Below are 144,179 nucleotides of genomic sequence, written 5' to 3'. Positions count from 1 at the left end.
ATACTTAGCTGTGGTATAATATTAAACACTTTATGAATGTGTTAAAAAATAACAAGCTGCTTTCAAATATTAGCTGTAGTCTATTTATTTCATATTTTGGATGACACTAACATTTTACAACAGCAAGTCAGGTAGAAGTGTTAACATCCCGTCACATGAGTTTCAAAATAAATTACAACATAGATAAATCTGAAACGGAATTGTTTCATAAAAAAAACAAATAAATACCACTTGAAATAAATATTAAATATTAATAACAGAGGGTATTCTAAATTAATTTAGGACTTTTGAAGTTTTGCAGGATGCGTTGGCAGTCTATGGGGTGGATGGTTTTGTCTTGGAGTCAGTCATTTTTTCTTTGCGGATCTTCCTGTTTAACAAGAGAAGAGAAAAGAGAAAATTGGTATTTTGGCAAAAAGGAAAAACAATCTAAACTTGATGCCATGGCACATTATAATTCCAGGAATAAAAATGGTCAGTGCTAAAAACAATATTTACTCACTCAAGTTCCATGATTTTTTCATACACCCAATCCTGCTTCCAGTGGCTGCAGATCTCTCCCTCTGTGGTCTCAAACCTGGGTGGAAAAAGTAGATTCATTCATATTTCTTAAAGATTTCTGCTTAACTGAAATTAATATTTGATAATTTATGGAGATATTTCTTACACAACAGCGCGAATGCAGGGCAGGTTCTTCTTTTGGATCCTGTAGCCGATGATGGGCGCAGAGATGTTTGCAATGCTCAACTTTGTGCAGCAACTCTTAACTTTCATTTCTGTTGTTTTTTTTGGAATAAGCACACAAAAATATAATTAAAGCAGATCTTTACACTTTCTTCAAAATATAAATATTTTAATTCAGATAATCTAGTTGTAATCATAGTAATCCCATCTAGTTGTTAATTATCTTCATGCCTGTGTCAGATGCTGCAGATTAAGAAAGAGAGGAAAACGTACCTGTGGCTGATGAGAGCACCAGTAAAACCCCGGCAAAAAGAGCCAGACATGCCAGTTTTCTCATAGCTAGCTGCATGTTTCTTATGTCAGAGGATCTGGAGGTTTTCTGCAAGTTCTGATTAGCTACTCTGACAGATGAGGACTAATGATCTCCTCAGAACAAACCCTCCAGCTTTTATTGCATGAAAAGAGGAAATGCGCTGAATCATCTTTTTTCTGCATTAAGCGAAGTACGGCACAGCAGACACTCATTCCCTTTTTTTTCTTGGAAGTTTGTTGCAACAGCTACAATTTGTTGGCAACATGAGTAAAGTGGATTTACTGTGTAAATTGAATGTCATCCCTTTCAGTTTTACGTATCAGGACATACGTAGATCTTGCCCTGACTCTACCCTGCCCTTGCTCTACAGTGGCTGGCTCCTCTAACCAAATCACCCCAAATTACATCTCTTTTGGTCAACTTCAAATAAAAAGAATCCTATACATTTCAAAATGAATTCAAAACAGTGATGTAGTTTGAGAACATAAAAATGTTAAAATGACAACTTAAGTATAAATAGCTAAAGTAAAAAAAAAAAAAAAGTTTCACTAATGTAATAAAGCTCAATTTTTGCACTTCTTTAGAGGTTCTGTCAAAGTTTATCAGCTAGAAAGAAGTCAGAGCTCTTGTAATGCCAAAACACACAAAAGGTTTTTTCTTCTTATTGGTCTTAAGATTGTAAACCAAAACACAAATCATAATCCTTCCACCACCATGTATGATAATTGGTACACATTCAAGTGCACGTGCTGATGTTGATGACGAGCATTTAAATACAAGTTTTTACTTTGCTTTAAATTTTCACAGAACCCTCAGTTTGGCTGCTGTAAACATTTAGGTTCCACCTTTGATAAAGAGAAACCTGACAGAAACCTTTTATAGAATAAATATTAGTTTAGTTTTTTGTTTTATTCACTGGTATGAGCACATCAACTTAGTTATTGGGTTTTGTCATCTCGCTGAGCTTTACTTAGACATTTTAATGGGTGAATTCTCTCTGGAATAGACTTCTTGACAATGTTTTAACACACACTTGGATGCATCAAAAATGTAGACTGACATTTATAGATGTGGTCCCACTTTTCTATTACTTTGGCTGCCCTTTGCCTTCAGCTGACGCAGGAAGGGCCTAGTTTCCTTTTCTATTCTAAAGCTGCTTTTGCATTAATTCACTTCTCCTTTTAACAATTTTTACAAAAACATTTCATTTTGTTCTTCTGAACCTTTTTTTCCTGCATTAGAAAGCACGTTAAGGATCGGATTGAAGCAGAGACAAATGAACTTTACATGATTTATTTTTAACTTGAATGAATATAATCCAATACAATATGATAATACAAATATAATCCATCTGAATTTTTCCAAACAAAGTAATTAAAGCTGGAGAACAGATAAAAGTCGATATATAGATAGATTTATCACAGAAACTGTTTCTCTATGACGTTACCCATATAACTAACTTTGAATATCATTCCTGCTGGTCTCAGCAGTTATTTGCAGGAAGTGTCATGTGACAGTCACATTCGTTTTCTTGTCCGGACAATCATGATGAAGAGTTTTCATTGAAAAGGGAAGGAAGGGGATTACTGAGCTTCCCACCGCAGACCTCCTGTTTGAAACATTGTCTGACCATATTTGGTCATTCCTTCCAGTCCGTTTTGCAAGCCTCAACAGTTTTATTTTAAGAATAACTTTTTTTTTATTGATACTGTTATACATCCTGATTTGAATCAATAAATAAAATAGAATGTCATTTTATTTCAGAACGGTCTCTAGTTTTTTAAACTTAAGATTTGTTGTAAAAAATAAATAAAAAAGAGGACATGTTTTCCTCTCAATGAATTGTGTAACCTCACAACAAAACCAATGAATTTCTAAAAAAACAAAAAAAAACAGATGTCTGAAGGAATGGGGAAAATGGACAGACTACCAAAAGCTGATGAAATTTAAGGCAAACACTAATGAATCAGTTAAATATGCCAACTATATGATTATTTTCAGCTGAAATTGACAATGGCCAGGCAGTTTTTCGTACACCACATGTCCCTGTCTCCCCGGTGGATGGGGATTCGCCGCTGGACTCTTCGGTAGCAGCTACTGATGAAATGCTGGTTATTTTCTTTTTCCTCCGCTTAATTCCTCCGTAATATACTTAAATCCAGCAGGGCATTTGGTCTGATCTGAGGTCGAACACACAAACAAATACCATGATCATCCTCCAAAAAAAACATAGAAAGATTGGTGGTCCCGCCAGAAGATGTGGAACTAGAGCAAAGTCTAAAGCTACCATCAATTTTGAATAGACTACATTAAACATAAACTCATTCATAGTGCCTCCTCAGCCAAACGTTGCTCACAAAATGGAGGACTGCATGTGGTTCCAAGAATTAGTAAAAGTACATTTGGAGGGAGAGCCTTTAGCCACCAAGCCACTGTTTTATGGAATAAGCTCCCAATTTATGTAAGAGAGGCCGACACAGTTTCTACATTCAAAGTTAGGCTTAAAACATTCCTCTTTGGACAGGCTTATTACCAGTCTAGCTAGTAATCACAGAATATTTAAAATCCTATTAACATGTGTGAAGAAATTGGTGTGAAGACTAGTTAGAAACTGCCTTTAACTTTTATTACACTATTGGTTTAAACTTAATTCACTGAGCATGTATTGTCATCTCAAAATTATATTATATTTGAAGAAAGCACAGCCAAGCTATTTTCCTCACAGTTTCTTCTCATACTCCAATTTTTCTGTGCATGTGTGATCTGCTGAGCAGGCCTCAGAATTATTTTCACTTTAGCCTTGGAGTTTCTCTCCAGTCTCTTTGTGGGCGTGATTTTCACACAGGGTCTATCGGACGATCTTCTGAATATGCAAATGCAGGGTTTTTCATCTCTGAGCTCGTAGGTTCGGACTTTGAATGCACCATGTTCATCTGTCTGTCCCCTTCGTGTTTGAACGAAGTAAAACCTCCACAAAAGATAAGTTTTGTCTCTGAGTCATTATTCATTTATTTCTGTGTGCAAGAAACTGACGGGGTACGAACTAATATAATACAGTCCTTTCTAGAGAATCCAGTTTCTTCACAACATGTTTGAATTAAACTTAATAACAATAACAATTAGTTGCTAATAGGCTGCTCCAGATCCTGCCAGCATTTTAATCCGTCTTCGATCTTACCCGACCTGCACCACACACACTTCAAGGGATGATCTGATCCCATTTCAACCACACGAATACTTTCAAGGGACCTCCAGATCCCGCCTGCACTACAATCTATCGTCGACTGTACCCACAGACTACTGAAAAAACTCCCCTCTACTCCCCCTCCCCTTTTTTTAGCCTAGCCTTGACCAAGATGCCAATAGATCCTTTTTTATGAATGGATTGAGGTTTTTGGAGGATTTTTACTGATGGTGTTGCACACAATCAGGAAACTGCCAGATATTTTTGGAGTAATATATATATATATGAATACACAAATGAATATAATGGTACTATACATAAAACTTAAAAAAGGTAAGAATGCTAAATGAATAATGAAAGTAACCTTTAGAAAAGGGAAGTGCTTTCACATCAGTTGACGTAAAAGCATCCTGTCTGTCTTAGTAGGCAGGATTTAGAGGTTTTAAGGGAAAAGCAAACTGTTCTAAAAAGCAGAACTGATTCGTGACAAGGAGGAAGGAAGCTGGAAAAGTCCAGTCATCTTCAGAAAAGCTCCGTTTTATGAATTGAAAATCCTTTTTCATTTTAGCTTTGCATCCGATTTTCAACACAACTAAATATAGTTTTCTCAGTAATGAAAGAATAATTTCCCTCAAAAATTTGTAATGAAATGGTAGACTAATTCCCTCATTCAGGTTACAATTTTAAAGGATTTTAAAACACTAAGATTATATTGTAAACTAAGTTAGAGCATGGCTTTTGAAAATTATTGAGCAAAAAAAGCTGCCCTTGAGAGCCAATGCAGGGTCTAGGGAACAATCAAAAGTACATAACACGTAAAGTCAAAAAGAGCAAATTTTTGTAAAGTCCTTTTAGTTTTCAAGCATTATTACTCTAATGTCTCCAAGTTGCTGCCAGCTTTTAGAATAATTTACTTCAATATACAATCAAGTTAAATCTGAATATCTTGATAAAAATCCGCACATCAGAATGCAGCTCTTTGTGGAGAATCTTCTGATGTGGATCAACATAAAAAACAGTCATTAGGAAGAAAAAACCTACTAAAAGCTACCAGGCCCTTGATGAAAGCCAAAGGACGGTAATTTCATCAGTCCATCATTACTTTATTGATGTGTGGATCTGCTGGAGCAGCTGACAGAAAGGGGGAGCATTCAGCACAGGTTACAGTTTATCTCACAACAAACAGGCTCCATAATGAAGTGAACAGGGCAACCAGAAACACAAGAACCCTTCTTATTGAAGGGTTTCAGCTGTTCTGTCATATGTCACCCCTAAAGGAAATATTGGTCAGATCGTCACAAAATAAGTACACATTAATACTTTTATTGTTAATCATTTTGTCTCATGTTGTTCTTTTTGCTACTTTGGTCACCTGTAACTCTTTTCTGTATGAATGCTGTCACACCTTTTGCAGATTGACAGAAGTTCAACTGTCGTGTCACAGCTTCACACTTTCTTCGGGTGTTTTCACAGAAACGTTGAGGCATTAGATAACTTTTGACATAATTCAAACACAAAAAATACTCAAATGAGCAACATGGCATACTCATAGCATAATACAAAAAAAAATAAAAGTATTAAAGTGAATAAAAGAATAAAAGTATATGGAACTTATGTAATGACTGATGTGACCTATATTTTCTTTAGGGGGGACATCTGACAGAACAGCTAAAACCTTTGTTCCCTAGTAGGAAATCAGCAACATGAATATGGGGCTTCATTCAAAGAGAACTTTTGGTGTGGTCGCGTGGCATGACAACCCACATTTGAAAAAAAAAAATTCTGCCATCAGCAGGAACGCAACACATTTTCAGAAAAAGGTGGAGGAAGCTGGTGGTGCTGATGGCGGTTTTAACATTTCTCTGCATGGTCTCAGGTAAGTGACTTTATATGCCTTTATCCATTTTACCAATGTAGAGATACTTCTGACAGATTTCAAAGTAAAATAGGAAACAGGGCTGTGCAAAAGAAACTTGTGCGATTCATCAAAACACTTCAAGGTTTAAAGTCAAGTCACATTCACTTAACTTGCAGAAACACAGAATCCAAGAGTCTACAACATGTGATGTCTATTCACAGAATAAAAAATGTGTCCAAACTCTTGTGATCATGTGACGCACTGGTTCCTATTGAAGCCACTTTTCAGTGGTCGTTGTCATTTTCCCCCTTTGATGTCTGAGACATAAAACAATACCAGAGCAGTGATGGAGGAAGAAAAACTAAAGCAAAGACCCTGGCGTGACTCTCTGTGACCTGGTTGTTCAGTTGCAGGCGTCAAGTTTTCCTTCTTGAGTCATCCCACAGGTTCAAAACTTTCCAGATTCTTTTCTTGTCAAAAAATCTAAAATCTCAATTCTTTTTAGTGCTTTTTCTTAATTTCCTTATTTTTAATGGGATGCATCTTATAGTTTAGCTCTGGGCGCTTCACTTCATGAATCTGATTTTACCCTCAGTCCCTGTCACCAACAATCTAGAGTGCTTTTGAAGATTTTCAGGGACCTGCTATCAGCCACTGACGGCTTTCTCTTTCCAACACGTTCAAGAACTGTAGCCAGTTTCCCTTTCTGAACTTAAAATTGATGCAGTTTAAGGCATCTTGTTAAAGAATTATGCCTTTACAGATATTTCTGTTGTTTTACTTACTTATTGAATGCTCTTTTTCAACAGAGATGTTGCTGGTGACACCTAAATAACACTCGCTCTTCGACGTAACGAAACGCCTCAACTATTTATGCGATCCACATGAATCAGCTGATTCTGACATGCCTTTGCACTGAAATGCAACACATTACTTACATGAGGTGGTGGATAACAGAGCAAAGACACTTTTCTCCGCAATAAAATCGACTGATTTAAGTTGGTTGCTCAAGTCGCATATCAGAGTACGGCTGCTTTTCTACGCTTCAGTATTAGCTGGAATTACATTCATTGCGTTGAAGAGTTACGGTAGTTCAAAGAGGGTGTGTTATTTAGGTGATGCTAACAACATTTCCCATGTTGAAGATCCACTCACATGGATTCTGAAATGGAGAAAAGCTGCCTTGTGCTGACATGAAACCCTTTACAGTATTAAAGTGCTCACGCAATCCACGTCAATGAGCGAATTCGGTCCCAGAGAAAAAAAGACACAAAATAAAGCTGGAAATTGCTTATCTGGGCATTTCTTTTTCAAATTGTCGTTAAACGGGAGCATGTGAAAATATAGCATTTTTAAAAGGCCACCCACGAGCTCAAAAAGTACAGCTGGATAGCTCTAAAACTACATGACATTTTGTCGCACCACTACTGTTAGGTTGGGGCTAAGCTAGTGGGGGAGCGTGTGAACAGAGCTTTCAGCAACGCCTTTAAAATACCGGTAGATCAAAAGGTGATCAGAGTGGGACTTAAGCAAAATATAAAAAAACAATTAACATTTTTTCAGACTGATCTGGTCATACATGTTTGCTAGAAGAACAGCTCACAGCTGTTGATGTGTCTCTTTATTCAGTTTTTATCATTGTTTGAAGCCCCTCCAGTGAGGTTAGTCAGGGTCTGAGGCCAGAATGAAAATGGCCACAGGGTTTCACATCGTCAAACAAGGAAGTAAAAGTACCTAATATGGCACAGAGCAGTAGCATTTAATAAAGTCCGTACCAAAACTTGCTTCTCGATTTGTTAACACTGCTGAGGGCTTTTGTTTTGTCAGTTTTGTACACGCCTGAACTTGAGTGTGACTTTTTAAAAGTATCTGGAAGGACACTTTGTGAACCCACCTGTGAAAGCCCCTATACCTCAAACATGCAAAATCATGATTGTTCAACAACACATGTTTTTGCAAGACATGCAAGTGTTTAGTTCTTTAGAATTTCTGAGGTAGCAGAAATGAGTACAGGAGCATCAGATGCACAGGAAAGCACTCACCTCAAAAGCCTAGGCGGAAGCTTCCGTGTTAGAAAGTGAAAAGCACAGTGGAGCGGCGGTTTGCTGACAGCATCATTGAGAGTGGTTGCTGCTGTTTGTTTAGTATTTTACAACTTTTTTTCTACATCCTAAATTGCAAGTTACCCTTTCCTTAAGTGGTGCTAACACTTAATCAAAGTTTACTCTTAAAGGGGTGGGCAGTGACCTCCTTTTCTGTTTCCTTATATGAGTAAGATGAGGCGACAAAGAGCCATCAGACTTTTACGTTCCGCTCAAGCCATGTTAAAATCCTATTAATAGCATTTTCTAACCTCACTAAAACTCACATTCATTTTGATATTGCAAATCAAAGTCTTCAAAACCAGGTCAATAATCCTGTCCCACCTGTGGAAAAATTAGTGACACAACCAGACCACAAACAAAGACAAAATGGGGGCAAAGAGTCAACTTTAGCTTCTGTGGGAGGAAGTTCCAGATTCTTGTCTTTTCACTTGTGAGTCTTTTTGGTGGGTGCTGCAACAAAAAATCTAAACTATGTCAGTGGTCTTATATAAGACGTGCAGGAAAGATTGCAGATCATACTGCATAAGGTGGCAACAATGTCAGGTATGACTTTCTTCTCCCTTTTTTTGGTGGCTGTGCTGCTGTCTCAAGTTTCAACTCAAGGTAAGAAAAACATTGAAACTTTTAATGCAATTTATTTGCCCTTTTAATTTTATTAAATGACAATTGTGGCAACAAATAAATAACACTTGTCACTGTTTTTGTTTAAAGGAGGAATTTCAAGTTGCTGTTTAAAGATTTCACGCACCCAAGTTCATCGAGACTTTTTGAAGAAGTACTATGTCCAGTATCCACCATCCTGCTCCAAACATGCAGTGGTGTAAGTTTGAAATACCTATCCTACTTCAATTCTTTTACAAAGTTTCTATTTTAGCATTTTTGACAGAAAATGTTATTATCTGGGTGTGTGATTTGTTCTCCGTGTTTGACCTGTGGCTCGGGGGAGCAGTAAGATGCAAACACAGCCACACTCAGGAATCATTTGGTGGTTTCTTTCCTCAATCCGAACTCTTAATGCGGAGTCCCAGTTTAAGACTCTTTAGTATGACTCAAGTATGGATTTGAACCCACGACCTACCAGCCTCAGGGTGGACACTCTAGGCCACTAAGTTGATAAATCAGTAATTAGTAGTAGACACAGCTATGATTGATTTTAAAATGCTCACTAGATTAAGAAAGCAATCTTTAAACTGTGTTATTTCTGTGTTTTAACAGGTTTACCACAATCAAAAATGTCAGAATCTGTGCCAACCCTAACTCACTCTGGACGCTCACCAGTATGGCCTATCTGGATGGAAAGAACTGGCAAAATGCCACAAAAATATGATCTTGTGGTGATTTTGAAGGGTTTCAAATGAAATGTACATATTTCTGGCAGAAGAACAAGAAAGCATATTATATGTATAGCTGTGATTTTGCATTCACACCTTGGGTTGCTGTGGTAACAGCTAAAAGCTAATCATAATAATAAAAGTCACACGGTTTTTTATTGTAAAAATATAAATAACTTTTTTGTGTGTTAACTGACATTAATGAATGCTTGCAAATCAGCATGTGACTGTGCTTCAGCTGCAGTCTGTTTAATTTTAGTTTCAGATCTGAAGGAAACAGGGAGAAACCTGCAACCTCAGAACTCAGCACTCCATTCCCACTGATAACTAACCACTGAAAAATGTGACGACATGTGACAGCTGCTTACTGACTTATGTGAGCGTGAGAAAAGATTGATCTGATTAAAAAGGACAGAAGCGACAAAGAACAAATCACTTTCACTACAGGGAATTTAAAAACAAATACATTTGGAATTGTACTTGAAGTGTTTGACGCCTAAATTTATTTCCAGCTATGAAGACAAAATGTTTTTGCTTTCATGTAGATAGATGAAGCTAAATTTGGACCAGAAGTTGTTCGATGCCTATTTGCATCGAGAGACGTTATAAGGGTTAAGTAAACTGAGTAATCTGACAAAACATCCTTTGACAAATAAAGGTAAAAATGAAGTTCTTTGCATTTTTTTTATAGTTTCCAGGATTTGCTGAGTGTTTTGCAGTTTTGCCATGACATGTTTGGACAAATTCATGTTTTGATTTTAAGATGTTTGGCTGTAAATAAATCCCCTACATGATAAGCCGCTTGCTGTATTTTTAATGTCTATTCGATGTGTAACAACCTTACCTTATCAAGATTCATTAAAATTCATAAAAATTGTAATCTCTAATAGTCCGAGACAAGTGTTACAAGCAAATGTGTATAAACAAATGTGTGCATGTGGATGTACTGCTACCTTTCTTCTAAAAACATTGTAGGCGCTTTTGTCTTTTATTATTGTTAACTGTTTAAAATCATATTATGCACAAACCTTACAGTTGTAAAAAGATGCTACTTTAGATGTCTTTTTTTTTACCATTGTGTAAAATGACTAAAAAAATAAATAAAGAAAACAGGCTGTGCAAAGAAATGTTCGTGACCTAAATCTGCACTCTAACCAAACCACAACTCCTTCATGCAAAAAAGGTCATTTGCTGATGGAATGATAATCCCTCAGTTCAAAATGCAGTGCTGTGTCACTCCATTGCAAGTCCTTTTGGAAGCGTTTACCCATTCTTGTGGCCACCATGTTCCCCTTCAAATGTGTGGTGGGCTGTGTGTCGACTGGGTGGAAGTTTTCAGTTAGTGTTTCCAACATATGGGGGCAACAACTCGATGATGTGTAATGTTCTAAAAAAAGGTATATAAAAAAAGTGCGTGGGTTATAAGAGAAAGTACCGTTTGCTCTCGGAGCGTTGTAGCTGGAGGAGGTGTGTGGAGAGTGTGTGAGGCGGTACAAAATTTACTTGAACCTCAGCGTAATGGGTTTTTCCCACCCGGGTGGCCTACCCTCAGCTATTCAGATGAGTGTGATGGTGAACTTTTAAGTGCAAAAATGAAAAATGGCTTACGCTGTGGTGAAGTATACTGTATGTACAAACCTATAGTGCACACTTAGAAACAAAAGTATTTAATTCTCACCTCTAGATTAAAATTCAACTAGTAGTAGCTAATAAATTGTGGAAGGAATCAAATATTGCACTTCATCAAAGGTCCACTAAAGGCAGGTTTCAACGAGGAACAGTTTTCCATTGACTCCCATAATAAAAGGTCACGATTTAAACTAAATTTAAACTTATGTGTAGTCTAGGTTCAATACAGTTTTGATGTATTTTGCTTTATTTATTCTTTATGGCAACATTTTTTTAATCAGTCATTTTTAATTACATTACAGCTCTAATTTGTGTGTATTTAGGAGTTAGTGGGTCCAACTCTTCCCACTCAGTGGAGTGACATTCCCTGTCCTAATGATTAGATTCCATCTGTATGGACTGTGTGGTTGAGGCACTTTAACTTGAGCTTTAGCCCTATTATGAGAGTCTTTTGACTACCATTACTTTTAAACCGTTTACACAATTAACATAATTTCAGTGGACTCTGAAGTGAAGAAAAGTAGCCTTGCACTGATATGCAACACTTAACAAAAAAGGTGTGCTTACACAATTGAAATCAGCTGATTCTGTCACAGAGAAAAGTGGCGTTGTGCCAAATTGCAACACCTTTTGTTAGCAATGTGTTGCATATCACTGCAAAGCAGATATGAAAAGCCTCTTTTCTCCACATAAGAATCAGTTTATTCACGTAGCTCGCATAGATGGTTGAAAAGTTACTGTATGTCAAAGAGCAAATGTTGTTTAGTTGTCGCCAGTGACATCTCCTGGTCTACAATGACACAGTTGATTGAAGCAGATGTGCTGCAGAAAAAAAATAGAATGCAATGACACTAAAGTACCAGAAGTGAGAAATACTTGTTTCTGGCTCTTGACTTTGCACATGGCCAAATAAACTTATCCAGAAATTACTCTGCGTTTGAAGCCCTTATAATGTGTTATAATTGACTTTTTTTTTTATAACATTTGCTTTTCTAACTATCGTCTTGATGTGACTTATACATTACTTGTTTTGCTGCAGCGTCTGCATGATGTACCCACTCACTGAGATATCTCTCAATTTCATCATTATCTACCAAATGCTTCAGCTAGTTTCCTTCCTGCACACTTGTTGAATGTTTTTTAATGTTTAGAACCGTCTTTAAAAAAAGAAAGTAACTAAAATCCAAAGGTCAGCTCCTACTTTTAACAAAAGAGTGGGTTTTAATGAGTTCAGGAATTCTAATTAAAATTTGGTTTATAAAAAGACTCTTCAGAATAAAAAAGGTTACTTTGGATTTTTTCTCAAGATGACAATGCAATTTGTAAAAAGTGTTTTAACCTTCACTATTTGCTAAAAAATAGTTCATCAGGAATCTTGGATGGTTTTAGAATAAAATGTCAAAAATTGTAAGTAATTAGTAATTAAGCTAGACCAGGGATCTATTTTCACACATGATGAAAAGTCTTGGAAAAAAAAGTTTCCAAATAATGGACACTCAAAATGATTTGGTAAAAATATTTATTCAAATGGTGCAGAAAGATACAAATTATGAGTTTTAACAGATTTCATATGTATACTATAGAGAAACCATCAATTTATGTAAAAAATAAAATGAACATTTTAAACAGTTTTTGTTGTAATAATTTAATGATCTTTTTGAGTTTTTTTTTTCCATTTTCCTTTTCACTTATTTTTATCTATAAATCTTTGTTCTACTCTTTTACAGTGGTTAGCTTGCTGATTGTATCAACATGCATAGTGCTGGTGTTATGAGACTTCTTGGTTCAGCTTCTTCTTTTTCATTTTTGTTTTTACTTTCATGCAGTTTCTCCACAAACCTATGTATTTGGAAGCTCCAGTTCTCATTCTGGATTATGCCAGTGTCACTGTGGATGCTGCTGTTGCTGGACCAGGTCCTGGGAGAGCTGGTGTGCACGCTGCAGGTTCCAATTCGGAGGCTGCTGTCATTTTTTTTAAGGTTTCATTTCCGATGTAGCATTTCCTTATACAGATTCTGTAGGTGTTGGTGTGAATATTGTATGTTTTGGTGTAGGTGATGTGGATCTGGCAGGAGTAGATGGGGATGCTCCAGGGGCAGATGGGGATGCTCCAGGTGCAGATGGGGATGCTCCAGGTGCAGATGGGGATGCTTCAGGTGCAGATGGGGATGCTCCAGGTGCAGATGGGGATGCTCCAGGTGCAGATGGGGATGCTCCAGGGGCAGATGGGGATGCTCCAGGTGCTAAAAGGGATGTGGCTGTTGCAGGTGTCAGTGTGGGAGTGGCAGATATCAGTGAGGATGCTGGAGATGTCATCCGTTGGGCTTTAGGTCTCAGTGTAGATAGCAAATGCATTGCTGCAGAAACTGCCCCAGGCTTTTGTGTGGATGGCCTGTGTGTCAGTGCAGACTTTGTTGGTGCTATTCCACTTTCTATTCTCATGTTCTGTCTTTCTACCAGAGCACTCTTCTGCAAATCCAGCTTCTTCATTGTATTTTTTGTCCACTTGTTGTTTGGATCAGAACAAATAGTTTTTCCCCGTACAGTTTTAAACCTGCAATTGAACATGGGTCATTAGCAGCACATTCGTACCCTGTTTTTTTTTTTACTTTTTTCTGTTTTCAGCCAGTAGGATTTGTCAATTTGGCCTATACAGTTTGAGAATGTTAGGGTTGCTAAGAAAATATAATTAATCAAATGTCAAATAATATAGTTCAAGAGAACAGAGGAGCATGAAGTTCAAGATTCAATATCATCTTTCTTTAACAGTCGATAGGCCTCACAAACATTGTAAAAACTAGTCAAGCAGACATATTTCAGAGATAACAGGGATAATATTAGAATGCTATTTCTAGTTCATGTTAAGTGCATTTAGAAATGTGATACAATAAAAGAAATGTAAGATCTGTAAAAGTACCTACTTTATTACTCGGACAGAACATTTGGTCTCTTCTTGAATGGTGTAGCTCTTAATGAGGCTGATATTCACTTTTGTGTCATACCACCTAAGACATTCACACCCCTTCATAGGTCCAATGACTATAAAGATCACAGAAAGGCAAATCAATAACAAACACTATTTTCTTTGCTCTGACAATTATAGAAATCAGTTTTTTTATACTTACATGCATGAACCAAATTCATCCAAGTGGTGCAAAAGAAAAATGTGGCTGAAAGCAGACCAAAATGCATCTTCAGAATCCCACTTGTTAGCTTGAATGATCGTAAAGGCAGAGTGAACACGGCTCTTTTTTCTTACAAATGCCAAGTTGTGTGTGCGCTTTCAAGCTGATGATACCCTCTGTGCTTTTCTGAGGTTTGAGTTTTCATGTCAACTGATATACAAGTTAGCCCACCCTTTTCTCCCCCTCCTCACCATATTCTCACCACAACCAGTGATGCAGTTGCCAGTGGGAGGGGGGAAGGGAAGGAAATAATGTGATCATCTTTCCACATGACAAAGAGACAACGTATTCATCACAAGCCTACCTATAATATAAATCTGGAAAGCATAAATCTGTATCTGTAAGCTTGGATGCTGCAAGTTTACCTGATTTTTTTAAGTATCTATTTTAAAAAAAAAGATCTGACTTAATATTAAATGGAGATTTTTAAACCTAAAATAATAAATTGGACACTTTTTGTATTCTTCCAATTCAATGAAAAATAAGTAAAAACATAATGTTAATGTGTGCTTTTCAGCTTATTCCAAGTATTGCTTAAAAACTAAAAATTCTATATAAAAATAGATGCTGTTTTCCGTATAGACTACGGTGATGGAACACGGTGAGAGGTACTGAACTCTGTTTCACTGTGCCCTTGATCATTGTACCTTTCTATTAGCACAGATATTGCGACTAATGCCAGATTTACACTGGTCTGTCTGTGGTGTGTCTCCTTTGTTTTGCGTGGGGAGTCCCTCTCCTCACGCAACTTACAGCTTATGTTGTCTCAGTTGGGTCTCCGTCTGTTCCCCTGGCTTTTGGAGGACTGGTTTGTACTGTCACCTCCACGCCATCAGAATCAAAACATTTGCAATCAGGCCCCATGCCCTCTTCTTCCTCACAGAGTTCTTGTAACTTTAGTCGATCATGGCGAAAATGGGTGACGGTGTTATCCACGGTGTTATCGCATAGGCACATCCCCTAAAATACAGTATGATATAATATTTGAGAAAGTTTTATTTTGAAAATACAAAAAAAAGTTTTTAATTTTTTTTATTTTTTGAACCCATACCGGTTTCCCATTTTTCCACCTTTTTGCAGCGCAATCAAAATTGTCAATGGACTGGAAATAGATCTCTTGCGTAAAGTTTGCGTTGCATTGTGGAGGGATGGACATCAGTGCAAACATGACAGAGGCGATGTAAACATTCTGATTGACTAATGGACGTTCTTGTTTTTTGTGTAAACGCAACGCAATAGAGACACAATGCAGATGAACCAGTGTAAATCAATCTTTAGTCTGGCTCTACGAAGAATCATGCCGCAGGACCTCAGATCGCGTCTTTAGATTTACTTAACTTTGAAACTTGACACCCCTGACCCGTGAATCACGTCCGGTGTGAATGCAGCTTTAGAAGGAAGAAAAGTTTGATATGAGTATAGCTGTTTACTATTACATAGCAAGCAATTAAAGCGTGTGCCGGTGCATTTGCATTGGTCAAGTATTTAGAGCTGAAATCGGATAAAACATGTTTTTATATAGTTTTATCCAGTCCCTTTGGATCGAATTAACTAAAAAAGTGCCAAGATGTTCATCAAAATGCACGATTGAGAAACAGAGGCCTACCACCTTTATAATTGGTATATTCATTGCAGGGATTTGAGTGTTTTCTTTTCTTTTCTCCTGGCTTTCTCTAAAAGCAACGTTTAAATCTGGTTGTGTTTCTCTCCACTCAACTCTGTCCTAATGTACAATTCATGTATGTGTCATGTTTACATAGAGGTATTTAAATAACTTTTAACTAATGAAACTTGGTGAAGGTTGGCCTACTTTCATGGCACATGTCTGGAAAAAAAATCTAATTGCTTGAACAAAAATGGTGGAAAAAAATAATAAAAACACAATAGCAAACTGCAAAAAAAAACAAAAAAACATTAAAAATAAGTGAAAGAAAATGATTGTTTGGGTTTCCAATACTTTTTACAGCTGATAAAAGAGAATATTGCAATGCAAGTTAAAAAGGTCAGCTGTAGAAAGTTATGTCCACTATGCTGAGCTACACAAAACCTGCAACACCTGCAACAAAGTTTTACATTTTCTAAGAAGAGAGGAAACAAGTCCACAAGCAAGCACTGCCCTCAGTTGCACTTGATCAGGATGTGGTAACTGACGCACAAGTAGGCTAGTGGCAACAAATAAAAACAAACTGTAAAAAAAGTACCCTCTTGATGTCATGTGGTATGAGCAAACTAAATGTCTCATCGCAGTTTGATTCAAGTGATAAAACGTTTTAGATTTGTATGTCTTTGGCTGCTTGCCTTGCTATTTATATGTTTTTATTTTTGTTTAATCGTCTGATTGTGTATTAAATATTAATAAAAATAAAAAAAAACTTTAAAAGAAAAAGTATATATAACTAGAAGGAGCTGCATTTCCAGAAGAAAATGCAGGGTTGAATGCTGTACTGCTGAATGAAAGCTAAATTTGCTGAAGAAATGTCTGAACTGTACTGGAAAAACCTTGAAAAGTTAAATGATCAAAGTCCTAGTAGGAATAAGCTGAAAAAGGTGAACATTGTAATAGTAGAATGTCTAAAATAGGTCAAAATTTGTAGAAGGAGTTAAGCATTAAAGCTGAAATTGTTGAAAAAATGGCTGAACTGTTGAAAATTTGAAGATGTTGCTAAAATGGCTAAAAGTGCTAGCATTGGAATCAGCATCATCAACCGACTCAAAAAACACATTGTTTGAGAGTATCATATTGGTAAAAGCTACATGTCTAAGTTGATAGAAAATCCACTTTTTTCAAAATGGCGGCTTTTCTATTAATTCTATCTCCATAGCAACCATTTTATGTTTAGGTCGCCTGGGGATGACGAACCAATCGACGTCAGTTTCAGACAAATCAGAAAAAGTAAACCTTTGGACGTCCATAGCAACGAAGTTTGTTTGCTAACCACGCCCACATTCCTTATAAGTCCAGATCCAGTGAATTTCAATATGTTCAGTTCCAGCCATGGATGAAGTTAAATGCAATATTTGCTTCAGATTTGGTCAAAAAATGGCCACCAAACAGTAGGTTGTGTCGACATCCCATAATGATTTCTAAACCTATTTTATAGTACAAAGCCTTGTGATCAATTTAACGTTTGAACGGTATCTCTAGCTAAAGGCATGTTGAAGTTACAATGGTTGAAAGAACCAAAGGTTTTCAAGGATTCTCAATGTATTTAAATGGAGCGAAAATCTTGGAAAATCCTGTAATATCTTGAAAAGTTCAAAGATTTGAAGGACCAAAAGTAATAGCCGAAAGGAATAAGCTGAAGGAGTTGAACACTGAAATAGTAGAATGATTGAAATAGGTGAAAGTTTGAAGAAGTTTAAAATTGCCTCACATTTTGGCAAAAAATGGCCGCCAAACTGTAGGTGGTGTTGCCATCCCATAATAATTTTGAGTCTTATATTGAAGTCCAAAACCTTGTGAACATTTCAATGTTTGAACGGTGTCTCTAGCCAAAAGAATGTTAAAGTTACAATTGTTTAAAGAAGCAAAGGTGTGGCCAATGGAGCAAAAATATTGTAAAATCCGGGAATAACCGGGACTATCTGGAAAAGTTCAAGGATTTGAAGGACAAAATGTCATAGCTGGAATAAGATGAAAGAGCTGAACATTTTAATAGTTGAATGGTTAAAATAGGTGAAAAATTGTAGAAGAAGTTTAACTGTGAACTTCTGCACGAAAAATTCTTCATGTATTTCAATGGAGAAAAAATCATGGAAAATCCTGGAATATCTTAAAAAGTTCAAGGATTTGAAAAACCAAAAGTCATAGCAGTAATAAGCTGAAAGAGCTGAACAGTTTAATAGTTGAATGGTTAAAATAGGTTGAAAATTGTAGAAGGAGTTAAGTGCCGAAAAACGGCGGAAGATAGCGTAAGAGGAAAACAAAGGGTTGAATGCTATACAGCATTCAACCAAATATGTATAACGCCAATGGGAGGGCAAGCCCCTGCATGGGATTTACCACCAGACCATAACTGAAGTGGCTGGTATGAAGAAGTCCTACTAATCGCTAGAAGGGGCTGGTGTAAAGGACAACACTAAAGCACTCATCTTGGCAGTTCTGGAACAAGCCCTGAGCACCACAGCGTTAAGCCTCAGATCCACCATCCAGACAAGAGGCAATGTGTTTACTGTGAAAAGAGCCACCTGAAACAATCCAGCGCATAACTGCAGGGTGCAAGATGCTAGCAGGGAAACTATACACAGAGTGCCACAACCAAGTGGCTGGAATAATATACTGGAACGTGAGTGCAGAATATGAACTGGAAACCCCAAATTCAAAATGGGAGACACCACTATACCAGCACAGAGTAGGCAACACCAGTGGTCACTCACTTGAGCGCAGGACATGTGTTCACTGCATTTGCCCATCCCTTAAAAGTGATCTGGGCACAATCTCACCGTCACCCTGGCCCCACTTGATAGCTTAACCCCGAATCCAAACTTTGTGTCAACCAGGGGTCATGTTTGCAGTGTTCCCTACATTTCTAACAAAATATTTGCAGTGAAAGAAAGACCAAAAGTACAAACAAGATTGGAAGGCGTACATTTCAAGGCACACTTCATCTTTTCCTTTACTTACTCCAAGAGTCATGACCTTAGAATCAGAACAAAGACAGAAAATGGCAGAGGGACCAGTACACCTGGATTGGAGCGATTTGGAAGTTTAGACCACTACATAGCAAAACTACAAGTCTACATTTCCAACATTCTTATGAATAGGCTTGTTTTTTTTTAATATAACATAACCAGAATAAAGTAATATTTCAAATTGTCCATTTTGAACAAGACATATTATATGCTAATTTCTTAAAGAACATACCTTTTAAACACATGATTTTATTTAAAATGTAAAAAAAGAAGCACATAATTTTTTTGTGCTTTGTGATGATTTTATGATTTAGCTGAATTAACTTCAGAAACCATCTGTTCAGTCTGTTTTGGAGATTTCATTGAGCTCAAATCCAGAATATCCTTAACAGTTTGTTCATGAATCATGAGATACGTTGTTAGCCCAGTAGAAAAATCTGAACAGAAAAATTATTTTATATTAAACCAACAAAATAAAATATCAAATTGTATCTCATATATTATAAAGGCAGAAGTGCAAACATTTTAATCAGTGGATGTTAACAAACAATAAGATACCAACACAAATTGCAAAGAACAATTACTTGCAGGAGTGTTATCTTGCAAAGCATGTATTTGTGTGTTATCTCTATTCGAATATGATCTGACGTTGTCAGAAGATGTTTGTGCTTTCACAGAGATAGCTATCTCTATATGTTATCGGTTACTGACTTTCTCTTTTTGCATTTGTGTCTCTTTGTTAATACTCTGAGCAGTCTTTTGAATTTCTTGGCCAATTTAATCCAGATTACAATTTCTTCCTCCCTTGAATAATAGAAAGCCCCCTGATATATTTTGGGTAATAACAAAGATGTCTTGCTGAATAACATATTTTGACATATCATATACAACGGATACTATATTTCATAGCTTGGCTGACTTTATTATTAATTGGCTGTGAACTATGGAAGAGGTGAAGGTTGTAGAAAATTCCAAATAACATTTTATCAATGAATGCTCGCTTAAAAAAGACATTTCCTGAGAATGCAAGTAAAAAGTATGGCAGAACGAAATGTCATACACAAAGTGTTGTACAACATAAACTCATGGCCATGTTATTAGATACACCTTATTGGGTTGGACCCCCCCCCTTTGCCTTCAGACCTGTCTTAGGCCGTATTCAGATCGGAAAATTCCTCTGAGTCCACTTTGTTTGGTCTGGATTGAGTCCCGAACCTTGCATTTGGTCTGTATTCAGACTGCTGTCAGGGGACTTCCCTGTTCCAGACTAAGGCTAGCAAACAAAACCATGTCACGAAAGACATTTTCAGTCATTGGCAAGAAATTACGATGGAGGAGCACAGAAACTAGTGACAGAAATTACGGAAGACCTGCACTTTGCAATCCTTGTCGGAATGTTTATATTTCACTGACCAATTTTGAATGTCTGTATCAGCGTCAGCTACAACACTTTTTACTGCTACTTTAGTCCGGCAGGGGAAATAATGACAAGACATTGGCGAAGAAGGTATGCTATATATGTCTATGACATATTGTCAGAAAAACAGTGAGAACCGATGTGTATCATGTTAAAAGTTGTTTGAGCTTTCATTCATCTAACCACATTTCAGTAAGTTGCTGGGTCTCATCGTTGTGGAGTTTCGGCTTTGTTTCTAAGAGAATTCTGTCAAAGAACTACAAGGTAGCTTTTAGAATGACATCTCACCAGTCTGGCCACTCTCCTCTGACCTCTGGCATCAACAAGGCATTTCCACCCACAGAACCACCGCTCACTGGATCTTTTTCCTTTTTCTGACCATTTTCTGTAATCAGCTCATCTGCCTTGTTCAAAGTCACTTCAATCACTTTTCTAGCCCCTTCTGATGCATGGTTTTTACTGCAGCAGACTCTCTTGATCGTGCCTACATACCTAAATACACTGAGTTGCTACCATTTGATTGGCTGATTAGAAATTTGCGTCAACGAGCAGTTGGACATGTGTGCTTAATAAAAAGGCCAGTGAGTGTAAAGTAAATCATTTTACCTAATATATTGAATGCATCAAAATAGCCAGCCAGTTTGTGTTTTAACTCAGATCAAGATAATTGATTCTGGGCTGCATGGTGGCACAGCGGTTAGCCTCTTGCCTCTCAGGGAGAAGGACCTGGTTTGAATTCCAGCTACAACCTTTCTGTGTGGAGTTTGCATGTTCTCCCTGTGCATGTGTGGGTTAACTCTGGGCACCCCGGCTTCCTCACGCAGTCCAAAAACATGCTTCATAGGTTAACTGGTTACTCTAAAGTGTCAGCAGGTGTGCATGTGTGATTGTGGCCCTGCGACAGGCTGACAACATGTCCTTGGTGTACCTTGCCTTCGCCTAACAGTAGCCGGGAAAGGCTACAGCAACCCTATGACCCCAAAAGGGTCAAGGCAGGTTAAGAAAATGGAGAGATACAGTAGATCATTGATTCTGATATTTAACCTTTATATGTCATTTGATTTTCCAGCCACAGAACTTTTCATTCCCTTTTTATGGTTTTGTTTTAAATCACTGAACTCTTACTATGACTTAAAACTCAGTCATACAGCTTGTTCATTGCGTAAAAATGCTTTTTCTGTAACCTTTCTGTCTTTTTTTTTAACTTCAGTGTCACCTTTGGTGATAGAAATAAATACAAAATTAAGAAGAAAAAAAAGGTTTTACAGAATCCTCAAACATTGATTCTAATGTTCCAGAACATCAGTAAACTGTTGTGTGAATGCACAGTGAGTCAGCATCCTTGTCATCATCATTATTTCCACTATCATAGCATTATTTTTGTCTGGATGGATCTATTGAGACTGTAAGGGCTATTGAAGCTTTGTGAGCCCAATTTAATTCACACGCCAATGGCAAACAGTAAAATTCTTTAAACTTTAAATGAAAACTGTGCTTTTATAAAATTACTTTGAGTGCAGAGTGTACTTATAAGCCTCTGAAAATAAATTGACATAACGATTCCGTTCGTTATCTTTCTTGCCAGGTATTTTTCTAGCAATTGTCATTGTTTTTGTCACTAGTAAACGCATTCGTTATGACAAACATCTTTTTCATGAATTTCTTTTCAGAGATAGTTACCATGTACAATCTACGAGATAGAAATGTGAGCTGGTTTTCAGCCTGCAAGTTTTTTGTTCTGAAATCCACTCAGACACAGCAGCTATGAACAAATCTTTATGTTCACCAGAATAGTTTCTTTCACATGATTTCCACATGAGAGGTGTTTAAGACACTTTTATGTGTCTGATTATTCCACTCGAAACACATCCACCTTCAGGATGGAGGCGGAGGTGAGACAATGCCTTTCAAATCTCAGCTGGTTTCAGAATGCACTTGGTGTTGATTCTGGAACAAGAATTATTTTGAAAATAGACAAAAAACAATTGCTAAAAAACATTTATTAAACGCAAACAGTATGTTATAAAATCATTTTTTTGTCTGGCACACATTTCAAAATCTCTCTCTATATTTTTATAAATACATTAACATATATGTTTAGGTGCTTTGAGTATCAGCATATATATTGTAACTTTACATTCTTAAACTCAGGTTTGTGTCCTTTTGATGTATCAAAGTAAGTTTTTTTTTTTTTTTTTTTTTTTTTTTTTTTTTTTTTTTTTAACTTGTCCTGTCCAACAGCTAGGCAAACAGATGAGAGCTGAGGGCCTCTTGTGTTGGACATATTTTATTCTAACAAGAGGGGTTATTCATCTTCAGACAAACCAAAGGTATGTCTGAATAAACCCCTTTTGTAATTGAGGCCAAACTTTATTAATTTCAATCATGTTTGAAAATCTTTGGTGTTGGACCGGACGGAAAAGGAAAGAGGGGAACAAGAGAGAGGGACGTTAGAGAGAGGGGGGGGTAGGAGGGTGATAATAGGAGGGGAAGGGGGGTAAGACCATGAAGCAGCATAGAGCAGGCAGGTTTACTGGTTGTTTATCGTTACGGTACGGTTCAAATGTAGTACAAAAAGGGCGGGGCCTGTTCACACACACTCAAATATTATCAACACACCTGCTAGCCGCAGAAATGTCCACATGTCAACATGCACACAAAACTTATCAAAGTAAGTTTTAATTGGGTAACATTTGTTTGCAGCGAAAAATCGTTTGTAACTGTTTTCTGGCCTTGTTTTTTTTCTGCCATTCCTTCATTCTTCCTTTGTTTTTTCTTCCATTCCTGCCTTGTCGTCCGCTCTTTCTATGTCTTCTATTTCCTCTGTTTTGTTCTTTCTGTTTTTTTTGGCATGAGCTTAGAGTCTGAGCTGATGATGGCGCTGCTGTTGGTTTCAGAGTGGACGCTTCAGATGTTGCCGCTGCTGCCTCTGTTGTTGTTTCTGTTGGTGCCACTGTGGACACTGAAGGGGTGGATGTGGACACTGAAGGGATGGCTGTGGACACTGTCTGTGGGGTCAGCGTTGGGTTCATTGTAGATGCTGCTGGAGTTTTGTTATGTTCTGCTTCTTTTCTCTGCGCCTCCATCTTGGCTTTCTTTACATCCAAGGTCCTCATCCCTTCTTTTGTCCAACTGGAGTTTGGGTCAGAGCAAAGTATCTTTCCTTTGACTGTTGTAAATCTGCAATGAATTTTGAGATGTTAGTGGTGTACAGCACAATGTAAAAATACTTTTTGGCTTTACGCTCCAAGACATTTTCAGCATGAAACAAAGCTATTTTTACCCGCTTAACAATTTCCGCTACACTAAAATTGAAAACGTTTTCATCAGGTTTGAATTTGTTAGCTATTTAGATTAAAAGAAGAAATAGTAGCCCACGAGAAGCCTGCCGGAGTGGACTTCCAAACCAAAAAAGACCAAACTCTCAACATCTTCTTGTAACTTAAAGTGCAGTTTTAAAAAGAGAATCTAAAAAACTTAAACCAAAAAAACGTAAAATACTTACATTACTACTCTTACATTACAGATGCTTTCTTCTTGAATGGTGTAGCTGACCAGTTTTGTTTTAGGAATTTGCGTGTCTCTTGGCCTGACACATTTACAGTCATGCACATGTCCATGGACTAAAAACGATGAAAAATAAAACAGTTAGTTTAACAGTAACAAATAGGAGGCGAGACATTCTTAACCTTTTTTTTGTAGGACTTACCTGCTTGGATGGAATTCATCCATGCAATAACACACAGAAGTGTTGATGAAAGCAGGGTGAACTGCATCCTTTTAAATCCTCCTCAGTCTGAAGTTTAGAATCCTTCAGTCCTCACTCGGATCACCTGGTGTATGAAATCTCCTTCTGAATGAGTCCTGAATCAATGAAGAATTTCTGGCATGGCAGACAGGTTGAATCTGTTCTTCACGCTGAAGGTGTCTACGCTGTTCTGAGCTTTCAGATGTTCATCTCTGCTCTTAATAAATGCAAGCCCCTCTGCCTCTCCCCCCCCTCAACCAAACCTTGTCACAAGAAGCACAACCATTGCGGTTTCAGAGTGGGGAAAGGAAACTCTGAATTTATCCCCCTACAAGCTCTCACCACAAGCCTGCCCACAATGCAACAAGTGCAGACACAAAGACGTCTTACTACATACATTTACAAAGACTGTCATTTTCCGCCATGACATTTACAACTTACTTAAAATTTTAAAGTTTTCAAAGTTAGCAAAGCATCAAATAAAAAAAAGTTTAAACTGTAGTTGAATGTATTTAATCTTCCAGGAAATCAGTTTAATTAAACGATTTAAGTCGGTGCATCCATGGTTTGGACAGTGTGGTGGAGAAAAGCCTGAAAATACAAACCTGCTTGTCTTTTCCCCATTTTCTGATTATGCAAACCAAATTTGCTTAAAAACAAAAAGCAACATTTGAGCAAATGTCACCATCTGACTCCATATATATTTACTGAATTTACATCAGGAATGTGAAAGATTTAAATATACTCAAGTTAGTTAGTTCATGGTAATTAACTTTGGGGGGTTTCAGATGTTTGCAACCTTCTCTTTTGGAATTAGTCAAAGTCCTCATGGGTTTTTCTGCTGTTAAATGAGACCACTGCTTACAGAAAGCAGTGGGCTTGAAAAAAATACATACAGATCTCAGTTCAAGGTGAGAAAAAACAAAAATGGAGGGACTTCAGAGTATAGATACTAAAAAGTAACAATGGAATATTTAAACAGCTACTAATGAATCTCAACCTAAGTTCAGAGCACCCTTGGCGACACATGTCAAAGCGCCCATTTCCAATAAAAAGTCTATGTAAACACACATAAACACGTGTTTCGGGCTTCTGCTGTCAAAGCATTCATGTTCAAGTGTAGCTACGCATGTTTCAACGGACATTTCAGGGCACTACGTACAAAACGTTTGGTCATTTAACACGCAGTGAAAGCTAAACCCTTCGGTAATGACATATAGATGGTGGCCCTTGATCCATTGTGCCCATCCAGAATTATATGTCACTAAGCCTCTCATGAAAGAAAAAGCCTGGAGCAAGATTTGTGAGATTTGCACTGCCTCGACATTTTGCACCAATCCTCTTCCAGCTGTAGGTGGCGGACTTGCACGAGTAAACAGTAAAAAAAGAAATAGAAGAGGAAGCTCCTTCGTGCCCGTCCAGTGTGAACACCATGGACCTAATGCGTATTAAAGAACCGGCGGAAACTCCTGGTGAAGCTCGGGAGCGCTGTGCCTCAAGTCTGACGGTAGGGCTCAATGTTAACAGAGACGTGCGTTCAAAACCAGCAGGGGGCAGACGTGAGCTGACAGCTGCTTTGTAGCTACACTGGTGCCGTAGAAACAGACTATAAGGTTGTCTTTCTCCATTGAAAGGGAGAAACTTATATAAACTTAAGGAAAATAAGGAAGACTTTCCAACAGATCATAGAACTATTTGTAGAGAAGGGTTGACACTTGGACTCAAAAAGTAAGGCCAAACATTTTTTTCAATGTTTGTTTTTTAAAAATAAGTTGGGAGTAAGTGGAAAAAATGTAAGTAAAATAATTTATTTATGATAATTTTCACAGACAATATTTGATAACTGATTAAAGCACCAGAATTTGAAGTTGGAAAATTACCAGAAATAATTACTGAGGGTCAAATGTCTGCTGAACACATCTGTATACTTTCATTTGTTTACAGTATATATGAATAATTTATACACAAGAAGAGTGTTCTATCCATGTCTAGAAAAGAAATATTCTCTGTAGGACAAATATGTTCTTGTGTGTATTTTATAAGGTGTTAGCTGCCGTTGGATGAAAGGTGAAATATTTAGTTCTTTCCTTGTAAATGTGACTCCAGAGGAGTCAGTGCCTCATCAGCCCTTGACCTCACCGCACGTCACTGTTGCTTTCACTGTCACAGTGACAGCCAAATCCCATACACCTGATAAGAAAGCATGCAAAAAGACAGAAGCAAACACACCCACAATAACATTCCAGTAGTTGAGCTTTGTTTTAGCAAAACCTCCAATCCATCCATCCATCTGTAATTCTTTACCCTAGATAGAGGTTTGGATCCTTTCCCAGGAATCACAGGTCGAAGGCAGGCTTCCCCCTGGATAGGATTGGTCACCACTGCATTGCAGGACCTTTGATCTCCATGAAAGACTTATCATTATCATTTATTAACCCTGACTGTTCCTGAAAGGAAATAGGTCTGATCATTAATCCATCACTTATTACTTTTTTTCCGGGGGAGCTGGTGGATTATTGCATTATAACTCAGAACCCTGTGTTCCTGAAGTGTACAACTAAAAAGAATTGTCATTTTGTGTGTTTTTATTGACTCAAAAAGGAACAAAAAGAAAAAATGTGGAGTTTAAGGGAAATGTGAAATACTGAAAAAACCTGTTTAATACATGCAATCATAAAAAGAACGACTGCAGTTAGTGTTACAGAGTATTTTAACTCAGATTGTAACACTACTCTCAGAGCATGCAGGAAAAAGAATACGGAAAACCAGCCCCCCCAGCAAACCACGCATTGCTATGACACTTTTACAAACACATACCACAACATGAGTCACACACACCAAAAACTCTCCCTGGCATTCTTCACCACTTCATTAAAAGTGATTCCGGGGTCGTAGAGTCAGATTGACTCAGAGAAACTGCGCACTAACCTCGAATGGGTTAACACTGCTTAAAATACACAGCGCACCTACAAGCAAAGCCGCAATTGTCACAATACAAATGACACTATCAATTGGAGGAGTGTCTCGTCTGGTGGAAACGTTTGGTTGCTGTGCTTTTCCAGTTTGAAGACATTTTTCTAACGGGTCAGTTTAATTTCTCTCACGTGAACTGCTGTGGGAAAGTTTTGTCATGTCCACCCCCCTCAATCAGTTGTCATGAGTGGAAAAAAATAAATACTTCAAACTGCTAGAAAGAAGTTTATTTTTGGTGAAAATCAGATCTCGAACTAAGAGAGTCATCCAGAAATTGTTTCTATTTGTAACCAGCCGCTAATGTTTTTTTTGGGAACTGTAACTTTTGGTACTTTCAGAGTTTGCTTAAACTTTAGGAAAAAGAAGATTAGGTTTTGGCTACCACACACTAGCCCATTAGTGGTGTTCAGGTGATAAGTGTGCTCTTCTTGTGCACCTGTTGCGTGCTCCTTATGTCCACTATGACTTTTAGAAATGAGGAAGTTAGACAATCTGATCACACTTTGTGTGGATGTCCTACGGGGGTCTTACTTGCACCAAGCTTGCACATCCCATGCACGCAGTCAGAAAGGAGTCAGTATGTGCACCTTACTGATAACTAGAGTGTAGCACAGGGGTCGGGAACCTATGGCTTGCGAGCCATATATGGCTCTTTTGATGGTCACATGTGGCTCGCAGACAAATCTATAATTATACTTTTTTTTTCATTTAGACCAGTCCTTCTCGGGCGCGATGCGATGCCAGAGGTCAGTTTACTATTATTTCACAGAGTTTGTACCAGCCGGAAACCTGTGAATTGCTGTGCCTAAAACTGCGCACTCCCGTCTCTGAGAAAGAGCGCACAGTTGCGGGGACGGGATGTGTGAGGAAGAAAGCAGAGAGTGGGGGGTGGGGGTTGTGGGGACAGGCAGCAGGTGAATCGCGCAGGGATTGTAAAAAGGTTCCCGACCCCTGGTGTAGCACAAGGACACCCATTACTGTAGATTAGTTAGACAAGCAGGTGCACGTCAGAATGGTGAGATCTGCAAACAACTGACAACTTTGCTGCTGAGTCAGTGGTAGGTAAGTGTAATAGAGTTGATTACCAGACATACAAGATTCACTCAGGGGAAAGACCACATCCCAAGACCACAGTCACCTGCAGCTTGTCCTTCTACAACTTCGTTTTGTAAGAAAAGGATCTTATTACTGTAGATACACTAGAAAAAGAAGGTCTCATCCTATCTGTTCACAGCTGCAGTCACATTCTGTCCAGGAAACCCTGCAACCCACTGCATGGGACGGTATTCTCGTCATTGGCAGCTGGTCTAGTTTTTATTAACCCCATTTGGGATCACATACAGGCTAATGTCATGTCAATAACAGCTGCTTTGCGCTCACAGGCTGTTTAATAACAATCTTTTAAAATGTTGATGTTTTAACAATTTGTTGCATATCCAATATGTATGTTTGTATGTTTTTTAGTTGATTTGATTTGATTTGAAATTGTTTAAATTGTTGAAATTGTTTATTTCAAGCAATCACGCAAAAACGCACAAACAATAAGCATTCATAGTCATTTAAAGACGTATCAAACTTAGGATGATTAGATATTAAATCAAAGACTGCTTGAAAGGGAGTGGAAGGAAGCAAACTTAAATAATACCGTCCCTTTTCTACATAAATTATCATTATGAATCATTATGAATTATCATTATCCAGTTCATAACTTTTCATCTGATATCAATGCCTTACCAACCCAGTTTCAGGTCATTACGTATGCCGGCAGGCAATACGTGTCCGTTCGTTGTTGTACTCAAAGTTGCACAATTTCCCAATTAATGCAGTATTCAATAATGCTACCATTCCTTCATTTTCTTCTGTTTAACACCCCTTTTTGATAATTTATGTGTGTCCTCCTCACCAACAGTGTCAAATACTTGACCCCAGTAAGATAAAGTTTTTTTGTGTTTTGTTTATTCAAAGTTATCACCTTTAGGTTTGAAGCAGACAGAAGTCTGAGAGGATTTTCTAAAGCTTGGCCCCTGGTGTGAGCCAAGTGTGCCGTCTGTCAGGAGTTTGGAAAATGGAGGCACCACAAGTCTGAACTCTCATATAGAGCAGATCACTGTTGGAGGGTTTTAAAGGTGGAGATGTGTTTGGAGAAGTAGAGATATTTTTTCATTTGCAACAAAAGAGCCATGTATGCCGATCAATAAACTGACCTTTCTTGAGCCGATTGCATGATATTCTGCTTCATATATAAGACCAAGTCTTGAATCTAGTCCATCACTCCCTTGGGGGGGGGGTTGTCATGGGGTTGCTGGAGCCTATCCCAACCACTGTTTGATGGAGGCGGGGTACACTCTGCACCAGTCGTGTACTACTTTTTTTGTACTGGTCGCCAGTTCATCTATTCCAAAACATAAAAAAAAATAAAAAAAAATAAAAACTTGGACATTGTTGTGATCAAATTCAACAGAGAAGCTTGGGCAGAAGGAAAATCCAAAACCCCTGAACAGTTCCAGACAAGCAGGTGCACGTCAGGATGGTGAGATCTGCAAACAACTGACAACTTTGCTGCTGAGTCAGTGGTAGGTAAGTGTAATAGAGTTGATTACCAGACATACAAGATTCACTCAGGGGAAAGACCACATCCCAAGACCACAGTCACCTGCAGCTTGTCCTTCTACAACTTCGTTTTGTAAGAAAAGGATCTTATTACTGTAGATACACTAGAAAAAGAAGGTCTCATCCTATCTGTTCACAGCTGCAGTCACATTCTGTCCAGGAAACCCTGCAACCCACTGCATGGGACGGTATTCTCGTCATTGGCAGCTGGTCTAGTTTTTATTAACCCCATTTGGGATCACATACAGGCTAATGTCATGTCAATAACAGCTGCTTTGCGCTCACAGGCTGTTTAATAACAATCTTTTAAAATGTTGATGTTTTAACAATTTGTTGCATATCCAATAAGTATGTTTGTATGTTTTTTAGTTGATTTGATTTGATTTGAAATTGTTTATTTCAAGCAATCACGGAATAATGCACAAACAATAAGCATTCATAGTCATTTAAAGACGTATCAAACTTAGGATGATTAGATATTAAATCAAAGACTGCTTGAAAGGGAGTGGAAGGAAGCAAACTTAAATAATCCCGTCCCTGTTTTACATGAATTATCATTATCCAGTTCATAACTTTTCATCTGATATCAATGCCTTACCAACCCAGTTTCAGGTCATTACGTATGCCAGCAGGCAATACGTGTCCGTTCGTTGTTGTACTCAAAGTTGCACAATTTCCCAATTAATGCAGTATTCAATAATGCTACCATTCCTTCATTTTCTTCTGTTTAACACCCCTTTTTGATAATTTATGTGTGTCCTCCTCACCAACAGTGTCAAATACTTGACCCCAGTAAGATAAAGTTTTTTTGTGTTTTGTTTATTCAAAGTTATCACCTTTAGGTTTGAAGCAGACAGAAGTCTGAGAGGATTTTCTAAAGCTTGGCCCCTGGTGTGAGCCAAGTGTGCCGTCTGTCAGGAGTTTGGAAAATGGAGGCACCACAAGTCTGAACTCTCCTATAGAGCAGATCACTGTTGGAGGGTTTTAAAGGTGCAGATGTGTTTGGAGAAGTAGAGATGTGTTTTCATTTGCAACAAAAGAGCCATGTATGCCGATCAATAAACTGACCTTTCTTGAGCCGATTGCATGATATTCTGCTTCATCTCCATCTCTCTGGTTGGAGTTATACTCAGTTTCAGCTGCATGTAAGCAGACCTTTTTCCCACATTTGCTTGACTCTAGGACTTGGTTACATTCCTTTACAATTACAACTGTATTTTTACTTCAAAGATGCACGCAAGAACACAAACTGGCATGCAGAAACAGTTTGCAAATAGTTTAAATTAAGTAATTAAGGTTTATCCTCGACCAATGGTTGTCCCTGATTTATTCCCCAGTGATTCCCTGCATGAATATTGTATAATTAAGGTCGCTGCCAGGAGGTGATATGAAACGCCTTTTGGTCCTGAGAAATGTCATTTACTTTCCAAATAATGTTTCAATTACCTAAGTAATGCCCAATTCATTACTAGAAACCAGCGGAATTGAAATTAAAATGACCCAATGCCCTGGTATCAGTCTCATATTGACCCCTTTCTAATAAAGCTCCAATTGTGGATCAACCGTCCATTTAGGAAAAATGTCAATAATCGACCAAAAGGGGGGACTTATTATCATACCCATTAACATAGACATTGCTTTGTTGGCTCTGGGGTGATTTGAATGTCTGTAAGAGTGACCGACCTGCTCCTGCGCCTCCGGCTCACGGTCCAGAGGACACAGAAGCGCATAGACTCTGATCAATAAGCACTTTAATTATAGCGGCCCCTTCGGCACGGGGCTCTTCACGGTTGGAAGATGCGCGATGCCACAGCTGATCCAGCAAGATCATTTCAGCCGTACTGGGTTTTTTATCGCCTCAGTAATCTGTCTCTGTCCAAAGTCATCAATGACAGCAAAGTGTCCACTCTTCTTCGTAAATTTAGAAAAATAGACCCATTAGAAGGAGTTGAAAGTTCACTTTTTTGTGTGTTCATTAAAATGTCCTTTTTATTCTTTCCTTAAAGACCCACTACATAGAAAATCAGATTTTTGATGTCTTTAACATGTTCTAGTGGCATTCAACTCATGATGGAAGATTAAATTGTGTTTCTGAGTATTTCTTTATTCAAGTTGTTGTGAAGCAAGAGCAGACAGAAAAAGAAAAACAGTTGGATAAAGCTTGTAGCCGTGACCCAGGTGCTACAGTTGACGGACCAAAATCCGCCTGCTCCGCTCCCTTCTAACACTTGCAGACAAAAAAAAACATGTACATCTTTGTTTTCCTCGTCTATGCATCTGGCTAAAACTGTATGGCTGAATAGCTCCAATACTGCTCGCACCCGTAGTGTCTTTTTGGGTTTGTGAGGGGATCTAAGCTAGTGGGAGAGAGTGTAAACAAAAGGATGTTGGGCTGTGAGGGCAGGTGTACTCATTGGCAACAGTTCCGCCCACAACTCAGAGTCAAATTTTCAATGAACTCTTACCACTCTGCAGGAAATGCGTCTTTGAAAACGACTCAGGTTTTTGATTTTGCCCAAAAAAACCAACTTAATCCTAATTAAAAGACCACTGGGAATGCTTTTACGTTTTAACATCCTAAATGTGGGATGTATTTATAAACAATTTTTTTTCGTTTTTGTGGATATTTTCTGCAAATAAGAATTAATTTGGCATCAGAAAAAAAGAATCAGTAATGCAGTAACAACAAAATTATGAACCTTTTGGGGAGCAACAGTTTTGCTCCATATCTCCAGTTTGGTTAATTTCAACATTTTTTTAGAATCAAAGGATTGGCATGGTTTAAGACTTTCTCTATCACTTAATTTTGGGGATTCTTATATTCAAACAAATTGTGTAAAGCTCTGTATCAGCCGTAAACACCGTGTTCTCCGATGTACTCATCTGTAAATACAGATAAATAACATTTCCTTTTTCTCTATGAATTCATCAGACCAGTCAAAGGAAAGTCAAAAGGAAGTTTGAGTCGTTTTTTTTTGTTGACTTTACTCTTTGGTTCATTATAATAACACAGTTTATTATATACAATGTCAGAGACAAAAAATGTAGTAATCCAACTACATATTTTGTTATTAATATAACTAATTAATATAACTCAGACTTTTACTAAGTCTTGTGTCAAGAAGAGTCTTTTCAGTCTTGTGTGACACCAGTTTCTCTTGAGTGACTCGAGGATCCGGTAAGCAACGCCTTTTGGTGAAAATGTCCTGCTGGTGCACTAGATGGCAGACTTTCCCTGCAACAAATAAAGTCTGGTCTCAGCCAAACTTTGAGAGAGTCATCCAAATTCAAGAAAAGTAGTTCAGAGAAGCGGGAATACAATGATTGCCCCCCCCACCCCACCCCAGGTTATAGCTACATTATTCTGCTCTTCCCTGCAAAAAAGTAGCTGTTGAATAATTTAGATGTCTGTTTTAAAAACATAAACTCAGCTTCTGTCTTGTTCTCAATAGATGTTGGGATGGGATGATCTTGTTTTCTCGTGCTCATTTACAGCAAACTGATGAGATCTCTGTTTTTGTTCATTTTCAGGGATAGTCTAGCTTTGCTTTTTCTGTATGTTCTCTAGTAAACATTGGTTTAGGGTTTACCTTCATCACATGATGAGCTCTTTCCTCCCCCCATCCTTCCAGCACCATTGCTTTCTTGTCTTTCTGCCCACATAACCTCCCTCACCCCAAAATTTTCTCCTTTTAGCCCTCTCATCCCCATGTGACATCCCACCATTTGCTCCTCTGGTGGGTTAAGCAGGGTCATTTAGCAGCTTTAATCCCGAGATGTATGTGTGTGTGTGTTCATGAGAAAGCTTCATTCCTCCTGCTCGAGAGAGATTATTCCAAGTTCCTGACCTCCGGTGCTGAGAGGGGCCTGTGTTTGGAAACAGAGGCACTTGTCTTTGTCTCTTCGACCTAGCAGGGAAGCTCTGCCAGAGGCCTCTCCCTCCAGGCCGGTCACAGCCGTGCTCGGCCTGCTCCGGAGCTGCTGCTCCGTCTTCTGATCTTCGCTACGGTTGCTTGAATATTAATATGCCTCTGCTGGGCAGACAGCTGGCTGACTGGGCTAACAGTTCCCGCTTTTGCACACACGCCTACACACAAACCCCAGGATGAATTTGGCTTTCAAGCAAAAACATTGATCCAGAGTCCCCTTTCTGTGAGTCAATCTGGCACCAATAGCCATTCAAGTGTATCTGCTTGATCTGATCTTTTCCGATAAGAGAAATCCGTCCCAGGGTATGTTTGTGCGTGTGCAGTTGTGTGGAGATATTGATTGTTGAGTGACTTGCAGTATAGATCCCAAACAGCTGTTCGGAGTTTAAATAAGGCCTGTAGCATATCATTAAATCACTATGATGAAGTCGAAGGAGGCTCAAGAACACAGTTTGTCTTTTTTATGCTGCTGAGGAAAGTGAATTTTGATCGTTATGTTTCTGGTGACAAACTCACCTGACTATCACGCTATACTTTCATGTACTTGGTTATTTGTTACACCAGAGTCAGGAAAGCTCAGCTGCACGTTGTTTGTGTACCCTAAAGGTATGTCATGTCACTCTAGCCCTTTCATTTAACTTTAACTTTCATGATCTCAAAACTTTTTAGTGAATTGAAGTTCGGTTTTGTTTTTTTCAAGTTTTTTTTTCTTGGAACAGAATGAGACACAGTTTTGAACTGTTTCCATGAAACTTGGAGAAAAACAAAAATTGACCGAAAATACAATCCTACAGTTTTTTTTCTTCTTATGCACTGTTCTTTTTAGTTTAGTCTTCTTTCTTGTCGATTTTATTTCAATAAAATTTTTTAAAGAACTTTTTAAAAATATTATTTTGTTTATTTTTAATATTAAAATAAAACAAATGCATTTTAATTCAATTCAATCTTAGTTAAATGTGACACAGGTTCCTGATAACAGGTAATTGTTTTTATTCAGTCATATTCCTTATCGTCTAGTCTATAAACAGGAAAAACTACTTATGTCCATCCATCCATGTTCATAACCACTTTGTCTTAGTGAGGGTCACAGGGTTGCATGACCCTACCCAGCTACTATCGGGCAAAGGTTCACCTTGGACAGTCCAGTCTGTGAAAGGGCTACACAAACTCATTCTGACACCTGAGAGACAATTCAGAGTCATCAATTAACTTATTATGAATGGATTTGAACTGTAGGAAGCTGGAGTGCCTGGACAAAACCCACGCATGAAAGGTCCAAGCCAGGATTTGAATCAGCCCCTACAATCTAAGTAAAATAAGATTTCAGCATAACAATCTTGAGCAGTGTGATCATCTTCCTGCTGTATAGAATGATTGGAGAAAAACAAAGAGAAATGGCAACGCACAGAACTACCAGACCATGAATCTATTCCTTCCAAAAGATGCACATTGTCTTTAAACTACAATATATTTAAGCAGGGTTGTTTGGTCTCACAAGTACATTGTTTGTTTGTATAGTCTGCATATTTTGGTAGCTGAAAAAACTCACCTGGAAGTTAATCTAGCAAACTGCCCAACTCAGGGTTCTCAATTCACTTGCAACAAAACTAGTCCAGGTGTAGATGGAGCTCTGAAAGATCATTCGAAGAACCAAATAGCAAAAGACAAAGAAATAGAGCATTTAAATAAAGGCTGTGCATGTTGAGAGAAGAGCTAAGACAAGCTTACAAGCCTGAATCAAGCATAGGTTAAAGATGTCTTCTGGAATTGTGTGAACATCCATGTACCTATAAATGTAACAGTTTCTTCTTGTAATGCATCTTTTACCAACTCCTTTGTATGAGATTAAAACACACACAAACACACACACACACCCATATGTAAAAAACGCCCCTTTCACCCTCCGCGGGTGGTTTCTCCTCCAAGCTCGGGTCCTCTACCAGAGGCCTGGGAGCTAAATATACATATATATACCTATATATATATATACATATGTATACCTTTTAAATATATTAAACATCTACACCTGACAGTAATTATTATAAAGTTCCACCAACTTCTTGCTTTATAATGCTTAAGATTTGACCCCCCCCCCTCCCCCCGCCTTCTAACATTCCTCTCTTTTCATCCCCTCTCCTCTTTTCTGTCTGGTCCAACAAAAAACTGTTACAAACATATTTAGTTCAAATTTAAAAAGAGGTTTTTTCAAATACATACTTTGTGCGTCAGAAGATTCATAACCCCATGTTGTAACAGTAAAATACATCCAACACATGAGGCTCAGCTCCAATCTGTTTGCCTAACTGTTGTACAGAACAAGTTAGAAAAAAAAGAACGTGATCGAAACAAGTGTATATATACACATATGAGTTTCTCCCTCTCAGACGTCCTTTGTCTGTTTCTACGGCACCAGTGTAGCTACAAAGCAGCTGTCAGCTCACGTCTGCCCCCTGCTGGTGAGGCATGCCTCAACTAAAGCTTTGTCTGCGGGCCTACAGCAGTATTTTCAGTGCACGTCTCTATTCACATTGAGCCATCAGACATCAGACATGAGGCACAGCGCTCCAGAGCCTCACCTGGAGTTTCCACTCCATCTGTGATTGGGCAACACTGAAATGCAGCAATTTTAACCTCAGAAACTGTGGAAAACGTGTCGAGTCAACTGTAAATGTATATTTAACAAAGATCAGTGGAAAATAATATTTACCTTATTTACCTTTCTAGTTTATCACGATCATGACAGGTGAGGCTACGCCTCACTTGCCTCACCTGACCGCACATCACTGGTATGTGGCTGTATTGCTCAGTCCAAGGTTGGTGACATATGTAGCAGAAAAGGCATCAAGAACAATCACAACCACCACAATATTTGGTCAGAGAATCGTCCTTCAAAAAGATATTGACCCAAATCACAAACCCCAGCCAAGTCAGAACTATCTAATGACATGAAAAGTAGTAACATGAACAACACGAAAAGTGGTCAGCCAGTCTTCAGACTTGAACGCCATTGGACTAACTTGGGATGAACAGAACAGTAAAGTGAAAGAGCAAACTACAAGGTAAAACATTTATGGGAACTTTTGCAGAAGACTGAGAGATAACTTTCCACAGAACATTTCATTTTCTGTATTTTCTATTAAAAAAATAATGCAGGACTGTGGTAAATCTGTATGAGTTTAACATTTTGATCTATAAAGTCTTTTTTTCAGTATTTCTTTCAGTAACTACTATTGTTTTGTTTTTGCAGTACCCTTCCATTTCAGATGCCAAACAACACTTTACACTGAAAACTTTTCAATGAGAAAAAAAAAAAAAAAAAACTAGGAACGTCTGCACGTTTCAGTGGCATTTACGTAGCGTGTCAGTGTGCATAAAAAAAGGAACTGCTGACAAATCAGTCTCACTCCACTCTGCCAGTGACAAAATGGGTTGGAACAGACAAGTGAAGTGCTTTCTTATAAATTGACTGTATCTACTTCCTGTGTCAAAGGACTGAATCATTCCTGTGCATTATAGTTCTTAACCAGCAAAATACAGGAGTAACTTCATGTGATAAAAATTGAGGAGCATTTTCGCTGTTGGTGTAAACAGTAATATCTAAAAAGAGAAATGAAGCAACAAAGTACTTGCAGAAACCTTGAAAAGCTGAGGCCAAAACTGTTATGTACTGATGCACATTTTTTAGCTGAAAAGCTCTAACCTTCCACTTTATATCATTGAGATCTTCTCCAGTAATTCCAGAAAAAATGCCAAGGTTACCGCAGAGCTCCTGAGGCTTTCCACTTTTCCCATTCACTCATGCAGTGCAGACATGTGAATGAATGCAGGAGCCAGCACACACCTCATCCACACTCACAAGCATGCACACATTTCATGAGTTACAGTATGCAATGCAGTCACAGTGCTGACAGACAAGTGTTTTCATCATCTACAGCGGAATTGTTGAAAAAGTGTTACAAAGCAAGCAGAGGTGAGTAGTTGTAAAAGTGAAAAAACAAAAGGCATAGATGGTGAAAAGAAAAAGACAGCGGATGATAAATGACATGAAGCAGAGGAGAAAACAGATACATGGATGGAGTCTTCCTGTCAATCAGATTATAAGTCAATCATTTGACAGAGAATTGCTTTGACCTGAAACTTGGCAGATCACATTCACTCTCACTCACACAGGAACCTCCACAGAGGCACTTAGAGGATTTCCACGCAGCTACATGGAGATAAATGTGTCTCACTCACATCCAGTCTGGTGTTAAGTGCACGTATTAAGGAGTATCAGCATTCATGTATGTGCCCCGTTCGTGTGTGCGCACGTGTGTGTTTGTGTGTCTGGGTGTAAGTAAGTGACTGAGTAATGAGTGGGTGATGGATGGACGATAATGTACATTTGCACACTCTCACGAGGGACGAAAGTGCTCAGACGTCTGGTCTGGCTCACACTCTGTAAACTTTGTGGGATCAAACAGTTTTTTTTTTCCATTGAAAACTTTAATATTCTCATCCTTTACATATGTACACTCCCTTTACATTTGTTAACATCTTTATGCTCATCTGAAACCTTTGGTTTTCTTTCTGTATCTGCCTGTTTCACATCTGATGTCTGCTTCTTAGTAATGGAGCTAATTTGTTTAGCTCACATAGAGTGCCTGTCCATTAGTGCCGGCCTGTTTGTGCCAGGGGAAATGGTGACAAATCATACCAACATGTGAATCTAGCCTGCATGTGTAACTGATTTTTATCTGCAAAGGAAAGCCTATACTTTATTAGAATGATGATGCTTGTAGGAAAAACTTGCTTGATTCCAGCTTGTAGTAAATTGCTGGCTGAAAGGTTTTTGTCATGTAAAATTAAAGTTTTTAACTTGCAGTTGTTTTTTTTAGTGGCTGCCTCTCCCCACACTTGAATAACACTAGTCGACTGGTTCATGTCATTTGTACTTTTTCCTCCTGTGACCAGAAACAACTGAATGTCACTTTGAGACTGAAACAGATTTCACTGGGAATGTTTATGTTTGTTGTTCTTTAAACTTTTCACCAAAAAGTTGCATTCTGGGAGGAAGTACATTCAAAGTAGAAATGTAGAGTTAGAGTTTTTTACAGTACGCCATTAAGTTTGAAACATTTTTTTGGGAAAAATCCAGGTCTTGGTGCGTCAAATTCAAGCAAAGGCCAGCCCAGCTTTCCATGAACCTGGGTTTACAACAAACGCTATTTGCACATCAGGGGCATGCAGTTTCAATAAAAAAAATACAAACGGGATCAGAGTTCCTTTATATGTTGGGCGGGGTCTGGCAGCAGCACGTTTTGGTTGTTGCGCCCCAATTTACATAGTATGGCGCATTGAAAGTTCAAAAATCTTAACTTTGGCATAGAAGACACGTCGCATAAACCCGTGACGTGTTATAGACGTGATCAGTGGGTGGAGTCTAAAACCAACATGGAGAAGAATCTGATTATTCTACCCCTAAACTTTATTTGATTGTTTTTCTAATTTTATTCTTGTTTTTACTTTTTCCCTCTTCTGACTAAAACGGGATAGCAAGTCATCAAACTGGGTCTCAGAGATAGAGACATACTGCTGAAAGTGTCCATCATTCAGATGCAGCTGTAGATGGTGAATGGTAAAATACTCGTAAAGCGCCTTTCAACCTTCCTCGATGGCCCAAAGCGCTTTACACTTTCTATTAACATAAACAGGATGAGTTACTCCATCTGCAGCTGCTCACTGTCCAAAAAAACTCAGCTGTGATGTCTGAGAATGATCTAAGCACCACTGAGGTTGTAATTGTGCGCCTCTTTTAGTGTTTGTGTGTTTATTGGTTTGTCCTGCAGCAACATGGGTAAGTAACGGCACGTGAATTGTGAGAAATGAAAATTAGAAGTCACTCCATGAAACATAGATCATCTGTCCAACAGCATCGATTCACAACCTGTAAATATCGTTTGACCGTTGATGGTGCTTGACAGATTTATAAGATTGCGAAATATGGCATAAATTATACTAATACCATCAAAAGACACTGCCGTTTGAAAGTTGCACTTATGGTGAGTCACCACCAAACTAAAGAATCAAAGCCCAAAGCTCAACTTCGACTTTTGTGGTGAGTCTTTGAGAATTATCTACAACTGCGTCCAAACCTCAATGACCTAAGGAAAAAAACTGTGAAGAATGGTCCAACTTTCCCACACATTTATGAAACGGATACTTTCATCAAAAATTCTACAACTGTTTCACGAAGTTATACAGTGTTTAACAAACCATGCCTTTGTGTGGACCTTGTTTTTGTTGTATAAAGAAAAAAAATATTCGTCTAACACAAAAAGTTGGTACAAAAAAGCCCTGCTGTGGTTTTTTTTATCATCTGTTTTTTTTTTTTATAAAACACAAATATTGTTTTAATCAAAACTGCATTTATGCTGCAATTAAGCATTGCTTAGGAATGTCTTTTGTTTCTGTGTCAATGTCAAATGACCCACCGTGGTACAAGCTGCTACCAAAAAATTGTAACACACAGATTACTTGAATAAAAGTATTGCTTTACTTTGCAATGTTTCTGTCTCATAATCATAGTACTGGGACTCTTGTATTATTTAAATCACTTAATTTAAAACTCTTGTTTGTAAAATAAAAATAGACAAAAGAACATAATCAAAAGTGACAAAAGTACTGCAAAGTATTTTCTTTGTGGTCTAACCCTTGCATGGCAACTCTGCCACCATCAGTGTAACTTTGAGTCTTCATGGGTGAATGGGACTTGTGAATGTATGGTGGTGCTTATGATCTTAATGAAGGTATAAAAGTGTTATTCATAAGTGTACATCCTTTACCATGTATCGTTACCTTTCGAATTTCAGCAGCCTTCTTTCACCTCCACATCAAGTCCACGTTGTAGCTTTTGTCCTTGACCACACTCCAAGCCAAAGTCCACATTACCAACCCTGTGTCTGCCATTGACATGCTCTTAGATCGAATATATGAAGTGTTCTCTGGTGGAATCTCCAATTCTTCTTTTAGAAATTAGTTCAGACTGACATCCTCATAAAGGACTATAAGTTGTTACACTCTAGATCCGACTTCTACTGCTCTGTTTTTGCCACTATCTGAAGACAGGAAGTGAGCAGCATTTGTTGTTGTTATTGTCTGAATCCTTTTAAATACCCTTTAATATTGCTCCATTTTTGTATTTAGTTTACCCATCATTCAGTCCATGAACCTTACTCTGAGTTTACGAGGAAAAACAGTCTCATCTATTGTAGTCTGCCCACATTTATCCTCAATAACTTTCCTTGTGCCTTTATAGACTTCATTCTCTCAGAGAGATCTCAGCCGTGCTCATCTTCTCTATAATCAACCATTAAGTGCAATACATTAGGCCATACATATGATACTTGTTTCAGTATTATTTAGGCTGTCTACAAATAGCCTCCAAGAGAAATACATTAAAAAAATGAGCTTTGCTATTAACAGTTTCACCTCAACCTGGTCATCTGTTGTTGCACATGAACAAAGGAACACAAAATACTACTTAAGAGTCATTAAAAATGCTTTATACTACTTTGTTTGAGCAAAAATGTATCTGTTACTTTGATTCAGCAATGGGATGGCTATGGTGCAGAGGTAGATCAGAAGATTGGTGGTTCAGTTCCCATCTTGCCCGTATGTCTAAGTGTTCTTAAACACTGAACCCCACATTACTCCTGGGGGTTATAGGTTGATGCCAGTGTAAGGCGGCAGAGTTGCAACCAGTTTGTGAGTGTGCATGGGTGAATGAGACTGTGACTGTAAAGTACATTGGGCCTTCAAAGAAGGTGGAAAAGTGCTATATGAGTATTCATCATTAATAATATGCATGCTTTTCTAATGAGTTACTCCCAACATTGATCTCCACACAGAACAAAAAAGAACAAGAAAGGTAGAAGTAAGAAGGACTTCTAATCTCAGGGACATTCATCCCAGGTCAAAGCCATTAAACAAGAAAACATAAAAACAGATGCTCTGACTCACTCACATGAGTGGTTGAATAATCCAAACCTTCACTTTCAGCTAAAGACCCACTGCAATAAAAGGCGTGTTCACATGGTCTAGTAGCATTTTTTTTGTCGAAAAGCACATGTATGAAACCTGTAGAAAATTAGGCTTAACATTGCATTTCTGAATGTCTTTCTTCAATTCGTTGTGAATCAGGAGCACACGAAAAAATGCAGTTGGAAAAAGCTTGTAGTTGTGACGCAGGTGCTACAGTCAGCGAGCCACAATCTCCCTGCTCTGCTCCAACATCCACTTGGAGAAAAATAGATCCATGTATGTCTTTGTTTTTCTCATCTGATCTGGCTTCTGGCTCAAAACTGTGCAGCTGTGTTGCTCCAATAATGCTCATCATTTTTGTTGCATGCATTTTTGTTAAGTTGGAGTTGTGAGGGGCTGTAAGCAGGCTGTAGACAGATGGATTATGTGAAAAGGCAAGCTTACTCGACATGACACCAATGGTCTTTTCCACAACTTAGAGGTAACTTTTTAATGAACCACTGCTGGTCTGCAGAAGCTATGTCCCGGAAAATGACACTTTTTTTTAATTTGAGCTAAAAATGACAAAATCATATTTAACCCTAGAGTTCTATCACTGAGAGATTTTCACCTGAGCAAAACTATTTACATGAATTTCAATGTCACATGTCAAAGAGTTTGTGCCTTCACCAGGGATGTGTGAAGGCACAAACTCCCACTCTCACATTGTCTCAGATGTCCCAGGAATGGGTGGACCAAAGACAAACTTCAGTATCATTTTATTATTTTTTAGGATTTTTTTTCTCTCAATTTCCTAATATTTCTGTAATTTTTGATCATGTTCTTAGGAACTTCCTATGTTTGTCTTTGTCATTTTGTTTCACATACCACAGTTGGAAATAAAAGAAAAACATTCTAATTTATCATGTGTTGATATGTTTTGATCTAATTTTCATGACAATTACTTGTTTTGGGTGTGTTATATCGAGTAAAAATTACCCGGCAAAAGTGATAGTGTGATTTTTTATAGCAAAAGTGTTCTAGGGTTAAAAGACTACTGGGAACGCCTGGTTTAGGCTTTGCCATTTCTCCCACTCTCTATTTCTGTCTGTATTTGCTGTAACTTCTCTTTACAGCCGCATTCTTACTTGAATCCTTTTTTATTTTGTGATGCTTCTTTCATGTAATTTGACAGAAACAAATCAATGTTACAACTCAGTGCAATTCTTTCTAATTTTCTAAACCAAAGATGATTTAATCTTAAATTAAATGTAATTAACATTTAATTCACCTCACAGTGGTGAATCTGCATGCTTCCCTGTCTCTCCCCGTTTAGTAAACTCGAGTGGAAACATGATACACCATGGCAAAGTCAGTTTCCATTGATTGCTAAATGTTTGAGCAGGACACAACTGAGAAGGCACTGACTTCTCTTTCCCAGCACACCTGCAGTAAACATCCTTTCATGTGAGCTCAGGAATGATTCCATACAGCATCCAGTTTTCCCATAAATAAGCACTTCTTGTGCCTTTTCAATGAGTATATTGTTGTAGAGCTGTTTGAAACTGTTCCGCTACCAAAGAAAACACCTGCTCAGCAAGAGCCCCGATAAGAAAACACTAGGAGCAGTGTGAATGTCCTCCTCACTCGCCGTGTCTTTTCGTTTCTCTGTCCGTTTGCCTCTCTGTCTGCTGAGCTGGCGTCAGTCTCAAGGAGAGCTTCTTCGCTTTCCTTTTCTCCATTTTGCGGGCAGAGCTGGCGGACAGCAGATTTCCCTCCATGAATGGCTGTTTTTATTTCTCTCCTCCTCCCTTTATTCCTCACCCTCTTCCTCCCTCTATCTCTGTGGGTGAAAGGCTGTCTGGGCTGAGTTAAAAGGGTTTTCGGGGGCTATAAAGACCTGATGCTGAGATGTTTTGGCAAAAGTCTATTTGTGAACTTATAGATCTGGAACAATGGGTCGTGACTAAGCTCAGGTTCTGCGAACTGGAACTAGCTGCTGCGATTTAAGCATATTCAGATATGATTTTGGAGACGGGTTGTGTTTATGCATGTCGGGAACTCAGCTGCCTCAGAATGGGGGATGATGAAGGAGCTCTTGACTCGTGCGTGCAGTCAAGACAGCGATACAGACGGGGGCAGGGAAAGCTTTGTGCACCAGCCCTTTCCCACACTCCCTTTCACCTTTTGTTGGGAGGAAAAACCTGGTCTCTCCTACATGACGAATTGCTCAGCCTGTCTGACTGAGTCGGTGGAAAATGAGACTAGAGTACAGGGCTGGTCTGTCTGTGTGTCAATCCATGGGTTGGCATGGAATCTGTTTCTTTCTCATGAAACTTGCAGTTGTAAGACTGCCATCAGCATGGAGTAAGAGTTGTTGGTTGTATTGCTTCAAGCTCTGAATGTACAGATCTCACAGTGGATAAGCCAAACGCTGCCACACACACTAATGTAGATGCTTATATGCACACCCATGCCTCTGCCTAAATGCCAGCACCAAGCTGTTGCCCATAAAGCGTTCAGCCTGTCACAATAGAGACATTACCACATGAGTGAGTGGCTCTGAATGGGGGTGAGGGTGTGTGTATACAGAGTGTGGTGACTGAGGGGGAGTTCCTGGCAAGGCAGACGACCCTGTCATCACCTCTGCCCCATGTCAAACAAGTGAACGGCACCAGCGGCACACACACATGCACACGCACTTGAACAAACTCCTGCTGCACTTCCAAAACTTTGTAACTGTCCTTTATTTTGGCAGAGAGAGAAGATCTGGCTTTTAGATGCAAAGTTTTTATTTATGTAAAAGGGGAATAAAAAAAAGACTGACGAGCCAGCCGGTTGCTGAATGGCTGACCCAGCCAGGCCAGGAAGGGTTAGAGCCGGGAATGAAGAGGTCAGAGGGGGGGAAAGGGGTTTAAAAAAAGGAAGAGGGCTGGGGGAGATTTAATACTTTCATGTGGATTTCTTAAATAATGTGAATGGTGCAGAATTAGCATAAATGCATTAGAAGACACAAATTGCAGATCTTTATATTAAGCTGCTGCCATTCAGCCCTGTTTGCAAATTGTCGCTGGATTCGTTTAGATGAGATTTTATTATGCAAAACTGGACGTTTTTGTGTGTTTGTGAACATGCATGTGTGTGGTGGAGGAAGTGACACGGGTTTAAGAGGCCATGTCAGCCTGTCTCTGCAGGAATGCATGACAGCAATGTTTTGTCATTGTGTTGATGGTGCAGTGTCCTGACAGCAAGAGAAGAAGAAGAAGGAATGAGCTAAAGGAAAGAAACAAACTAGTTTTTTCTTCTTCTTACATACCAAAGAGAGGAAATTAGGTCATCCAAGTAAAGCCATTACAAAGAACAAATCGTCATCATAATTGGAGCTTTAAAAACATGTGGAGGTGGCTGCTTTATGTGCACACACACACATAAACTCAAACCTGGAACATGTTTCTGCAAGTACACACATGGGTGGGAGGGGGTTAAACTGGATTTCAGCATAAATCAGAAAATGTTTGACAGTTTTATGGCTCTTTCAGGAGCCTCATTTGAGACAGAAGCGTGATAGAAGAACGTTTCTCGTGGCAAATATAATTGTGGTCACGATCTCACCATAAATCATACTGTGGTTACAACAGATTTGCCTGCTGGAAAGGCGAAAACTCCAGTGCATCAGGTGAAACCCGGGGATCCCTGCACACATTTTCTCATTAGGTTTCTTGGCTTCCTCGCCAGAAAAATTGTCAAACTAGACATGAGGATTTGGCTGACCCTATTCAGAGTAAAAAAAAAAAAAAAATAGGTTAAATGTTTCCTAAAAGTGTTCCATATTTTTTTCTTGCTTTTTTTTAAACACAAACTAAAAAGTTTACTCTTCCTCACACCTTTCATGAAGCAAGTTCTACCTCTTGTTAATTCATACATTAGCAGCACATTCATAAAAAAACAACACAGCCCCACACAAACATGGATGAATAAATCTCCATAAAGTGTCAGCTTCAAATCTGTTGTGCATGTCAGCTATGTCTGCTGCTGTTGGCATCCAAAGGAACAGTATCAACAACTGGAATAATAAAAAAAAAAAAAAGAAAAAAAAAACAGTGGAGCAGGAGGCGAGGCGGAGCAGTAATTGCCATGTGTCATGTCACTTATCAAAATAATTGACAGTGTTTTCTACAGTGAGAGGGAAGCTTTTACCCTGGTGTTACTCTGCAGATCCATAACGCTGGATCTCCTAATGAGACTGCCTTTATTGAGGTTTGTTCTGGCAAACAGTTCTGGTTCTGGTTATTTTCAGTTCTGAACAGAATTGGCCTGAATATTTCACCTGGGTATTCTGGCAGGATTTCATCTGACAGCTGACAGTATAGGCAGCCTTGAAGAGGAAAAAAATCAAAGTGAGTGAAACTCAAAACTCCTTCAACATCAACAGATAGATAGATACATATTTAATTAAAACTTTGTTTGGGTCCAGATCATCTTATGGAACATATTTTTTTACATTTAGGCCTGTACCTGACACTTAACAAAGGTTTACAGGTTTACAAATAAAAGTTTTTTTATTTGTAAACGTGATATATATTTCCCATCAAAGTAATGGATTTAACTGTAGCAATAAAGTCCCATAGAAGTTTTGTTTGAAGCTTTAACATATCCGTTTAATTTGAGCATCATAGTGGTATTTTCAGAACAGCTGTGGAACTGATCCCCACGGGCCTGAGCGCGGCGGATGATCGACAGGACCGTGCTGATTGTGGACCCTCCTTCTGCGCGTCTCCTCTCTCTCCTCTCCTCCTGCCCTCCCGTCTTGCTCTCCCCTTCTCTCTTCAATCGCAAAGCTGCGCTCACCGACTCGACAGGGATGCAGCGAGGGCGCAGCGCAGCCTGAAAGATGGCACCACAACGCGTCCCGTGGATCTATATGTTCCTTGCCCTCGTGCTTCTTTTGCACGCGTTGTCGCCATCGGGAGCCTTACGGAATTACCCGGAGAATGAAGGTGGGTGTGACAGGAGTTAGAAGGGAGTTAAGGATCTGTGTAGGGTGATGGGAAGCCTGACACTGACGCGCTCCTTCCCCGGCACGAGGATGGAGCGCGCTCCATCCTCGTGCCGGGCAAAGGAGCGCAGCGGTCAGACTCCCGTTAAGTGTCTGGCTCAGTTATGAATCATGTAGGAGGAAAAGCGAACACAGAGAGGAGGGAAAGTGTCACGTTTTTTCTCTCTCTCCCGAGCCTAGACTGGCATTAAAATTGCATTAAACACACTGAGAGACAGACAGAGAGTCGAGCTGCACTTTTTTGACTTGATTCCAAATTGATGCGCTCTCCTTTAAAGCGCTCTAACTTATTAAGATTATGCCAAAAGAGCATTGGCATCTCTGTCATAATCTCTCTTAATTATTGAAATCTTCATTATTATACTCAGAGCAATGCTGTTTTTTTTTCCTGCTGCAGTCTCCGTCTGCAAATGACGAGCAGCAATTACAGTAAATTTGTCACACGCTGCTGCAGAGCCTCTCTCAGTTATTATATTAACATCGATGCTCAGCCTGAAATTAGCCAATGCATTTGCTTACTAACTACTCCTGACTGCTCATTGGGCTGAGTTTTATGACTTGGGCTGTTTAATGGGAAGTTAAACATGTACTTAAGTGCAGAATCCTGGGCACAAGTGAAATTTAAAAATCACCCAAGTTGGGGAATTCAATTGAGGAGAGTTTTGCTGTACTTGCTGTCTGTCAGTTTGACTGAAGATGATGGTTTTCTATTTTGTCTGACTGTCATTTTCCAAGTCATGATGTGCAGTTTTGATCTTTGCCAATTTTCTGTCTCTGATCCTTTTTCTTTCTTAGTCCTACACTCTCTTAGTCTCACACATCAACCTGCAAAACTCTAAGCCTGCGTAGGATACATTTAACAGTCAAATGATTCAGTGACAGGCCCTGCAAAGGAATACTGGAGACTCTTGTATCTCTCTGACTGAACAGAGTATACCTCTCTGTGAATGCATGTGACAGCACAGAGAAGTCCACGCAGAACAAAGACTCTGGAGGCTCCAATAGGTAGCTAAAACTAGAGGTTTTCCGCACGAGAATGCATGTGAGGGAGACACCAACACAGCGCTGTAATATTCATTGGAAGTGGCAGGAATGATGAAACCAACTGGAAGGCAAAGGAAACTCCTGGTGATCTAGATAAATGCAGAGAGGCTTGTCAGCCGCTGTGATTGTTTTGCGTGCGTTTGGATCCTAAGAGGTAACTGATAGGCCAGAGGTTCCCTCGTTCATGGAGGCCTTTTAGTTAATGCTGAGGGTAGAGCTTGTATTACTTCTTTAATCAACTGTGCTGTTACAAACTTCTTTAAAAGTCTGCTCATCTTCCACGCTGTGTGTGCACATTGTCTAGCATCACAGTAATTCAATTAAGCCATTTTTCTAGCCTCTGCTCTACTTTGACCCTCTAACCTGCGAGGTTCCCTGCTGTGACCAAACGCTTAGCAGAGGAACTGCATTTCTTTATCCCTGTGGGTGTGTGTGTCAGTGTGTGCTGTTGTACCTTGTGTTTGTCTATGAGTGTGCAAATTCTCCTCCCACGTATCTTTACATTTTTTTTTTAGGAAATCCCCCCTCTGCGTCTGGCAGAAACAAGCCCATGTTAAAAGGAAATTCAAGCACACTGTCCCTGATAATGTCTGAAGGGAAGCAGAATATTTCTGTTGAACTGTCAAAAAAATCTTTTAAAATCAGAGTTATTGATCCACTCAAAGAAATAAGAAAATCTGAAATTCATGATGAAATGGCTGAGCTAAATGTTTTAACAAAATTTCTTTTGCAAACCTTTACATTTCATGATGGATTCATAAAGTTAAGAAAATCTCTAAATATTTTGTCAACAGTAAACAAACAAACAAGAAAAAGAACTGATGTATTCCAATCCACCAGCAGAGGGAGCCCAACTCAACCCCTCTCAGTATCAGGCGGGAACATTGCTGTAATGGAAGGGTGGACGTTCACAGGGCTCCCCTTTTCTGTTGGAGATTTCACATCCTTGTTTCCCCTCTAACACAGTGTAACGGTAGCGTTTCTGAATGGTTGCTTTTTTTTTTTAGCTTTATGCTGTGTGCCTGCCCAGGATCATGTTGGAAAAGGGAGCAGACTATTTGTGTCCCTCCTCTCTACAGCTAAATTTATTCTGTAAATCCTAGAAAATAGGAAGTTTTAGCATTTTTTTTTGAAATTTTCCTGGAAGAACACTCATAAGAAGCAAAAACTGAACGGATTTGTGGGTTTTCTACATGAAACCAAACCTAAAAGTGTTTGAAAATACAAGTAAATGTGGAAACAAATAACACAACATGGACAAAAAGTGGTATTCAGTGGAAATTTATAGCTTTTTATTGAACTGCCTAAGGGTGTGTCAGGGGGGAAATTGCTCCTTTTCTGCTAAAGGTTACTGTGAGGGTGATCAGTTTTAGTGCAGAGGCAAGCATACTATATGTAAAGCATGCCCTCTACTTAGACCTCCACACACACATCTTGTGATTCACACAAGATCCAGACTGTGGCATAATGTTGGGTTAAAGGTCTCATCCGGTTTAATTGCTTTAATCTATAATGGCTGCTTGTAGCTATTGGCAGAGCCATACCTCAGTAAGCATGTGCTCATGTGGATGAGTATGGAAAAAGATTGCCCTCGCCCATGTAGCAACCGTGACCTTGGACCGAACAGGATATAGATCTCCTCTCCCATCTGAGAAGCAGTGAGCACCCTCCTCTTTTTTTCCTTGACTCCAATTTCTTTACAATATCTATTTTTTATATCTGCCCTTTTTATGTTTTCTATCGCTTCAATCTCTTCATCCTCAGCTGCTATTTCTCTTTGTACTCCTCACACTTTGCTCTGCCTCTGACCTCAGATGGATCAGTCAGGAGCTCATAGCCACTCCAGGTTTTCTGTAATGAGGTGGAGCCTCTTGAGCTGCTTAACATAGAGCCATGCACAATAGATGTGTGCCCACATGCATGCACTCACCGCATATTACCCTGCCCTAATGTATGACTGGGGGGCAGTTTGGTGGTCAGAGAATAATGTCGTATATTATGGAAGCTGACTGATAGATAAGGCTATAAATATGAGTTGGTGACAGGGAATGACTCTGCCACGAGCGCTTCATCTCATCATGGAGTCATTGCGCCTGTGCGCTTGTGAGTGTGTTTTTGATGGGTATGAGGAGTCCAGTATAATGTGAATAAAGGAAAAAGAGAGCAAAGACCAGCTACTCAACCTTTGTGAACCCCTCTACAATGTAATGTGTTTAGTTAAAGAAAAATATATGCATTTCCGTTAATAGACTTCACAGAAATTACCACCTTTTTTGAGACCTGGTGGTATAAAAATATAGCAATTTAACATTTCTGATAATAGTCTTTCGTGACATTGATTCATTTTGTTGTAAGATAACTTCCAAGCTCCAGTTAAACTGTCACAACCGTCAAGGTAACACTAAAATTCACAAAGTTTGTTTTATTTATAAATTTTATTTAAGTGTTCTTGTGGTTATTACTGTTGTTTTTCATTAAAGGTCTCAGTGTAGTGTTAAATCCACTTGAATGAAATTAATTTAGTTAGTTGTCAAACAAATTTTAGACCTTAGTTTGGTCTCTTCTCCTTTTTTAACTCCTGGAATTTAAAACAGATGGTGGTTATATTTTCCAAATGAGTACCATCCAAGTAGATCATGATGGTCAGCTGATGGTTGTGTTGTTTTTGAGTTTTTTACAAGTCGTTATTTTTTCTTCTGGTTTTTATTTTACTTCTTTAAAACGTGCTGCTAAGGTCTTTATGCTTTACTTTAACTCTTTTGACAGCCAGAAAAAATCTCTCTACCATCTCATACTAAACCACACCAAGGTTCACTTGCAAGTCAACTAAAACTTTCAAAGGCAAACCATGATGAGCTTGTCTGCTCTGTTCTGAATTGTATCACCTTTTAACGCAATCATTGTCATTGAAAATCATTGAAAAAAAACTTACCCACTGAAAATGATTTTTATTAAAACAAGCCCAGAGGGAGTTAAAAAAAAACATGTTTATAGTTATTACGCTTAACTTTTTTTAAATAGTTAAATGTAGTAAAGCTGACATTGCAGAAGAAAACAGATATGCTACTTCTACCCAACATAAGCAGTTCAAAAAAGATTATAAACTTTTATATTTTCCACACTCACAGATATAGTAACACCCTGCAAACCCAGCATACCACTTCAGTCTCCACTCTTGAGGATGTGTCTTAACCAGCTACAATTGCACTTGAAGAGCTTTCAAGGTTGAATGAATCCCGTCAGATGTCGAGTTCATTAATGTCAAAGAAAGTCTGCTGTCATTGTGGGACGTCGAATGGCTGCAGTGAGCTCTGGGTAAAAGTGGGCTCCCGCTGCTTCAACATCGGCACGTTTTGCTGACCCCCTCCCCCCTTCTGAGCAAGCCTCTAACTGCTGGTCATACCACTGATCAGTGGGCCTTGACCACTCTCTAACCTACAGCCTTAAAAAGGCACTTCTCTTTTTTTTATTGCCTCTGAACATGCTGGTGCTTCTTGTCTTGAGAGTCCTGAATTTGCTATATTCCTGTCTTCTCCTTCTCTTGTGTTTGTTCTGCAAGTTTGACTTGTGCTGAGTCTGTGAGAGATGGATTTACAAACAAACACCTGGGGATCTAAATCATAGATGCGGCATGTTTGCTGACCAATGCTCCTGTTGTCCCCTGCTGATGAGTGGTGCTAAAAGCCCTTTAAGGGCAAAACAACCAAGAACTTAAAAGCTGAAAACCCTTGTATTTGTTGTTTTTTTTGTGGTGAAACTTGTTTAGTCAGGATTACACTGAAATAGTTTATTTATTCAAATGTTCATCCAGAGTTGATGTCAGTCAGTAAAACTAGTCAAAATGAACCTTTAAAAAAAATCAGTTTCCCAGTTAAATTGAATGTCTAAAATGTTTTGTATCAAGGTCTACACTAACAGTAGACCCATCTAAAGACCTTTATCTGACATCTGATTTCATGTCAGCCTTCAACGCTCCGGCTGACTCCTCAGTCTAAAGGCCAATTTATCCCTCTGTGACCAACCACTGTGTGACAGCCAGTGGTTGGTCTGTGTGCGTGCTTGTGTATACCCTCTTGTTTCGTGTTTAGAGACATTTCGATTTTGGAAATACCAGGGATGCTGTTCCTTTGATTCACCTCACACTCATGGGTTCTGGTCTAAATGGATTCTGCTGCGTCAGTTCAGAATTTTCTTCATATGTAAACGATGTGTAGACATTAGTATTTTACACAGGGTTGTTTCTCCTGCTCTTGGTGAGTTGCATGTTGGTAGAAGAAGCTTATTAAAAAAATAAAAAACAAGTTTCTGGATCTGACTGGGTGTCACGGTTCAACATTGTAAGCATTCAACCAGCATGCACTAATACACACACACACTCATCTGAACCTCTTGAAGCTACAGACTAGTGCGGTGCTCCTGTCATTGTCTGTCAGAATATCATCTTTTATATCCTGCTAGTGCTGTCAGGACTAGTGTGAAATGGCAGAAGAGGCTAATATGCTTTCTTCTCTTGTCGAGGTATAAAATCCAAAGCTGACTAGGCTGCAGTGATGAATATTTCCATAAAAATTTTCAAGAATCATGCAACTTTTGCCCTTTTGGGTCACCCGAATTATATTTATATGCATCCTCTTTCTGTCAACGATCTTTCTCGCATGACTGCATTAAAATTTTCTGAAAGACTGTCATGCAGTCTGTCAGTTAAGGACAAGAAACAACACTCAGATATTTTGCAGATCCTCCTATGTCGTTGAACATGAAAGACAACAAAGTGCCATGAAACATTTGATGTGAACACTGCTGAAAATGTATGTTCTTTTTTAGTTTTCTATAGGAGGTTTTCCCCTTAATTGCTTTTAGCCAATAAAATCAGATGAAAACCCAGACAAAACAAACAATAAATGTAATTTACACAGGAGTTTTGAGTAAAAAATCTACCTGACATGTAGTCATACTCAGCTTTAGCGAAGTAGGGTACTTTCTCAAAGTCAGGTTTGGTATGGACCATGGTTCGTTTTTCTCAATAGTTTGCTTCATTTGGCAAGTGTAAAAGCTCACCTTTACTGTGATGTGAATCAAACAAATAGACACGGACTCTGGTGTGTCAAATGCCTGATCTCCCCCTGGTATTTCTGCATAGGATCACTGTTGCGTTGCGTCTCTATTACGTTGCATCTCCGTTGTGTTGGTTCTCCATTATATTTCCGTTGGATTTTGTCTATGTTACGCATCTGTTGTGTGCGTATCTGTTGCATTGCGTTATAGAATGTTCATTAATTAACTGGAATGTTCATATCATAACATTACATAAGGTGGCGTACACACGCGATAACGCTGATTAACACTGCAGATAACACCATCATTCATTTCGCTATGGAGGATGAAAGTTTAGTTTTGGAAGTACAAGAGCATAACACCATGACACATGACACAAAACAGGAATTTTACAATAACTCAGTGAAGAAGGGGAGGGCATGGGATCTGATTGCCAACATTTTGGATGCTGATGATAATTAACTAAGTGGCAGGACAAACCACTCCACTGGAAGCCATCGAGACAATGAAAACTAAATGAAGGTCGTGAGACTCCCCACGTAAACCAAGGGAGATGCACTGCAGACCAGACCAGTGTAAATCAGGTGTTATTGGGAGTGTAAATGCTCCATGCAGTACATTACAAGGAAAGAAGGAAAAGTGGCCTCAAAGCGAACTACCTGTAGGGTAAACCTGATGTTAGAGGAGGTGTGGGCGTGTAATAATATCTGATGGCTTAGACCGAAGGCTAGCTGGACTGTCTGTTTTTTTCTTTTGTGCTTCTTGTTATAGCGCTTGTTATATATAGAGCTTGTTCAATGTCACCAAATCACCTGCTGAGATTGTGAAATATTTTCCAGGTGCTTTGATTCACTTCAGTCTTTCGCTTGCCTCAGGGTGCGGTTTGTAAAAACAGACCAAACTAAAGGAAGGGCTGGACTTTATTAGCATTCCCATCCTTTTTAATATAGACTATCCAAATGCGAAGCTAAATGAAAACTCCATTATCTGGATGTCTGACAGTGACATCACTTGGATGTTAATTTGTGGTTTAACATTTTCAACATAGAAAAGATTTTTTTTTCTTTACATCATTTGGATGTTCAAATTATGTTCATGATTATGACACAAAGCGAAAACTTCATTTTGATTTAAAACAAAAATGCAATTTTTCCAAATATGGTTAAATACCATGGATACACACCATTTCACTTTGAAATTGTCTGTAAAATTCTTTAAATTTTGTTTAAATGATTTGTGTACTGAGTACATGATATTTTAGCATTTTACATGTTATTTTACAAACATCCCTAGAAAGAAAAGTTGCCATCTCAGAGTTTGTCTTTAGTGATGACTTATTATTGTGAAATCCAACAGCCACTAACAGAAAGCATGCATGCAGAAAGTTAATTGAATTTTATTTGCTTTGCATAATCAGCTTTTACCCTTAGTGATCTGCTGGCGTTTATCTCTCAAGTAAATATTCACATTCTCTCATGTTATTATACCTGCTAAGCTTTCCAATATATTTCATTTTAATCATCATTCTTCAACTCTGCCTGCTTCTAAATGTCATTTTGTGCTTTTTAAAATAGAAGTACCTGACATCAAATGTGTTGAAAAGAAGGAAATTTTGCAGAGTCAAAAGGGAATTTGGATTTGAATTTGGGTTTAAAGCCTTTAAATTATTTATCAGTAAAATCATTTTGTAGAAAGTGATCACACAGAAAATAAAATAAAATATTTCCTTAAAAATCATGTGAAATAATTCCCAAATGAAAATGTCTTACAGGAAAAAAGCATTTGATTTGCCAACTTCAAACATTGAAATGCTGCATAACTAAGCAGCTCATGATGCAGCGTGAAATCTGCTAAAATGAAAGCTAATTTCCCAGTAGAAGTCACTTAATTCAAATATAGGAGGGAAGTAAAAAGTGATGAAACAGACTTCAAAATAAAGACCGATTCCTTTCAGTGTGTGATGAACATTGAGAAAACAAACGACATTGGATTATATAATAGAGAATTTCCACCATGTGGAGAAACATTTAAGATAAAGATAAGATAAAGATACTTTATTGATCCCACCTTGGGAAATTGGGTATTTTCTGCTGTCCAACTTGTTACATGCATGTTGTGCATCCATGAATAAAAATAAAGGCTTTTACACTTTCATATCCATTCTGCGAGAGAAAGAGAAGAAACCTGAAAGGAGACATGACTTCAATAAAATGACATGAAAGAAGGATGAAAGCACAGATGAGAGAAAGAAATAAAGGACTGATTGAAATCCTCTTGTGGTTTGTGGAGAGGGGACTGATTTGAAGGCAGAGAGAGTAGAAGTCCACATAGGAGGCACACTTATTTGTAAAGTTCAGATCTGAAGTCTTCTCACTACTTTATCCTCCTTCGCCATCCACTCATTGGTTGCCCTGACAACACCCTCAGCGGTTGAACTGCTCTTTCGGTGCAGTGGAGGCGAGGGGGGAGGTCTTGTGTTGGGATTACTCCTGACACAATCGAAGTGAAAATGTGTGTATCTGTTAATGCTGTTGTTTAGCTGAGGCAAAAAGTTGTCCAACAAAAAACATTTTTCTACATCTATGTCTTTTTGCTAAACAATTTTGGGCGCTTAACCCAGAAAAGCCTGATTCATAAAGGAATTGACAAAAAAAAAAAAAAAAGAATCAAAATTTTTTCAACTGCAGTATCGTTTTTTTTATGAGGAGATTGTCGTATTCATTATGATATGGTTGAGGGATTTAGTAAGTTTTGCTCACAACAAAGTTAGTTTAAGATGCAAAAATATTGACATCAGTGTTCAGGAAAAAAGCCCTTATTTATCCACTGTAACCGTCCTGATGAGTTAAACAATCTTGAACCGTTAAAAAGTGTGTTAAAAAGTGATAATGCACACTTCGAAGGCCATTAACCCGCTTAAACCATGGTCACTTACAAAACGGGCGGCCGTGGTGCAGCGGTAGGGCGGTCGACCCATGATCGTAAGATTGCAGGTTCGATTCCCGCCTTGCACGCCCATGAGTCAAAGTGCCCTTGGGCAAGACACTGAACCCCACCTTGCCTCTGGTGGTAGGCGGGCGCCTGTGTTTGGCAGCGGAACCGCCACCAGTGTGTGAATGTGTGTGTGACTGGGTCTGTGACTGTAAAGCGCTTTGTCCTTGTAGGAAGAAAGGCGCAATATAAGTATACGCCACTTAAAAAAGAAAAAAATATTAACCAGTGTTTAGTCTTTAATTCTTGTTTTTTTCCCGATTTGGATAGCCATTTTCACAAAAACTGGACTATTTTATATGTGGTGCGGCGCCTTGTCATGGTGGTAATGTCACAAGGCGCTGCCCCACCGCTGCAGTCAAGATTCAGCGAAATAAAGCAATATATATATATATATATATATATATATGCTGACTGTCCCGATGGGTGGAATAAAGCATCAGTTTAGAGAGAAAGTTCACCTATTACAGCTTGTTTTAAAGAAGCCGACGCAGTGATACAGAAGATTTAAAATATGTGACCAGAACTTCTTTTTGGGGCGTGCGGTTATCACTGTGGTTTATCACTTTTTAATTCACACCCAGCAGCCAATCAGAATAGAGTATTCACCCGGACCATGGTATAAATAGGGTTGACATATTCATGGGAAGAAAATTATATTCACAAATTTACTGAATGAAGTAAAACAAGTAAAACTACAAGTAAATGCATAGTTTGCATATTTTTCTAAATAAATAATGGGTCCAGTGTTTTCATATGTTATGATATTATGCAATAAAGAAAACAAACAGTGCAGTTTTAGAGGACAAATGAATTGGTTTTCCCTCATCAGTAGAGGGATAGCTTGAGAATTTGAGCTGTAATCGCAGTATTAGTGGGGAAAATGACCGACCTGTCGTTGTTTTCTGGGCATTTTTAACAGGAGGATCTCTGTTTGTTATTAACCAGGTGGAGTTGTCAGCTTGCATTGTGGACAGACTGAAAACAACAGCAACCCCAGTGTTGTTGGGTTTCTTTGCCGATTTGTTTGCCCTTGACGATTTTTTGTTAGTATTTTTGTATTTTACCAAAGAACAGGATTTGCTGTGATGCGGCTAAGCGCTAAGGATTTAAGGAGTTGGTTCAAACCCCAATATTTCAAGCATAAAGCTTTTATGTGTGGAACCAGGGGAATCGGATAAAGCATATTCGTGAAAAACATATTTGGAGAAATTAGGCTTAATCTTAAATGCAAAACATCCTTTATCTGTTCTGTTGTTAAATGGGATGATTATTAGACCTCCTTCATTTGCATGTTCTTTCAATTTTTCTATTAACAGGGGATTGTTATTTTAGCAGAGAGGACTTTGATTAAAAGAAACTTCGCTCAGCATTTTTTTTTTTGCTTCAGAAAACAACTTTTAGTAAGCAAGAAATAAACAGCTTTTCTAATTCCGGAGAAAACAGTAATGCTGTGAAAGTAAAGCCCTCAGTTCCACATCTGCCCGTTTCCATTTACTGTTACGTGTTTAAAAGTTTTAATGAACTCATTATGGGCTATTATATTTTTACCAAGCGCCCAGCCGGTGCAGTGGCCTTTTGTGTTTGCAGCACTGGCACAGTCTTAAGATGTGTGCGGGTTTTGTGTGTGCCTCAGTGTGTTTAAGCATCCTGGTCTCTTTGTGTGCCAGTCTGGCTGTTGGCAGTGCCTTTGATTTTTGGCAGGTGGATCACAGCTTCTTGCAGCCCAGCTGAAGCGGTGGATGCTATCCAGTGAGAGGGTGGCAGAGAGACATAGAAAGACAAAGAAGGGGATAAAGAAAAGAGAAGAAGGCAGGGAGACACATTACTTCCCAAGGGAGGAAGCAGATGACAGAAGGAAAATAGACACACAAGGAGAACAGCAGAGAAAAAAAAAAAGTTCAGTGTTTTCTGCATTTAGGTGTGCACCATTTCCAAACAACATGCATTTTAGAGGAATTTTTAATTCACATATTGATTGCCCACCCCCACCTCCTCCTCATTTTCCACCATCATAATGTAAACCTCAGAGTTTGGCAAAGAAAATCGATGAAACAGCTCGTCGTTGTAACCAGATGCCCCCACAGTAATCAGATTACATGTCCAACGGATCTGCCCATTTATTTTTTTCCAGCTAAAGTCTGTAAAAAATGACAATGTTCCTAGGCCTTGGTTCTATTTTTGTGCCCATGCTGTCCTGAAAAAGCAGCTCCTCTGTGGGTGTAATATGTCACGTTTAGCCGATCACCACACTGGTAATTGCATGTGTATGTCTGCATCAACAAATTAGAGAGGGGCTCGAACATGATCCTTGTCCAAGTGAGCGATGATGAGCCCTTTTTGTTTTTATTACAAGCTGAAGTAGGCCTGGCCCAGGCTTATATTTCACATACCTTCACAATTTAGCAAAGTCCTTGGAGAGATCGAAAGCAACGAGGAGAAAATGTCTGAGGTCAGAGAGAATCCGAGTTTTGAAAAATGCCTACTTTTCGCATTTTCTCTTCCTCATCTGTGGCACACAGACTCACACACACACAAAAGTTATATGCATAGTGTTTGTGTCAGCAGACAGGGAACCCTAGCTAATTCACTATTGATCAGCATAGTCATTGATTAGAGGTGATAAGTGGTATTGACAATAGGTGTGTGAGAAGATAACAAAGTGTTATGTTGGAATATGCATTCTCTGCAGGGTGAAAAATGGCCTTAGGACATGCAGTGATATTTAATGATGATCTGCAAAAATTGTCTTAGAAAATACAGTTTTATACAGTTTTTTTGATTTGGGCTAAAAATGTATTTTCTAAGACAATTTTTGCAGATCATCAGGGGTGTGTTAGAAATTAACCTCTGAGTTGTGGGCAGGATTTTTGCTGCGGAGCAAGCCTGCCCTCATTTCTCATCATCACTATGTTGACACTCTCGCCCACTATCTTACGGCCCCTCACAACCCCAACCTACCATTACCGGTGCAATAAAAACGCCAAGCAATGTTGGAGCCATCCAACTGTACAGTTTTGAGCCAGATGCCAGCTCGGACGAGGAAGACGTTAATTTCTCTGCATTGGAACGGAGCAGACCAGGGAGCTTGGGGCCCATAGACTATAGCAACCATGTCAAAGCGACAGGCCTTTTTTAGATGGCATTTTTTCGTCTGCTCATGAGAATGTAAATAAGAAATAATACTCAGAAACGCAGTTTTAAGCTTAATTTTTTATATATGCCCTCCCACGTGAGTAAAAATACCCAAAAAGTATGTTTAAAACACCAAAAACGTGATTGTTATTGGAATGGATCTTCAAAAGCCTGGAATTTGACCCCAAAAGGAAACCCACAGCTTTGAATCAGCTGTGTGGAAACCTTTTTGGTTTTGGATTTTTTTAAAGATATATTTTCTCTAAACTTACACTATAATAATATTGAAATATGGTAAATATGTTGTTTGAAAAGGTAAAAAATGTTATATTTTTTCCGTCATGTTTGGAGTTCTTTGAAACACACTGGAGGCTGTAAAACATATTTTATCACATTGTAAAACACAACAGCAGTACTAGTATTGACATTTCTGCTACAGCAAGTCAAGTCTTTTTATGTGTGGAAAATGGCTCATTTTTACAACTTTATGTCAAATAACATTTTGCACATCTTAGCAAAATGTAGTATTTCTTGAGTTTTTCAAAGAGTTTTATCATCCCACTCCACTTTTGAGTGGGACTTCTCAGTCTATCTTCCGTTTTAGATAAATGCTTACTGAGGCTTCTATAAGAGCATGCTATTTTTGTAACCTACGGTTTCTCCACTTGAATCCCTCTTCTCTTGCACTCGCATTGCATCATTTCATGGCATCACATGTGTTGGAGTCAAAAGCTTTAGTTGATGGGAGACCACCATGATTTTTCACAGTATTCCTCCACCTCCATGAAGGTAACTTGCAACAGCATGTTTTATGACGTTAAAATTGATTCCAAAACTTCGATTTCTGTATGTCACAGTAATTGCATCTACTTGGAGGTGGACTGGAAGTGAGAAAGGTAGCTTTATTCAACAATGATGCCAGTAACATGTCTGTTTAATTGGTTGTTAAGTCTGCTAATTTTTACCAAAAAAAAAAACTCATCACAGTTGTCAAATATAGTAAGAGCATTTAAAAATGCACCACTGCTATGCCATCAGCGAGATCTTGTTATCTGAACACAAGTCCTACCCTGAATGACTGCATGCCTAAGCAGATAATTGCTATAATTTAAGTTTATTTTGAAAGGTACTGTATTGTCTTCCACAGACGTGTTTTCAAATGTGTGTTCTCCTTTTTTTATTTTAAGAGGAGCCAGTTGTAAAAATTCCTCAGCAAACATTAAACTGACTGCCATGTAAACTAACCAAAAGCAAGTTTATCTGTTTGCAAAAAAGAAAATGGCAGAACTAATTCATAAGGCCTCACACGTAGCTTTGAATAAGAATAACCAAGCTGTATTTTACAAAGGGGTTGCAGTTCCATTTAAATATTATAAAAGAAAAGCGCATACTGAAGAACATTTGTTGCACTTATCTTCCTCCTGCAACATTTCTTACTATCAATAATCCGTTATAATTCCTAAACAAAAAAACAACAAAAAAAAAACATGTTAACTGAGCGAAGTCAAGATGTATGACTGGAATTATGAGGACTTCATTGGTACCGCTACTAGGGATGCCACAATTCACTGTCCGAAGCGAAACTCTGTGTTACACAACTAAACTGTGGGGAATCATTGCATCTCTATTGCAAACCAACATTTTTATGTTGAACGTGTCACATATGTGTTAGGCTAAATTTAAGAACGATTAGTTGTTTATTGTTCCACCAGGCTTAGTTGTTACTTGCTTATTTGCACAAAAAAAAAAAAAAAAAACATTGCTCGGAATTTTTTTGTTGTTGTTGTTTTGTAATAGGTACCACTATTTATGTATTTCCATTTGCTTCTGCTCTAAAAAAATCCATTACAAAAAGGAACATTTTAAATTAAGTGTACGTTTTGTAACTCAGTTTGTTGCAATCCGATCAGCGACACAGATACATACAGTTCATGTTCCTCAAGAGTCATTGTTATATTAGTGCATCAAAATACATTTGATCAAGCAATTTAACATTTTAACTATAAGTATCATGGTCATTCTTTTTTCTTTGGGAAGAAGAGTAAATTAGATACAGCTAGGAGATGACAAGACATATTTGTCCCAAACGGCTCTACCTGAAACGGACAGTTTAGTAAACATTGTCAGTCAGAGGCTTTTATTTCTCCACTAAGATATATCTGTACTCGAAAACAAGGTCCAGAAATTATATACTATTATACCATTATGCCCCATTTCTGCTCACTGCTCAAAAGCCTGTGAACTGAAGAAAGCAGTCTAAATGGTCTTTAGTTCCTGTGAATGCACACATGAGCTGGAGGCCTCTTCTGACCTTTTCTTGCACAGCATCCTTCCTGCTGCTTCGCAGCCCTCTCATTTAGTCTACCTCTTTGCTCAGCCTGATTATTAGTATATTTCTTAGTGTCATTATACAATTTATGTGCAGTTTTCTTTCATAATATTTTCTACTTTCCGAATCTTTCCCTCAGAAGCAGTCTGTGTGCTGTTTGTGCACTTTGCCCATGCACACACTCACACTAACACAGCGTGGCAGCCCTCCCTGCTGTCATGGTGTGTTGTGCTGAGGAGAGCTGATGATCAGCATGAGCTTGAGAAGAAGGGATAAAAAGATAGGAACAAGCTAATTTTTTGTTACCAAACTCTTGCATGCAGAATTTTGTTTGTGAGCTGACTGATTAGTCGAATTTGCAATTAAACAAGAAAACATTACAGCACTATTACTAAATAGTATTTTGCTATTCTATTCGGAAAAAATAAAATGACTGATTAGCAAAATGACCAGATATTGTAAATGTTTGCCATGCTGGTGATCTTATCTCAATGAAAATTTAAGTTTAAAGATTTTAATGAGGACTCCATAGTAGAGTCTGACTGGGAGACGGGAAAAATAGGCGCTGATTGTGTAGATTAGTTAAACGTTAAACATGTTGAAGCTTTGATTCGGAGGTGAGTGTGTCGAGTCTCACATGGAGGACTTTCTCCCGAAATGTAAGCAGGTTTTCATTACGCCTCCTGGTGGTCAGGCTGTCCACCTCATCCTTCCAGCTTTCGTTCTCACCTTCCTCCAGCATCCCCCGACTTCCTACTGTCATGTGGAGATCCCGCACTCAAAACATTGTGCATTCTTAACTGTTGCACTTTGTCCTTGATGGTCGACTGCTTTTTAAGTGATGCTCCAGTGTTCACACTGACTGAACCAACTCTCAAACCAGGCCAGCAACAAAAGACAGCCCACTGCTTTTGTTGCTTTTAGAAAGAACTTTGTTGATAAGAAAGGGGTTTAAAGCTTGGGGTAAAAAATAATTTTAATATCTAAAATTTAAGCCGCCTGACTTTGTGTCTGCCTTAAAAGCAATTGTAATCTTGGAAATCAAAAATTTTGCATTGCTTGGAAATAATATTTTGTGTTAAACACAACATAAGACATTATTGAAAATTCTAAAAAAAAAAAGTTCTAAAAAAATGAATTCAGTGGAATATAAATTTGAAGACCCACTCCAACAAAAATTGTGCTTTTGGCATATTTTGGTAGCATTTTTTGTTATTATGGAGGATATATGTTAAGAAATTTAGGCTTAAAATTGTGTTTCTTAGCATTTCTTTATTCAAATCACAGCATATGAAGAGCAGATAAAAAAAAAAAGCATTTGAACCTCTGCTTCATTTTGATGCTTCCACTCACAGACGTATAGATCCATGTATGTCTTTGTTTTCCTCTGGTTCAAAACTGTACGGATGGATGGAGCCATGCTTGTTGCACTGCTAATGTTTGGTTGGGGTTGTCCTTCCTTCAATTATTTAGAATCACGAACATTTTATTTGTTAATAATGTTTGTCCTCTCTTTTTTTCTGTCACTGCAGTTACTTTGCTAGATTCAATGTCAGCGTTGGCCGACCTCGGATGGACAGCATACCCGAACGAGGGGGTGAGTATGAGCAGTGCAGCAAACACACACACAAGCAAACATCTGTCGTTTTTCCTCTCCATGCATGTTTCTGGCATTTGAAGTATGACTCTGATTGCAACCAGCATGTTGTGTTTTTCTTCTGCGGGTACGGGACCAGGGGCAGGGAGTGTGTTTTAAGCGCACTTGCTAAATGGGGCGTCTGCAGGGGGCAGTTCACAAAGGATTTCTGCTGTGGTGAAAACTCAGCGGCTCTACAGCCTGCATTTACTTTGAGTTGTGAGTTTTGGTAAAAACTGAACAGACATGGTTATGTAGTAAATATTCTTACATAAGAGGAGGCGGTGTGTACAAGTCGTTGGTATCTGCATGTGTACGAGATGGGAGTGTTGCATAACTGGCCTTTTTCAGGTACAGGGGCCAGGGGAGTCTGTAGTGCAGCCACCATGAATCTGAAAATGACAACAGAGAATGCGTGGGGAGTAAGAGTGCAGGGAGCACAGAGGGGAAGAGCGACAAAGTGCATTCAGTGGAGCGCGATCTGTATGTCACTGTAGTGCAGGAGCTTTTGAATGGCACTGAATTAATTCCATTTCCTCTTGTGTCACACTTCTTCTTTTCTTCCCTTTCCACCATTCAGCATCGGTGTGGTAAATTGCAGGATGCCACATGTAGTTTCATGGTTTTGTGCAGCAGAGAGGAAGATGAAGTGAGCCGAGCTGAGCAAGGTTGTTTTCTCAAGCAATCAAGGGTATCAAGTTCAGCAGAATAAAATGCGCTGATTTGTGTGGTCTCATTGTGGATGCCTGTGTACAAGTTGTTCATATTTGAGCAAAATGTGTTTCATCTGTGGTCAAGCTACGTGGTTGAATAAGATTACAAGAACAAGTACACATGCAGAGATTATCGAAAGCATATTTCAGGTTGAATAGAACAGAAAAGCATGTCATTAGATCACAAAGAAAGGAAAGTGTTAACAGAAGTTCAAAGGAGCATCACCTTCAGCCTGAGTGTCTCTTTTCTTTACTGTCAGCAATTCTGGAATTTCCTCTCTGTGCAGAAGAAGCAAAAAAACGTGGTTCTTTGTCCACGAACCTTCACTGTCGAGTGAATATCATAAACAAATACTGAATTAAATTCTGCATGAAACTTGTTTGAGTTAAAGTTTTGATTTTATTGATTTATTTCAAGCATTGTAGTCAAAGCAATAAATAATTTACACATATTTATCAAACCCATTACAGAAATGATGAAATGCATAGATTCAAAAGACAGAAAACAAAACAAAAATGTCACTTAAATCATATATGCTTAATTAAATACAGTGATAATTAACTGAGGTATAAGTAGAGTTTGATTTATTGCTTGAAAAGGAGTGGGAAGAAGCAAGCTTATATAATCCCACCCCTACTGAGTTCATTCATTTGATAGTTTAACAGTGTTTTTAAATCCGGTTCTGATCAGATAGATTCTCTTCAAGTAACAAAATCCAGTGCCTAGAAATGATTGATGATCTTCAGAAAACATTCATTCATGATTTCAGTAAACAGTAACGAAAGTAAAACACTTAAGTCTGTTTTAAAGCCCCCCTCCAATAATCCTTTGATCTATTGTTAAAATCATTCCCGTTTGGTTTTTAGCCAAAAAGAAATAAATAAAATCCTGTTGTTTTCTAGGAACATGTTTCTGCAGAACAGCAGTATCCATTAGAAATTTGCCTCTGATTTGTGGGTGGGACTTTTTGCAGGGAGTAAGCCTTCCCCTATTTCCCATCATCTATCTGTTTAAATGCTCTCCCGGTAGTTATAATAATAAAAATGTCAAGTAACATTGGAGCTGTCCAGCCATTTTTTGAGCCAGATGCCGGCTCAGACAAGGAAAACGAATACATGTATCTATTGATCTACAAGTGGACGCTGATTGTAGCACCTACATCACAGCTACAAGCTTTTTTCCAATGACATTTTCTCATCTGCTCCTGATCCACATCAATAAAGAAATACTCAGAAATACAATCTTAAGCCGAATTTTCTTTAAATGTGCCCACCATTATGAGAAAAAGAACATGTTAAGTGTAAAGTGGGTCTTAAAAGTATCTAAAGTATCTACCACTTTTTTTATGGTTGGAAAAACCCTTAATAATAATGCCTTTTCATCTGCATTTCTCACAAAACAAATACTATATTTTATGAAAAAAACCTTTAAGAGGAATTAACTATTAAAAACAACATATAGTAATTCTTTAATTTTTTTTTTTTTTTTTTTTTGAAGTACGATTTTAAATAAAACTGTGTTTTTGCTTGTGTTACACAGGGGACATGACTTATGCTTTATGTATTCCAACAGATATGCAAAGTATAGCTTACTCTGATCCTCTAATCTGGTGTTTTAAAAAAAAAAGAGATATTTGTTTTCACGAGATAAAAGTTTGGCTTTTAAATGTGAAATTTCTGCCTGAGTATGGATACTGTTAGTAAAATAACTGGTGCTTTGCAGATCTGTTGAAATAGGATAGCTTGATCTTTTTGATGCTCACGTCAAAGGATTATCTAGTTAACCTTTGAACTCAGATTCTGTGGATTATAAATACAAGTCCCACCCGATTTAGTCCAAAATGGCACTTGGCCCTCACAGGTCACCGTTAATCCAAGCGATATGGTGCTGGACATAAGGGAAGCAACCAGCCTCTTGGTTGGAGACACTAAACAGACATGTCACTGCTTGAAAAATAGGCTCCCATCCCTGCAGCTTCCAATAACCCCAGAGGGTCCTCAGCTCTCAAACCCCTCTCTGTTGTCTGTCATATTTTCTTATGTTTGTTTTTACCTCATCAATGATCCCAAAATGCAGATTCTTTTTTTAGAATTTGGAAGCCAATTATGTCATTGTTGGTGAGGCCATGAGAGGAAATGCTGGATTAAGTCTTACCATTAAAAAAAAAAAACACTCTTTGCTGATTGGTGGGTTTTGCAGTGCAATTTTCAGCCCGGGTTATAGTAAGTTTGAACTTCATCATCATTCAACAGCTTGTCCGTTCAAGCATACTTGACTTAAGTGGTTGCAGAGAACGAAAGAAAGAAAAAAGTTAAAGTAGGTTTTGTTTCAAACAGCTGCTGTATTTCTGATGGATATGGAAGCAAGAGAACAGTTTTCGTACCCTTAGGCAAACCTGGGTTTTTCACCAGGCAAACGCGACACTGAGCAGACTCACCAGCTAGGGAAGTAAGTCACCTTCAAGGAAGTGGCAGTAATCCAGACACTCTAAACTTTGCCTGCAAAGAAATAAACAAAGACATTATAAAGCCCTCTTTATCCCTCAATGAGCATTCCCATAAAGGCTTTAATCACTACTCCCTTGGGGCTGAGTTTTGTGAGTGTGGGTGGGTGGGTGTGTGTGACTGTCCTGTGATGTCCGACTGGTCTCAGTTCTGCACAGATGGATGTGTTTAACTGCCAGGCATGCCTGTAATTTACCCACATTCGTTCCTCGCTGCCTTTTTTTCCTCCTTTTTTCCCCTCCTCGCTTGTGTTTTGTTCTTTTAATTGAATCGAGTTGCTGTGAGTCCTCGCTCCAGTTTTACATCCTTTGTGCTGACTGTAATCTTCAAACTCTAAAGTTGCTTTCAGGGACACTTGTGTCAGCTGACTAGAGCAACTAAACAGATTGTTGTTTTTTCATTTTGCCTTTGCCGGTTGCCTTTGTGCGCCTCTTTGCAGAAGGGCTGTTGGGTCAGAATCAGGAAGGAGCTGGTTTTGTTGGCGCTCATCCAAGTGGGGGTTATTGAGAGTAAAAGCTTTTGAACGTGGAAGAGCTGAAGTGAAAGTTTCGGTGTGGTTTTTGGTATTAATAAAATGACCCAAAGTAAACTCAACAAACTTTTTTATAAACTACTAAAATAACATAACTGATGAAATTAATTTGAGAAATCAGCCTTCTTTTAGAAACTATTTAAGTTTCTATAGTTTTTTTTTTCCTTAAAAAGGCATGAATGTGAATCTAAAATATCAATCAATTGAAATAAAAACAGATCATAAAGTAAAAAACAAACAAACAAACTACTAAATCAATCAAATCCACGAATTGATTTTCTTTTCAGCCAAAATAAACTATTTTAAGAAGTTGTTCACATAGAAATTCCTAATCTTTAAAATAAGTTTTTTTTCAGTCAACATTTTAAACAGCTTTGTTAAAACAACACACACAAAAATCTAATTATGTTGAATCGCAAATCTAATCCAACTCTAAGCTTGTGATTTGAAATGGAATTGATTCAGGCCAAATACGAATTTTCCCCCCACCCCTAAAGCTTGTCCCTACAAAATGGACAGTTTACCCCAACGTAAGGAGAGTTATAAAAAATAGTGCCTGTGTCTGAATTCCCACCCTAATCCCTAACTACTAAAAAACCTTAAGTCCGAAGAGTGATGAAAAATATATATTTTTAAAAAAATGCTCTGAATTTTAACTGATTTTAAAATCCTAAATTATTTTATAACCTAGAAAGCAAGAATGTCAAAGTCTTTATGTTTTCACACTGACTAGAATCAGCAGGGACACAAATGCTTTTCATTCTGCATTGACTTTAAATAATCTTCAATAAACATTTTAAATAAAATTGAATCCAGTTTAATGCCAGCTAACAAGACGACTTTTAAGATTTCTTCACATTCACAGAGACGATTCACCAAAGCAAAGTTGCTTTGTCATCTCCAGACTGCACAGACAGGAAATTTAGAATCAATTATCTCCCAAGGACATCTTCAGATGAGAGCAGGCTCACGTTGTTTTCCATTATTGTGGCTTCAGGTTTGTGGGAGGACAGGGAACCATCCGCCGAAGCTTGTCAGATGTAATAAATGGACATCAACAACAATTAAACCAAATCTTGTCTTACCTTTTTTTTTTAATATAGTTCTTAGGATTTATTCTAATTTAATATTATTGTAAAATAAATATTGTAAAATAGCTTTTGCTGTAGCCGCTCCAAAGCTGTGGAATACTTTGCCGCTGGCCATTAGAGAAGCCCCTTCACTGTCCATTTTTAAAACCCGTTTAAAAACCCATTTTTATGCTCTGGCTTTTAACCCAATATGAAGACCACTGTTTTTCTAACTGTTTACTGTTTTTCTATAGTTTTATCTCCCTCTGTGTTTTCCCCCCCGTAACATGTTTTAATGTTTTTTACTGTTGTGTTCAGCACTTTGTCTCAACTACTGTTGTATGAAAGTGCTATATAAATAAAGTTGAGTTGAGTTGAGTTGAGTTGAGTAAAATATCATATTTTATTAGGTTAAGATGGGCCACATGCTAACTGACACACTTTTCCGTAACACAAGTATTCTCAGGAGTTCAAATGTGTGCCACCATATTGAAAGAATATTTCAATTTAGTTCCACAGTCGAGACTTTAGGGAAAATTTTATTGTATTAAAAAAAAAGCGCCAGGCTGTGCTCACAATCCGACCTTGAGCAAACTTCCATATGATATGGATGAGCAGATGTGTGCAAACACATGCAGGTGTGCCTGTGTGCATTTCTATCCACTGAATGTTGTTTTGGTCAGGCAGCTGTAAGGTGACCTCTACTATGGAAGCTGAAGTTTCGGTGCAAAAGATGATGACAGGAGTGCTGAACAAATATGGTGGTCTTTTTATTCCTCACCGCAAACTAGGACATATTCAGTTTGTGTGGCTTTTGGTGTGTGTGTTGAGGAAAATTCAGTTAGCAAGCATGTGACTGGATCGAATGTCCAGAGACATGAAAACCACATGGGTGTATTTTTCTTTTCTTTAAGGAATAGAAATGTTCACTTTGTGTGAGTGTCAGTGCCGGTTGAAAATGTGTGTGTTTGGGTAGATAGAAATGTTTTCCTGCACATGCGAAAAGTGTTCTCAATTACAGCCTTAGTCAGAAGTGGAAACAGATGGTGGCAAATGACGGGAGACAAAGTAGCTCTGTCCTCTCCACTCCTTCGTCTTTCTCTTGGTGTGTCTGTCTCGCGCGCACTTCTACATCTCTTTAGGAAAACGCTCTCTGTGCACATGTGCAACGTGGGCAAAAACATCCCTGTAGTCATCTTGACACAGGTCATCACTCATATTCAGCCAGACATGAAAACAGAGCATGTTGGTTTGCACTAAACCACAGTTCACTGAACTTGGGCCCAGTTTCCCCTTCAGTGAGGTCTGAATCAAGATCTTCTTTGTTCCTTGATGAAATGACGAGACAGGAGCTGAGAGGGGCTGTTGTCAAGCTGACCATGTGCTGCAGATCATCACTGATGATCCACTTCCACTCTGTCGTTGCTCAGAGATTAATATTTTCGTCTGGGAAATTTTCACTTGATCTCAAATGTCTTTTAGAAGCATTTTTTTTTTCTATTCACTTGTTTCTTCCACTCATTTCATCAAACTTTTATTTCAGACTCAGGTGGTCCATAGGAAGAAAAGAGAATAAAATAAAACATAAGATACAAATACAGTATTTATAATAAAAAGTAAAAAGATATAACTTAAAAAGAGTATAATCGCTGTATCCAGTGTTTCCTTAGGGCAGAAGTGTAGCGGCATGAGCTTCTTTTGGGATCAGTCAGAGACATGATAATTGAGTTCTTAGATTTGTCCAGGCGTTCCATGAGGCTGTAAGTTAGCTTACGCAGTAGAGCTTCACAGGTGGGGATGTGAGCGTCCACAAACAGCTGACTGGCTCTGTACCACCTGGGCACCTGTAGCAGAAGCCTAAAAGCATCATTATAGGCCACTAAGAATTTGTGGAATGTCCCACGTCCATAGTTCCACCAAAGAGGGGCCGTATACAGAGGAGTGCAGTAAGCTCTGAACAGCGAACACTTCACTTGAAGAGAACATGCACTGAATTTTCTCATCAGCATATTTGCCTGAGCATAGAGTTTACAGTACTGTCTCTGAATGTCTCTATCATCCCTCCAATCGTCAGTAATGAAATGTCCAAGATATTTGATAGATGATGTTTGTTCCAGAGGCGTTCCACAAAGCTTAAAAACAGGAAAGTTTACATTTCTGTCGTCTTTGGTCCTTACGATCATTACTTTGCTTTTGGAGGGATTGTATTTTATGTCAAAGTCTCTGCCATAGTCAGAACAAACTTTTAAAAGTGTTTGTAACCCAGCACTCATTTGTTCTTCTTAGTTCATACGTCTTCTCATTTGTTGTTGTTGTCTTTTTATTTGCCTTTTGCGACTTTGAAACATCTCAGAATGCACTGCTCTTGTGGTACCTCTCTGACTTTCCCTAAATGTTGCCTCAAATGCTTCATTTCAACCAGCCAAACCTCATTTCCCTCTTCTTATCTTCAGTGGGAGGAGATCAGTGTCATGGATGAGAGGAACACTCCGATGAGGACATACCAAGTATGCAATGTAATGGAAGCCAACCAAAACAACTGGCTCAGAACGCGTCACATCAGCCGGGAGGGAGCGCAGCGCATCTACATCGAGATCAAGTTTACTCTGAGAGACTGTAACAGCCTGCCGGGGGTCCCCGGGACCTGCAAAGAGGTCTTTACATTCCACGCTCTAAATAAGTTGTCTGACACTCTGATTTATTAGGCTCCTGGTGACAACATATTTCCCTCATACTGTGTAATTTTGTTTTAAAATGTCATTCATATTGAATGTGGTTGGATAACCATTTTCTCTGAATATTCATCAAAGGAAATCAAACAGAACAAAGCAAATAGTCTTTGACATCCATTTTTTTCCCACAAAAATGTTAAATGAATGGCAACACAAAGTAGGACAATAAGAACTGAAACAGTTTGATCCCTGAAAACATGTAAAAGCACGATCTAAAGGGAAACAGAAATTGTTCTGCTGTTTTCTGAGCGGCATGCAGGCACTTTGCACATGTCGCCTTGCCTGTGAACTCGAATAGACAAATGGTAAAGATGATTGCTTTCAAAGTCATCTTAGATTGGGCTTAAACCACAACATACTGCAGAGCAGGGAAACAACACGGTTTATCACTCTTAAAACAAGCAGAATTGTTGTTTGAAGCACGGAAAAATAGATGATAAAAACCAAAATTGGAGCATTGGAAATTGTTTCTCAGGGCTTCCATGTATTTTGCAGTTAGAATGTTTTACATTATAAGGTAAATAAAAGCCTCTTGGGGCTACAATTTTTACGGCAATTTGATGTCCAGATTTGATGCTGCAGAGAACAGAGCAGCATGTATATGCAGGTTGAGACACTTGCTGTCAGGTTATCCTGACAGATGCATTCATTTTCCCTGGGAAACAGAGGGACAGCTCCACAGCACTTTCATTTTTTTCTTGAGTACTTGACATTTACCTAACTTGAAAACTGATGCATCGTGTTTGTTTTGCAGACCTTTAACATGTACTACTACGAGTCCAACAATGTCAACCTGTGGTTCATTAAGGAAAGCCAGTATGTCAAGATTGACACTATTGCAGCAGATGAGAGCTTTACACAGGTACCGGCACACAGATGACACAAAAAGAGGGCTGAATGGGTCCTATTTTTTTTTTTGTCATAGAGTACAATGTGCAACATTTTGCCCGCAGGTGGATGTTGGTGACCGGGTCATGAAGCTCAACACGGAGGTCAGAGACATCAGCAATTTGAGCAAAAAAGGCTTTTACCTGGCCTTCCAGGACCTTGGTGCTTGCATTGCCCTGGTCTCAGTCAGAGTCTTTTACAAGAAATGTCCACTCACTGTACTCAACCTGGCCCAGTTCCCTGACACAATAACTGGGGGAGACACAGCCCTGGTTGAAGTCCACGGCATGTGCGTGAACGCCTCGGAGGAGTTCGAGCCTCCCAAGATGTACTGCAGTGCAGACGGAGGCTGGCTCGTCCCCATCGGGAGATGTGTGTGCAAACCGGGCTTTGAGGAGAACAAGGACGTCTGCCAGCGTGAGTTTGGGGGGGGGGAGGGATGTGTGGGATAGAGCTGTAAGTGTGCAAATGTGTTTGACTGTGGAAAGCAACAAACTGAAAGGCAACAGAAAACAGTATAAGTATGAGCAATTGCATCTTTCTTAGGAGCAGTTTAACATTTTTCCAGAAAAGTCAGGGTGGAACTGTTCTCCCTTTGTCCATTTAGATTAGGAGCACACAGTCTGTGTGTATGTGTGAGTGTCATCACTCCAAACACGACACCAACAGCTCTTGCCAAGGAAAGGGTACGTTAGCTTTGAGGCCTGTCCTCCTTTCATTTGTGTGCGTCACAGGCAGAGCTTGCTGTCGTATCGTTCAGGAAAAGAAAAGTGGAAGAGGTATGTGTTAGGAAGCAGATTATTGAGTTGTAAAACTCTTAAAGTTGTGCATTTTTGCCATACGTGCGAGTCAGAAAGTGTTTGCGTCTCTGTGCCTGCTGTGCACGTGTGCATTTTAGAGAGGAAGCCGGATTCTGCATTTGTTACCTGTCCCCAAGGACTCGCTCCCTCCCTGAAAAAAAAAAAAAAAATAATAGATATTCATCTCTGCAAATGTGAAATTGGTGCGCACAATGCAATTTCTCTTGTTTTGGAGAAGCGCTCAGAAAGCTTGGCAGCTGGGCCTGAGAGACTCGTGAACAAGAACAAACTGTGCTCGACGGTTTGCAGACTGAGTTGGTGCACAGATTGTGGCAGAGCTCTGACTGCATCTCAATCATGAACCACAGCCTGCTGAGCTCCATATCTGTCTGTCGGCTGTGGTTACGTGACAGGTGACTGCTATGGCAGCTTTTTACATTTCCGTTTAATCTCCAGACCTATGTACTAATTCATCTGTACTACAACTGGAAGCAGTAAAGGGGTTCACCTCTGTGACCCATATGACCTCATCCGTCTCCTTCTTAAACCTAACAACTCCTAAGAGAAAAACTAAAACAATGTCCCACATTTAATAAGCCAATTTTAACTGGGATGCATCATGCTTGCATCCGCTCATTTGCAGGTGTGCTAAAGCAATGATGGTTTTATTGATAGTCTAAGGTCATAGGTCAGAGAAGAAATATTCACCCCCCATTTTAGCAAGTTCTGGTCAGACAGTTGAGATGTGAGGCGGATATGTGTGATCAATCAAGCCTGAATTCAAATCATTGAAAGCCTTATCTTATGGTGTAATTACTCTGCAAAAAGCATCTCCCAGCAGGGATGTCTGTGCTGCCTGCTCAGTGTTAGGAAAAATGATTTTGTTGGGACCTAGGAAGGATTTGCATAGCAATGAAATTTCCCTCCTCATAATACAGGAGAATTTGCTGTCCCGCGCGCCTCTGCCAAACGCATCCCATCTCATTTTGTTGCGTCTGAAATAATGCCAGCTTTCCTTTTGTTTCAAATAAGTTTTGTGCCTGTGCTGATGTCAGTTAGAATCCAGCGTGCTGGTTAATGCATCCATAATCAGCCTTATTTTAACAGGCGGACTGATAGAAAAGAGGACACAGAGAGATGTGACAGCCTTTTCTGTTGCACTTAATGTGTGCCTGTGAGAACAATGGCCATGCTTTCAAAGAGTCCTCTCAGCTCTCTGCATCAAGTCCAAACAAAGGGTTCCTGCACAGACACAGTATGGAGGTCTTCCATGTGGACAACGCCAGGCTGCTAATGCATTTAAATCACCCTTTCTCATTTGCTGCCATACAAAGAGATACAGGGGGGAAGAAAATAAAGAAGAGTGGTGGAGCGTTTTAATATCATTGTGCAGGTGAGCAAGCCACTTAATGGAGAGCTTCCTTTCTCCTCCTCTTGTCCTTTTTGTGGGGGCTTGCTTGCTTCTCCCATTCAGCTGCTTTTGGTTCTCTTTTATGTGCTCCGCCTGGGTCTCAGTAGTCTTTCGGCATCTCAGTATCACTCTCCTTCACCCCCATGCTCCCCATTCTCTCCGTCTCTCTATCTCAGAGTGAAGCGCTAATGGAATCATTACTACCCTCTCTGTGTTAGACAAACACCAGACACCGCCTATTACGGCCTTTTTTTCTTAATCTCTGCCTCTTTTCTCCTCAGTCTGTTATTTTCAAGCCTTGCTCCTGGGTCTGCTTCTATAATTAGACTATTCTCCACCTCTCGCTCTCCAAAAGCCACCCATTTTTCTCCTCACCCCATCTCCTCTGGAACTTTCTTCCTTTTTCACCTCGCCATTTTTTTCCCTGTCCCCCTTTTTTCCCGTTTCCTTTCCTTATCTCCTCTGTCTTCACTCGTTAAACATTTATAGAGGATGGGCTCATCTTTCTCTTTTTGTCTTTTGCCAACTTAATGTGTCTTAATCTCTTTGGGAGAAGCACGCTTGAATTTCCGTCTGGGTTTTTGTGTGCGGTTAATAACAGACATGGAAGTAGATTAGATGTGGCCAAAAGGGAGTCATACAAGTCACCTCATCAACAGCCTGCCAAACAGGATTTTATATCACATTTTTAAAGTCTGGTTTTGATTTTGAGAAACAGAAGTCAAACCACTGCAGTAAGACAATAATGATTAGTTTGAGTGATCCCTACATCTTTGGAGCATCACAGTAAACTGTAAAGACTTTACTGCTGCAATCAGAGGATTCTATAAAGTTTAGATTAAGATTTATAGACATTCAAGTTTGGGAAACTTTTCCTGTTTTAGATCCAAAAAGATCTCCAAAATGTTAGTATAGCTTGCCATAAAAATAGAAGAATTCTGCATAACTTTCTTCAAAGTTAGACGTTTTTACACACTTAATTGGTATTTAGTAGAATCGCCTTTAAACTGTTTAACTTGGCTTAGATGTTTTTGGGCAGCCTTCCATTAGCTTGTAATATATCTTATTGGATTTTTGGCTCATTTCAGCTGACAGAACTGATGGAGCTGAGTCAAGTGTGGACTTCCTGACTCTTCCATGCCTCCTTAGTGCTACATTTGTGGTTTATTTGTGTAATTCAGGCTTTGGATGTCCACTTTTGCTGTCATTCAGAAACCAAGCTAATTCATTGTAGTATTACTAGGGTCTTTCTTTAGCTGAAACAGCCAATAAATTCTTCTTCTTCTTTTTTTTTTGCTACCTAGTCTTTTGAGCATTTAAAAGGCCACTTGTGCAAAATAAATATGAGCAAACTTTTCATGTGAACATCTGAAAAGCTGTAATATGGCTTTTAAGGAATCATCTTACTGGAGATAATGTACTTCAATTTTTTATTTAAATAAAAATAATGTAAATAAAGTTTAGCCTCAGATACAAAAGGTGTTTATATTAATGTATACCTGTGTAACCAAAGATTCATAACCCCCAATTGTAACAGCAAAATCTGTCCAATGCAACAGGCTTTCAGCTCTCATCTGTATTCTCAGCAGCTGGACAAGACAAGTTAAAAAAGAAAAGTAAAGAAACTGATCTGCTCTTTGTTTCACGTAGAATTTTGATCAAGGTTTATCAGTCATTGGAGAAACTGTCTTCTTCCATGAAATTTTATTCGGATTAATCCAATTTTTGAACAATTCTCTTACTAAAATGATGCTTCGCTTTTTTTTCCCTTTCTCCAACCATATCCAGAAGCCTTCTTGTTGGAACACATGCTTGTTGGGGTTACACCTCCATTTGATTCAAATGAGGCCAGTTAGCCAATCAGAGGCTTTTGACAAAACATCTTGTGGATTTCTTTGAGCTACAATTAGCTAACAAGATAAAATACACATTGAATGAAGAGACTGACCTAAAATATAAAAATTGTCAGAATGAGATTCAAAAATAAGTTTTAGTGCCAGAACAAGACACTTTTGTAAGTTTAAAAAAAAAAAAACTGATTTGACCAAGTTATACAACTATTAATTCCATGATTCTTATGAAAAAATAATAGAAAATAATTCTTAGTTCTTAAGTTGCTTGAAAATGTCCTTTTAGATTTGTTCCTCCTCCACACCCAACACCAGGACTCGTTTGCTCAGTCACCAGAAATCATGGCTGTCTGCATTGTCACCACTGGAGTTTCATAATCTCCTTACTCTGGTTCCAACATGCACCATCTTCCTCTCTGCCTCTCAGGCACATTCACACACTCTTATCACTTCTCCTCCATCTCTTTCAGCCCCATGTTTTTGCCCCCCCACACACACCATCCCTATTCCTTGTTTTCTTTTCGCCTAATGTCTCTTGTGCATTCTGTTCCTTTTTGCCCTTTCTGTCTGCCACTGTTTTCAACAGCGCCTCCATTTCCACCTCATAGTCCCTCGCCCTCTCCTGCTGTTCCTGTCTTTCACAGCTGGTAGAGGCTGCAGTGAATACTCCTCTCAAAGCTCTCTTGCTCTTAGCCCTATGGGGTGCGTGCTGAAGGGCAGGAGTGTGTGCAGACGTGCATGGATGTGTATGCATCTTTGACTGTGTGTGTCTTCTTTCGGACATCAACAATTACAGCCTCAGATAGCTGAGATAGGGGAGACATCTGTCACCTCAACACAAGTGTTCTTGCTCTCATCAACTTTTTCTTAGCATCCAGACGTTATATGGGTTAGCATGACACGTCCGTCTGTGTTTCTGCCTGCTGTCTCATGGTCTCCTTTTTACCCTTTTTCTTCGTTTTCATTTGTCAGCTGGAACACGCCAGCACAAAGCCAGAACTTAGTTTGCCACAGGTGCCCCCTCTAGACACCAAACTGGCTTCACTCAGCTCTCGTGCTGTTCTTTTCATTCAAAGCGAACCATTCACCAAGAAGTCCCGAGTGCATCAGAGAGCTAATCAGCTGTTTGTTCATTCAGATCGCATCAATCCTGAATCTCTATTTCTGTATGTTTAGCACCAATTACACTGCAGACCTTTCACTCAAGCCCCGTGGGTCTTCACTCAACTGGATTTATTTCCTACCTTTGAGATAAGAGTATCACTACAGTGCATTAAATATTAGTTCAGCATTTTCAAAATCAATTCTTGCAAAGCTGCTTTTGTAGTTTAGTTAAAAAAAAAACACTCTCAGGGTTTAGAACATAAGAAGACATTTCTTAGATCATGAGACAGTCTCTCCTGCTGGCTCCACGCTGTGTTCGTGGCTAGTCATTATTAAATTGATTAAGGTCTAATGACAAAAAGGGCAGCTCATAAAAAGGTTAGTGCAGAAGCCAATCTTTACTTAGAAATAAGACATTTTTTGCTGGATAGAAATTCACAGTAATATTCTTCATAATTTATCAATTTTATTTTTTGCAACATTAATGTAATGTAATCATATATTACAGTTAATTTCCACACGAAATGTTTAAGGAAGTGTTTACCTACACAACCATTTTTACACACAAACGTTTAAAGTCCCACTTCGATCATATTTTGATCATCTTTCAAAGTGGTCCCAGTAGGCTTTTACATAATTACAATTGTGCCGTTTTTAGACAAAATCCAAAAACCTGTGTTGTTTTCTGGGACATAGTTTTTGCAGAGCAGCAATAGTTAATCAGAAATTTGCCTTTGAGTTGTGGGCGGAACTGTTGGTGCGAAGAAAGCCCACCCCCACTATGCATCATCCGTCTGTTTACACAATCTCCCGCTAGCTTACAGCTCCTCATATCCCCAACCAAATATTACCAGAGCAACAAAAAGCTATCCAGTTATCCAACCATACAATTTTGGGCTAGATGCACATGTGTGAACAGTTTTTCATCCGTATTAAAGGTATGCCAGTGTAAGTATGTTTGCTTGCTATTTTGTTCTTGAGTAAAGAAAAAGAAACATTTATATTAAAGGAAAGACATTTTATACGATCCATCCATTTATTGCTTCCCATCTATTTGGATCTAAATAGATTCACACCAAACTGAAGAGCTAAAGATCCAGTGGATCAGTGTTAGCGTCTACACCAGTCAACACAGAATTGTAAATAAAACGGTCATGAATGAGCGACTTTACATTTCATTGTGTTGCATTATTTCCAATGACGCATCAACCAATCATGACTCTTTAAGTCGGACATGTCCTCATCCAAAGATGTCTGACTAGGATAATTAAGATGCACGCAACAGCTTCTGTTCTGGAGTTCACCATGAGGTTTTCTTAGGTCAGATTCAAGCTCTTCTGCCATGAGTTTCATTAAACATCTTGACTATTCCTTTTGTTCTGCAGGTTAAGTCAGATCCTTTACAGTGGTTAATTTGGCATCACATAAAAACGAAGCTGAAACCAAAACCTTTACACACTGACTTCCAAATCTTAATCAAAGATAAGCAAGCATGAGAGCAATAAAAAGAGACATTTAGAGTTCCAGTCAAAGGCCTAATTCTCAGCAGTCAGTTGATCAGGCTGGCCTCTGATCACAGGAGTCAATGAACTGTTAGTTAGAGGTTAGAGGAATCGCACACAACAAAGGTTTCTTAAGATTTGCTGCATATGATGCATATACCAAAAAACAATCACAGAGGAGCAGAAATTAAGACAGAAGGATCATCGCAGCCTTTCATAAAATTCAAGTTAAAAATAAAGTTAAATACATAATTAATTTCCTTGGTTAAAAGGTTAAGTCTCGTTAGTGTGACATTTCAAATACTTTTACTTTGCTAATTGAAAAGGATGCATAATTGAAAATTAAATTGAATTGAAAAATTAAATTGAATATGTCAGAAAAAAAACGTGGATATAAACTCTGAAATCATTATGGGGCACAAACTGATCACTTTGCAAAAACGATTGTAGCATGTTTCATTACTAAAAAACTGAGCGATCTGACACAAAAATTGTGTAAGATATGTGCAATAAAGGGGGGGGGGGGGTATGTTCACCAAATACAGACTTTTGGATATCAAATCTCTCTCTGAATTTCAGATTCTTTCTCCTCTGCACACAAAGACATGCGCATCTCTGTAATGTCTTTGCTACTCGGCTTGGGGAGCTTGAGAGCTTCAAAGCGTGTGTGGCAAGGGTGGGAGCAGCTAACAGAAGGATTTAGACGGTTAGGCCAGAGATTTTAGTGTGTCTACTGTAATAGTGCACATGTGTCTGGTTGTGTACACTCCTGTAGGCACCCAGGCTTTAAGTCTGTTGTGTGAGAAAGCATGATGTTATAACAAGCCATATGTGCTTAAAGGACAAAAGGATATATAGGCCAAGTGAAGACCAGTCATTGGTCCCCCTCACCTTGTGTGAGAGTGTCTTTAGCTGTCTGCCTATCTGACTTCACTCCTCATTTATTTGAGTAATGACAGCCACCTTTTGCCTCATTTCTCCTTTATTCTCTGTTATCTTCCTTAATACATCCCTCTTCCTCAACTTCATCCCTTTTCCCTTCTCCCTCTTTCTCATCACTTCTCTTTTGTGTTTAAACAAATGACACAAAAATCACAAAAGCTAAGGCTTCGACTCTATCCTCCATACACAAGTGGTCCCTGTGTACATACCCACACAGCACTGACCCAGATAATACCTATTTAGAGAGAATCTCCAAGGGCAGCTCCTGTAGCCCAACACTTGATGACTCTCCGAGCATTGGCTGAGTTGCCAAAAGCCATCTTAGCATCATGTTGCTGTTTGCATCTTTGTGGTTTAAAGCAGTCAAACCTGAGGACACAAAGGCGACGTGTGAGTGGATGGATCTTGCGCAGTTCAGCTGAGTCTGGTGCAGTGGGTTGAACAATCCCTGGGAGGAAACAAAAAAAAAAAAGCAGGCCAAGGACTGAGGAACTTCTAATGCATGTTTCAGCTCATCTTGTCCTTATATAGCTTGATTCCCTAAAGAGAGAATCAGTAAAAAAGAAGTGAGCTATGGAGGGAAGAGTGTGACTCATTTTGGAAACGTCCCCCATTCATTGGCTGTGCTCTATAGGCTGTTGAGTTCCAGTTAGGGGTAAATATATGTGGTCTCTGGGGAAAGTTAATCATTTTCACATTTCTGTACTGTAAAATTAGCCTTGCTATTTCTTCATTTTTGTGCATATAGACAGCGGGTGAGATGTACAAGCAGTTTTGGGATCTGCTGTGTAACAAACGCAGTCAGGCAGCCACAGACCCTTCCCCCTTCCCCCTTTCCTCATTCTCTTTTGAGTGTATGGATAGCTTCCAGATGTACAATCAGCCTGTCAGCCTGATTAGACCGGTGCCTTTTGCTCAGCTACGATGAACAGATGTAACCATTGTCAAAGTCCAATTTGTTGCTGCTTTTGTATACATTACAGCTGGATCTTTGTTTTATAGCCAAAAACAGTCATTTGCAAAACTTACGAGTCTTTGTAACAGAAGTGCAGCCAGATCAAAGCACCAAATTAAAGAGGACCTGATGAGATACACGACAGTTCAATTTTTTCAGATGTACTTATATTTAGAACAGCTGCTGCACTGCTTGCGGTTTAAATGCTGAATTTCAGTAAGGAACACACTGTGGGCCGGAATCATGTCTTTAACTGTGAAACATGTTTGTTGTTAACATTTTTTTGTAAAAGAAAGTTTCATAGCAAAATAGCTGCAGCTGTGGGAGGAACCAATGTTTCCCAATGTCCTGAAACAATAGAACAGGTCTTCTTGGTTTAGCGTGCATCATCATCAGGGCTGTGATTCAGAGTGAACTTTGTTTACCAGATTAATCCATCTATTGGGGACAAGCCTAAAAGCCTTGGTTAAACCAAAAGAGGAAGTTACAATTTACCTGAAAAGGTGAGTCAGGATTTTCTGACCAGTAGACTTTGGTGCGGTACAATTGGTACTGGGAATAATTCTGAAGGAAGTTTTATTTTGGAAAACTACTGGATTCTACCCACCAAACCCGACTTATTCTTGACGCAAATCAAGTTGGTCAATCAGATGTCGAAAATCCATTCACTGCTCTCTTATAGTGGCTGCACTAATTGCTAAATTGAAACTCCCAAACTAGGAAAGTTTGCAAAAAAACAAATGTATTTGGAAAGTTTATTTTCATAGAAAAGATCCAGTGAAGAAACAAAAGAAGAGCCTTTAACTTAAAAAAACAAAAAGCTGCATTTAACAGACAAAATATGGAGGAGGAGTCTTCACTCTAAATATGGATGTACCTTGACAGTTGTTCCTTCCCACCATAATAAGAATTCATAATACTTAGCAACCGGCTGTACAATGTTATGAGGACACTGCTAATAAAGTTGCTCAAACTGTGGATTCACGTAATATATTTATGAAATACTAGTTTTAGTGATCTTTTTTATTTTTGTATTTATCCGTTACTAAAAGTTGGATGAGGCTGTTGTTGACCACTGGTGTCCAATGTGATTGTAGATATACTATAGAGCAAAAAACTGGCCTGAAGAAACACACGTTTCTCAAAATCTCTTGTGGGGAGATATGTAAAAGTACAAAGACAGTGTTTGCAAATATTTTCCTAAACAGCATTTGTTGGTCTGCTCTCAAAGGTGCAATGTGAATTTCACTTTAAAAAGAAAAAGGTTGATCCAACTTAATTGAATCACTTCAATTGGTAACACCATTAAGTTTATTCAACTTAAATTTTTTATGTCTATCCAACTCAATGTAATAAGTTGATCCAACTTAAAGGAATCACTTCAATTGGTAACACGTAATTGAAAGAGGTTTATTTAACTTAATTTTTCATGGCTATCCAACTCAAATTAATAAGTTGATCTAACTCAATATATATATATATTTAATTTTGTTTATACAATTTAAATTGACACATTTTTCTAAAGTTTCAACCAGTGGGTCTTGTAATTTTCATATCAAAGACATGAATGACCCAGCAATGTCTCGCATTACAAGGCAGGAGTTCACATGCAATGATCTCCGTCTTTATTATTGGAACATACTGTGTCTTTCCACTCAAGGGGGTTGGTCATCACCCTCTCCCAAAGTCTAACGCATGGCGCAGAAAGAAATAAACATAACAGTTTAAATTACAGAGTACAACAGCTAAACAACAAAACACATGGACAAAAACTTGTCATGGTGCAGGGTGGCTCGAGAGCCGGTTGGACCCAGACGCAGAGGCGGAGGCATGAGGATCAGGGGCAAAGGGGTTTAATGCGAAACCCAAACGAAAAGCGCTGCAGAGCAGGATCTCAGAACTGAAACATAACTCACTGTGACGTGGCAAGAAAACAAGGAACTTGGCATGACAAGACGAGAACACCAGAACAGGAACACTAATGGACCAACACAGGAGGAAGGCAGAGACAAGACTTAAATACAGACAGGGCAGACAAGACACAGGTGGACACGATCAGGGCTGATGGGGACCAAAGGAAGTAAAACTCAAGAAAACATACAAGACAGGAGACTTTCAAAATAAAACAGGAAACAGAAACACGACAGAACAAGGACCAAAAACAAGACAACAAAATCAAATCATGACAGTACCCCCCCCTCAAGGAACCGCTCCGAGGTTCCAAAAGTCACATGAGGGGGGGGCCCCGGAGGATAAACCTCGACGGGCACAAGAGTCCAGAGGACGGCCGGGGGTCCGCGCCGTCCGGCGAGGCAGGTCCGGAGGACGGCCGGGGGGCCGCGCGGTCCGGCGAGGCAGGTCCGGAGGACGGCCGGGGGGCCGCGCGGTCAGGCGAGGCAGGTCCGGAGGACGGCCGGGGGCCGCGCGGTCCGGCGAGGCAGGTCCGGAGGACGGCCGGGGGGCCGCGCGGTCCGGCGAGGCAGGTCCGGAGGACGGCCGGGGGGCCGAGCGGTCCGGCGAGGCAGGTCCGGAGGACGGCCGGGGGGCCGAGCGGTCCGGCGAGGCAGGTCCGGAGGACGGCCGGGGGGCCGAGCGGTCCGGCGAGGCAGGTCCGGCATGAGACGCGTGGCGGCGTCAGGCTTGGAGGCGTCGTCAGGCTTGGAGGCGTCGTCAGGCTTGGAGGCGTCGTCAGGCTTGGAGGCGTCGTCAGGCTTGGAGGCGTCGTCAGGCTTGGAGGCGTCGTCAGGCGTGGAGGCGTCAGGCGTGGAGGCGTCAGGCGTGGAGGCGTCAGGCGTGGAGGCGTCAGGCGTGGAGGCGTCAGGCGTGGAGTCGTCAGGCGTGGAGTCGTCAGGCGTGGAGTCGTCAGGCGTGGAGTCGTCAGGCGTGGAGTCAGGCGTGGAGTCAGGCGTGGAGTCAGGCATGGAGTCAGGCATGGAGTCAGGCGGGTCGGGCCAGCAGACAGGCTCTGGCGGGTCGGGCCAGCAGACAGGCTCTGGCGGGTCGGGCCAGCAGACAGGCTCTGGCGGGTCGGGCCAGCAGACAGGCTCTGGCGGGTCGGGCCAGCAGACAGGCTCTGGCGGGTCGGGCCAGCAGACAGGCTCTGGCGGGTCGGGCCAGCAGACAGGCTCTGGCGGGTCGGGCCAGCAGACAGGCTCTGGCGGGTCGGGCCAGCAGTCAGGCTCTGGCGGGTCGGGCCAGCAGTCAGGCTCCGGCGGGTCGGGCGTGGAGCCGAGCTCCGGCGGGTCGGGCGTGGAGCCGAGCTCCGGCGGGTCAGGCGTGGAGCCGAGCTCAGGCGGGTCAGGCGTGGAGCCGAGCTCAGGCGGGACAGGCGTGGAGCCGAGCTCAGGCGGGACAGGCGTGGAGCCGAGCTCAGGCGGGACAGGCGTGGAGCCGAGCTCAGGCGGGACAGGCGTGGAGCCGAGCTCAGGCGGGTCAGGCGTGGAGCCGGAAGTGGGGACCGGTCGGGGTTCCGGCGGAACCCCCCTGGAAGCCGGGACGGGTCGGGGCGCAGGCGGCACCCCCCTGGAAGCCGGGACGGGTCGGGGCGCAGGCGGCACCCCCCTGGAAGCCGGGACGGGTCGGGGCGCAGGCGGCAACCCCCTGGAAGCCGGGACGGGTCGGGGTGCAGGCGGCAACCCCCTGGAAGCCGGGACGGGTCGGGGTGCAGGCGGCAACCCCCTGGGAGCCGGGATGGGTCGGGGTGCAGGCGGCACCCCCCTGGGAGCAGGAACGGGTCGGGGTGCAGGCGGCAACCCCCTTGAAGCCGGGACGGGTCGGGGTGCAGGCGGCAACCCCCTGGAAGCCGGGACGGGTCGGGGTGCAGGCGGCAACCCCCTGGGAGCCGGGACGGGTCGGGGTGCGTCCATAACCACCACTGGAGCGGGTTGTGGTGCGTCCGGGACCACCTCCGGAACATGAAGGGGCTGGAGGGCATCCGGGACCACCACTGGAAGGGGTTGTGGTGCGTGCCGGAACACCTCCGGAACAGGAAGGGGAGGTTGAAGGGGACGGCGGGGACGACGGCGACGACGACCCCCCCTCATGGCGAGACGGCTCCCTGTGAGGTCCAGGTGGCTCCCACTCCAGGCATACGAGGCAAACTGGGCCTGGTCAAAAACCCAGTAAGACCTCGTACGCTCTGCTTCCTGGCAGTAGGCCTCTAGTAGCTTCATGTCCCGCTCTGCTGGGTCCAGAGAGTATGGTTGGTCCATTCTATCATGGTGCAGGGTGGCTCGAGAGCCGGTTGGACCCAGACGCAGAGGCGGAGGCATGAGGATCAGGGGCAAAGGGGTTTAATGCGAAACCCAAACGAAAAGCGCTGCAGAGCAGGATCTCAGAACTGAAACATAACTCACTGTGACGTGGCAAGAAAACAAGGAACTTGGCATGACAAGACGAGAACACCAGAACAGGAACACTAATGGACCAACACAGGAGGAAGGCAGAGACAAGACTTAAATACAGACAGGGCAGACAAGACACAGGTGGACACGATCAGGGCTGATGGGGACCAAAGGAAGTAAAACTCAAGAAAACATACAAGACAGGAGACTTTCAAAATAAAACAGGAAACAGAAACACGACAGAACAAGGACCAAAAACAAGACAACAAAATCAAATCATGACAGTACCCCCCCCTCAAGGAACCGCTCCGAGGTTCCAAAAGTCACATGAGGGGGGGGCCCCGGAGGATAAACCTCGACGGGCACAAGAGTCCAGAGGACGGCCGGGGGTCCGCGCCGTCCGGCGAGGCAGGTCCGGAGGACGGCCGGGGGGCCGCGCGGTCCGGCGAGGCAGGTCCGGAGGACGGCCGGGGGGCCGCGCGGTCAGGCGAGGCAGGTCCGGAGGACGGCCGGGGGGCCGCGCGGTCCGGCGAGGCAGGTCCGGAGGACGGCCGGGGGGCCGCGCGGTCCGGCGAGGCAGGTCCGGAGGACGGCCGGGGGGCCGAGCGGTCCGGCGAGGCAGGTCCGGAGGACGGCCGGGGGGCCGAGCGGTCCGGCGAGGCAGGTCCGGAGGACGGCCGGGGGGCCGAGCGGTCCGGCGAGGCAGGTCCGGCATGAGACGCGTGGCGGCGTCAGGCTTGGAGGCGTCGTCAGGCTTGGAGGCGTCGTCAGGCTTGGAGGCGTCGTCAGGCTTGGAGGCGTCGTCAGGCTTGGAGGCGTCGTCAGGCTTGGAGGCGTCGTCAGGCGTGGAGGCGTCAGGCGTGGAGGCGTCAGGCGTGGAGGCGTCAGGCGTGGAGGCGTCAGGCGTGGAGTCGTCAGGCGTGGAGTCGTCAGGCGTGGAGTCGTCAGGCGTGGAGTCGTCAGGCGTGGAGTCAGGCGTGGAGTCAGGCGTGGAGTCAGGCATGGAGTCAGGCATGGAGTCAGGCGGGTCGGGCCAGCAGACAGGCTCTGGCGGGTCGGGCCAGCAGACAGGCTCTGGCGGGTCGGGCCAGCAGACAGGCTCTGGCGGGTCGGGCCAGCAGACAGGCTCTGGCGGGTCGGGCCAGCAGACAGGCTCTGGCGGGTCGGGCCAGCAGACAGGCTCTGGCGGGTCGGGCCAGCAGACAGGCTCTGGCGGGTCGGGCCAGCAGACAGGCTCTGGCGGGTCGGGCCAGCAGTCAGGCTCTGGCGGGTCGGGCCAGCAGTCAGGCTCCGGCGGGTCGGGCGTGGAGCCGAGCTCCGGCGGGTCGGGCGTGGAGCCGAGCTCCGGCGGGTCAGGCGTGGAGCCGAGCTCAGGCGGGTCAGGCGTGGAGCCGAGCTCAGGCTGGACAGGCGTGGAGCCGAGCTCAGGCGGGACAGGCGTGGAGCCGAGCTCAGGCGGGACAGGCGTGGAGCCGAGCTCAGGCGGGACAGGCGTGGAGCCGAGCTCAGGCGGGTCAGGCGTGGAGCCGGAAGTGGGGACCGGTCGGGGTTCCGGCGGAACCCCCCTGGAAGCCGGGACGGGTCGGGGCGCAGGCGGCACCCCCCTGGAAGCCGGGACGGGTCGGGGCGCAGGCGGCACCCCCCTGGAAGCCGGGACGGGTCGGGGCGCAGGCGGCAACCCCCTGGAAGCCGGGACGGGTCGGGGTGCAGGCGGCAACCCCCTGGAAGCCGGGACGGGTCGGGGTGCAGGCGGCAACCCCCTGGGAGCCGGGATGGGTCGGGGTGCAGGCGGCACCCCCCTGGGAGCAGGAACGGGTCGGGGTGCAGGCGGCAACCCCCTTGAAGCCGGGACGGGTCGGGGTGCAGGCGGCAACCCCCTGGAAGCCGGGACGGGTCGGGGTGCAGGCGGCAACCCCCTGGGAGCCGGGACGGGTCGGGGTGCGTCCATAACCACCACTGGAGCGGGTTGTGGTGCGTCCGGGACCACCTCCGGAACATGAAGGGGCTGGAGGGCATCCGGGACCACCACTGGAAGGGGTTGTGGTGCGTGCCGGAACACCTCCGGAACAGGAAGGGGAGGTTGAAGGGGACGGCGGGGACGACGGCGACGACGACCCCCCCTCATGGCGAGACGGCTCCCTGTGAGGTCCAGGTGGCTCCCACTCCAGGCATACGAGGCAAACTGGGCCTGGTCAAAAACCCAGTAAGACCTCGTACGCTCTGCTTCCTGGCAGTAGGCCTCTAGTAGCTTCATGTCCCGCTCTGCTGGGTCCAGAGAGTATGGTTGGTCCATTCTATCATGGTGCAGGGTGGCTCGAGAGCCGGTTGGACCCAGACGCAGAGGCGGAGGCATGAGGATCAGGGGCAAAGGGGTTTAATGCGAAACCCAAACGAAAAGCGCTGCAGAGCAGGATCTCAGAACTGAAACATAACTCACTGTGACGTGGCAAGAAAACAAGGAACTTGGCATGACAAGACGAGAACACCAGAACAGGAACACTAATGGACCAACACAGGAGGAAGGCAGAGACAAGACTTAAATACAGACAGGGCAGACAAGACACAGGTGGACACGATCAGGGCTGATGGGGACCAAAGGAAGTAAAACTCAAGAAAACATACAAGACAGGAGACTTTCAAAATAAAACAGGAAACAGAAACACGACAGAAGAAGGACCAAAAACAAGACAACAAAATCAAATCATGACAGTACCCCCCCCTCAAGGAACCGCTCCGAGGTTCCAAAAGTCACATGAGGGGGGGGCCCCGGAGGATAAACCTCGACGGGCACAAGAGTCCAGAGGACGGCCGGGGGTCCGCGCCGTCCGGCGAGGCAGGTCCGGAGGACGGCCGGGGGGCCGCGCGGTCCGGCGAGGCAGGTCCGGAGGACGGCCGGGGGGCCGCGCGGTCAGGCGAGGCAGGTCCGGAGGACGGCCGGGGGGCCGCGCGGTCCGGCGAGGCAGGTCCGGAGGACGGCCGGGGGGCCGCGCGGTCCGGCGAGGCAGGTCCGGAGGACGGCCGGGGGGCCGAGCGGTCCGGCGAGGCAGGTCCGGAGGACGGCCGGGGGGCCGAGCGGTCCGGCGAGGCAGGTCCGGTGGACGGCCGGGGGGCCGAGCGGTCCGGCGAGGCAGGTCCGAAGATGAGAATATATGTTGACATTCTTTTTTTTCAAACTAAATTAAAGCATTTTACACTATATTCATAGATCCAGTCAATGTTGGGGAACAAAAGACGTAAATGACTTTCCTTCTTTATTACTGCATGTGATTGGCTGCATTCAAATGGGAATCATGAGGGACACCGAACTTCTTAACCATAAAAAATATTTCATGTTCATTAGAAACAAACATGTTTTTGTTTGTTTTTTGTCACCCCTGATTTTATGCTGGCTCCATGTGACTCGTGGATCTCGAAGTTGAAGCATTTTTTCTGCAATACTTCAGCGACAAAAACCTCTGTCTTCTCTGAGGTGAAAAGATACTTTTATGACATAAATGCATACTACCATCTTGAACTGTGATTCATTCGAAAAGGCAGCTTGAGCTTTTGTCTTTCACCCCGGGTGACACTGAGTGAGTCATTCAGCTGTGGATTTTTGTCTTTCCTGAAAGTCTTACTGTTAGCTGTCTCTGCTAAACAGGTCATGCTTTTATCATCTGTTTGGACGCTTGTCCTTTGTCAATTTCTTGCAAAAACTGTTTTTTGATTTAGGGAAAAAGTAAATCTCTTTACCAGATTTTATTTTCCAATCCAATAAAAGATACATGTGTATAAAATGAGCTTTATGCCAACTCTAAGGATAACATTCATCTGAATTTTTGCTTTGCAGGAGCCTTTGACCACCACATCTAATCTAAAATCACAGCTATAAGCAAATAATGGAAGTGAGGTCATTTCTTATACTTCAAGGTATCACGGAAAGGACTGAAAACAATTATTTAGAATGTTAATTACATAGACATTTGAAAAAAGGCTACATGTTTTGTTTCCTTACCCAAAAGCACTAATGCTTATAACCATAAACTCAACCAAAGTTTTTTTTCCTAAACATCAGCGAGGGCTTCCATCTTCATTGAGAATCAGACGCGCCACGGCAGAATATCGTGCCATATCAGTTGTTTGCTTTTATTTTGTTTGACAAAGTAGGTAAATTAAAGACAACAAGAGTATGGCTTTCCACTTGACAGGTACCTCTGCGAAAAGAGTGTGACCGACAGCGTAAAGAGGGAAGGAGCTCTCTGTTCCTTCTCTGGCTGAGAGGATGAATTATTGAGAGTGATGAACTGAAAATAACGCTGGTGAAGAAAGGAGGTGCCTGCTCCTCCTGCACTCATGCCACTGGTCACGGGGCTGGCCCATATCGGCACGTTTACTCCATCGGTGTGTGTGTGTGAATGCGTTTCACTGTCTGCACGTAGAGACTGCTTAAGTGTATTTGTGAATATTTGCATACACACTTGATCTTTAGGTGTTTTCTTGATTTGCCCATTTGTGTTCTTGTACGGGAGACTTTTTCACTTTCCTCTGACTTCTCATCTTGATAGCTGCAGACAGAAGAATAAGTTATTCAGACTGTGAAGCAAACTCCCGACAGACTTCTATAGGCCTGTCATGTTCTCTCCCTCTTTTTCTTCCTTTTCCGTCTCTCTGTCCATCCTTTGTCCATGACCCCTTTCACACACACAGACATGCACCTGGTATCCATTTAATCTGTTTTTAGACTGCAAGACAATCAGATTCAAAATTAGTGAGCCATCAGTTTGGGTTACCACCAAAAAGTGTCTCTGTGTAGGCATGTGTTTATTGTAATTACACTGAAATTGAGTTTCCTTTTTCTTTTTTACCAGAGGGGTTTGTGTATGTGTGTGTGCCTGCCAGCTAGAGAGTAAATATTTGTGCAGGAGCTCTGGAGAAGGTCAGGGTCAAAGTATGACAGACAGCCTACTGGGAAATAAAGACACACATAGGAAGGCAGACTCACGTACCTGTGGCTCAACAAGGGATGGTGAGAAAAAGGGGGAAAAAAGGACACAAAGGACACAGACAAAAACATAAGTAAGATGGACAAGAGGCAAAACAGAACAATATGAACAACTAGAAGCAGAAAAAATAAATAAAGACAGATATAAAGTGATTAGAAGGAAGGGGAGCTTCATGCTTGCTGTTCCCCTTGGCCACTCTCAGTAATTGGCTGGCATCCAGGGTACAGAGAGTGGATCAGACAGCAGCCCGAGTGTACTCATGTGTTTCTTGCAGCAGACATCACAAACCATTTCATATTTGCTTTGACCTGGTGTGCATGCATGAGTGCGGGTCAGGAAACTCATAAGACTTCATAAACAAAATAAAGGTCAGTACCAAAGTACAGACTCAAGGCCATGCCTCTTGTGTTTCACTCACTCTAAACTTTTATTTTTCTTGAGAAAGTCTTTTCTACATCTCCTGAAGAACAAACTTTAAAATGTCTGATTTAGTTTCCTGCATGTTGTAAATCAATATTAATTGCATATCCTTCATTTATATATCCATTACAATATTGTTTTTGGTTGTTTAAGTCCAGAAAGGCTCCCACTCCTGTCATCCATTTTAAAAGTGTAACCAGTGGTCTTTTTAGCATGAATATATTGTTTTTGCAAAATGAAAAAACAAACAAACAAATTGTTGTTTTCTAGAATATAGTTTCTGTGGAGCAGCAGTAGTTCATTAGATATTTGCCTCTGGGTTTTGGGTGGTACTGTTGGCACAGAGCACGGTAAGCTTGACCATACTTCCCATCATCCATCTGTTTACATGCTCTCCTGGTAGCTAACAGCCCCTTACAACCCCAACATAGCATTAGCAACAAAATGGTGAGCAATATTAGAAATGATAAACCCTGAAAACGCCTCTGGTGCCAATGTTGATGAAATGCTGAATTCTGTTACTTCTTGCATCTTGAATGTTCTGGATGCCATTGCCCCTATGAAGGTTAAATTGAGAAAACATAGACAGAAAGCTCCCTGGAGGAACGATGATCTAGTCAGGGCACAGAAACAACAGTGCCGCAGAGCTGAGCGAAAGTGGCGCAAGTCAAAACTCCAGGTTCATTATGAAATGTATAAGGGGGAGTTGTACGCTTACAACCAGATCTTATGCAGAACAAGGGAAAGGTACTTCTCTGAAATCATTGGTAGTTGCAGCAGCAACTCTCGTGTCCTGTTCACAACAGTAAACAGATTAACTAACCCTCCAACCCAGCTACCAATAGAACTGGTTTGCACACCTAAATGTAATGAGTTTGCTGTGTTTTTTAATGACAAGGTTCAGGGCATTGAAAAAGCCATCAACTCCACAACACATATAACTATCGAACGGCCACCTACTCACTCTAAGCTGACTCACTTTGTACCTGTCACTGACCAAACTGTCCAAGAGACCATCACCCGTCTGAGCTCGTCTACATGCTGCCTTGATGTGTTACCCACTAGATTTCTAAAGTCTGTCCTGAACAGTGTGTTGCCATCAATTACTCAAATAGTTAACATGTCTCTTCAATCTGGAATATTTCCAGAGGCCTTAAAAACTGCAGTCGTTAAACCTCTCCCGAAGAAAAGCGGTCTTGATCCCACTGTACTGAATAATTACAGACCTATCTCTAATCTGCCATTTTTTAGGAAAAGTCCTTGAAAAAGTTGTCTACCAACAGCTCACTGATTTTCTCTTATCAAACAATACATTTTGATGTTTTCCAGTCAGGTTTTAGACCCCATCATAGCACAGAAACTGCTCTTATCAAGGTAACCAACGACATCCGCCTGAACACTGATGATGGCAAAGTCTCTGTCTTAATCCTGCTAGACCTGAGTGCTGCCTTTGATACTGTTGATCATGGGATCCTTTTGCACAGACTCCAAGACTGGGTTGGCATCTCTGGATCTGCCCTAAGTTGGCTCAAGTCTTATCTGGAAGACAGGAAATATTTTGTTGAAATTGGGAGTTGTGTCTCAGACCACATGGCCTTGACTTTTGGTGTGCCCCAGGGATCGATACTGGGACCCCTTCTGTTCAACCTCTACATGCCGCCACTAGGGCAGTTAATACGCAGTAATAACATATCTTATCACAACTATGCAGATGATACTCAGATCTATGTGTCACTGACAACAGGTGAATATGGATTCACTCAGCCACTGCCTCCAACAGATCAGTGCGTGGATGCAGAACAACTTTCTCCAGCTAAACTCAAACAAGACTGAAGTTATTATTTTTGGCCCACAGAAACAAAGAGAAAGTGTCAGCAGCTACCTTCATTCTCTGTCTCTTAAACCCTCAAATCAAGTCAGAAATCTAGGGGTAATCATGGACTCTGACCTGAACTTTAACAGCCATATCAAGTCAGTAACATCAGCGGCATTTTACCATCTGAAAAACATTGCCAAAATCAAAAACATAGTGTCAAAGCCAGACCTGGAGATACTTATTCATGCATTTGTCTCCAGTAGGTTAGACTACTGTAACGGCCTGCTCACCGGCCTCTCCAAACGAGCTGTAAAACAGCTTCAGTACATCCAGAATGCTGCTGCTCGAGTCCTGACCAGAACCAGGAAGTATGATCACATTAGTCCTGTGGTCAGGTCTCTGCACTGGCTCCCTGTACCTCAAAGAATAGACTTCAAAGCAGCTCTGCTTGTGTACAAGTCTCTCCATGGCCGAGCACCAAAGTACATCTCTGACATGTTAGTGCCATATAAACCATCTCGTACTCTGAGGACCTCAGGGGCCGGCCTCCTGTTGATTCCCAGAGTCAGAACTAAACATGGGGAATCAGCGTTTCAATATTCTGCAGCTAAAATCTGGAACAGCCTCCCTGAAGTCGTAAGACAGGCCTCTTCTGTGTTCATGTTCAAATCTAGACTTAAAACATTTCTGTTTAGCCGTGTATATGACTGAAAGGTCCTATCTGCACTTTTCTTTCCTTTCCTTCCTTTATCTTTAAATCAACTTTCAATTTTTTTTTTCTTTTCTTTTAAAGTAAATTTTACATTGATTATTTCTATGATGTATTGTGATTTTAATGCATTTTTCTTTTTTGTGAAGCACCTTGAATTACTTTGTGTACGAATTGTGCTATACAAATAAACTTGCCTTGCCTTGCCTTGCCTTGCCAATATTGAAGCAGACAGACAATGGTGCCAGATTGGATAGTTTCCCGTGCAAATTGGGCAGGTATTTACTCAAATTGTTGTTTTTTTTTGTCAAATCTGGGAACACCGCAAACAGACATACGCTGTTCTTCCATGAGCTCCGTGTGTAAATTCAAGCTCTTGACTGTACGTATTGAAGAAAACTGCAACGAAAGTTTTGAAAGTATTCGTCCGATTAGTGACGCTACTTCACCTTGGTAACGATACTACCAATACTCAGATCAATACGCCCACCCCTAATTTCTTTGTCTGCTCCTGATTCACAACCATTCGAATAAAGCAATACTCTGACATGCTATTTTAATCTTAATTTTTATATATATATATATATATATATATATATATATATATATATATATATATATATATATATATATATATATGTCCTCTATCATGAGAAACACAACAGAAAAACAAATAAAGACAATGTGATTAGAACAAAGGAAGAGTCAAAAACGCCAAAAACATGATTTTGGTCCAACTGAATATTTGAAAGTCCCTAAAATAACTCCGCTTCTTCTTGGACACAAGTCTGACATAATATATAGTCACACATTTTTTTCTTTTAAAAAGAAATGTAGGGATAAAAGTTTTGTGGAAGAAACTCTTTTGCATTTTGAGATGGTATTTGTGTTTTTTTCCCAAATTTTATGATTTATTACAATAATCCTTTTTGTTATGACCTTTAACTTTTACTGTACATAAACAGTTCTTTCATTTATCGATGAGAGAATTGACCACAGATGCACTCTGTATGAATTGATGTCACACAGATCATACCACTCTGTGCTTTGCAGAGCTAACTTGCTCTTGTGAAAACAGCTCAATGAGCAAATCTTGTCAAATGGTTTCTCTGCATGCATATATGTAGCATATAAGTTGGTGTATTTTCATTTAGGCATGTCCAAAGCTCATTTAGTATGATGTCAGTTGGACCAGAAGCATGTTTCACGGGCATGTACACAGAAGCATAAACACACTTTAAAACACACAAAGATGCGACCCCAGTGGCGGGGAAGGACGTCAGACTCAATCTTGTCAGGTTTATTCACTGACGCTTGATGTATCAATTTTTAAGTAGCTTGACTCAACTAACGCCTGCATGCAGAAACACACAAACAGCAACACGGACTGCTCTGTACTCCAGGGGTACTCCAAGGTTTCCATCTTAAAAAGCCTGTTGCCATAGTGACCATTATGGAGCTCATCTCCTGTTGGCCAGCAAGCTTTACACAGCGTCACTCTCTCCCAACTGAGCGCATGCATGCAAACTAACTATAACCCCCCACTGATCTACAAACACACACCCACTCAGCTCTCTGCCCTTTTTGCTAAAACCAGCAGGAAGCCAATATTTGACTTGAAGCAAGTCCTGCAGAAAAACGAGCGCTATACGGCCCTAAAATAGCAAAAATATGTAAAAAAAAAAAAAAAGAAGAATGAATTAAAGCACTTTAGCACTAAGTTGTCCCTGAATTGAGAGAGCCCTAAACACCTAGACGATAATTTCACCCGATAAAGTTAACCATCAAAGCTACAAGCTTCTGAGTTTTGGGAAAGTGTGCAGGTAAAACAAACAAAAGTATATACTAAAGACACTGCTGTTAAAAGTATTTGCTGACTTGTAACAAGTGAAATAGAAATGGAATCCAATCAGTTTATAGGTACTGGATTTTCCCAGAGGAAGAGGCTGGCATGCTCCCATTTCAGTCAGTGTGGTGACTGAGGGTGTGTCTGGAGTTGCAGCACTATATCATATCTAAGAGCTATCGATTGGCATAAAAACACTGATTCTCTCTGGTGACCAGATGAATAATTAATAAGACAATGTATCTGATGTTCCTTTTTTTTTACCACTTCTGTAAGAAAAAACAAGATTTTAACCTCTACCTTTGTGCAGATGTGTGACATAATGCACGTTGTGAGACTTTTACAGTGTTTTCTGTCTTATATCTTGATCTGAAGTATCTGTGTATGTGACCCGGCTCATCTTTTTGCCTCCTTGTTCCCTTTTCATGTGTATGGTGAATCATTAATCATGAGGGAACCAAGTCAAGTAACACACATCCCTTGGGACGGACACATGGAGTGGCTTTGGAACAAGAAGCGGGGGAAATGGGGTTTAAAGGAGGAGCAAAACTAGATTTAGAGTGAGGTGGAAGAGTAGAAGGGAAAATAGTAAATCAGGCAAAGTAGGTTTTGTTCATCTCCAAGCCACCTTTCTTGGGGAAAGTTTTTAATCAGGCAGTTGTACGTACTCCAGGTCTGGCATTGGGCACCCTGTCCGTCCTCTGGGAGCCTGGTCCTTTGTGCCTCTCTGGCTGCTCAGCCAGGGCTCTCCGGATGCTGGATCTCTAAAGAAAAGCTGTTTCCCCCCTCTTTAGCACAGCCAATAGGAGCGCACACACAAACACAGTCCACCCCAAAGCCTGGAAGCTGACATGAGGGAGGGAAGAACAGAAAACCCCAGAGAATTATCACTCCCCTTCTTTTTCTTCTTCATTCTTTTCTTTCTTTTTCTTTCACACCAGTATAGATACAACCTTTTTTCAATGTTCTCTTAGGTCTCCAGGGTATAGTACCAGTGGACTTTACACTCCTATGATGAATGATTTGCCTAAAAATACTCTGCTAGTACAGCATTCAGGTGGAGAACTTCATTCCACAGTGAGAAATCACATTACTTTTAAGCCAATTATCCATTCTGCTATCAGTGGGTTAGCAGCAGCATTGGATCTCTCCCTGCTTAAGAGCATGTGGGTGTGCATTTGCTACTGTGGTAATATACAGCTTTTCTGGGACAAGTGATGACGTGTAGCTTGATTAAATTTGTGACCTTCACCGGCAGCACAAGCAATCAGCAGGCATACACGCGTTCACGCACACTCAACACGCCCGTGGCACACAAACATGCAATCAACACCTGGTTGAATCTGTCGCATCATTGATCCATGCCCACACACACCGTGCATCTATCAAACTGCATTCCAGACACCCTCATTTTACTTACATAGGGTTTTGTGCTCTGGAACACTCTTTCCCCTCAAGGCAGAATAGACTTTCTTACAGGAATACACGACTCATGAATGTATAAATAAAATAATGTGCAATGTAAATTCCCAATGCCAAAGTGGAAAAGCCAGGAATCCCATCTTCCTGCTCAGGATGCAAAAGGGAAATCATTCAAGCCCCTGTGTATTTCAACTCCCATTGAGAAGGATCAGTATTTTCTCTCCCCATTTTTTTGACTCCATATAATGACTAATATGCAGCCACTGTTACAGCAACAGCAACAGTAACATAACGTTATGTCGACTATTACTGTGTCTGTCTGTGTATTTGTGTTTTTTCTTGTTTGTGAATAACTAATGCTTATATAAGAAGAGTGGGAGTCAATCTTCTGTTGCTCCCTGATGTTGCATGTACTCAACCACCCTGTGGTTCCACCAGCTTTCACCCTGATGTAATCCAATCTCACTCAGACCTAATGTCACAATATATTAGATCAAACTTTGTTTTCCTGCTCTGTGCCATGGGTGTTACATGGCACATCGTAGTGTTTGCTTATATGAATCTTTCATCTGTTTTTTTCCTATGTTGACATTGACGTCCTTTATAGAAGATTAAAAGATAAATGAAATGAATTTGAACTGTATATCTTATTGTTTATTTTACCTTGTGCTACACCTCTCACTTTTAGCATCATCTATGTCACTTAACATCCTTTAAACAACATAGAGACAAGAGTATGTCAGTTTTGAAATATTAATAAAAATAATCTATACAATGTTTCTGAATGACAAAGTCTGATCTCATTTTTACATTTCTGACCCAATTTCATTTTTTTTAACCTCCAATGAGCCAAGGTACACTTCTTCCTTGATAAAAATCCCGAATTAAAAATGTAAAAAAAAAGAGCAAAATATTATTGATATTAGTAAAATACAGTCAATATCATCAAAGGGTCCTGAATAACAATAACATTAACTAAAAAAAAGTATTTATCGCATTTCATAATTAATACTCAGCTTAAAACCTGGGCGTGTTTGGATGAATACAAAGTTGATATTCTTGCAATGGTAATGTTTCCACTAATAGGTCAAATTAAATAATTTTCTTTGTATCTGATGATCTGACACTGCTCACTGTAACACTGTCATTGAACAAAATACCTTACCAGGGAACACAAATTTGCGCAACATCCCTACATAATTTTTCCCTTTTGGCGTATTAACCCAGTTCAAAGTAGACTAAATGATCATAAAGCAGTTTCAGTCATTTTATTCTGAGCCTTCATCACAGTCAAACATTTCAAATTTATTTCAAGTGTTGCTGGAGTTGTGACAGCCACAGTAATTTTAATACTTTTTGTTTTTCACTTTTGTCTTTTATGGTAATAAAAACTGGCAATGTATGATGGGATTTAATGATGGCGACGTCATCTAATTTTTCTTTTATATTCCAGCATGCCGACCTGGAACCTACAAAGCTTCTGCCACAGATGCCTTCTGCACCAAATGTCCTCCCCACAGCTCGTCCCCGCAAGAACAAGCCGATGAATGCATATGTGAGAAAGGCTTCTACCGCGCCGAGTCGGACCCACGCTCAATGGCTTGCACTCGTAAGTAAAATAAATAAATAAATACTCAAACATTTCCCTTACATGTGCACCTCTTAACATTCATCACCTTCATAACTCTGTTTACCTTATCAAATAATTGGAATTTATATTTTCATGCTGCTTAATAACCTGCTTATGTTGCATTTAATTACTGTTCATTAAACACTACACGGAAGCCCTCCTTTTATTAATAGTTTTTATTGCCATACACTTTGTTCCTCCACTGTGGTTCGCTCAGTCCTCATATTCATCAACTGCTATTAGTTATGTGGTTACGATCAATGGATATCTCAGCTGAGACAGAAGTGCACACTGTAGAAAGTTTGGGAAATTTTAGATTCTTTTCTTTTGCATCCCACAAGCTGAAACACAAACTAATGAAGATGAAAAAAGATGGACAATTTGGGAGAGAAACAAAGAGATAAGCTTAGATAGGAGAAAGGGTGTGGAGGTGGGACAGAACATGGCAGGATGATAGAGAAACATCGTGGAATATACACACAGATAAGTACTCACACACATACCCAAACCCATTATCAGGTTATGGTAGATTACACTCATTAATCGTTGCAGCAGGTGAGATGTGACAGGTGTTATCAGCTGGAAATGAGTAACGGTTTGTTCAAATATGCATGTGCTCGCGTGCAGACTCACACTTGCACTCTCCAGAGCTGGAAAAGTATGCACCGCAGAGAATTGAGGAGGGAATATGACAAAATAAGGAAAAGAGGTGAAATAGTCAGTCATGGAGTCACAGGAAATGACAGTAAAGAGCTGGGCAAAGAATGAAGCAGTGGTGGAAATGGTGGTCTTTTCGAGTCGTATAGTCTAGGTGTCATAAAGGGCTAATCAGTGACAGAGGTGCTGATGGACAGTTCAGTGTTGCTGAGGGGAGTGGGGAGATGGAAAAAAAGAAATAGAATTAACAGCAAAGCCTTTTGGCAGATTTATAACTGACAGCCTCAATTATGCCCAGCATGCCCTCCATCCCCTTTGCTCTGATGCCCCCATCCTTCTTGAACCTCAGAGACGCTCTCTGCTGGGAAGACTAATCAGAAAAGTCTCAGGCTCTGCCAGTGGCCCCCTGGGGCTCACCTCTTTTCCCGGACCTGATGAGATGTCAAGTGAAATGGGCATCTACTGCAATATTCCCGTATGGTTGAGAAACCTGCATCATGCTGTGCAGTGAGCAACCATAACCTGTGATTTCTACATCATGCAGCATAAATGGCATTTCATGCAGGGCAAGATGTTTTTCTCACTTTGGTTTTTGAGCCCTATTGGTAAACAGATTTGACAAAGTTAGCTACCATCACAGAGTTAGCAAATGCAACACATTTCAGGAGCTCTTTCTGAGCAGAAATGAAGAAGATGAGAGCATGTCTATGCTAATGCTGCAGGTCAGTCAATAGGTGGTATTTATAAACCTTTAGATGTTTTTACTTATTTAACTGCATAAAAATGTAAGTCACGTTTGGTGAATTATTACCTGCATCAATAACTCATTATAACTAAGTATCACAAGAACAAATCAATGAATGGATGGATGGATGGTCTAAGGGCAGGGATGCCAGTTTAGTTTAGTCTGCTTAGTTAAAGTTTAGTATTATCCTATTGAATTCTATGCATTTATGATCCTTTTTGATTGAATGTTTACCTTACAGTATGGAGCCCCTTTTTTGTGAATTTTGGCTATACAAATAAAATTGAATTGATGGATGGAGGGATATGTATTTTTTGCTTAAACATGTATGCAAACTCATCACACTTGATTTAAAACAAGATATCAGCATTCGACTAAATTGGAGATTAATTTTCCTTTCAACAATTTAGCAAACACAACATGGAAATTACAACAGAAAGAAAGACATCTTACATTCCATCGAAACAACACACACTGTCAGAAAAAAAGAAGCCATGATATGTACTGGATCTTTCCTGTTCTTTATTAAACCTTATACATGTTTTTTTCTGGCATTGGAATTTCCTCAGAAGCTTATACTTGTCTGTAATTGCATCTGGCACTGCTTCCATTTTTTCAAATGCATCCATATTTTATGCTTAAAGGTATTTCCTGAGAATAAACAGGACACTAAAGACTAAAATACAATTTGAGATAAACTGTTCTTTTTTGTCATAACTTTGACTTTTTTAGGTTGGCCTCTCAGTCAAATCCAGAATAGTGCACTGTCACTTGTAAAACTTTTAATGACCAAGCTTTGTGCTGCGCTACACATCTCTAGCTTCTATTTTCCCATCATAACAGTGAAGATCTGCCACCTTGACCAAGATGAAATCATCACAGAGAGACAAGAGAAGTAAACCTGCGACTAATGGCGTTTACCTTGTTACTTTGTTCCTGATGGTTCTATTTTTCTTCCTCAAATACTCCACAAGTCCAAAAAGAATAGCTAGTAATACAATGCCTAAAGTGGTGATTGTAAAAGCTGCTTAATCATCAGCGTACTTGGTTTTTCCTTGACATTTATTATAGGTCATCTGAGAGTATGTTTAATTGATACCAATTGTGTTTCAATGTGGAACATGTTCTTTCTTCTTTTTGATTTTGATTTTATTTGGCTCTTGGTAGAAAATACAGTGCTGGAATGATTGTCTTAACATGTTTTTTCTTCAAGGGTAATAGAGAAAAGCTCACAGAAACCCTCCTCACATTCACTACATTCAATTCTTAGCAGAGTGAATGAAACCCCTTTCTCAGAACATATAAAATGGTTTCACAGCCATTCTCTCTATTTGGTTGTAGATACAAAGAAAATTATATGTGTGAAGGTGCAGAGGAAAATCAATACCTTCATCTTCTTTCAGGTCCTCCTTCTGCCCCAGAGAATCCCATCTCAACAGCGAACGAGACCTGTGTCACCTTGGAGTGGTCCTCGCCTCGAGATACAGGAGGCAGAGGAGATATCACTTACAGCATCCAGTGCAAGAAGTGTTTTGGAGAGGCCAAGAAGTGTACACCATGCGGCAGTAGTGTTCATTTTGTTCCTAGACAGTTTGGTCTGTCGTCAAACACAGTGTTGATCACCGAATTGCAACCGGACTCCACCTACAGCTTTATCATTGAGAGCCAAAACGGCGTGTCGGACTTAAGTCCCATACCAAGAGGGACTGTTGTGATAAACGTCACAACGTCGCAGACAGGTGACACAAATTTATATCAACTTTTTTAACCAGTTGCATATTTTTGCACTCCACATTAAACTTAAGGGGGCCAACAGCTTAAAAAAAAAAAAGATTTTGAAGAATTCCTCTAAAATCTTCCAGGGAGAAGACATGATTCTTAGTTTAAACGATTTTTTTTTTCCAACGTAAAACTGATTGAAGCGCAGTATTGAGTTCTCTCATGAGAACTTCAGCGTTGCTGCTGTGAGGCGTTACACAGATACCACAAAGTGACACCTCTGCACCCCTGCCGGATAATCATATGTGCATCTGTCACAGTGTGGGACTGTGGGGAATTTGTGAAAGAGAGGTGTGTGTGACAGGGTGCCGATGACTAATAGGCCTCATCCTACAGATGTTTGTGTCATATCTGGCAGTGAAAGGGGTGTTGGAGGTTGTTAACCTCATTAAGATCTGTACATGTTATTCACAACCACAGTGTTTCCACACCCATGCACATGCACACACACTCACACAAATAAGGTTTTATTACCATGCAAACACCAGACGCAGTAGCAAACACGCGGAATCAGCATGTGTTCCAGGGGGTACTGTGGCACAGGAAGTCGCAGGTTTCTCGTTGTTCAACACTGAGAAAGCAGAAGGGTCACACTGATGACACAGATACATGGTAGAATCTGGTTGGCATGTGTACTGTATGTCACACCTTACATGCTGGATAATTAGCAAAATTACATCACCCGCACCTTGCAATGTGGGTGTAAGGACTATAGCAGTGCAAACATGCATCTAAATTCTTTCCTTTTGCCTCTTTTGCTTTCAGGTCTTTGTCTCCTGCTTTTTCTAAACTTTAAGAAGACGCGCCTTGTCTTTGTTGCTCACACAGATCCCCCCTTTGTTCTTTTTCTTTTTTTTTGTAGTCAGTGTTGTGTTGAAGGAAAGGCGGAGCAAGGACAGCGTGACTTTGGCCTGGCAGGGTCCGGAGAGACCAAACGGAGCAATAGTGGAGTATGAGGTCATTTATTATGAGAAGGTGAGAGTCACATTCATTTTCAAGAAAGCCACTCAACATCATTTATTTAGTTAGTTAGTTGAGTTGACTGACTGTGTATAGTGCCACAGCAACATGCTTAGAAAATAATTATTATAAAGAAATTCAGAGATTGAGAAAAAAAATGTGTTGCAATAGATAGCAAAGGTTTTTCTGAAGGTGCATAAGAAAAAGTTTCCAAAGTAAATTAAAGGGAAACGATAAAAAATGTGGATGATGGATGCGACGCACTAGTTTGTATTTGATTTGAATCTCGTTTTTCAGAGCTGTTGCTCATCTTGACTAAACATGACTTTACAAATCCCACATTTTCTGAAAATAGATGAACAAAATATTACTTTAATTGGTCAAATGTAGCGACAACAGTAAAATAAAGTTTTGTCCTACAAGGAATTTCAGTCGTACAGTTGGACTTTAATCAGGATTAAATATGAGGGTTTCTGCTTAACGAGGAACTTATAGGTTACTCTGTATAATGAACTCTAATTTAGAAGTCAATAGATTGATCTAAAATATTGATTTTTATCAAAAGAATGAATGTTTTTTTGACATAATAAAAAAAAGTTATAAAAGGCTTCCTATCACTGCTATATGTAGAAATATTCGTAAAGAATAATAAAATAATAGACAGCCATGCACACTAGTGCCAACCTTTAACCATCAGGAGCATATTAGAATCTGGTTTGCGAGGACAGGCAAGTGGGCAAAGCGGGAACCGAGCTTGTGATCTTCTGATCAGTGGTCGACCGCTCTACCTCTGCACTATGGCCACCCTGTGGTGTAGAGGTAGACAGCTGATAAAAGCCTTAAAAGAGAATTTAAAGAAGAAACTAAGCTGTTCTATTGTCTTATATCACTCAAAAAACGTTCACTTTGAATGAACATAAAAAAATTATGGAAAGGATTTCCACATGATTAGATTGCGTTACTTGAACAAAAATGAATCATGTTGGTCCTACTTAATTTATTTAGGTTGGCTCAACTTAATGTATTTAGGTTCAAACTAATAAATTTAAGTTGATTCAATTTAAATAGAGCAGTTGCACCCAACTTTAAATTGATATTGTTGCTCACTCTAAAAAGAAAAAAGTTGATCCAATTTAATTGAATCACTTCAATTGGTCACACCTAAGTAAATTAAGTTTATTTAACTTGAATTTCTATTTATTTCTTTAATTTTATTTATTCATCTGTAATTGATATGTTGTTCCAAAGTTACAACCAATGGGTCTTTTAATTTTCACATCAAAGACATGAATTACCCAGCAAGGTCCCACATCACAAGACAGGAGCTCAATTACCGCGAACTCTGTGTTAAGTATTGGAACATTAACAGTTTGCCACACAAGGGGGTTTGGTCTTCATCCTCTACCAAACTTTAACTCATGGTGCAAAAAAAATAAACATAACAGTTTAAATCACTAGTTAAAACAGAGTAAAACAGCTAGACAATAAAACCCATGGACAAAAACTCACACTTAGACCCCAATCTGCCCAGATAGACAAAGAAAATGGTATCCCACAATTCCTTGCGATTACTAATGCATCCAATTTAATGGTATCATGTTGGATCAACATGATTGAAATTAGTAACTTTTAAATGGATTATTTTTATGTACAATCGACATGATTCATTCACGTAAGATTTACAAACATAAAATTTTCTGGTTGAAATGACAAGTTACTTTCTTGTTAACTTAATTGGCTGGTAATTTCCTTTTTTTGAGTGTAGAAGACAATAGTGACAAAAGTTATTTTATAAAGTACTTGTCTCAAAGTTATATAAAATGTCTTAGTTGACTCTTGTTATGCCAAAGACTGTGTTTTTCTAAAATCATCAATGTAAACAATTCTTTTAAGGAAACAGTAAACCGTCTGAGGAACCAGTTAACAGCTTCCCTCTACTTTGCTGCTTCCTTTTTCTCTCGTGCTCCATCTACATTCTGGCAGGAAATGTGTTTAGCCTTAGGGCACGTCTCTAATGACTTGTTCATCACAAACATGTCTCTATCTTTCTGTTTCCTCTGCCTTATTCCTCACATCTCCGCTGCTGCTCACATCAAGCTAATTAAGCACACATCTGTTGAACAAACCTTGTAAAACACAGCCAAGGTGATGAAATTAAACTCGCGCATGTGTGAGTGTTCTAACAGCAAAATGGCATTAATCCGCCTCGTCTGTGTCTTCCATTAGGTAAGGCATCCACCTGTCTGCAGGGAATCCGCTTACTGATAAACTCACCTATTCAGAATTCATACTGCAATGCATGTTTGCACATAAATCCATGAGGCTGCTGATTTTTACGCAGCACAGTGGGTTTGGTAACCACATATTGTCCCAGAGTGTAGAAAATGCAAGATATGTGACATGACAGATGCTCATGTATAAACACAACCAAATGGTCCAGTGATGAACAAATCTAAAATAGCGAGGCGTCTTTGGCCTCAGGAGAAATTAAATTTTCTGGTATTTCTATCTGTCTTGATAAATTAACTCTGCATAAAAAAAAAAATCTCCATTTCTTTGTCTGATAATTAATGTTATTCTCCTAACATTGACTTTTTCTGACTTCACCCCAGAACCAGCGGGAGCAGAACTATACAGTTTTGAAGACTCGCTCCAACATGATGACGGTGGATGGGCTAAAACCCGGGACCACCTATGTCTTCAGGGTCAGAGCTCGAACTGATGGAGGTTATGGGAGCTACGGTGGAGAAATTGAGCTGGAAACCAGCCACGAAGGTGAAGAATAATTATTTGACCGACACAAATTGGTCATTTCCTTTTTCACTTGTTTTTCCTCATCTGTGAACTCATTCAATCTTTTTTTTGTACTATTTTCCTGAGGTTTTTAGCTGGAAATTGACATTACAGGCGAGGTTGAACTCACAATTCATTTATTGCTGTAAACAGTGTTTATCAAAGGAAAAAGTGCAAGTCAAAATAAGACAAAGAAGAATAAAAAAAGGGAAGTTGTCTTATATTACCCGGGCTACAAGCAAATGTATTCCTCCCACATTGGTATCCCACACAGAAGCTTTTGCAGTTCTGCTGTCAGACAGAGGCACCCTGTCAGCTTCACAGGTTGTCGTCGGTGCATCTGAATCGGAGGCTTCAAAGTATCTAGGAAAACTTGTCAGGTAAAACGATGACAACTCAGTTTGTCGAAGCAAGAGAAGATGGTTCATCCCTGGATTGGAGATCTCAATCCATACAGAGGACTGGAATGACATTTGATGCATAAAAATATCTTTTTTCCCCTCTAAAGTCCCACTCCGATCATCTTTTGATCTAATGTCAAAGTGTTTCCGGTGATCTTTTAATTACTCTGTTGGCACAGAGTAAGCCCATCCCCATTTCCCATCATCCATCTGTATACATGATTTCCCGCTAGCAGGGAACAGGGTTGCACCAGTAACCCCTTTAACAACAAAAATGGAGAGCAATGTTAGAACTATCCAGCTGTACAGTTTTGAGCCAGATGTCAGCTAAGACAAGGAAAACAAAGATGTACATGGATCTATTTGTCTGCAAGTAGATGCATCTTAATTAAGTGGAGCAGGGAGCTAGTAGCCTGCCGATTGTAACTTTTTCCAATGCCATTTTTGCTTCTGATTTACAAAAACTCGAATAAAGAAATATTCAGAAATGCAATTTTAAGCTCAATTTTCTTCTTACATGTCCTCCACTCTCAGAAAAATGCCACAAGAACAAGTTAAAAACGCCAAAAATATGATTTTCATTCTCTAAGTATAGTTAGCACATGCACTGAGGACAGGTAGCCATTGTGTAAATTTCAAGTTTCCTAAAATAAAAATGCACACCACTTTTGTCAGAGCTCCTTGCTTTCAAAGCATCTTATTTAGCTCAAGAAACTGCACACATTGAATTCAATTAATCCTTGATGAGAGAATCGCTGCTTCCATCCGATTGTAAATCCCATCAAGGCAAGCAAATCCAAAAGATGGTATTGATTGTAAAAGAAAGCTGAGTAGGTGTGTGCCGCCCACAGCAATAGAAAATCAATGCTCGTCTTGGCTTGAGACTGTCTATTAATATGCTTCATCAACACAAGCTCTCACCTACACAATCATACATACAATCCCAAGGAAGAGACTCAGCTAAGCCACGGAAATGCTGGATTTGTTTTGAGTAATGGCTTGATTGGTGTGGTCGAGGAATCGATGCATCTTTGCAGAAAGTTCTTGGAGGTATCCTTATTATGTGCAGTGTTAACATATCCATTTGGACAGCGCGCCCAAATGGGACTGGTTGTCACGTCCTTTTTTCATACCTTCATCAGCGATGCAGAGCGGGAGAGCGCTTTTCATCAAGAGCCTTACTTGCTATTCCATCCGCCTCCTCTGCTCTCTTGTACTGGTTTGCTGCTCTCTATTTTCCACTTCTTCAGCCTCCGTCTTTTATCTCTTTTCTATTGCAATCATATTTCATGCTCTCTCCATCCTTCTCAGTGCCACTTTGCTGTCTCACTTGCCGTCTCTTTAACTTCCAGCATCCCTTAATCTTTCCTCTTGTCACTTTCCTCCTGACAAAATCTTCTTGGAGTGGTTTCCATTTTCGTTTGTGTTTGCTTAAATAAATAAAAATAAATGTTCGGTTTTCCTGCTTCCAGATGTCTTGGCCATTGGGGATCCAAACCAGTCGACCATTTTGGTTGTGTCCATCACTGGGGGGATTGTTGTCTTTGTCTTTCTGGTGACCTGCTTTGTTGTCAGCAGCAGGTAAGGTCAAAACAACATCTCATTAGTAAAGTGATTTATTCCATAAACATGTTTTATTGTTTATTTTTCCCATGCAAAAATGTTCTAAAAAGAGCAAACATGATCGGTTTTGTGTTGACATGTTCCCTTTTTCTGTTTTGATTTTTTAATTCAATACACAAAAGTTATGTATTATATAAACTATCTAGATAATTTGAATTGTCTGAATTATGTTTTTTAGGGGCCAAAAACAATGTAAGAATTCAAAACATATGGGTCTAAATTGGTTTTAATTTTGTAAAAATATAAGGAAAGCCATTGTTTTTTTAAACTGAAGACATTTTCAAATTTAATACAGACTTTTTAAGAAAAGCTTTTAATCTAAATTCCAGGCTCTTCTGTTTTGCCCTACAAAGTCTTTAAAAAAGTAAATAAACAGACTGTACTTTGAGTCTAACTAAGTTTGTGCTTCAATCTGCCATTAGCAGGAGGATAATAATTTGGTTTTACATATCAGAAAAAACGTAAGTCTGCCTTTAAATGTCTGTTTTTCTAAGTGATAAAATAGTGCCAAATGTTAATATGCCTGCTAAAGTCAGACTAAAGGTCACGTCGCCTTAAATGTAAAAAAGGGTGCACTTTTTTGGTCACATTCTTTGAAGGTGAGACAGTTACGAATGTTCTCTCTCAGTGAAGGCTAAAGATGAGGAGAGGAGGAGATAAAAGGAAGACAGGAAAATAGAAAAAGAACAGCGATCGGCGAGAAGATGAAAGCGCGTGAGTGAGGAGAAGGCTCTTTAGAGAGGAAGAAATGGATAAGAGGAGGAAAAGGGATGACAAGCATTTGTGATTTACTCTGCCTGTAACCTAATGTTTATCCTCCACAAGTTTTAACTAGATTATCCACATTTTAGGGACTGCACACACATGCAGGCAAACATGCACATTCTTAGGCACACTCACTGAAAACATTAGTATTGATTCAGGTGATTGCTTATCAGGCTGAGTGCTCTATTCACTATTGACTAGCTGGGATGTAATCAGCAGATACACACACACACACCCTCCAGCAGGTGAACAGGAGCACATCAACATGTTTTTAATCAGAGGGGGATTATGAGGTTGTCCACCTACAAAGAAAAACAACCTGTTAAACATTCTGTCTTATGAACACACTTGATGACACAAACGCACACTTATCTAATCAGGTTTCACAGACTGGGGAGGTGTTAACTAGGTTTTACGGAGGGGGTCGATGCACAACCATCAATTTCAGGTCACCGCCTCTTCCTGTCTCTTGGAGGCTATGAGGAGGAGGAGGAGAACGGCTTTCTATTAAACTGCGTATTTCAGAAAATGCATATGCGAGTTCAGGTGTGTGACCGGGGAATGTGGCGGGGATCAAAGCCACGTCAAGAGAGCGCTAGAGGACAATTGCTCTATAAACATATAGGATTGAGTGACTTCAGCAGGGGATGTGGGGTGGGCGTTACTTCAGAAGAGTGTTGATGCCACTAGAGAGGCACATTTTTAGATAGTGTGAAAGATAGAGGGACAGAGGTTGAAGCTTGAGAGGGATGGAAAGGGAAAAAAAGGAGATTGATGGCGGCAGGAGGAGAGCCAGGGGAAAGAAGGGGAGAGGTGTGAGGAGCAAAAGATAAAAAGCTGGATTGCAGGCGTGTTTCAGAGAGGAGGGGTAAAGGGAGATGATGGGTGGGCGATTGCTCTGCGAGGGGCAAATAGAGCTTGTCATCCTTGAGATTTTTGAGGAATTGGTTGAAAATCCGAAAGTAATCTCCTCCTTGTGTTCTCCTCTCTTTTCATCTGTTCCATCTTATCTGTCTTTCATTTTTCTGCTCTCATTTCACCCTCTCAGCCGGTGCTTTTCTCGTCATTTTCCTCTTCTTTTGACTCTTCAGCCTTCATTTCCTGTTATGTTTTTGAATTTTTCATTTAGGCGAATGTATCGACCATCTGATGCATTTGCTGCAACCGGCTCAATGTGGACAATGATTACGCTGAAACTGACACTGAGAGTCAGTCAGGTTTTGATTGATTTTCCACCAAACATTTGCAAGTCTCCTTTTCCTCCCTAAATGCCAGCTGCTGAATGATCATTAAACTCACAGGGAAGGCTCTTGTTTTCATGTTTTTCTGCGATTGAGTCCACAATCCTGATCCGATTTAGCACAGCCTAATTGAGGGTTTTCATGTCTAAAACTGTACGTCTTTTTCGCGCACAAACCTACTCGTTCACATTTACTGCTCTTGCTGCTTTAGCTGGCAGCACACTGAACATCTATGCCTCATAAACAAGCTGATTTGCAGGCTATTCTGTTCTCGCCTGTTCTCATTTAATAAAGTGCTGTTATGCTATTGTTACAGCAAGAGGGAAAACATGAAAAAACACCCAAAGCTCCTCAGACACAGCACGCTGCTGACAAATCACACCAGTTATTGCTGTGTGCGTGCCATTATTGCTCTGCGAGTGCATGCGCCCAAGTGTGTGTTTGTGTGGGAAGTTTGTGCTTTTGTTCCTCTGAGGGTGCTTTGGCAGGCTGGCAGGTGCAAACGATCGGGAGCTAGCAAGCAACTGGCAGAGCCACAGATTCAGCAGATGGCCTTTCACTCAGAAAGCGTTCTCCCCTTCGGTCCTCACTTTCTCTCACTCCTTGTTAAAGAAGTTACAGCTTCTGCCTCCCAGCATCTATGTGTGTGTGTGTTTGGGTCTCTGATTTGTCTGCACTCTAATGATCCTCTAGTCTTACAAACGTTTCCTTTTCCTGCATAGCTGCAGGCTTTGGTTAAATGCCAGATCCTTGTGTGTTTTTTCTGTCTTTTAAATGTGTGAGTTCTGCTAAAAAGTCAGCATGGATTTGTTCCATCTAAGTTGGCAGTTTCTTTTTTAGCTGTTTCATCTGATCTCTGTCTCAAAGTCGGCCTGGGAGTGCATTTGTTGTCGGCGGATATTTTGAAGGAGCTTGAGGGACACGAGTGGAGAAAATCACATAAAAGTTATTGATTTGGCACTAAGTTTAAAATCACTTTTGCGAGATGTTTTGATCTAATAAAACAGGGCTTTTTTATTTTCATTCACATAAAACTACCATAGATTTTATTATAAACTTTATATATATATATATATATATATATATATATATATATATATATATATATATATATATATATATATATATATATATATATATATATATATATATATATATATATATATATATATATATATATACACACACACACTCACATATTGTTCAAAAGTAGTGCTGGGTATTGCTGCCAGAACTTTGGAATCATAAAGTTACCATTTTAATTTATAATGAAAGTTTTACGCATTTAACAAGGCAATATCTCCCACATTTCTTTTAAAGACCAATTTTAGCTAATACAATATGATTTTTGACAACATAATATGAAGTGAAAGCAATTTTACATTTAAAGAAATACAAGAAATGCATTCGAAGGAAAACTGACCATTAGATCGGATTAATACTGATCTGATTCTCTGAGTAGAGAGTGATTCATTGAATAATTGAGTTCTCAAACCTAACCTGAATGTTAAACCCGGGAACATTATAAAAAAACTTCAGGTGGAGAGCTCAAAGAAGCAGCTTAAAAATTATAAGATGTCAAACACACTCATGATTTCAGACATTTGTCAGTTTCCTCAGCAGAGACATCACCCTCTTAAAAGTTTCATACTTGCTTTGTATTTGTGCATTTAAGACATCTGCTGTGCAGCCCAGGGCAATTCCTACAAACTTATTAGAAAAAGAAAAAAACCAGATGAGTGTTTTAATAAAGACGTATCACTGGAAGAGGAAGAACATGTCAAAAATCAATCAGCAAAAGAGTGCCAACCAAAACCGTTGTTGGAAATACCTCAAACAGTGAGTCTGTTTTTGCTTGTTTGAATTCCAAAGACACTGAAACTTCTGAGAGTTTTTTTTTCACTTGAGTCAAAATTATCAAGTAATGGAAGAAAAACAGGAAAAAAAGGACCAAGCAATAGACACGGCAACAAAATGAGGCCAACAGTAAATTTGGTGATAATCAGCAGTGCATTCATTTCCCTGTGGGTGTTGTTGGTCTGTTTGCTTGATAATAGCACTAATAATGATTTAGCAGCCAAAAAATTCACTGAATACAAATTTGCAACAAAACAACTCAGTGTGGGGATGTTTGTGTGCGTTACAAAATAGTGGCGAGGTGTGTATAATGTCATTAGGCAGATTTGTGTGTGCTGGCTTTCATGATGTTGCTTTCAATTAATGCAGGAAGCTGCAGGGTGTAGCCAAATACAGCTTTGTCTGCAGAAAACCTTGAAAGTAGCTAAGAAACGGTGCAATAATAGCATCAATGCAGGTGCAGGTGCAGGGCTGCTTCACACAGGCTTTATGCAAATGAGCATATGTTGCAGAGGAGTTTAATCAAATGTCCTACAAACATCAAGCATTAAAGAAAATCTAAACTGTTTTCCTGTCCGCACTTTTATATATCATTAGCACCCATGCGCCTAACAAACACGCAAATGCTCATCTTGACCTAATCAAGTGATGTCATTAGTTTCACACAGATTTCCATGCATGAATCTGTTAACAGATGTAAAGGAATACTTCAATTAATAATGCAGATGAGATGCTCATCTCCACCTCGTTCCTCTCACGTTTGACCTTTCAGCGGGTCATTATAAAGTCTGCTGCATCCCACCGATTACCACAGTGCAGCTCTCCTCCTTTTTCCCCCCTCTTCCTTTAATACCACTTTCTTTAATGAGAGGCTTCGCAATGAAACGTTTCCAAACAGGGTGTTAATGAAACACGGACAGGTTTATTAGTCATAACTCTTGAGTTAATCATTTACCCCTACTAATAATCAGCCCAAGTCGAGTAAATCTTTTAGGACCGTGGTCAGTGATTATTGAATCTGTGCCAGACACAGCCAAGATGGAGAGTGCCAGAAGAAACCTTCTCCACCTCGGATCCTGACGCTCACTTCCATGTCTCACAGTTGTATTGCGGCGTACATCCACACTGAGCTTTTCTAAACCTCTATGCTTATTAGCGCTCAGGCAGCGAATGTGTGTTGTTTTTCAGGTGATGAAGGAGGCTTAATTTTGCTGTGAAATAATGAGACCAAGTTTAATCCATTGATTTCATTCACAGTAATTATTTTTTATTTAATGGCTTAATGTTAAATGGAATAACCATTATTGTGAGTAATGATGAGAGAAGATACTCGCAGCAGGGTGTGTGTTTATCAATAGGTGTGTGCGAGAGGGGAGCGATGGATGAAGTAGGTTAGAGATGTCGTTTCATTGTTCGTTCTGGAAGGGTGACTAATGATTTACTGATTTCCTTTTTCTACTCATCCTGATTAGCAGAAGAAATATAATGTGGAGAGACAGGAAATGAAGGACGGGGGGAGAAAACATAAGATTAAAGCTGGCAAGCAGGAGAGTAAAATGATAGAATGAGGTGAGCAGAATGAAAGGAAACCAACAAGTTTGTTGTTTGTGTGTCCATCTATGCCTTTTTTTTAAAAACAGAAAAAGAAAAAAAAACTCCTGTCAATCCGTTTTAAAGTTACTGGACATTTGCCTTTAAGCTTCTCTGACACACATAATGCTTTTTGTTCCATCCTGCCAAAGTTTTCTCCTTTGATCTCCTTTTTGCCTCAGTCTTTGTTTCTTTCACATCATTTCTTTACTTGGGTCCAACTTTTGCTCACTACTTTTTTGTTTACGTTTCCTCTTCACACTTGTTTCTGCCGTCCTGTTTCGTCTCAACATCCCTCTTTCAGATTCTATTCCTCATTTTTCTCCTGTTCCTGTTATCTTATTGTGTTTATGTCTTCGCTGGTATGTCACTTTCAATGTTGGGGGTACGGGTGACACGTTAAAAAATGATTACTGTAATTGAATTACTTTAGTCAGTAATGAAAGACTGTAATGCATTACATAACAATTCATTTGAACAATGATTTGATTCTTATCATAATTTCTGGTTGATTATATGATTCATAGTCAATTCTCATTTAGAACGATCAGATTCACTGACCTAAAATTGATCCAGGACGTCTTTAGTCAAAAATTCAACCAGTGAGACTCAAGAGATAAATACCTGGTATTGAACAGTGCAGGTGAAGTTTTCCAGATTCCTTCTATTTCTTGCAAGCTAATCAAGTGTAAATTAAATATGCATACAAAAAACAAATCAATAAGAATTCATAGCAAATCCATTCACATTTTAGTTCAGCCCACTGTTGTTTTTCCATATCAAAATAACACACACAGAACAGTATTAGAACATTCTACCACACTGGATAAAATTCAAAGTGTTTCCACGCATTGGTTTGTTACGATGACCATTGCTGTGATGATACTTGGTAGTTTTTACATTATAGTAAAATAACCAATCCAAATAGTATTTTTCAACATCCCTGTAATCAATTGATTTCATTTTAAAAGGATTTTATAATGTACAGTATAGGTCGATTTAATTTACAACCTGCCTGACAAATCGACCTAGTTGGATTTTAAGAATAGAAATTAAGTCATTGATTACACGATTAATAGTTACACACCTAGAATTACAGTAGGGTCTGGGATTTTCTCTCAGGTCAAACAAACAGAGATCAACTGAAAAAGATAAATAAACAGAGTTACTGATGTGTGTGCGCTAATGCAGGCTTGGAGCTCGGTCAGAGTAAAATGGAGGAAGAAAGCAGATAGATGGGCATGGACAAAATTGTAGGAGCATTCGGCAGGTGGAGATATTTGCATCGTTTCCAATTTGTTGAAAAGAAAGGCAAAAACATTTCAGTTAAGTGCAAGGTGTGTCTTAGAGATAAACTGCTTTTCACAGTGCCAGTGAGCAACGTGTCCAAGCACTTGACAAGATCGCACCTTCACACCAAACTTGTGGAGCAAGATGGCCATGGCTGCAGCAACAATATTTTTGTTATTTTCCACACTGTTGTCTGAATTATAGAGAAACTATGTTATGCCTTGAACCATGTTCATTACTTTGCACAATGTTATTGTTTTAAAAATAAAGTTAAGCAGACAACGGGAGCTTGTTTGTGCAAGCTTTGTCCTTTAAGATTTTTTTTATGTAAGAAGGAAAAATAGTATTAGATTGTTTTTTAAAATAAGTCATGAGTAAAGTAAGTTCATTGCAATTCCATGTAGTAACTGAAGTAAAATAATCAATTACTTTTTATGGTAACCCAATAGTTGACCAAAAATACAACTCATAAAACCCTGAATTTGGATCCCTATGAGTTCTCACACTGCAGTTTGTGTCATCAGGACTCACTTTAAAAAACAACAAGAGGTAAAATAGCTAGAATTTGTTTAAATAAGCGCAGAGTGCAGTCAGACAAGAAAATGGAAGCTAACATGAACTCCTCCTTCTTGAGTCAGACAAGTGAGGCATGCGAGGCTCAGGCTAGCAGACTAATAAAACCAAATTAAGATGGAAATTTTCTTTATCACATGAAACCCATTCTCAATGCCTTGAATAGTAGTTCAATAAAAAGATATGAATATATGCAAAACTGAATGTTTAAGTTTAATTTCTCAGTGCTTTTTCAGCATTTGTCCGAGGACGGATGTCCCTATAGAGTAGTTTATGTTTTGTTTTTGTTGTTTGGAATATGTTTTGAGTTCAGGGTATGTTCACTTTTCTACACCCTCACTAGTCACATTTTTGATTTTTTTCTACCCCAGCTGTTTTTAATTTGGATTTTTTTCTGCCCTTCAGCTGACTAAGGTCAAATGTTTTTAGTTGCTTAGTGACAGGTCCTGTCTTTTATCACTCTTTCCAATAGTTTTCTGGGGTTTTTTTTATTTCAAAATTTTGGTTACTCTTAATTAATTGGCTATTTTTATGTTTGTATTTTTTCTAGACTTTTAGTTTCTGTCAACAAGCTATCTCCTGCAAAAAACAAGAAATACTATTGTCGTTAAAATTCTCCAGAAGATTATTGGAAAAAAAATGTTTTAACATCAATAAGGAATGAATGTGGACTCATGATAACCAGCCTATATAAGAGAAACCTGAAAATTCAGAGTGTTTAATAACTATTTAATGTGGAAAGTTCCACTCTGATTATCTTTTGAAGCATTGTACTGTTTTTAGCCAAAATAAAAAATAAAAAACTGTGTCGTTTTCTAGAACATAGTTTCTTCATCCAGCTCAGATGAGGTAATGTTTTCATACAATATCAAGCTTCATTTTTTTCATGTCCTCCGTCATCAGAAAATTATCAAAATGCCACTAGAACACTTTAAAACCACGCAAGTGGGACTTAAAAGGGTTTAAAATCTTTATTCATCCCCTAACAGTGTAACTATGGTAGAAACTGTTGATTTTGAGTGTCTTTCTAATTTGAAATGAATTAAAACTGATATTTGTTTTCTCTTTAGTCAAGTGTCTCTTTTACGTGTAAAACTGATAGGATCTTAAAAACTTGAGTTTAGTTTTATTTCTAAAAATCGGCCACTATAGACAACAAATGTAGAAAATGTTCTCAAATCAAACAACCAAAACACAATGACTTTGGGCAAAGTGACTCCAACCATTTCAGTTTCAAACAAAGAACATTTCAAATTAAAAACATGATAAACTTCTGAATCATTCTAATCCTAATGTTTTCTCTATTGCTATTCTATTTTTACTTTTATTTGTGCTCATGTTAACCAAACACTCCCTAATCTCTCCTTTCGGCTTCATCACTTATGCTATAGCCTTGGAGTTCGCCCCCCCAGCATCGTGGATGTCTCCCTGCCTCTCTTAGCTCCCTCCCTTCATCTGATTGCTTTTAGGTTAGTATGCAGTCTGAGACCCCCATTGTGCAATCTTGCCTGTCAGCACTCTCTTTTTTCCTTCTCCTTCTCTCTGCTCCTGTTTTTTTCAAAACTGCGGTGTCTGTTAAATAAAAGACTTACAGAAAGACTTACAGGACAAGGCTGTTTCCAAGGGACAAACTGGAGGAAACAAAACAAAAATAAATAGTTTAAATATGTATTTTGGACAAAATTAATGTTTTTGCCTTCAGAAAATAGAGAAAAAAGAAAGTGAAAGAGAGAACAATGTAGGAGGAACTACAATGACAGTAATGGATGGACGGCGGCTTGCTGGTAGAATGACAAATGGGTCTCGAGTGACAGAGTGTTTTATTAAAAAGTAAATTGATATGCAAATATAGAGCATGCAGCTTTGGCCGACAGGGATAGCCAGACTAAAGTGGTGCAGAGAAGCACGGAAAAATCTGGATGGATGCACAGCAGAGGTTAGAGTGTGAGCTGCTGAAGTGTCAGGATAGCTGGATGGCATGGAAAAAGTGTCTTCCTCTTTTGCATCAATGTTTTTCCTTCAAAAAAAAAAAGAAGAAACAAGTTACTGATTGAAAGCAGTGACAGGTTTGGCCCTTGAGAAAATGGAACAGTGCTTTAAAGAAGCAACGTCTACTCTGTGAATTGTTTTTTAATTGTGTTGGCTTTCAGAATTACATTTCTAAGCAGCAGTGTTGGATGTTAAAAATTAGATCTTTTGCGGTCCAGAGGTCCTCTACCAGAGGCCTGGGAGCTTGAGGGTCCTGCGCAGTATCTTAGCTGTTCCTAGCACTGCACTTTTCTGGACTGAGAGGTCTGGGGTCGTTCCAGGTATCTGTTGTAGCCACTCCTCCAGCTTGGGGGTTACTGCCCCGAGTGCTCCAATTACCACAGGCACCACTGTCACCTTCACTTTCCATGCTTTCTTCAGTTCTTCTCTGAGTCCCTGGTATTTCTCCCATTTCTCATGTTCCTCCTTCCTGATCCTTCCATCATTTGGTACTGACACATCCACCACAACGGCTTTCCTCTGTTTTTTTTTATCGAGAACTACAATGTCTTGTTGGTTTGCCATTACCATCCTGTCAGCCTGTATCTGGAAGACCCACAGGATTTTTGCTCTCTACCACTTTTGGAGGTATTTCCCATTTTAACTGTTTCCCATTAGATGTGAGAACAGAGAACAAACAAACACACATACATATTATATATATATATATATATATATATATATATATATATATATATATATATATATGTATAGATCGATAGATTGATAGATATAAATTACATCCTTTTCTATGTAAACTATGAGCTAACTTAATCTGTGACAGAGACTGGCACTGACAATATCGTAAGCATGGTCTGTGCATATTATACTCATAAATTTTATTTGCACTGTGGAAATTAAATATAATATCCTCACAACATTATTTACAGCTTAACAACCCCCTTAACTCATAATTTTTTCACATGGGACACTGTCTTTCTTTTTGTTTGACACAAATGGTCAGACCAAAAATATTTGATCTTTTCCTCCTAGATTTCAAAGGCCTGTTCCCAGAATGTCATTCTGCTCTTGGCAGAGGACTACGGTCCCCTAAGAGTACTGAATAATTGTCAATTATTTTTTTTTGGCACTTGTTGCTGTCTTGTTGTCTTAGTTTTGGAATCAGGGCTTCTCCAAACAAACCGTGATCAGTGCAGTTTTCTGCAGCCTTGTTGCATATTCATTTAGGTCATTGTTATGCTCAAAAGCCTTGGTTTATGTTGATAAAGGAAATATCATCACCAATAAACCTGAGGAAAACACATGTTCCAATTAAACAATGAGATTATCCAGATTAATTCTTACATAAATAAATGTATATTTTTTATTTATTTTATTTATTCATTCAATCATTGAATTAATTCAATATTCAGTATTGAATATTGAATAGGCAAAGAATTTTATGACTTAACTTTTGAAAAATAAATATTTGCCATTATAAAAGACATATTACAGATATCGTACAGATTTAATGTTTACCAAATGTAAAAAGTATGTAAATTCTTAAAGGGAAAAAAAAAACTTTTTTAATTAAAAAAAGTGAGATGAACTCAATAATATTAAAAGTTTAAAGAAAAGGTATAGAGTTAATATTTAATGCTTCTATTTAGGAATAAAAAAGAAGAAATTCACGTCTACAGTGTGACAGTATGGTTTTCATTCTTTCTCCTGGGTCCATGTTTTTCCCCTTTGGTCTTCAGCAGCTGAACTGGGGTCAGTTGCATTCATTTGAAGGTATTAAATATCTTTTGGTACAAACTCACCCAGACACAGCTGTCAGGGGAAACAAAAGCCACGGCCATGTCAGGTTTTTCAGCGTGTTTAAGACTGTAGCACTAATGAGTCATGACGCTTCTAACTGTTGAAGAGGAATGAGCTTCTCTGTAATTACTATGGAAATGTGTTCATTTCCCATCAGACACACATACATATGCAGCCACCGGGACTCACACACTCAAATTAACACAGAGACACATGCAGCCATGGCAGGGCAGTGGGTTGGGCTTAACATGAGTGTGTGGGTGTTAGTGTGTTTGCATCCCAGAGGAGTTCTCAGGGTTGGAGCAGAAGTGTCACCCATGTCCCATTATCCATATGCTTTAGGCGCATGCCCCAAAGCGCTGAGTATGTATGATTGTGAGTCAAGGGGTGTAATGATAGTCCCTTGGTGATTGGCCAGCCAGAGCCCAGCTGATGACCAGGTGGGTCCCAACTCCTCCAAGCTTAGACCCCCACCTCTAGTCCTCAAACAGCAGCAGAGGTCTCCAGCCTTTTTAACATGTGTGCCTGTGTGTGCTTTTATTCCCCAGACAGTCTATTGATGCATTCAGCTGTGTAGAATCAACACTAGGATTAGGTACCAAATGACTCAAACTCACTAAGCACCATTTTTTTAATGTGTGCATCTCGTTGTCTTGCCTGTTCTCTACTTAGTATTCTTCTCCGATCATTTTTGTCTTCATCTAATTTCTTTCCTTTTCTTGATCCAATCTTTCATTTCAGTTCCGTTTCCCTTCTGTCCTTTTCTCTGCTGCTTTCCTAAATCGCATACCATCTGTGCTGCAGATTCCCAGTTACTCCTGGCTCCAAGCCCGCATCAATTTATCCTCTTGATGGACAGACAGACCGACTGGGTTATGCTGGACCTGTGGCCCTAAAACCAATCATCTCCTGGCCTAGATACATAAATAAGTTATAGCATGAATCCCATACCAAATTAAACTCCAAATGTGAGGAAACAAAAAATCCCAAAGTAACATCTGCTTAGCCTTTTCTTCTTTATCACAATGTGCAGTTTTTTCTCTGCATCAAAGAAAAGATGAAGGACGCTACAGTATGTCTGTTCTAAAGTGTCATGTGATGCTGCTTTTGTATTTAAGCTTTTCTGTTTAATTCAAAGAGAGAAGTGCAGGATGAGGACAATTTTATACATGATCAGGACCTTTAAAACACTTCTTGAAAACAGAAAGAGCATAAGTTTTCGGAAACCAACACCATCTCCAACCAACACAAGCGGGCAAGAATCCCCCGTAGAGGTCTGTAAGGCAGAACAAGTTTAACACTTCCTCACAGCTGCACTGCAGGTTTAGGTCAATCAATTTGTCAATATTTCGTATAGCTCTTTGGACTAACCCTGGCTGCGGGGGTGCATGCAGGAGGGTGTGAGTAAAAAGCTTAAAGAGGTGAGTGTGTAATGATCAGAGCACACAGACAGCTTTAAAGAAGTGTTTCATTGCTTCAGAATGAGGGCGGACACACTCAAACAGCGATTTAATAAACATCAAGAAAAAGTACTATAGAATGAAAGGAGATATGTGGTAATAAAGTTTATGTTTTCCATCCAGACAAGTCAAATTTAGAGGATGTGATGTTTGAAGATAAAAAGAAGTTGCTCAAATGCACAGCTTTTGGCACTGGATCTGAACTTCCTGCATATAACTTTATCGAAAATGCAAACAGATGTGTGCTCATGGAAGTAAGGTGATCTTCTACACATGTCCTCTGAAGGGTTTACTTAAGTTGGCCTGTTTGTGGCTGGAAGGCTGTCATTAGTGAGCGCCCAGTTTAAGAATCTGTGAAGCACCATGATGCAGCTGTGTGTCTCATTCTCAGGCATTGTGGATACATCAAAGCTAAGCAAGACCCGGATGAGGAGAAGATGCAGTTCCAGCATGGCCGAGGTAAAGACACCAGTACTCACGGAATCTGCAGAAACACGTCTGTCCATGACGTCAGACTTTGTGCTCCCATATGGAGAATGACCCACACTTATGAAGCACTTTTATTAGCTTTTTTAAATATACCTGTCAAGGCTAGATATATGCATGGGCAAAGGGGGGGTCACCCCCCCCCACCCCCAAATGCTGTGGCTGTCCCCCCTTCCAAACGTGATAGCCCGCAAAAATCCAAAACTAAATCCAAAACTAAAGAAATAAGACTTACTGTGCTTTATGGATAGATGAACTGATATGATGATAGCATAGTTTTCTGGGCATTTTAGGAGGTTGGAGGGATCTGACACCCCAAACTCTCAGCGCACCCAGACTTTCTCTTTTCTGATATTTTACTGGAACCTCATGGTGGGGCTGGCTAAATCCAGGCCTGGTACTTGTTTTTTTCATCATTTCCCCAACTAGATTTTAATTTATTTCAATTTGCTGTAACCCTTGTGCTATCCTAGGCACTTTAACATTGGGAGTTGGGTCATCTAGACCCACTAGTCATGGTAGAGATAACATGTCGATGTAAGGGTGGGATCATAGGATGGCACATGGGTTAAAGGAAATCATCGGAATGCCAATTTCCCAAAAAACATACACATTTTTTTTTAAAAACAGTGATGCTAATTTGTTGTTTTTAACCTCATTAAATATATATATATATATTTTTTTTAATCTACCATGCAGTGAAGCTTCCGGGCAGCAGGACGTACATCCATCCTCACACCTACGAAGACCCCAACCAGGCTGTCCGAGACTTTGCCAAAGAGATCGATGCTTCCAATATTCGCATAGAAAGAGTCATTGGCGGTGGTGAGTTGGCAGTAATGCTGAGGCTAAATACTTTATTAAGTCAGAACTCAGTAAAATAGTTTATATGAATTTACCAAAAATGTGTTAAAACCTTTAACAGCAGTTTTTCACATTTTTTTTGGAATATGTTTGCTTGCAAATTTATTTTGTGCTGGATCTAGTAAAAAACTGTTAAATTTCCTTTCAGTAAAACAGCTCATAGATGTCCCCCAATCTCTTATAAAAACGAAAAGTTTAATTTCCTTTTCAGGGTTTGTTTAAAGTGTGACTTTTGTGTGTGCGTGTCTGTGTGTAGGAGAATTTGGGGAGGTGTGCAGCGGCCGACTGCGTGTCCAGGGGAAGAGGGAGATCTATGTGGCCATCAAGAGTCTGAAGGCAGGGTACTCTGACAAACAGAGGCGAGACTTCCTGTCTGAGGCCTCCATCATGGGGCAGTTTGATCACCCCAACATCATCAGGCTGGAGGGTGTGGTCACTAAATGTGAGTGAACGGCACGTGGTTAAAACTTATCAACAAACAGTGAGTGTTTACTGTTCATGTCCAAGCCCTACAGAGGCTTGTGATGTTTGAGCTGCTCCTCGATCAGAGAAACTGCTCCATCACCGTGGTAACACCATTGAGATTGAGCTTTGCAAATTTGTGACCATCCACCTCTCACACATCCACTTGTTTACTCCACATGATTGTGCTTGGCCAATTAGAGCGAGTCTGTGTTGATGCAGGTGACATAGACATAGGTATGGTTCAAAAGAATCTTTATTCATCTTGGTTCTTGCTCCTCTCTTTCAGTCACTCCACGTGATTTCTGCTTATCTTTCTTCTGTCAGAATAGAGATACCAAGCAGTCAAGGCTTTGCATTCCATCGTCTTTGGCAGCCCTAAATCAAAATTCCAGCTCGGCATCAAAACAAACAAAAAAATAGCGTTTCTGCGCAACAGAGAATTTGTGTCTTTATGACCAACTTTCTTTCAAAGTAGGATAACAAAACAGCAAAAGTCAAGTATTGAGCCGCAGAGTAAGTGGATAATGATAGATCTTGAATTACAATCAACAAACACATCACTTCAACCCCTCCACCCCTTTTTATTTCTATCTTTTTCCAAATGTATAATGACAGGCAGTTGAAGAGCTGAGTGGCAGAAACAAGAGCCAGCACTTTTACTTCCTAATTAGAAGATGGAATATGAAAACAAAAGTAACCTTGGCAAAATTACTAGAGCGCATGTTACTTATGAGCAAGTTAGTCAACGTTCAATCCAGTGTCCAATAGGCAGACTTCCCAGCAGAAACAATCATACACCGTGGATCCAAAACATCAACCACAACATTCCAGTTTCATATTTTTAAATAATGTTCCCCCACGGTCCACCTTTCACACACTTGTTTGGCGGATTGTTTTCAGAGCAATTTAGCATGTTTTTGTCTCGTTTAACAGCGCATTGTGTGCAGTATCCTGTATGGCCATAGACCTCGTCAATCAATCTCCTCTGTGCCTTGTCTCCTGTACAGAATGCATTCAGTTTGCCAAATCTATATAAATCTTTGATCGTGATCAGATCATGAAGTTTTAACTTTGAGTTTAAGCAAGAGAGAGATGTGTTAAGATGTCAATGTCTGTGTGAGAAAATTGTAGTAAGTGTGTCCTGAGCCTCAAGACATCTATAATTCTCTTAACCCAATCTCTGGTTATTTTTTAGAACACAACCCCTGGGATAAACAAAGGAACACAATAATTTATATCAAATTAAGCATTTTCTTTTGATTGACAGATGGTTGTGGAACCATTAGGATTTGAAGTCAAAGTTTGTTGTTCAAACAATTGATGCGTCTGCCCGTTTTTAGAATGCTAGGGGTTTAAATGTTTGTCATGTCTAACCAAGTTGGCTTTAAAGGACCCCAAAACAAACCAGAGTGTTACTGGACAGCTGGGTTTCTCCATCTGTCTTATTCCTATGGACATCACATTTGTCAACTTTATTTGTTTCTTAAAATCTGTAACATCAGAAATGTGTTGTTCAGATTCTATATCACTCTAGATTTTCTTTCCTTACATCTTAATTTTTTATCAAATCAACAGATAAAGAAATGTTTAAGAAAAGGGTTACGTATTTTATTATTCATGTATTCAGTCTCCACCCTATACATTTAGTCTTTTAAAATGCATGAGAGCAGCTTTACCTGCAGCACCTCCTTGGCTTCATGCAATTAGATGTTGGCACTTTACATTTAATAAAGGAATGAATGCAGTTTTTCACATCTTTCAGCTCTGGGTCACTCTCTGGTATGAAATGCAAATGCTGACTTCACTGGGATACATGAGATGTGTGACAGGACTAATTCAGAATGTTGACTTTTTTCACTATATGCGAAACAGTAGAAATAGCCCAAACATAAAAGGTAATTGCTAAACCAAAGAATGGAGACACATTTTTTATAATCCTGGTTAGAAAGGATGGATCCTGATTCCTTATCTGTGAGTTTGTTTTTTTGTTTTTTTTACTCCTGTTTGCCATATCTTTGTCATCTTCCTGTTCCACACATCCAGTTGTTTGTCAAATATTTGCAGACATGCAAAAGTGAGAAGGAAAGATGGTGCAAAAATCAGGGATTTGAACAAACAAATCTCTGCTTCCCCGCTTGTCACACTCCCTGCTGTCACGCTCTCAGATCTTCAGCGCATCTCTCAGCTTTGCTTGGTGGTGCCTGGGCCAACAACAAAAGAGCAAGTGCATATGCACAGATGTGAATATTAATACTTCAGAAACTTAATTGGATGTGCTTTTTTGCCTCATAAATATTCAGCGGTGTGCATATTATGACTGACACCCTACTGCATTTCTCATTAATTTTCCTGCTATTGTTTCCCTCTTCCTGTTTCTCTTCCTCAGACGCAACATGTAGATGTGTAATTATGGCACCCTCTTTTTAGGAACTGACAATTCTGTTTGGAAAAACCAAAATAAATTCCATAATTATGATCAAGTACTTGAAGTGTAATGCTGGTTGACAGCAGAATCAGCTAAATAACCAAAATGGGAAAAAAAAGAAAACAAACTGTTTTTGACTTGACAGGGTATTTATTTTAGCAAAATAGACTTGTCTCTAAGCTCTTATGCTTTTTGGATGAAATAATTGAAATGGTTTATTTTTTTTTCAGTGTCTAATAAGAGCTTCCCTCCTTCATTTCCTCGTGTCTCCCTCTTCACCTGTCTTCACGGCACATTGAGGAGCTGATAGAGCCTCACAGAAACAAATCTCACTAGCAGAGCAGTAATTTCACAGGTCACAGCCCAGGGTGTGTATGTTCCAGCAAAAGGGGTGAGAGTTGAGATGGGTCAATAATTCCTTCAGGCCTTTTTCTCTGGCACCAGCTGGTCCCTTCACACCGGTCTCAGTCTAATCAGACTGGCTAGACCCTGATTGCTCCGGACTCAGGTGTGCTGGATCGGTTTGTGTAGGTGTAAAGTAGACACAGAAGTAGCATTGGTCTAAGTAAGGCTCCAAGTAATTGCTTTTCAGCTGTGGTAGGAGTCTGAGCAGCGTCAGCAAAAGCAGAAGTAGCTGTGGTGGTGTAAAGTAAAAAGCAGCGGCCAAAACAATATTAACAACAGTTGCAAAAAAAATATTAAAAATGCTTTCAAAAGCAAGAAACAGAAGACAGGCCCAAATTAAAGGGTAGGCCAAACACAAACATAAAAGGAAGTGCAAAATCATTAAATACTATGATACAAATTATTCTGATTAAGATTTTATAAATTCCCAGAATGTTTACAACATAGTAGTTTAGAACCTGTGCTCAGAGGTAAAACAAAAATGTTAGAAGTCTTGTTTTTACCATGAAATCACCATGAAAACTCCTGGTCTAAAAACAGAATAAAGGACACTAAACTGAAGAAAAAAATCTCTTTAATGTAGTACATTTTTTTGTCCATGGAGCAAGTCATTTTTACTTAACAAGAAATATTATATCCAAAATCTAGAAACAAGTAGCTCCACAAAGCATTCACAAAGGGGAAAGAGCTAATAAAGCTCACTGTTACTGTTACTGTTACTTAAGATTGAACGATATACAGTGAAATAATGTGTATTTTTTTGCAAGGTCTAAGTAATTGGATGGTATTTTTTACCTTTGTATGTACCTACTTGTGGTTATATGATAAGTGACTAAATTAAAACAAAAACCTCATGTTTCCAAAATGATGACAATGAATGCCAGTCTAACTTCTCACCATTTATTAAGCTGTAAAAAAACTTCCTTAAAATTGAATCAAAAACGGTAGTGCTTCCCAGTACCTTCAGAAAACAAATAGCACGTTGAAATGTGTAAAGAAAATTGCATTTGTTCTAATTTTTTAAGCTTTAAATCAAGTTTTCTTTTGTCAAGAACATGGAGCAAAAATGATTGTGACTCGTTTTAATAATAATTTCCTTATATCTAGATCCTAGATCTTATTGAGACAAAAAAAAATCTTGACTGTGCAGATTTTGAGAAAAGTTTGGAAAGATTACAGTTTTTAAAATTTTGCAATAATCAAATATTTTGGTTACAACATCAAGATTACTGCCTTTTTTATTGCAACTAAAGCCAAGCCTGCAATGACTGAAGACTGCTAGTTTAGATCATTTCAAGAAGGATTTGTTGCAAAAATAAATCTCAATAGTATTAAAAAAGTTTTCTGATATTTGACTAAAGAATTATTATTGATTAAGTTACATAGTGGCTGGGTGGCTCGGTTGGTAAGGTGACAAGCTACCATGCAGGAATCCAGGGTTCGATTCCCGGAGGGGAATAAGCAATGGTACTGGGGGGCAATTACCATATCAATGGCGAGCAGTTAACATCACCCAGTGGGGGTCCTTAGGCAAGGCCCTTAACACTACTGCCTCCCGAGCGCGGTTCAGCTGCAGCTCACCGCTCCCCCAGGGGATGGGTCAAATGCGGAGAAGAATTTCCCCATTGAGGGATGAATACAGTATAAATTTATTTATTTATTTTATTTTACATAGTATGACAATCTCTGCTCAGCTGTGTTTTAGGTTTAAATCTATTTTAATTTGTTTGGCTGATGAATGTGTGCGGAGATGTAAGCCCACCGCTGCCACCATGGGCCACTTTGATAACCTGCTCTGCTGTCTGTCGCGTGATTGTTCCCATTGTCAGGCTGATTAGACCCCCACATGCAAGAGTGGCAAAAAAAAGATCTCTCTGCTTTGTCTTTCTCCTCATCAGAAAAGAGCAGCATTGTGCCCCCACCCCATCCTGCCTCTCTCCCCAACACCTCCTTATCTTCCCTTTATCACCCCGGTTTCTCATTTTATCTATCAGTCTTTTGTGGGTTTTACAATCACAGCAACAATCGGCTCATTTGGAAAACCCTCAATTACAGAACTCCATCTCATCTGGTAGCACACACACATATGCATGCATACACACATATGCACATTAAAGAGCTGCTCTACAAAGGTGCTATTAAAATTGGTGAGGCCACGTTTTCCAGCCATCTTCTATTTAAAGAAACTAATGATTAGTTTTCGTTGTGCGTCTTTGTGCTCTCAACAATAGGCATTTCAATATTTCCTGTCAGCGCTTTTGAAAGTAGTCATGTTTTGAATACGCGTGCAGATTTGAAAAGTGGGCCTGAGTGGAATCGGGGGGTGTGACCGCATTGGATGTGCAGCTGAGAAGAAGTGGGGATAAAGATGAGACTGGATAAATATGGGCGGAAAGAATGGCAGCTGGACGAGAGGAAAGATGGCGAAGCGACAAACGTGAGGAAATGAGGGGGATGAGAGAGCAAAAACAGAAGAGAGGAGATAAGGTTATTGAGTTTCTGTCTGTTGCAGTGCATCCACTACCTTGCATGGCACTTCCCAGAACAGAGATCCGTCTTGTGTTAAAAGCTTTGTATCATTTAGTTCAGACCCTTAACATTAATCAATACTGCAGTTATTTCATTTTCTCGTTTGTACCTTGGGCCGCCTCATTCAATAAAGTGGTAATGTGGCCCACTGGCACACTGGCAGATAGCTTCTCATAACATGATTGTCCAGATGTAGACGGAGTCTGTCGCTTTCATTTGACACACTGAAACATCCTCTCATAATGCAGTTTCAAGCACAGACTTTACAGTTTATAGCCTCGTATTCATAGAGATTCACATGCATACGCCTTCATTTCTTGCTCTTGGAAAAAAAAAGCCATTTTTGTAGCGTTCCTTAACACAACCAACTTTGAGGCTTTCCGTTCTGCACAGGGCTGCGTTTTTTTCTGATGAATGTAAAAGGCTTGCAGTTAAATGAATGCGAATGTGATTAGTTAATTATGTTCTTTCAGCGGCAAACTGAAGACCGCTCCCGAATGTTTGGCTCTGTGAGACTCCATGACTTGAGCCGCCATCCTGTCAGTGTGTGTGCTCGGCCAGTGAGGAGCACGTGATGATGCTGCTCCGAGCGAAAGAGGATTCATTGTATCATGAGTGTGTGGCTGTGTGGGTGTGTTTGGGCTGCCAGCAGACAAAAAGAGATAAAACGAGCTAATATACAACATGAGGGTGCGTGCGGTCTCTTTTATCAGTCACCTCTGTTATCTTTTTACTTGCAGGGATAATTCTGCATGCCAGATAACAGCAAAAGATAGCAGTGTGAATGTGTGTGCGCACATGCCTGTTTCACATCGACCTTTGAGCCTCCGTAAGACGATGAGTGTGTTTCATTGTCCTGCACTCGACTGCATCTAACAGCTTAGACCTGAGGGTGATGCTCTCCATCAGAGACACAAGCACATTTTCAAACACAAACAGTGAACAATAAGAAGTCAAATTAGCTTGTAGGGTTCTTCAACAAATTTGGGAGTAATTGTCTAAAAATGTGCACATCATGTATGCAGGATCTGTCAATCTCTTTAAGTTTCAGCAAATGTCCTCCATCTCTGATCTGAGCTTTAGTCATCCCTGTGAGATCTGTCCCTGCAAGTGGCTTTCTCCCACACACACACACACACACAGACACACGCACACACAGGGTGACACACAACAACCAGTGTGGAGATAAATGTGACCAGCAGTCCTCACCCCTAGCAGAAGAAAATCCAATTCCCTTTCACTTTTATCCCTGAGACTAATGTTACTGTCAAAGAAGACACCACAACCAGAGAGCAGGCGACTCTGTTTGTGTGCGTGTGTGTGTGTATTTGCTGCAGTGAGATAGTGAATTCATTTAAGGTGATGTATTGCTGTCTTTACCTACAATCTTACTGTAGGCCTCGGTGGTGTTGTTCCTGCCTTTCCTGACACCCGCCTGACCCCCTCCTTCCACAAGTCCTCATTCTCTTTGCTCTGTCTTCATGTCTCCTTCTTACATTTCTTTTTCTCCAACACTTCCTTGAATTTCTGTCTTTTCCTGTCGTTACTTCATTTTTTTCCTGCCAGCTCCAACTCCTTCCTCAACTTTTCCCTAAAGCTACGTACACACTAGGCATATGATGGGTTTCAAGAATGCAATGAGCGCAAGTTTTTGAACATAAAAGATTGAAACACACATATACGTGCGTTTACATAGACTTTTTATTGTAAGTGGCCGCTCAAACGCACATTTACGGATGTAGCATAAGTTGCATCTTGAATCATACATTTAGATAAGCTCAAAATGTTGTTATATCTAACGCAAAGTTTTTTACATGATTACAAGTAAGCATACATTTTTTTTTTCTTTTTTACCATTTTTTTAAGCGTTTCCAACTCCCTTCCCGCTCGTTTTCCCTCCTTCTGTTTTCCTGTCTTTATCTCTCCCTTAGGTTTTTCTCCCAGCATCACTGAGGTCTGATTTAGGAAACGTGAACTATTCATCATAACTGACACAGTCTGTGTTTACAAGCTGTGCACACTCAAACACACACACACATTTCTAAGTGCACACAGTGTGTTTGTGATTGGCAAAGCCTGACTGTGGTGTGGGGGTGGGGGGAGACAGGCTGGTGTTTTTTCGCATGGGTGTGTGATTGCAGGCACTTTGTTAATCATTTGTAAGCCCCAACAGACGCCATGCGGGGGATCATAGTGCATGGGGCATGTCAGTCACAGGCACACACTCATGCAGGTGCTGCGCCACACAAACACAAACCTCCTCCCTTGAGGCTGATTAGTATTCATGAGATCTCAGGACCCCCATCCCCCTAGAACATGCGCACTCAAACACACATATTCTAGTGGACTGGTCTATTCTAATTATCTCCTGGCGTTTATGGAGAGGGCTGATTAGAAGCTGTCAGTGTGACTGATGACGACATGCCATGTTATCCTCCAGAGAGAAGCAGGGAGATGGAGAGATCGTCCGGTCACAGCTGAGGACTCTGCTTCTTCTCTGCCCTCGTTTCAACATGGTTTGGGCATTTATTTCTTGTAACTAACTGTCTTATCTTCTGCCTGTGTAGGTAAGCCGGTGATGATCATAACAGAGTTCATGGAAAATGGATCTCTGGACACTTTTCTCAAGGTGAGTCGTGCCTCAGGTGGAACAACGGCACTTGTGTGCCTTCCAAGGCCAGAACCATGAGAACAAGGAGAAAACGATTTCCCAACTGGAAAGATTTTATGAGCAGTGATTGATGTTCTGGAGGGCATATCTTTTTAAAATTTGATAAAAAGAAACTTAAAGCTAGTGAATTTAATCAAGGTAAAAGTTTGTTTCATTAAAAAAAAATTGCCTCTACAAATTTGAGCGTTCCCTTTGTGTTAAGGGAGCAAGAAAATTCCCCTAATCCAGAAATAAATGAATTTTAGATTAGTGACTCAATGTCAATAATCCCACTTAACAAAAACAGACAGAGAAGTAGACAGAAACATTTGAGCTGCTGTGGGTTCTCTGGTTTTTCATTTTTCATGGGTCTGTACCTGCTGTGCTAAATGTCCATTTCCTCAGGACATAACTGCAGCAGACTGCTTACAAATGGGCAAAACTCTTTTATTTTTATCTTGGTACTAAAGACCACTGCAGAAAGACATTTGATTTATCCTTTCTAAATAAAATGCAGCAAAAAAATACCTTCGGAAATGTCTTCATGAAATTATCATTACAAAGAAAGAGAATTTTAGAATTAAATCCCCAATAAATACTTAAATATGTCACTGCTTAACACCTTCATGCCTGAGTTTATTTCCAATTATATATTTTAAAAATGCTGACATTTTTTTCTCTAATTCAAGTAATGCTGAATTAAGTGGAGTCCTGGATTTAGGGATTTGTTTCAAATAAGCAACATATGGAGAGGTTTCTTTTTTTTTCCTTATCAGGAGATAGGTCTTTATAAGTTGCTAAACAAGTTGAAGTGGCGCTACCTTATTAATAAAAAGTAAAATAATCGACTTTGTATGTAACAGTAATTACTGACATGAATTAATTTTTAAAAAGATAATTATCCCTTCTTGGTGTCCTTTCATAAACCTTCAAATTTATCAAACTAGCAACTGGTTTGTGGTTTGTGAAGGTTAATTAAAGCACAAAGGATTTGTGTGTGTGTGTGCATGCAGTGGCAGATACATTAGAAGGACACCGAGCTGTAAATCTGATACTTTGTTCTATTAATCTGTAAGGGCTCAGGTATTGATTTAGCTGAGGAGCCTTGATTTGTGTTTTGCATAAAGCCAGATGAATGGCGTGCTGCAGTCCTGTTGAGCCTCACGGTTGACATCCGTCTGATTCATATTCGGAGTTGTTTGTCAGCCTGTAAAATCACTGCGGCGCTGCAGAGCCATTAAGGCTGTGATTATGGGCTGGATGCTAAATAGATGCCAATCCCATCGGCAACACTGAAGTACAATTAAGTGACAAATGCAAAAAGCCTAAAGAATAACATGGAGTACGCGCATGGACAGTCGATCACAGAAGGCCTCACACACAACAGATGCATGTGCTTTAATACACGATGCATTAAGGAAACAGGTCTTCAAAGTGTCTGCAGTGTTTCCATTGTTATACGAAAGTCCGTTTTTTATGTCCGAATTTCTGCTTTTCCTCTTTAACCGTTACCCGTGGTCCAATTTTTCATTTGCTTCAGTTTTCTCATTAAAAATAGCAAAGTTAAGTTTTTAATATTTGCCAAAAATATGAAAATGTTCTACCTCTGCCATCCAGCCTTTGTGTCCTACATTTGTCCCCTCCCTGCCTCCCTGTCATGCCCACCCATCCTCCTTCTTCCTGGCAATGCAATGTGCTGGGCAGATTGATAGAGGAAGTCTGTAGGTTTGTTAGACAGTCCAATCAATCAGCATCTCACAAAACCACCGGCTAATTAACTTACTCCACAGCTGCTGAGGCAGAGGGAAAGAAGACAGACAGAGAGGAAAGGAGGGCGGTCCGCAGATGCAGAAAATGAAGGAGGATAGATAGATGGAGCCTGAGTCAAAGTATTACAGAGTTTTGCTCTCGAAGCCAACAACTGAGGAGTTAGGGAGATGGATGGAGAGATTGGAGAAGAAGAGATGATATAAAGGAGAGACGGTGACCGATAACATGAATGGGTCTTTAACAGGGGCTGTTGGCCCGGCGCTGAAATAATTGGCAGAAGAAGGTGAGCTGGGCAGTCATCGATCAGCAGGCTGTACTCTCTGCCAAAGACAGCGCAAAACTGAGCTCCGCGTGGGCACACGGTCAGTGTTAAAGAGGAAAGTTTTGTCTGATTTGTCAGATTCAATCCTCTGCAGACAGGTTTCCTTTGTTTGTGATCCTCCATTGATCCATAGAAGGAGAAATTTATCTTTTACTTAACACCCTCCTTAGGGAGGTCAAAGGATGGGGTTAGCAGAGCTGAAGGAGGTTCAGAGTGCTGCTAAGGGACTCTCCAAAAGTGTAAAATGATGCTATTAATTTGTGAGTCCTGGCTTGGACCTTCAACTATAGCTGGATGTCAAAGTTTACTTCAATGTACATTTATGTATTTATTTTTGTTTATTTTCCAGAAACATGATGGCCAGTTCACAATCATCCAGCTGGTCGGCATGCTGCGCGGCATCGCCTCAGGTATGAAGTACCTGTCAGACATGAGCTACGTTCACAGAGATCTGGCTGCTCGAAACATCCTGGTGAACAGCAACCTGGTGTGCAAAGTGTCTGACTTTGGATTGAGCCGAGTTCTGGAGGACGATCCCGAGGCGGCTTACACTACAAGGGTAGGAAAAAACGGAAATTGAATTTATTGTAAACATGGATGAAAATAACAGCCTTCTCACAATCTTATACTGTATTACCAAGATCAGACTTTTGCACAAAGAACAAGTTTAATCTTGCAGAAATGCTGAATTAAGGGAAAGCTGCACAGACACACTGTTCCTTTAATATTTTTACTTTGATGCAGTCAAATCAGTCATTAGTGACAGCAGCATCCTCTCACATAGCTCAGGGATGAAGGCGAAACACAAACATCAGTGAGTCGAGCCACTGTGGAGTAACTCATCTAAAATGTCCACAAGGAGATGGCGTTATTCATATTCATAGGAAGTGTTGAGATTGTCATTCTTAATACGGTATTAGCATTGCCCCTAGGTGGAGTGTGCGAGTAGCTGACTGCTCTATTGCAGTCTCACAAACTCCCTCTGATGTCAGTAGACCTTGATGGAGCTGGAGGCGCTTGGGGGGGGGGGGGGAGTGGGGGGAAAACTGAGACTTAGATCCAGGGAACAGGGGAAAACAGAAGAATGATCCAATGAGAGCATTCGGGGGGGAAAAAGATGGTGGGGGTGGACAGGGAGTGGTGAAAACAAAAGTACAGTGGAGCCAGAGTGACTTGGCAGCTTTGTCTTTTATTTGACTTTCACCAAGCAGAGATGGAGAATGCTACAGGAGGTGGTGCAGAGGTAGCTGCTGCATGTTAAAAAGCTGAGGCAAGCTGACAGAGGTGTGTTAGAGTGAAGAAACAAAGGAGGAGGGGGTATTATTACCCGTTTGTACATTCAGGAGCCAAGGAATAAACCTTTTGATCTGTGCATCAACAACAAAGACAAAGGAATAAGAAGAGAAGAGACAACATGGCAGAGGGAACACTGAGAATACTGTGTCTGCTTGTTCAGAGCATTATGAGAACAGTGTGCAGTTTTGCTTAGTCGTATAATCTTTCCCCACTTTGTTCTTAAGCAGCTGCACAAAAGTGACTGGGCAGCCTGTTGACATTCACAAGTTCAGTGTGACCTACTTTATGTGTGAACTCTTTTAGGGGGGGAAGATCCCCATCAGATGGACCGCTCCAGAGGCCATAGCCTACAGGAAGTTCACCTCAGCAAGTGACGTGTGGAGTTACGGAATCGTCATGTGGGAGGTGGTCTCATACGGAGAGCGACCATACTGGGAGATGTCCAATCAGGATGTGAGACACCCTGGCCATGCCAGTGTTTTACGTTAAATCCAGCATGTACAGTGTGCAACACTTTGTGTATTTCGTCTTCACTGTGTAGGTGATCAAAGCAATAGATGAGGGTTACCGTCTTCCCGCTCCTATGGATTGTCCTGTGGTGCTGCACCAACTCATGTTGGACTGCTGGGAGAAGAGCCGCAGTGACAGACCAAAGTTTGGACAGATTGTCACAATTCTGGACAAACTTATCAGAAACCCAGCCAGCCTCAGAGAGCTGGCTAAAAGCCTAGTATGGTGAGTCTGAGAAATGCACAAACTAAAACTGGCAATGTGTCCCATCACACAAAAACAAATCATGCACTAAGCAAACACAGTTGTTTGATAGAAAAGTTGTTGGAGCTTTTACAATAGATGCAAAAGTTGAGCTAAAAATAATTCAATAAAAATAAAAAGATATAGGGTTGGGGTTTGACATATCTTGTGATTTCTGCCTTCACTAAACCTCTAAATTCCCAAGTTGTTCTGTATGCATCTACAGAATGTCTTTTATTTCTACATTTACACTTTTTTTTTCACCTCAGGCAGAGAGCTGATGCTGAGATTCAGATCAGGCCATGTTGGAATCCCTTTTCAAAACAGACGTTCTAAACAGAAAGAAAACAATTCCCAGCATAACTGAGCAGACAGCAAAAGCTCAAAAACATCCCCCAGACAGTACATAAACGAGGCACATGACAGGAAAACAGAGTCCTACACAAAGGATTCTTCTGTAAAGACTTGTAAAAAGAATTTCAGAAACGTAGAAGTGTAATCTGTTTCTTGGGGAAAAAAGTATATTTTCCAGGTTGGTGCACATAAAAGACCCACTTTGATCATCCTTGGGTCTTTAAACATTAATTTTATAGATAATTTCACACATTTCAAAACAAAAAAGTATATTGTTAAAAAATTAGCAAAAAAACTATAGATTTTACTCACTAATAGAATTTTTTCTGTAAGTAAAGCAAAAATTCCTGTTAAAATGCAGTTTGTTGTGTTGTTTTTACATGGTAAAATATCCATCATTGAGTAAGTTGTTTGTTGCGTCCCAGCAGTGAGGACCCGTCCAGCCCAGAGTTCAGCGTGAGTACTGTGGATGAGTGGCTGGATGCCATCAAGATGGGCCAGTACAAGGAGAATTTCTCCAGTTCGGGATACGTCAGCTTGGACTCCATCCTCTACATTAGTGTCAGGTATAGATGTGCAATCTCTCAAAATGAAACACTCAAAATGTCAATCCTGTCAGCAGGACACTTACTAGATTCCATTTCACAACAGATACCTATTTTCACAAGACCTTTCTGTGCTGTCCTCTGTTTAATAAGATTTATTGTCTGCTTTCTGTGTAGTGAGCTGGTTAAGATGGGAGTGACTCTGGCTGGCCATCAGAAGAAGATTTTGTCCAGCGTGCAGAGCCTGCAGACCCAGGGGACGCACATCCAAGTATAACAGTTTTCCCATGAACACAGTGAGACTGGATGCTCCTGTGAAGGGTCTCCCCACTGAAATGGATTAGCAATGGATACTCTGCGCTTTAGCCTCCATTGATTTTAAGACACACTTAGATGGAGACAACATGGACGCTTGACTCCTTCACCACCTTGTGCTCCCTGTCCTCTGTGGACACTTCTGGCTTCAGCACTCAGAGTCCCAGCAGCACCATCACCATACTGGAAAAAACAGAGAGACACGTTTCCAACGGCAACGTCACGCCTTCAGCATCCAAGAACATTTCCTGACGTATCAGCTTAAAAAAAGAAGAAGAAAAAAACGAAAAATTAAAAAACGAAAAATATAAAAAAAAAAACATTCTAGTGATCATCATTGTTCGTGATGTGTACAGTTGGCTTTTATCGCCTTTTTTGTTTGTCTCTGAGATATATCACAATGAAGGATTTAAAAAGGGTCAGATGATACAGTATGTATTTGTGCAGGAGTATGTTAATATGGGCAGCGTGTGCCACAGCCGTAGAAATGGACCTAACGTTTGTATTGGTGGTGACGGTTATACTGCTCAGCTAAACACAGGAAATATCACTCTGTGTATTTACAGCCTCTTCTATGGCTCTCTGATCACAGAAATGAGCCAAAACAGTTGATGACATGAATGTGCTGGGGGTGGGAGGGTAAAGTGAAACTGGACCTGAGGGATGTAGATTTCGCTAGGTAAGATGGCGGTATGATTTGTTTCAAATAGGGTATTTAGCCAGGACAAGGGCTTCCTAGAGATTGCTTTCAAACACGCTTCCATAGCAACTAGACATAGTGTACGATAAGTAGTCTGCCTGCACATGCAATGTGACTGCAAACATGCAACAAAAAAGGATAAGATGTTTTTCTTCCATTGTTTTTTCTGTGTTTTACAGTACAGAGTTTTCAGGACGTTCTCAAAGTTTTGCCTTTCTGTATATCAGACGTTTTAGGATGGTTGGGGGTTTGTGGAAGGTCATGCAGAAGTTGAGGGTTTGCAGGCTTGTGCCATGTACAGCAACCTTCTTCATCTGGATAATGAACCGCTACCCCAACTGTGAGCTTTCCTTTCATGAGTCCCTGTCATTGAATGGTCAACACTAACAATGATTAGAGTGATCTGTGTTTCCCAAAAAACTCTGCTTGGTCAAATGGAGCCCAGTAATGGAGCCCTCTATCAAGATAAAGTGTTTTTTTTTTAGATGTGCCACTACTCTACCAGAAGGTAAATCTTCCTTAAAGAAAGACGTGTGTGTCATGTACAGTCTCACTTTTTTGTTGTTCTAACAAATTTGAATTCTTCATATTTTCAAACAAGATAAAGTCTCAAAAATAAGTTTACAGTAAAAAAGAAGCTTTTATCCACATTAGAAGGAAACAGCTGCTTCTCACAGCTTTATGTAAAAGGATCCTTTCTTTACACACAGTAATAATGACCCTGAGCCTGCGTTTGATGTATTGTAAAGCTCTTGATTCATGTGGTGACCAGTAGGACCAGTGGCATAAAGTACAGTGTATACCATTGTATCATAATGTAAAATATGTACAGTGTTGATTTCCAATGGTAGAATGTTTGTAATGATAACAATGATGTACTTTTATTGTGAGAAAGAGATTTCCGAGGTTCTTGTTCAGGGGCAGGAGTTGCAGGAGGAAAGTAAAGATTTGCTAATCTGAATAAAGGAATGTAGCATGATGCAAAGCTTCAGCCTTGATAGACAGGGGGCCGTGACTGCAGTGTCTATGATAGCGTTAGAATGAGTAGAATGGACTCTCCTTATTCATGCACTTACTATATTTCATATCCACCCTAAACAGTCAATAGTTGCAGTTTTCAGCCAGAGTTTAAACACTTGTTCTAAAGACAAAAGGTGAAAAGGTGAAGGGGAAAATTAAAAAAAGAAATTATTCAACCTTGCCACCTTTTTCTCCATCTATTATATCCACTTCCAGATTTAGGTCATGCTTGAGTTGCTGCACCTCAAATCAAAACTCTTTTTATTCTGGTCTTTTAGAGTTTAGTCTTCTTTTCTCAGTAAACATTATACTTTGTGCACTTAAAAAAAGATTTTGGAGTCTAAATCAGTGAATTTGTAAAACTGGTCCCCCAAAATGGGTCTATAAAGAAGTCACAAGGATAGAGGATTGATGGTCACAAGCTGACCAAAGGACTGTGTTTTAAAGATGGATCAGAACCAACTGTCTGGACAGAGGTAACATAAATATTTAAGGATTAAAATAGGTGGATATTTATTTTATAGAGATAGTTTGGGTGTGGTTCTGTCAATGTAATCATATGTACATGAGTTCTCAGGCTTGACAATGTAAGCACCCTCATATGGCAAAAACAAGCTTGAAAGATTATTGGCATCCAACTGCTCTTTGCATAGTTTCCAAAAGCCAACAGTCTCAAAAAAGGAACGCCCCATGACGGTTTGGAGGGGGGAGGGTAGGAATGGAGCTGAGGAGGTCTCTCCATCCTCTAAAAGCAGCAGTGTTATAGCATACAAAATGCAGAAACCAGAGCTGTTGAGCTTTGTTTTGTCTCTGTGGTATTTTTGACCAAAGCATGTCACGGATACTTGATTAAAACCTCAGGAAATTTCACCAACTTGAAAGCATGTTTATGTCCTTTTGGAAAAAATGCCGGACTCAAGATGTAAACCTGACAATCTCACCTTTATGATTATGTTCCATCTTCCATGCGATGATGGGTGTTTTGGCCGACGTAGCAGTTAGTGTTTAGGGGTTAACTGCCAGTAGAGGGCAAGAAAAAGTAACATCTGTACTTGTGTTTTTCTACCCCAGTGTTTTATAAAAAAAAACTTACCCACTAAAAATTAAGAAGAAATTCTCCTTCCCAAACACTTTCACCTCTATTTCACCTCATCAGCTGGAAAAACTAAAAACAAGCAAATGAAAACTTGTGAGAGTGCAAAAGTGTTCATTCTACTCTTGCTAACTCTATGATTTCCTTCTAGCGGACAATGTTTGACCGCTGACCTTTTAGATGCCTTATTTACTCAGCTGTTGTTATTTTCTGTTGTCATTTAGCTTTTTTAATCAACAATGCTATTTATCTCAGCTTAAAGTGGAGCTCACATCACCACCGTCATCTCAGCCCTTCACCATCCTCTTCCTCACAACACTTTAAATTCTGCAACCAAAATTAAGTCATCCTAAAATACTTTCAATCCTATAGAAGACCTGTAAAATTGAAAGACTTGAAGACCTTGTTTTCAATTATAACTGGCTTGAAAATGGCTTTTGTCATCAAGGGAAAAACACCCAATGAATCATTATAAATGACCATAAAATAAAGTTCTGTTGTAAGTTTCCTTAATTTTACAGAGCTTTTCAACTTTCTTCAGTAAGAGAGATCAGACATGCTTTTCTCTTTTTGTCACAATTGTATGTCCAACATTTCCATTGCCGTTGTGCCAAGGTTACCTGTGTGGGCTGGTTTGCTTGATATCAACTAAAGTGTTTGTTTCCATTTTTCCCCTTAAAAAATCAGTTATTTCCACAAAACAATTTAGAGACTTTTGGCTCACTGTCTCCTTTGTCCCACTCTCTCTTATTCTTTGGCCACCATTTGATGCATATTTGTTTCCATGCCAGTTTCCTCAGCGCTGCTTGTTGTAAAGGGTGTAGGCATTCTAATGTCTTTCATGTTGCTGTAATAAATATGCTAATATTTCTAATTTCTCACCTGAAGGCTGCTGTGTCTTTTTTGTTTCCCACAGTCTGCTGAACAGCATTCAGCACAGCTCACTTCAAGAAAGTAATGGTGCTGAATTTAAAAGTATCTTACTTGTCACCTAGCAAACTATCATTTGATTTGTCTTGACAGCCACTATTAAACTGCCTATTAGGCTTTACAAATGTTTTACGAAAATATAATTTTCTAAAAATCCACACATTTTTTTTCCTAAGACCCAGAAAAACAGTTTCTTTTGTGGTAAATTTGTTAATAGCGCTCTGATCCTATTTCGATCTATTGTAAACGCATCCCTAGTGGTCATTTACTTATAATTATCTGTATTTTGGCACAATCACAAAATGTGTCGTTCTGTAGGACATAGTTTCTTCAGAGCAGCAGTAGTTCATTAGAAAATTAACCTCTGAGTTGTTGAGGCAGTAGTATTGGCGTGGATTAAGCTCACTCCTTCCCACTAGCTTACAGCCCCTAACACTTCAACTTGATATTACCAGTGCAACAAAAATGATGAGAAATATTGTGGCTATCCAGACAAACCGTTTTGAGACAGATCTTTTTTTTCTATAAGTGAATACATCAGAATTGGGAGGAGCAGGCTTTTGGTTTTCTGTAGTACTTTGCATGTCACACTTACAAGCTTTTTCAAATGGCATTTTTGCATCTGCTCCTGATTCACAACGATTTGACTAAAGAAATATTCAGAAATGAAAATTTAATCTTTTTTTTATTTATATGTCCTCCTTCACCAGAAAAATGGCACATAAATATGTTTAAAAACACGAAAAGCACAATTTTCACTAGAGTGGGTCTTAACAGACTAAATAACAGTGGTCAATAACAGACTCAAACATATGTACACCTTTGGACATTATTTTAACATCTTGATTTTTTTTATTGTTATTTAGTGAAGAACTTATTTCAAATTTATAGTTTTTTCATTTTAATAAAGATGAATACTGCATTTACTACCAAGGTGGTTCTTTTTATAGAGCACACACATGTTGAGTTTCTTTCAAAGAAACCAGAGCAGCAGTCTCATATCTGCTGATGTGTCTGGCAATTTTGTGACTGACACATAAAATGGCAGCCAAAGCCAAAAGCCCAACATAAAACAACAATGACAAGGACAGTAAACAAATAAAACAATGAGAGAAAGAGTTTGAAGGACAGAGAGTATGTAGAGCAGAAAGAGAGAAGAGGTACATCGTCACATTTAGTGGCAAGTCCAGGTCCATCTCTTCTTTTCAAGGTATGAAATCACGTGTGATCAACCAAAACCTGAAGACTTTTATTCCAAACGGATTAAACAATGAGCTCTCATTTCAATTTAACCATTCCAAATTTTGCACCTGATCTTATTGCATCAATCTGAGAGGAGTTGGATCAATGATTCCATCTGCATATCCTGCAGTGCAGTCAGTGATTCTTACTCTTTAGTCTGCAGCATCATGGAACTAACTTTGCTAAAGATAACACTACATTGGCTACAGTATAGTCGAAAAAAGATTGTGGGCTAGTTGTACTTGAAAACATATTGGGTTTAATAATTAGCTCAACGATTTGTTTACATTTTTTTCAGCGAGTTTTCTTTCTAGTTTACTGAAATATGAGTAATGTACCACTCTTGTTAACTCCTTGTGGTTAAATGGTTTTCCTGTCACCATTTCAGGACCGCCCAAGAGGAAACAAAATCCTGTCCCAGTGTTCTGAATTGCTGAATCTCCGATCCGAGCTCAGAAATGAAGATTTCTGTTACCCAGATAAGCTGGTTTACATCTACTATGACACTAGACATTGTTAATGAATAAAAGAAAGAAGAACAGAATATAGTCTGATCACTGTTTTTGATCACCAGTTTGGAGTATCTAAATGAAAATCAAGACGTCATGCTGAAAGAACATTTTTAAGACCTGGGAATAATGTGTCAAGGTGTCGTTCTTGCTCATTCCGAAATGAAACATGTTAGGAACCAGAGGTGCCCACTGAGCTAATGGTCACTATAAATCAGATGTTTTTCTTTTTTTTGGAATGGGAGAAAGTGAGAGATGGAGAACAACCACCACTGCAGCACTCTCTAAGGCCCTCATGCTGCAGAGAGCAGAATGAAACCATTCCTCACTGAAAGATGCCAGAAGGTTACAAAAATGTGGATGATGTTTTAGAGTGTGGCAAATAAAGCACAAAATAGAAGGATCTAACTGTAGTTATTGCATCTTTACAAAGAAGGGGAGAAAAAATCGTTTATTTTACTGACAAGTTTTATGTGGAACATATGGAGCCTGCGACCTGATGTGGGTAAAGAAATAATTAAATCGTTCCATCGAAATATTAATTTGTTAGAACGAAGAAGTATTTAAAATCCTAAAAGCAGACTTTTATTTTTAGCACAAACCAGAAGAAGTTACTTGTTGCGTAATCTCTTTTCTGGCTAGCTTTTGTGGAAAATAAAGTTAATATTCTCATCTACTTTGTTTGATTTGCCAAGTTTCACTTCATAAACACATTCATAAACACGGTTGTGAGCAATACTTGGATTTTCAGCAGATACATTCAAATTCCTGTTTGTATACATTTCATCATAATGCATGGAAGACACCGAGGATGTTTAGAGATTGGATTTATTTATTTTCAAAAGCTTTACAAAAACATCGGTGATCACGTCTTCATGCTTGGGTTCATGAAATCATACAGAGACTCCTGCTGCAAAAGCTGCTTTCCATTGCTACATCTGTCTCTGTAACCTACATTAGTTTGAGGGAGGAAAAATAAAAACAGGAAACAAACCAGGGGATCTTTTAACTATTGTTTCGATGAAAATATGAAAAATATAAGATTTAGAAGGCCCGCGCAGGCTGTCTCTCCATTCCACAGCTCAATCTGCTAGCCAGCCAGCCGCCCAGGTGATGGTGTTGCATCAAGACATGCTTCCACTGCCAGAATTTGTTCCCCTGTCTCTGACATCGTTGATTTGTTTCGTAGCACCCATATTTTGCCCCAAAAAGAGTTAAAAGAAGGTAGATGTTTATGATATACTTTATTCTGAGGCTATTGGGAATTTTTTTGTCATATTTGCATTGTTTATATGTCAAACAGCTTTGAATTTTGAATGAGAAAATAACTTTTGTTTGGCTAATTTTGAATAAAAACGCAACCCATGAAAGTGACTTTAATATGGAAGTATTTAACAATGGACAATTAATAAATAGTTGTTTCTTCTACTGCAAATAAATGGGGTGGACCAGATTATGGCAGGCTGAATCAGCAACCTGACAGAATCTGTGCCCCCCGAAATTTTACGTAAAATACGTAGGGAAACATTTTCAAAAATGGCAATAAACTCCCACAAGCCCGAGAATAAAGTACATCGTAACCATTCACCTTCTTTTTACGCATTTTGGAACAATATATCAGTGCTATGAAATAAATCAACAATGCCAGAAGTCATGCAGACATGGGTAACAAATTCTGGCAGGGAAAACGTATCTTTGCACAACACCGGCATTGCAAGCAAACGAGCTCCGGCAGTAGCCGGAACAGTCTCTGACAACACAGTGGCCAAAGTGGGTTAAGAAAATAAATACAAACTGTTTACCTGTTCAGAGTTAGTCACGTGACTCATTTAATTAAAAAAAAGTGTTTCCATTGCAGTTTTGCAAAATATGTCAACTTCAATACCCTGCAAAATATATTTTATTCATATTATTACTTTAAACCAGTTATCTTATATACAATAAGAACGTAACCGGAATCATTGTATTGAAACTACGGAAGGTGGAAAAGGTCACATTTATTTTGAGGCAATGATTGATCATTTTTTGTCATGTCAGACCACTGGCCGTAGGGACAAGATTTTATTCAGTCTCCCGTGTTGAATATGTTTTATTCAACACGGGAGATATGTTGAGATATGTTTTATTTTAATTGTATTAAAAAGAGAATCCAACAAAAAGAGAAGCCTGAACATGGCTAAACCAAAACTTTGCTAAACTTCTGGTTTCCTTTTTAAAACCTTTTACTCTTTAACTGATTTAAAAAAAATATATATATGCAGAAAGTCAAAACTGGGAAGCTGGATGTTTTTTTTAACAAATATATCGCCGATAAGACACCGAGAATATGAACAACTAAGAATAAATGAATAAATTCCCTCAGCACTGCAGTGTGGTTGGTTTCTTCCCAGCTCTGATAGCGCAAAAGAATTTCCCATCGTAACATTCTTGAATGGTAAAAAATATAGCAGCCTGGCAACCACATCTTCATTATCTATGTGTGTGTGTGTGTGTGTGTGTGTGTGTGTGTGTGTTCCTTCCTGAAAGATAATTCTGTCTCAGGGGAGAGAGGTCATAGACTCCTGGCCTTGGTTAACCCCTTAATGCACTGGTCCAGTTGCTGTCACTCTATGTTACTGCCATTACACCTCATTTAGCCCATCATATTAGGCTCCACATTTGTCCATCCCAAACCCCCATGCTCCACACACACACATTCACACACAGCCTAAAATTTCTGTGCCTGTTCTGCTTTTCCTCAATATCTGCCTCCTGCCACTGCTCCCAGTTTAATCTTTCTGGAGCTTTGTCCTTTTTTATTGTATGTGTGTCCCCTATTCATTGTCTCAATTTCCTCACTTTCTTTGCTTTGTAATGCTGTGCACCTCCATCCAACATCCATCCAAAATGTGAGGTTCACTGCCACTTTCTGTCCCCATGCTTCACTGGTGTGTTTCTTTTCTCCATTAAAACCAATCCATAAGTTTGGGCTTTTATCTGCGGGGGTCTCTACAGGGGAACTGTCATCTCTCGTATTTACTCTGGATAACAGAGGCTACCAGGAGCCAGAGGCTCAGGCGATTGATTCATCATGCAGCTGCTATTGACATCATGTGAAAAGGTCAGATGCCCCTATGGAGAACACTTTAAAAGGCCATTGGTGACTGATGAGCCTGTCATGTTTGCGTCTCATACATGTACAAGCACTCTGTCTCTCACTCTCCATCTTTGCTTTACTTTCTGTTCCTCTCTTTCTGTAACTCGCAATCACAGACAAGCGCACACACTCTCTCAGGGGAAAGATAATTGGGCCCCTCTGTCATGCTGTCAGGTGTGTTTGAGTATCCCCTCATGTGCAGACATTAAAGCAACACAAGAGACCAAACAGCCATAGATCCCCCCTGACCTCTGTAAAGGGTCGGCCACATGAGTTTGTTTGTGTCGTGTGCAAAAGTTACTTCTGCATTTGCAATACTTTGGACACCCAAACCTACACTCAAGCTGGTACCAGTAAAGTCAGTCACATTGGAAAAGAAGATTAAATGACGTTACAAAGAAATCATCAGTCATTTTTAGCTGAAATTTCTAGAGTTCCTGCTCTTGATTGCATTGCATGTGTTCCCGCTAATCAAATATGGCCGTGTTTAGACTGCCGCAGTGTTTGCCGCTCTGCACACACAGACATGAGCACAGCAGTGCCTTTGTGTCTCATGAGGTTTTGCGTTTGCTATCAAAGCGATTTCCTGTCTCAAATTTTCATCAGTAATCAAAGTTCCTGATTGAATTTGAAAAGTGATCCCGGCTCAATAAATCACATTACATGCCTCACTCCCATCATGCTTGCTCTCATCAGCCACGGGAATCAGGCGCCATCCTGGGTGTACGTCTGTATTGCGGTCTCAGTATGTGTTCTTTCGGATGAAGCGTCACAAAAAAATAGATGCAGACAGGGCAGGGATTGGTTATTTTCAAATTTTGTCAAAAGGGTGAGAACAGAGGCATGTGAAAAATGAGCAAATGGCAATCTGTGGTCCTTCCGGTTATGACCATTGTTGTGCAGCAGCACAGATTCAAAGCCTCTCAAAAAGAAACTGTTGCGTTTATCCAGAGTGATTTCACTAAACATGATTCAACAGCAATCCGGCAGCAGTGTGATGCAACACCCCTTACACACCTGGATTCTTTAAACCCGCTATGGCCTGAAATAGTACATTTACAGACCATAACATTAACCATCAGGAAAAAGACCGGTTTGAACCTCAGTAAATCCACTAATTTTGCCAACGTTTACAGAATATAATCCATATAGGAGTTTTTTATTTTTATCTTTACACATCTATGGTAACGGTGCAACAACATATGACAGCATTTAATTTATTAACTCCATGTTTATCCTGATCCCACAAGTTCTGCAGAGTCGAGCCTGGTAGCTACTTTACTTTAGATTGTGTGAACAAACTCTTTACGCCATTGTTTTACCTTGAGTTTCAGAATTATTAGATTGTAACAAAACCCAACAAAAACTCATGCTAGCACACATCCCGAGTATTGAGTAGAAAGTGATTTTAATTTAAAACAATTAGCTGCTTGAGCATAAAATGACAGAAATACATGTTTTTGTAGACCTTTACATCAGCTCATACTTCAGCACTGGGTGTTTTCCAGAATTCATCTCTTTAAAATGACTTTTATCAAAAATATGGTTGATTTTCCCACAAACACTGAATATTCTCAGAAAACAACTGTCAAGTCATTCTTAAATATTTTTTTCTTTCTCTATCTTTTCTTTTAACAACTCTGCATTACAGAATAGAATTGGGAATTAACTATGCCTTGTTGAAATTCTGTTCCCAAATTTTTACCAGATGCAGGAGCATAAAAGATAAACAGAAAGTTAGACGACACAGGCAGAGGGGAAGTGAAGATCATTTAAAAAAATAGTTTGGAATCATGAAGAGAATACAGAGCAGATAATATAGATAACTTG

At 40.0% G+C, this 144,179-nt stretch overlaps 2 protein-coding genes and 1 long non-coding RNA gene across 5 annotated transcripts; 2 read left to right on the top strand and 1 right to left on the bottom strand.

The window, feature by feature from the left end:
• Positions 1 to 5,967: 5,967 nt before the first annotated feature.
• LOC110016889 (C-C motif chemokine 4) lies at positions 5,968 to 10,409 on the top strand. The gene is made up of 4 exons (XM_020710991.2): positions 5,968 to 6,057; positions 8,736 to 8,747; positions 8,856 to 8,964; positions 9,360 to 10,409. The coding sequence occupies exons 1-4, from the start codon at positions 6,024 to 6,026 to the stop codon at positions 9,469 to 9,471; spliced, it is 267 nt and encodes an 88-aa protein (XP_020566650.1). The 5' UTR covers positions 5,968 to 6,023; the 3' UTR covers positions 9,472 to 10,409.
• A 12,737-nt stretch (positions 10,410 to 23,146) lies between these two features.
• Positions 23,147 to 24,755, bottom strand: LOC101168815. Its single transcript, XR_910443.3, has 3 exons — positions 24,048 to 24,755; positions 23,844 to 23,961; positions 23,147 to 23,518 (listed from the first exon to the last, which is right to left on the bottom strand). It is a non-coding gene; the product is annotated as an uncharacterized LOC101168815 (long non-coding RNA).
• Positions 24,756 to 46,416: 21,661 nt separating this feature from the next.
• Positions 46,417 to 137,413, top strand: LOC101168573 (ephrin type-A receptor 3). Of its 3 annotated transcripts, none has more exons than XM_020710990.1 (20): positions 46,417 to 46,596; positions 62,742 to 62,806; positions 70,119 to 70,319; positions 71,152 to 71,259; positions 71,351 to 71,702; positions 96,841 to 96,996; positions 99,823 to 100,158; positions 101,061 to 101,173; positions 103,771 to 103,933; positions 105,825 to 105,933; positions 114,683 to 114,760; positions 118,932 to 118,999; positions 119,726 to 119,851; positions 120,147 to 120,332; positions 128,282 to 128,343; positions 130,806 to 131,015; positions 132,056 to 132,205; positions 132,294 to 132,487; positions 133,288 to 133,425; positions 133,582 to 137,413. In XM_020710990.1, the coding sequence occupies exons 1-20, from the start codon at positions 46,491 to 46,493 to the stop codon at positions 133,679 to 133,681; spliced, it is 3,021 nt and encodes a 1,006-aa protein (XP_020566649.1). In that variant the 5' UTR covers positions 46,417 to 46,490; the 3' UTR covers positions 133,682 to 137,413. The 3 variants fall into 3 exon arrangements, with proteins under 3 accessions (XP_020566649.1, XP_020566648.1, XP_011484973.1); XM_020710989.1 differs by having other exon boundaries at positions 133,285 to 133,425; XM_011486671.3 differs by lacking the exon at positions 114,683 to 114,760 and having other exon boundaries at positions 46,418 to 46,596; positions 133,285 to 133,425.
• Positions 137,414 to 144,179: the final 6,766 nt, after the last annotated feature.

This window comes from Oryzias latipes, chromosome 17 (assembly GCF_002234675.1).
Source record: "Oryzias latipes chromosome 17, ASM223467v1".
Classification (NCBI taxonomy): domain Eukaryota; kingdom Metazoa; phylum Chordata; class Actinopteri; order Beloniformes; family Adrianichthyidae; genus Oryzias; species Oryzias latipes.
The sequence above is the reverse complement of the archived record's forward strand: the minus strand, read 5'-3'. Positions and strand labels throughout refer to the sequence as shown.

What these genes read in the sequence shown, in the direction of transcription:
- LOC101168573 (XM_020710989.1), top strand. Translation starts at nt 46,491, where the DNA reads ATGGCACCACAACGCGTCCCGTGGATCTATATGTTCCTTGCCCTCGTG. An exon ending in CAGATGAGAGCTTTACACAG is followed by an intron (nt 71,260 to 71,350) that starts GTACCGGCACAC and finishes TTTTGCCCGCAG; the next exon opens with GTGGATGTTGGTGACCGGGT. An exon ending in ATCCTCTACATTAGTGTCAG is followed by an intron (nt 133,426 to 133,581) that starts GTATAGATGTGC and finishes CTTTCTGTGTAG; the next exon opens with TGAGCTGGTTAAGATGGGAG.
- LOC110016889 (XM_020710991.2), top strand. Translation starts at nt 6,024, where the DNA reads ATGGCGGTTTTAACATTTCTCTGCATGGTCTCAG. An exon ending in TGCTCCAAACATGCAGTGGT is followed by an intron (nt 8,965 to 9,359) that starts GTAAGTTTGAAA and finishes GTGTTTTAACAG; the next exon opens with GTTTACCACAATCAAAAATG.